The 114,864-nt window shown below is 41.2% G+C and overlaps 1 protein-coding gene and 1 long non-coding RNA gene across 10 annotated transcripts; both read right to left on the bottom strand.

Annotated features, from left to right (window-relative positions):
* Positions 1 to 8,016: 8,016 nt before the first annotated feature.
* Positions 8,017 to 11,525, bottom strand: LOC115612639. Its single transcript, XR_003993103.2, has 3 exons — positions 10,213 to 11,525; positions 8,274 to 8,419; positions 8,017 to 8,160 (listed from the first exon to the last, which is right to left on the bottom strand). It is a non-coding gene; the product is annotated as an uncharacterized LOC115612639 (long non-coding RNA).
* A 13,567-nt stretch (positions 11,526 to 25,092) lies between these two features.
* On the bottom strand, positions 25,093 to 113,806 carry STAG2 (stromal antigen 2). Of its 9 annotated transcripts, XR_003993102.2 has the most exons (35): positions 113,616 to 113,806; positions 77,566 to 77,710; positions 75,539 to 75,617; positions 74,611 to 74,772; positions 71,773 to 71,869; positions 70,357 to 70,433; positions 68,781 to 68,985; positions 66,403 to 66,554; positions 64,666 to 64,739; positions 64,428 to 64,551; positions 63,474 to 63,572; positions 63,297 to 63,376; positions 62,671 to 62,778; positions 61,692 to 61,803; positions 60,950 to 61,067; positions 60,092 to 60,195; positions 59,206 to 59,298; positions 58,926 to 59,015; positions 57,698 to 57,901; positions 56,108 to 56,178; positions 55,611 to 55,698; positions 55,429 to 55,509; positions 52,092 to 52,184; positions 49,498 to 49,672; positions 48,944 to 49,083; positions 47,727 to 47,828; positions 45,579 to 45,727; positions 44,902 to 45,030; positions 44,352 to 44,557; positions 43,774 to 43,963; positions 43,575 to 43,688; positions 42,004 to 42,130; positions 41,581 to 41,658; positions 26,177 to 26,745; positions 25,093 to 25,700 (listed from the first exon to the last, which is right to left on the bottom strand). XR_003993102.2 is itself a non-coding variant. In XM_030497159.2 (34 exons), exons 2-34 carry the CDS (start codon positions 77,607 to 77,609, stop codon positions 26,443 to 26,445), a joined length of 4,038 nt encoding a protein of 1,345 aa, XP_030353019.1. In that variant the 5' UTR covers positions 77,610 to 77,710; positions 113,616 to 113,806; the 3' UTR covers positions 26,249 to 26,442. The 9 variants fall into 9 exon arrangements, 8 of the variants coding, with proteins under 8 accessions (XP_030353019.1, XP_030353021.1, XP_030353025.1 ...); XM_030497159.2 differs by lacking the exon at positions 25,093 to 25,700 and having other exon boundaries at positions 26,249 to 26,745; positions 43,575 to 43,658; XM_030497166.2 differs by lacking the exons at positions 25,093 to 25,700; positions 26,177 to 26,745 and adding an exon at positions 36,827 to 38,747.
* Positions 113,807 to 114,864: the final 1,058 nt, after the last annotated feature.

Genomic DNA, 114,864 nt, shown 5'->3' with positions numbered 1-114,864 from the left:
AGCCTGGAATACTTCTGAAGGCAAGAGCAATAATAAATATTAATATGCAAATTAACTATTAACAATAATAAAAATATGACTGGTGATAACATAATAGGTGAAAACAGTAATAAATTCACATTGAAGAATCTGTCTGCCCTAGACTTGCCCCGAGCACCCCCACACATCTTTTCTTTGTCATTAGTGTATCTTAAGATAATCATTTAAACATGAATTTTAAATATGCATCATCAGTTGAAAATAGTTTTTTGTCCACATCAAAAGAGAAAATTTGTCATAGCAGAGTTTAAATTGAATTAAGAAATGAAGTATTTGGTTAACAGGGCACTTGACTTTTATTACAGATGAGTATATCACTGTTATTGCAGTTTTAATCTTCTCAGGGTTTTTTTCAGGAGCAGCTCTAAAGTCATTAGTACTTGAGGATGTTTAAAAATTCAGAACGTGAGTAGAAGCAAGGCAGGGGGCTCATTAATGATAAGACAGGGAAAGAAGCGTTGTGGGGTGAATGCACAGCCAGATCTGGTTCCCCCGCACCAGCAGCACTAGTGGCAGCACCGGAGCTGCTGGGTTTCACTGGTGAGGTGCTGCAATGAGCTTTGCAAGCCAAGCTGCTCACCATTGCATCAAGAGACACGGCAGGGTCCGGCGTGGGACTTCAGCTGAAGGAATAAGTAATCTGCAATGGCCATAGAAACAAGTCTTCTGCTGAGAGAAAGACCATACTTAATATGGACAGGGAAACACCATCCTCTTTGTGTTCTCCACCATTCCTGCACTCCCTCCCCACCAAGCCCTGTGCCTTTGAGCCCCCTACCCCACCATGGGTAGCTGAGGCATCAGGATGTCCCGCAGCTCCAAGCCCTTTGGCACCCCCCTGCACAAGGCACAAGGATGGTTGCATGCAGGCATCTCTCCTGCAAGCCCTGGGAGCAGAGGGGCCATCACTGCCAGCCAGCTGCCCTTTGCATGGGCCACCAGGAGCCCCAGGGCAATACAACATGCCTGCAGCACCTTGAGCAACTGGAGAAATAACGTGCAAACAGAGACCAGCAACATGCAACATGCCACCTCTGCAGAGCTTCCCAAGCTCTGGCTTAAATAAAAGAAGTCTTTAGTGATAGTGTTCAAGCCATGGGAACTGTAAAGGGTGAGACACGCTGGGTCTCCTGGTAGGATGAGCTTTTCCATCACTTCTTGCCTTGCACTGTTCATCACAGGTGAAATGGAGAGCAGAAATCAGAAACCAAGGGAATTCTGTTCAACTGCCTGAGAACGCCATTCCGCAAGACGTACAAACCCACTTGACTAAAGGGCCAGGCAGCATTTCAGCTGTGCAGTGTAATGGCCTCTCCACTCCCCATCGCATCTGGTCCTCAGGAAACAGGTCTCACACCTTGCTTTTTACATGGTGTGTTTACATTTGTTGATATTTAATTCTGTTGGTATGAGGTTTGACACAAGCACAAAGATGATCAACTGAAAAAACAAAGTGTTGCACATCCACACAATGTGAAGCGAAGAGCTCAGACCCTGTGAAAACCAAGGTGCTGCAACCATTTAGCGCGTTCTGCAAAAGATGATACTGGACCATCTCTGAGTGCACCAAACCTTGCTTTCAGCTGAACCAAAACCAGGTTGCTCTTGTTATTTGAAATGGGGTTTCTCCAGCGGGAAGGAAGTATATTGTGCTGTATTTCTTCTGATGCCCTTTTTTGGCTGTTTTCTTTCTATATTGGGCTTATCTTCCTATCTTTCCTGACTAGTCTTCTACATAAGCTTTCTAGGGCCCTGTACATCTGTGTACATTATCAGATACAATAGCCTGCTACTCTTGAATGTGCTGAAACTTGAGAAGTTTATTGTCAGTTTGACATTCCAAGTAAATGAAGATAATTTCTAGATCAAAAAGTCTTTCATTTTGAATTTCAAATATATAAAATTCCTTTCAGTGAAACACAGGAGCCTCATGGAAATGCACAAGCCAAAAAGCAAACATTCAGTAGGTGCTTTTTCTCCTGTACAATTTCTTCTTCATTACAACAACGCAATACACTGGAAGTAAAAATGAAGAAGAAAAATGAGAGTGTGGTTAGCGAGGGAGATATAACCTAATACCAGCCACTATTATACTTCTGTATGCTGCTTAATGAATCAATGCTGGCTGGAAAAAAGATTGCTGGAGCCTGAGGCACTTAATAACAGCATGTAACATAACATGCATTTCCCTTTAGGTGTCACTCTAAAAAGTTGGTATGTACGATTTTTAGTTCTAATATAATGAAAGCAGAGGGTGATGCTGTCGAGATGAGAAATTCTGGCAGCACAGCATAAAACTGCACGCAGCCAGTTCATTAGGCAGCCAGGCAAGCCATCCTGGAGCAGCACTGGGAGCAGGATGGTTGTCCCAAGGCTGTGCGCCCGGGGTAAGGGCAGGGGTGTCCTCCCCACCATGGGAACCACCAGAAACCCACCACCACCACCAGCTGAAAAGATGTGAGACAGATTTATAAACGAGCGTGTGAGCTGCTCACACAACACGTAACTGAAAGCGTGCAAGTGTCAACTGCTCCCATCAGAGCCTGCTCAGCCTGGAAACATAAAGAGAGTGAACATTAATAAAGTGTAGTGCATGGAAATGCCTGCTGGCTAGCAGAGACACTGCAGGTGCTGCATGGCACAACCAATAGCATCCACCTGAGAAAACCCTAATATTTGGCCCCATCATCATGATGTATTACACTCATATTCCTCCCAACCTAGGACTTTCGACTTTTCTTTGGCCTCCTCCTGGCAGCTTCACCTGTATAAATTCAGGACGCTGTGGGTGCTGTGGTCACCTCTGAGGTGCCATCATTCCTCCCCATCTGTGGCTGCCTCCTGTATGCTCGGGTATGCTCTCCAAAGGCCTCATTGGTATGTACAGCCTGTAATCAGCAGTGAAATACTTTAGGATTCATTTCAGTGGAGGATGTAAGGCTTGAATTGCATTATATTGTCTGGTAATTAATACTAAGAAGAGATCCTGCACAGTGTAACAACAGCCATAAAATTGCTTCAACCACATGGAATGCAGAGAGAATGAATGACATGATATGATCATTATTATTATTTTTGCTCTTTTTTTACTTCTGCTAAATCTTGTAACATCCTTCATGAACTTACTTTCTTTCAAAATGACTTCTTGGCGGAAAATGGAACTAAATCTCTAAATGGGGCATCATGTCATTTCAGAAGGAGCCACGGCCAACCAGTTCAGTCTTTAAATACCAAGCTCCTAACCTGCTCCCTGCTAGCCACAGAGAAGTTTCTGTGCTGTGCAGTCTACCAGATGCCATGGCTGTGCAAAGAGGGAAAACAGACCGGAGCAAATGGGAGAGTGCAGCACAGGACCAGAAATGCCAAGTGACCTGGTGTTGTGGAATGATCAGGATTAAAGACTAATTTCTCATGAGCTGCAGTGAGAGAACCTTAATAATATTGTGGTGGCAAAGGAGCATTGCCCTGCCACAAATCTCCTGTGGTCTTTCAAATACCAGTTCCACAGTGACAATAACGGCAACCACTGGTTTGTGTCCTTTGACTATGAGCCAGTTCACGCAATTAATAACGCATCCCTGCCCAATCAACAGACCGATCCGTCCTTGCCCCTAGGTACTGATCATGTGTCAAGACAATTAATTGCAGCAATGTACTATGTGAGGAAGGTTGCCCTTAATGTCGAATGTGGCAATTTTTCTGAAGGGCCCAAGGCGAGGATCATCTGAATATCCTCCCTTACAGGAACACTACCCTCTCTAAATGAGAGAGGAGAACTTAGTCAACGTGAGACCTGGAAACAAACCTCCTTGTAGGTTCAAGCCCACAAGATCTGGAGCACCGACCATCTCGCACTGAACAGAATCACGCTCTTCAGCAAAGGTTACAATTTTCCACTTAGATTGGATCAAATTTGGATGGCTAAATTTAAAAGCTGATCACCACAAAGGATTTTCAAGATTTTTTTTTTCCTCTCACCAACTTTGCTAGCTCACATGAAGCGTTTTCCTTGCAGAAGGTTGGTCCTGTACCAGGGAAGGCTTGCCACTGATTTTCATAGAAATATGATCAGATCTTCCATTAGTTGCCATCTCACTGGGTGTGGAATTGGGTGCAGATAAGGGGAGCTAGCAGGGAGCCTGAGGGCATGGACTTTGGGTATAAAAACGAGTCACTAGGTCAAGGTGCTCTTTGTTTCCTTTCGCTTTCTCTTCCTCTTCTTCCTCAAAGTAAGAGGCGAAAAGTCAGACCAGGTCCACTGAAGGAGGGCAGAGCCACCACCCCAATTCAACCTCCCAATATTTGCTTCTGGCACTGCTCCACACTGCACACAGCTGGGGGGACACCCCTTCTCAGGTGAGGGAACAAACTCATATGGTCACCATTGATGAGAAGCACCCACAAACTCTTCAACCCCTCTGCAACCAGGGCTAGGTGGTTGTTGGCAGGATCCCTCCTTAAAGGTTGAAAGCAGCCCTGGCAGCAAGAACCATGGCAGAGGGCTTGGTGACTGGAGTCGCTCTCTCACCACTGTCTCACCTTGTACTTTGATTTTTCACTTTGACTCACTGCTCCCAATCATCGTTGTCATCAATGATAAGAGGTGCTGGGGCACATTTTACAAATGCGTGCGCTTAATCATCTTGATATCTGAGAGGAGCCTTGTAGATAAGAAGGGCTGTTATCTCAATTTCACAGAGGCAACGTGAACCCTCTGCACAGGATGACTGCAGCCACACAAGGCCCCGGGAGCAGTGTGCAGGCATCCCGTTGTGCAAAACTGAGGGGAGAAAAGTCCTTCCAGTGCTGCAAGGGGTGGATTTAACCTCACATGCTGCTCTGGGGCCTCGTGAGCCCTTCCAGTACTCACAGACTCAAAATAACCTTTCCCCACTTTGTCATACCTCTCCTTGGCTCACCCTCACCAGCAAACGATGCATTCAGCCTTCCTGGCTCCTTTGGTATATGCTATTGTGAGTCAAACCCTGCCTGGAAAGTGTTGCTCTCCTACTCGTCCCACTGTGAAAGGCCACCCATGCCCTAGTCACCCATTTATTTCACGTATAACAAATTGCACTCATAATGAGAGAGCCTGGGCAGAATTCCCCTGAGAGTCTGAAATGACATTTTTCAGGATCTGACAATAAAACACCACTTGTGCTCTGCCTCTCATCTGTTCACCCTTTCAGTTAAGCTTTCACCCTGTGCATTAGAGAAATGAGTCATCTTTACCATCTCTCATGCACTCGCTTTGTCAGTACCTTGCCTTAATCTTCAGGTTTTCACTATCACCTGAAATATATGCTCCTTAATCTCTAATACTACTTTATGGGGAAAAACCACTAAAAAAATAAATCACGGTTATAATGAGAAGTTTCCAAAGACTTGAATCCTAAAACACACTCCTATAATAACACGGGGGAATCTCCATGCTCAGTATTAAAAGGATAATTTTTCAGTGCATCCCCAGTTTCACAGGTACACACAGCTCTTCACTTTCACCTGCAAATGACTCCATAGATTAATAGAGAGACAAAACTCAATCATGCATGTCTGTCATTGCGATTATGACCTGGCTGTAAAGCAATTTCACAGAATGGGAGAGGACCATGATATAACCATTACAGCTTAAAAGCCTTCCTCATTGTGCCAGTTTTACATAAATTTATTCCATGCTGTAGATTAAAGGTTCAAAAAAATCCTATTTGCCTATAGGGGTGGGAAATGAGCAAAGTGTTGACACTGGAGGCAGTTCATCATTTGAATCAGGTTTTGCACCTGCAGAAATCCCTTCTTGCTACTTGGTAACACCTTGTGGCTTGCACAGACCCAATGACTGTAACAGACTATTTGTGTATCTGTATCTTCTATCAAATAAAAAATAAAAACAAGTTGGAAAGGCTGAATGAGAGACCCCAATATTTCAGTCTGACTCAGACTGCGAAAATCAATTGGGAAAATGTAGCCCTTAACTCTCTTAGGAAAACAGACCAAGAACTATGCACTTCTCTGCCTGAAGATCTTTCAGAGTGACTGTAGCACACCTTCAAACCCCCCACAATGGCAGTTTTAAAGCAGTGGTTGGAGTGGCTGCGTGGTTCTGAGCTACCAGCTGGGCTTAAACCACACCACTATCAACGCAAGCTGCCCTGTCCAACCATTTTCAAATTCTGACATGCCCTCAAATTCTAAATCTGACTTAAATTATTTTCAAGCATTTTCTGACAGCTTAAACTGCAAACTTGGACTCTTAAAATAAAAACTGAAATTGTTATTCTTATGAAAACACTAAATGATGTGAAAGTTGACATCTCGGTCATCCTGGCGCTGGCATGAGAGTTCGTGCTTATTTTATGAGGGAATCAGTATGTGTGCAAAAGCTCCTACAAGCACTGCAGAGCTGATGCAGCTGCAGGAAGCAGAACTCTCCTTCAGCCACGAGAACCTGCCCCAGCTCCTTCTGCAGAGCTGCTGGGTTTGGGCTGCTCCGGCCCAGGCAGGGCGTTGTTGGGGGATGCTGTGTCATGCTCCCGAAAGAAAACAGGGGCACGAGTCACAGCAGGAGTCTCTCCACACTGGCAAACTGAATGTTTTCCTTTGAAATCCCAAAATAGCCAGCCCTGATTTGGTCAAATCAATGCAACAGCATAGAGACTTTCAAAAAGCTGACCAGAGTTTATAAGGAATGGCTTAATCATGCCATTTTCAGAGAGAAAGTCTTGGTGGTATGCAACTTGCTCCCATGAAGGCAGGGAAAAGTGCCTCTTCAGTGTAGCTGCTCAGAGGCGCTGCTTTTTCTTCCCTATTATGAAAAACTCATTTTTGCCTTCTTCAAAAGATGGAAGTCTGATGCCTTTTCATTTCGCCTTTTACTAGGATCCTGAATCTGCAAGGCTAAAGCTGAGCTCCCTTGAATGACTCTGATGCTGAAACATGTACGTAAGTACATTGCTGAATCAGGCCCTCTTGAAGTGTAAGGAGGAAGATATTCAAGCTTTGTAATCCAGCAGCACAGCAGGGAAACTTCTTGTCTCTGCGTGATTGTGTAATTGCTTTTCAAAGGAAGAAGCAAGTTTCTCTATCCACATAGCACTGGTAAACCTCAGAAGTCACTTTGGCCTCTTAGCCTAACTTTCAGGATTATTTGTTACGGATAAAAGGAAAGACACTTCTATTTCCATAGCTGACAAGCTTTGCTTCAGGGCATGCATTTATTTTCCATGCTGTTGATCTCTTCCCTCCCTGTATCAGGCTAATTCATCAGATTAATAAAGGACGATTTAGCTTCCTGCAGGGTGTTATTGATCTCTCAGGGAACGTGGCAGTTGTTTGCTATTGCCACCTCTACCCTGAGCAAAGGGGATGATTTTTAAATATTTCTAATGCTTGAAGGCTGCAGCTGGCTCTCACCATGCACCTGTGGAGGAAGAAAAGGCAGCGACAAAGGGGAAATGCAAAATGCACTATCTCAATCCCTTTGCTTTCCCCTGCCTGTGTACTCCTCGATGTGTCCAGAGCACACAAAGCCACAGCGAGAAAGGGGGAGCAATCAACTCTCTTTAGAGTGACAAAACCCATCTAGGCTGAGCTATCACACACTTAATCCACCAGTACCAGGGATTATTTGAAACATGCAGCATAGTTCATAGATTATAATGTCAGAAAGGACCCCTGTAACCAGCTCCTGTATCACCCACCAGCAGGATCAATTCTCACTCCGAGCCCTCGGGCAGCAAATTACCCTCCCAGTGCTCCAGCAGTGCTCCAGCATCTGCTGCCTCGGGCACCCCCTCTTTGCTCTGTGTTTGCCCACCTTCAACTGTCCATAACGGGATCATCTTCTACTTCTGACAGCATTTACCAGAGCTGCGTTTCCATATACCTCTTGAGAGCACCTCTGAAGGCACTGGGGTTTCAGCACAAAGAGCCCCATCATGTCATGAGTGAGGCCCAGGATATCAGCTGCACCGAGCAGGGCACTCACCACTCAGGAGCCCTGCTCAGCCAGGCATGACAGCGGCTGCACAGCTCCATCCCTCTGCCAGGCAGACACCGCAGTGCACGGTGCTCTCCCACCTCCTCTTCCGTCCTTCCACAGCAGCAGCGGTTTTCTTAAGAGACCTGAAGTGGGCACGTTTCAGAAATATTCATGTTGTCATCCAACACAGAGATGACAGCATCTCCTTCCCAGTGCTGCAATTAACCTCTTTATCCCCGCAAAATTATTCCCATACCTTTAGGCTACAGTGCTGGATGAGGAGCTTTAATTCACTGTAATCTCTCAGTCATTCCCTGGCTCCCTGCTTGTCTGAGCAGAAATCCCTACCCTGCAAACACAGCCTGGCTCCTGGCTTCCAGGATGCAGGGCTTGATGTTTGACCTTATTAGAAAACAAACACTGGCTATTTGTGCCAAGTTACAAAGCCCAAATGCTCAGCCCCAGTGACTTCCTGTCTCATTCTTCACCTTTCTTCTGATTTACTGTCATCTATGAACATTCCATTTTCTCCCCAAAACCACGGACAGACATGTTACATTATAAAAGAGCAAGACCTGAGCCCCACCAGAGCTGGGCAGACACATGCTCCCTTGCTCCCCTGTTTGCTGCTGTGTTGTGATGCTTGTAAATTCACTGGCTTGAAATCCACTCAGTATGTACTATATTAATTTTACACTATTCTAATTCCTTAATCAATAGCTTTGAAGAATCAAATATCTCTGTAAATTACAACAATATTATTACCTTTAGCAGTCTAATTTGCAATCTCATTAAAAAGATATCAAGTTCTTTTCTGTAACCCTAAGGTGATGGAAGAACTCTCCATCCTTCATTAGTCATACCCTCGCATGCATGTTTGCCTAGGACTGGTGTCAAGCTGGGCTGCCCCCAGCTGGTTTTCCAATCCTGGCACAGCAGCAGCTTGCTCTCATTGCTGCCCAACCGTGACGAGCCAAGCTCCACTGAAAAGCCATACAACCCATTCACAGAGCTGTGGGGCAGGTACTGGTGACCAGTCCCCTGGAACCACTGGTGCAGACCGTGCAGTGGCGGCCCGTGCTGCACAGCACACACTGGGGTCACCATGGGACTCCCCATCCCACAGTATGACCACAGCTGAAACTGGTTTTCCCCAAACATGACACATCTATTGAATGTTTCTGCATGCATCGAGCGTCTTCTCTGCATCAAAGGCTTTTCTGCAGAGTTTAGCTGTTACCTGTCCAAATAAATGCCTTTTCTTATATTCTGAGCTCTGCCTGCATCATTTTCCTTCCCATATGAAAGGAAAATCCATTTTCTTGCATATAGAAGAGGTATGGAGCCAGAATTAGGCAAGGAAATGTTTCAAGAGAAGGGGCTGGGGATCGGTTTCTCCCAGCATGGGGGCTTGCAGCAAACAGTGCCATTAAGCTGGATGATTAAAGGCTAAACCCACCCCACAAAGCTGCCTGTGTCTGACTGCTGCCCACATCCCTAGTTCGGGCACAGTTCTCATTATTATCCCTTAACCCCACAGTTTCCAGTCCCACTTAATAAGGCTGTGTTTATTCCTGACTTTTGGCATGACATAAAAAATGCTACACCAAACTTCAGTCCATAAATCCCAGTAGGTAGATTGGATGGGCCTGTATAATAAAGGAAAATAACTGCAGAAAATTTAGTTTGGAGAAAAAAAAAAAAAAATACAGTCTTATAACTGATTTGCTGACAGGGTAGACCTTGATGTCATCCTTCTGTAAGTGGGTTATGATTGTTCTCACAAATGCAAAATGATATGCAAATATATCCATCACGTCCTGCTGCTTCCAGTTTTATCTGCATTTTTCCTCATTTTCCCTCCCTCACTCCCCTTCTCCTTGAGTCTCCCAGAAGCTGATGAGAAGTGTTTGTCCTGTGTACAAGGCCAGGGATGAAGAGAGTGGAAAAGGAAAACGCCCTGCGCTATACCTCCTCTGACAGGCACAGGCTTCCTGATGGTTTATGTCCTTATCATGAGACATAGGGTTTCATTTCTACCCTTGAAAAATAATTCAAAGACCAATGCCAGTATACATTCTTCCTTGACAATTTTTCACTGGTTTTGGAAAACATGGATAGTTTATAGTCAGCCAGTGTCCCTCCTACAGCAACAACTTTGCCATCCCAGGTGGTTTGGAATAAGCAAGACTTACCAGGACTGCCAAAAGTCTTCCTCAAACCCAGAGCAACTTGTAGCACAAAACCCAGCAGTGCTCTCCTACAGGAAGGAAAATACGGGCTTGGTTCTTTTACTCTACTCAGTGCTATGTTATCTTTAGGGTCCCCAGAACAAGTTTACACTCAACCTCAGTTCGAAAATGATGGGGGTTGATACCTAGAGGTTGATCTGACAGATTTGTACCTAGGGCAGCACCAGAGGAGCGCTGTGCCAGGCTGCTCTCCCCACTCAGAGGGATCTTCACCTACTGTGGGTGGGTAGGAAGCAGGGACGGGGCTGGCCCATGCACTGCAGGGCAGCTGATGCTTGGGCTGCCTCTGGGCAGTGTGTGAGCAGCTCTGTGGGAAGCAGCTGCTGCTCCTAATTAAATAGCACAGATCCATTGCTGCTCATCAGTCTGACGGCAGTAAGCCGTTCTCCCGCCTCAGGTGTTGGAATTAATGCTGCTGCGAGACAACATAAATTGCAGCTTGAAAATGGCAGATCAGGTGTACACTTACTGCCATTAAAAGGCTTTAAATTGGTTTAGAATTGAAAAGAGGAAAAAAAAAATCTGCCATAAAAGATCCAGATATGGCTGCAAAGTGCTGAATGCAAATGACAGAGTGAAGCTGAATTCAACATGAAGTTGCTTTAGGCTTTGAGGTGCACACCCACAATGCCAGCCCTTAGCAAGGGAGGCAGAGACTGGCTCTGCTTAGCAGTGAAGTTTTAAAGCAGTGTCAAATTAAGAAACCTGGCTTTGAAATACTGGATGTCTCTTGAACAACTTCAAGCCTGTTTTTGTAATGTAGGATCAAAGCATTTGCAGCCTGAAGATGGGATCAAACTGCAGAAATTTTGGACACTCGCCACCCAGAAGGATCTAAGATCTGTGCTGTTAGTAATTATTAATACATGAGTAACCTGTTACATGAGAGCAAAGTGAATATACTACATCCATATTTATAGATAGATATAGCTACATTAGGTCTGTGAGCTACAGTAACATTTAATAAAGGAGTGACCAATTTTTCTGAAGTTCCTAAAGTTCAGTCTACACTGAGAATATTTCCACTGCAAAACCAACAAATATTCATTGGGTAAAAATCTATAAGAAATTTTGACATAAAAGTCAGAACCCAGACTGCTGTTCCTCAAGTACAGCCTGAACCCTGAGCCCACAAGCCATGGTCATCCCATCCCAACCCACTGAACCTCCTGCTGCTGGCTGCAGGGATTAGATGAGAGCAGGACAAGCACTCCTCCTGCCCAGGGGAGCCCAGAGCAGGGAGGCACATCTCCCAGAATGGGAGATGTGAAATCAAATCATCTTGGGAAGGAATAAATAATCAACTCTGGTGTCTCACAAACACTGGCTCATCATCTGAGGGGTGATGGACCAGTCTCGTCTCCTCAGTCTTTCAAAGGAGGGCTATATTCTTCACTGTGTTTTTACCCAATCTGTCTGGGAGATAGAGGATTTTTGAGTATTTTGCACTTTGTGAACCCTTAAACATCTCCCAAATGAAGAACAGACCAGCTCACACAGAACACAACCCAAATGACCATTGATTTGCTCTCCTACCTACCTACCTTTCATGGAAGGTGAGAAGAGAAGGCAGCACAGGGAACCTACAGCAGGAGGAAGTTTGGAACAACATGCTGAAGCCACCTGCTGTCATGGAGAAACAGAAGAAGGGTGTCTCGGCCCCTCAGCATTTTGGGTCAGTGCTGGAGACCCTCTCACGTGGTGGCTTTGTCTCTCCAGCTGGCCAGGAACACCTCTCCTTACACAGTGGGGGCATTAGTACACACACAATGCTGCAAAGCACATCCTAGGGAGGATGGGATTCCTGACAGAGGCCTGGGAATTCCTGCAGGAATAGCTGTATTTTACCAAAGAAACAGTGAGCAAAAGAGAATGACCAGGAAAACCTAGGAGACATCAAGAGAGAAACAATAGCGTTACTGTTACAGTTCAGCACCCATTAGGTGGACACTGGTTTAACAGGAACTGAATGATTCTCATATAACATCTTCTTCTGAAACATTAGCTGCAGACAAAGATCTTTCCCTGTATGAATTATGAAGTATTGTTTCATGTTTAATTGCACTGATTTGCATTGAAAGCTTTAAACATCAGCCTAATAATTATCTTAAACCAATTTGTCATCCAGAATACAATAAACCATTATCTATGCCAGTGCTTACAAGGAGCTGATTCTCCTGCATCAGAGGAGGAACAAAAAGAAAAGAAACCAGCACTTAAAATGCCAGAGTGTGTGTCCAGGTTGCTGCATTTAGGGGAAAAAGTTGTGAGAATGATTGCCAGTAAAGATAATGGTAATAAATAAGCCAGCAATGGCGCTTATTTAGGGAGAAATGTCCAAATGGTGGTTGGGGGCTGCCACCCACCAGCACTGAGCTGCCCTGGCTGGAGCCGCGGGTCACCCTGCTGCCCTCGCACCAGTTGTGCAGCTCTCCCGCGAGCCAAAACAAGGGGAGTTGTGTCCCAAATTCTCCTCTCCAGAGCTGAAACCAGCCCTGAGCGCAGTGGCTGCGTGGCTGTGGTTTGTGTTGTTGCTGGTGGCACTGGGACTGGCCGCCTTGCTGCCGTGTCACTCCCCTTCCTTCATGCACCAACCAAGACAATGCTTCTGCTTATGGAGAGAATGTCAGCAAATATCTCTAAGAAGGAAACTTCACAGCACTCCAAGCCCTGCTCCAAGAAAAGCCCTGACTATTTAAAACCAACACTAAAAACAACCTGGCTGGAGGCATGAAAAATTTTGCACAAAGCAATTATAGCCTCAGCAAGCTACGAGACAACACGACCAGGAGACAGCAACACAATATGCATTATAGGGAGAGCTGCTGGGACAGGGCTTTGCCAGGGGGGACAGGCTGTGAGTCCCCACAGCCTGGGGAGGAAGCGATAATAATGTGTGCTCTGAGCTCCCAAAATTCCTGCGAGAGCAAGCAAAATGAACCAAAGGGGAGCTATACCAGGTTTTGAATATTTTAAACCCCTTTGACAGCCACATGCTGTAGTACGTGTTATCTGTGTGAGATCTTGCAGCAATTGAGCACTTTACAGCTCCTGTCCTGGGGAGCAGACATTTTGCAATGCTTTGCTTGCAGCATTGCACCAAATTTTACTACCGCTGCAAATCTGCCACCCCCAGCCCCACAACCAGTTCCAGTGTAATGGTCTTTACTTTGCAGAGTGATCTTGAAACATACACAGTGGTTTTTAGGGGCAGGATGAAAGCCTGATGTGACTCATGGTGGTGTTCTCGGGGGTGTTTCCAGGACTGTCCTCCCCACTAGGAAAAGGCACATGACAGAGCTGTGGGCTGGACAAGCAGCCCCTGACCCACTGCCCCGGATGCTTGGCCAGGGGATGGGGTACATGCAGACGGTAACAGCCCCTTCTGGGCACAGCCATCGTCACCCTGTGCTGCAGGTCTGAGCTCCCAGGCAGTGTTTGTTCCCCAGCTGGGAAGCCCTTTGCATTGCACAAATCACAGAATGGTTTGGGTTGAAGGGACCTTAAAGCTCATCCAGTTCCAACCCCCTGCCACGGGCAGGGACACCTTCCACCAGAGCAGGTTGCTCCAAGCCCCTGTGTCCAACCTGGCCTCGAACACTGCCGGGGATGCGGCAGCCACAGCTTCTCTGGGTAACTTGCTCTACTCCCTAACAGTTTCTCTTTTAATACAGTTCAGTAGAACTTGAAGACCAGACAAGTGCTCAATGTCCCCAAATAGTGAAATCTCAGGAAACTTTCAAAGCTGAAAAAACAATCCTAAAAATAAAAAATAAAAAGCAAACCATACCAACTCAACAAAGACACCACCACAAGGCTTTAACTCCAACACAAACCACATACTGCAACACCGGGAGAGGGAAACAGCTAGTGCTTGGATCACAAATGCTTCTTGCACGACCAGGAGGCACACAGACAGTCCAATGAGCAATGGAATCCCACCAAGGGCAGGCGGATCTCCATTTCATCCGTCCATCACTGCTCAGTGTAGCCCAGCAAAAGGCAGGTTGGGGAGCAGGGCTGCAAGCAGCAGCGCAGGCACATCTTCCACTGGGCTGGGGCCGCCTGCCTTCACCACAACACTCATTTCAGCCTACAGCCCTTCATATAAAGTATCATCAAATAATTTACAGTAGGTGTCAGCTGCAAGCTACAGCCAAAGAGAAAGTTTATTTAAGATACCATGTGGATTGTTATACAAGATCCTGATGGATTATTCCTATCTGAGAATTTACAGATACTGCAGGAGCGTGGCCAACAATTTGGATTAGTTTAGATTAAACTCGCTGGGCTGTTTTTTCTCCCTTAGGAAATCTGAGCCCTGGGTCTACAGATTTTTTTTGAAGGAAAGATATAGACAAAAACAACTTTTACGCTTTCCAGCAGGCACCTAAAGTACTTTTTCCATCAATCACCTTTGATATATGGAGGCAGAAGTGTGAGTTACTTCATTAACAACAGTCACACATAACTGGGTACATTTACATATTAATCAGACAGCTGAGCTGCTGATCTTTCTATCTTACGTGCCTCTGTAACCATTAGTCAGAGCCCAAATGCTGTTAAATACTCCAGGTACCACCGAGTGCTCTAATCATCAAGATGAGTGCAGGTGACAGGGAAAGACTCATATTTACAATGCTCCTGTAGATCCAAGCACCGTTAGCTCTGCAGTGGTAATATAAATACATATATTTAACACCAGGAGCTTTAATCCAGTGGGAACCTTAAGTAAGGTGCGGCACTCCCACTGCCTAGAGACTTTAGCAGTTCCCAGAGAAAACGCCAGTTCCAATTCAGCCTTCTCCAGGCCCTTCACTGGTGTGTGAGCAGCACAGGGCACGCAGCACGATGCACTCCGGCACAGACCCAAGGAAATGCTGTGCTTGGGGGATCTCCACAGGCACCAGGAGCTAACGGAGCAGCTGATGTGGATTTCATGCACTGCATGAACACACTGGCTTACAAAAAATTAAAAAGTGCCAGATTAGGTGTATGTTCCCGTGTTTCCCCCTTCCCTGTCTTTCCAAAAGACTATTTTGTGAAACTCGCCTATGTGTAACAATGACAAGGGTCCCTGCTCACCCCATCTGCCTCTTCCGCTTTTTCTTTTTTATTTTGGAAAAGAGATGCTCCTCATAAAAAGAAGCTTTCTGCAAGTAGTGTGCCAGCTGTAATGAAACTAACGCTTCTCTGGCCTGAAACCAGGCAGCAGTGGAGCCATTCACACCAGCGCGACTCTGAGGACCAAGCAACCCAGATGGCTACACTGCTCCCAGGGCCACACAACTGCTGCTCAGTCCCATCAGACAGGGAGGAACCAGCATAGACTTTCATTTGTCAGAGCAAAGGGAATAAAGCAAGACAGAGGAGCTTCCCTCTACCCCAGTAGCCCACAGCCCAGCCCAGAGGGAGCAGGGCAGCAACGGCATGGGGCCACCCAAGGGCAGCAGCTGCCCCCCACCGTAACCTGCTAACAGTAAGGTTAAGCATACCCAACACGTTAACCTGGGACTTGGTGGGGTGGGAGAGCCCAGCCCTGGTTCTTCTCACTGTCCTGAGTCTTTTGCAATGTCCAGCTGGTTTTCTGGACACGCTCTGGGTAGATTGACCCATGGACCCCTAGCAGCACATGGGATTGAAGCAATGAGGAGATGTGGATTATGCTCCCAAGTCAGTAATTACTGAGAGGAACAACCCACATGGAACTCACCTGAGGGTGATGGTGGCTCTACAGTCGAGCTGTTGCTCACTGCGGCCCACCCAGCACCCATCTCAGGTACAGCAGTTACTTGGTTTTTCTGTTTTACCTGTTCACTTGCCAGTCCCAGGGTCTGCAAATCCACATCCCCAGCTCCCCCCCTCCCCTGCCTAACACACAGCTCTGGACCTCACTTCCCTGGTGCCAGGATGTGAGCTGCTGAATTAAGTCCTCTACCCTCCAAGAGCAGATAGCACCATGAGGTTTAAGCTTTGGGCAAGAGCACAGCGCCTGTTCTTTCACACAAGCCACCATGCACGCACCTTCACCCCGAGGCGTCCCCGCCGGTTCACACCTACAGCTGCAGCCTACAGCAAAACACACACGTGTAACAATTGCCTTTGCCAAGGAAGCGATCTGTGGTATCTGCAGAACTGTCACAGTTTACATTTCCTGGGCTTTAACTGAGCAAGAGAAAAATAACACGTGTGGCTGCAGCAGTAACACAGACTATGCGGAGCGCTCTGACACTTGCCGAGGTGAGCGGCTCCAGAGAGGAGCCTGCAACACCGGCGCGAGGGGAAACGCAGCGTCCAGGAGCCTCCACTCTGAGCGGCGACAGCCACCGAGGGAGCCTCGAGCCCTCGACGATACTTGCCCAGGAGCCGGGAGGGACTCACCGGGGGCGGTGCCGGGAGGAGGCACCGCCCGAGCGGAGAGAACCCGCCCCGGGGAGCGCGGGAGCAGCGCGGGGCGCGGCAGGTGGCGCGGGCGGGGGGACGGGGAGCGCTCGGCTCAGGGCCCGCTGTGGGAGCTCTGCTCTGGCTGCCCCGGCGGTGGCAGCGGCGGCACCAGACAGAGCCGGTGGGAGGGGAGGCTGCAGCGCAGAGCTCGGGGTGTAGGAAGTGCCTCCGCTGGTCTCTTGAGGGGAGGGTGGGCAATGGGCAGGGCTGCGCTCCGTGCCCTGGTGGAGGCGCTCCTGCAGCAGGGGCTGAGCTGCGGGACGCTGTCAGGAGGCTGGAAGATGTCAGGGAAGCTGAGAGGGAACTGGACGGCTTGCTCCAGGCGCAAGCTCTGCAGGGCCGCAAGCGTCCATCACAGCACACACAGGAAAGGAGGAGGGCAGTAATCCAGGGAGCTGGGAGCTAGTAACAAAAGAAAAAAAAAAACACCATCAAAAAAACGGAGGACAATTAAAAGCAAGGGGCTTCCTCCAAAACCCGATGTCCCCACCCAGAACTGCAGGGGGCTAGGGAGGAAATGCACACTGCACCAAATGAACAACCAGCTGATGCACCAGTAAAGAGGGTCACTGCTAGTGCCTCCAGAAAAAGCGGCAGGTCGTAGTAGTAGGGGACTCTACTTTGAAGGGCACAGAGGCACCCATCTGCCGGCCTGATCCAGTCTCGAGGGAGGTGTGTTGCCTGCCAGGGGCTCAGATCAGGGATGTTTCTGAGAGGCTGCCTGGTCTAGTAAATCCCGTTGACTATTACCCACTTCTTGTGGGCCGTGTGGGTGCTAGTGATACTGACTGCAGCAGCCTGGGAATCATTAAGAAGGACTACAGAGCCCTGGGACAGGTAGTTGGGGGCTCTGGGGCTCAGATAGCTTTTTCACTGATCCCCCAGGTCAAAGGGGAGTACCTTGAAAAGGCCAGGCAGATTTGGCAGGTTAATAAATGGCTAGAACAGTGGTGCCATGGTCAGGGGTTTGGTTGTTTAGAACATGGGACTCGATTTGGGAGGCCAGGTCTACTGGAGGCTGGTGGATCTGGTCTGACAAGGGGCAGAGCTGCTTTGGTAGGAGGCTTGCCAGGCTAGTCAGGGCAGCTTTAAACTAGATGTGTTGGGGGAGGGGGGCATCAATCCATCCCGACATTCCCAGTCAGTTGCCAGTACCTGTAATAAATGCTCGGAGCGATGCAGAGGTATTTCAGCCGTTCCAGCCGTTGAGTCGGCTTCATTTGGAGCTCAGCTCAGATGCCTCTATACAAACACCCTTAGTATGGGGAATAAACAAGAGGAATTAGAGATGCGTACACAGCTACAGGTATATGATATCATGGGCATCGCAGAAACATGGTGGGATGGCTCCTATGACTGGAGTGTTGAAGTGGAAGGTTATAGGCTCTTTAAGAAAGACAGGCCAGGCAGATAGTGGGATTGAGTGCGCCCTCAGCAAGTTTGCCGACAACACCAAGCTGTGTGGTTCGGTTGATACGCTGGAGGGAAGGGATGCCATCTAGAGGGACCCTGACACGCTTGTGAGGTGGCCAGTGCCAACCTCATGAAGTTCAACCAAGCCAAGTGCAAGGTCCTACACCTGGGTCGGGGCAATCCCAGGCACTGCTACAGGCTGGGCAGAGAAGAGATTCAGAGCAGCCCTGCAGAGAAGGACTTGGGGGTGTTGGTTGACGAGAAGCTTAACATGAGCCGGCAGTGTGCGCTTGCAGCCCAGAAAGCCAACCGTATCCTGGGCTGCATCAAAAGAAGCATGACCAGCAGGTCGAAGGAGGTGATCCTGCCCCTCTACTCTGCTCTTGTGAGACCCCACTTGGAGTACTGTGTACAGTTCTGGTGTCCTCAACATAACAAGGACATGGAGCTGTTGGAGCAAGTCCAGAGGAGGGCCACGAGGATGATAAGGGGGCTGGAGCACCTCCCGTATAAGGACAGGCTGAGAGAGTTGGGGCTGTTCAGCCTGGAGAAGAGAAGCTGCGTGGTGACCTCATAGCAGCCTTCCAGTATCTGAAGGGGGCCTATAAGGATGCTGGGGAGGGACTTCCATCAAGGACTGTAGCAATTGGACAAGGGGGGATGGGTTCAAACTTAAACAGGGGAAGTTCAGGTTAGATATAAGGAAGAAGTTCTTTACAGTGAGGGTGGTGAAGCACTGGAATGGGTTGCCCAAGGAAGTTGTGAATGCTCCATCCCTGGCAGTGTTCAAGGCCAGGTTGGATGGAGTCTTGGGTGACAAGGTTTAGTGCGAGGTGTCCCTGCCCATGGCAGGGGGGTTGGAACTAGATGATGTTAAGGTCCTTTCCAACCCTAACTATTCTATGATTCAGTGATGCTCTGCTTTCGCACTGCAAGTTTTCGTTGGCCACTTTCTTGGGATTAAATGGATGGAAAGGTTATCTAGACCCCAAGGAATGTCTTTGAGCTCTTCCCATGAGACACATGGGTTGTCTGCAGCTCTCAGCACTCAATAAGGCATCAGGCTGGCTTTGCTGCCCATCCTCACAGTAACCTGGCTGCACCTCTTGACACTGTGCTCCCGCCTGGCACCTCAGCACCTCTCCCTTGTGGCCGAGCAGCACTAACCCTCAGACCACCACCAGCAACCTCTGCACTGCCCTCCCCACCCCAGCCACACAGGCAGGAGAGTGGCAAGGTGTGCCGGGACACTGTGGAGACCATGAGCCTCTGCGCAGCCTCTGCCGTTGTTCTAGACCAACACCAGGGGTTTTGGTTTTTAGAGGAGAGCCCAGATGCCCCACTGATGCCATTTCAGTCCTACATGTCCCACCCCAGCAGCTGCAGATGTTAAATGCTCCTGTTTCACACCCCATGGGAACAGGCGGATTTTGGAAACCAGCAGCAATTCGAGCGCCTCATCCAGAGAAGCTTTGCACAGCAGCAGTGTTTTACAGCCAAAGGATCTCTCCTCCATCTTTCAGCACTGTTTATAATGTTCTATTGATTGATTTTGTCAAACTATTTTATTGATTGAAAGTATTTTTGACCTCTGCAGCCAGAACATAAATATTAAAGAGGAGGTGTGGGGACACAGGCTTTGTGATGGAGCTCTGGCTCAGCCTTGAGTCTGGCTGGAAACCCAGCCGTGGCCCAGTGGCCTTGATTGACCCAGGTCAGAAAGTGGAAGAAAGGAGCTGGGACACACTCACACCACATCCATATTTCTGCCTTCCCACACCTTGCTTCTGTGTTCTGGAGGAGGAGGGAAGGCAGCAAGGAGCCAGTGCTGGCACCATGTGCCCCTGCCCAGGACATCGCCTGTGCACCACAAAGACAAAGAGTCAAGGAGGTGCAGGGAGCAACTGGGAGGCTTCTGAAGGATCAGAAGCAAATGCAGGTCTGCCCCAGGGCAGCCCAGGGCCTGCTCAGCCACCGTCCAGGGATGCTTTTGCTTGCGGCTGCACTGGGGTGGTTCGACGAAGAGGGATGGAAATCTCAGAGGAGGGGCGGTCACAGGCAGGGGAGAAAGGAGAAGGCTGTGAGATGGTATGATGGGTCAGGCTGGGATGGTGGTAGAGCCAGGGACCAGTTCTGAGCACTGCCCCAGTGCAAAGCACAGTGTGTAGCTCTGGAGACAGTGCAGAGCAGCACTCGTGAGCCCAGGCTCCTCCCCATCCCCTTGCACCGAGGGTTTTTCCACCATCAGCTATTTATCTGTGATTTTTTCCATGGACCCCCTCCTCATTGCCACTGCCCCTCGCTGTGTTGCTGCCCCAGCACAGACAGAACAGGGCAGCACCAGGGCAGCCTGGGACAGGAGCAGCTCCCAGAGATGCAGGGGACACAGAGGTGGAAAGATGGTGAGGTTGCTGTCTGCAATAACACCCTGACATATTAGCCCTAACACACATCCCACCCCTGCACCTCCTGCTCTCACCACAGTGGCAGATGGAGGCTCTACCCACTCATGCAGCCATTGCCTCGGTACCTCCCTCGGTCACTTGCTTTGCTTGAACATCCCTATGAGCGCAGAGGGTAACTCGGTGCTCAGTTAGGCACGAAGGCCTCGGTTGGCCTCCAACCTGGGATGCAGCCCCGTAAAGCCTGGTTTGTCTGGCTGAAAACCAAGAGGGACGTGCCCAGAGTGAGCTAGCTTTTGGGTCAGGATCATTTATTCTTCACGTTGTTTTTAAAAGTGAGCTTTACAGTTTGGTTTTGGCTTCTAGCATTTACCTCTCCAAAGAGCATGTGAAAGAGAAATACCACAATGATGCAATGGGGCAAAATCTCTGGCCCCTGTAACACCAAACCACTGGTCACATTAATCACATGAACACATCTCTGCTTCTTCCAGAGAAGCAGTGGTAGGTATTACTGTGAGAAAGAGCTGGTTAAACCAGAGAAGAGCATGCATGATGTAAGGACTCCACACACACACCACCAACAAATAAATTAAAGAGACCATGAAAAGCTCAACTACCCCACTTTCTCAGGCAACCCCCCATGCAGGGGGTGTTACCTTTGCTGTGGTTTAGTTGTTTGGCTTAAGAAATGGAAACAAACTGTCTTAAGATGAGACAAACCTCTGGTTGCTGCTTCATGCTAACAGCTCATATTAGTGTCTTCCTATGAAGTCCAAGATCACAGGAGCAAGTCAGCAGGGGTTTACCATGGGGTAAGTTAAGCTCAGTCAACCACAGGCCACATCTGGCCCTTGGTCCTGCTTGCCTGTCTCATGGGAAAACAATGCAGCTTGTTTCCACCTGGATCCTACAGAGAGGATTTGGTGGCCTTTTCCTGCAGGAAAGCAAAGCTGAGCCCCCTGCTCTTACTGAGGATACCCCAATTTCCATTTCATCTCATCAGCTCTCTGTATCCGCAGAGATTGGTGCCCTCCTCCACCTGCACATGAGCCCTGGCAGTGCTCTGGGGGCAAAGAAAGGCCCAACCCTCACCTGAGGGAAGGAGACAGGGTTATATTTTAATCACTGTTAAGCATAGCTATTTAAAAGCTTCCAAAAGCTCCTGAGCTCTGGTTGTACTGCAGCCCCCCACTCCTGAAATTATATATATCAAATTAAGTTTGCAGTAGCTGCTGCTGGGAAGGGTTTTTATTAGGAAAGAACATATAGTGGCAAAGCCAGCTGTCCTTTAGGCAGCAGATTTCACAGATAGTTCCTACCTAACTGTGCACAGTATAGATCTGATCTTGCAAGCGACCCTGTGGGATGTGTCCTGCTCCTACACAGAGTGGTGCTGGTATAGGACAAATCAATGCAATGCTACAGTGAACAAAACTCAACGCATATGGTTTTTAGCCTTGATTGGGCCTCTTGAAATCGATGGGAATATTTCCTTTGCTATCTGTGTCTGCATCATGCTGTGGGCTTGCAGAGCAGCACTGTGGGGTCCTCCCCTTTAGGCTTCATAAAGCCCCCCTGGTATTTAGCAGCATACAGAGGGGGCCAAAAGGCACAACCATGGGTATTAGCTCCAGGGGCAGCAGCAGAGCTGCTTTCCTGTCCAGCTTCTTTTTTCCACTTTCCCCATTATATAAGTGCTGCAAAGTCTCCTGCAAGTCCACCAAACCATGACTTCATCTGCAGAGAAAGCAGGCACAGCACTTCTCTTTCCCCTCCTGCACCCATTGGTGCCCATGAGTGACCCAAAACACAGAGGAAACAGCCCCATGTGTTCCTGGTGGCTGTGGGTGCCTGGGAGGGCCCTAGGATAGGCAGGAGCCTGGGGGTGGGGGGCGAGGAGGGGGTCTTAGCTCAAGGCAAATGCAAGATTGTGGATTTTACACCCTTTTCTTTGTACTGCAAGCTAAGTTGAATGACACTGAATTACTTCATGTTACTCCATTAGCTTTATGTGAATAGGAAATCCATAAACATTACCCCCAAAAGGAGATTCCTGTCACCAGCTTTAATTTCTCAGCAGGGCCAAAAGCTCCAAGCCCTGACACAGAGCCTGAGCACACCAGCCCTTTCCAAAAGCTCACAGCCAGCCCAAACACACGTGGGACTTCCCAGGGAGCATGAGGGACCTTTCCCTGGCTGTATCCCTGCTGGACTTCAGCAGGGTAAGAATCACTTTGTGACATACGGAAAAATGTGAGGTTTGCCCCTTCTTGCTCCCACCGCCCAGGGGCACACGGAGCAGGGATGTTTCCGCCTCTGGGAGAGGGGAGCTGGGCAGAGGCAGTGCCGAATGTGCAGCCTCATCACAGCCCTGCGAGCAACGGGCTGGGCAGAGGGGATCCCGCTGAGTTCCCAACGTGGATAGAGATTAAAAAAACACAAACTAAATAAATCACTGACACTTTCAAAGTCCCGGGCAGAGTTTCCAGGCTCTGCCGCACCCTGCCCCAGCTCCCTGCACAGCTTGGGAGTGGGGAGAGCTGCAGGGTGTGTGGAAGCTCCTGGGCTGGAGACACTCCTCAGCTGAGCATCAAGCCTCGGCACTATTTCTGTTCATTTCTTTACACAGAAGCAGCCCCAGCAGAAGCTGTGGCCTTGGGGCCACATGAGCATGGCAATGGAGGGCCGCGGGGCACTGGGGCAGGCAGGAATTGAACGGGAAGCAGCAGCTTCTCAGCTGTGGACCAGGGAAGGGCTGTGTGTGGGCAGCAACGTGGGGACTTGTCTTCCCCCTATCCCTTATGCAGCTTTGTGCAGGGGGAACTCGAAACGGCTGAGCTGCAGCTCCCACGGGAAAGCCAGGCTTGAGGGTGGGAATAGAGGGATTAAGAAGAATTGAACTATCTTTTCTCTCTAAACTACTTGCACTCCAAACATAAATAAGTTAAAGATACTAATAATAGACTGCAGTGCTTGCAAACACTGTCAGAAAGTAAACAGTTAGGGGAAGGATGGCACAGCTTATGTGCAGTTCTGGGCAGAGAGCTCAGGGCTGCTGCTGTGCCCAGGTTCTTCTTGCTCCTCCGTGCAAGCTTTGATGGCAGCTGATGTTGTGCCATGCCTGAAATACTTTAAATGGCCAAGCCACGCCAAATGCCCTGGCAGGGAGCAAGGGGCCTGCAGCACTGCAGATACAGCACACTGCTATTTCTGAGCCGTTCTATAAATACACTTTTTCTCTGGAAACAGCGCTCAGCAGCGCTGAGGCCAAACCTCTTCCCAGCACTTGACCTCTCCTTCTCAAAGCCAGCCCCTCTGCTTCCCTAGAATATCCCTTCCTGGATTGAAACCTGCTTCTCCCCAGATACAGCTGTTGAGGGAGCTGGGGGCCACTGGGACAGGAGCCCTTCCTTCCTCCCTGTGAGCCCATTCCCCCAGCATATGGCCTGTGGCACAGCAACACTGTGAGCTGGAATGAGGCTTAGGTGTATTTCCTAGGGCGATGGACCCTATCACAGGTCTCCTTGGGGCAATTTTAGCACCTTTCCCAGTGCCAGCAGAGAAAGGAAGCCCGTTCTGGGGGACAAGAGGGACCATCCCATTGGGCAGCATGCCCCGAAGCACAGTGGCTCAATCCCGGTGCGGTGCAGACACCGCAATTGCAAGAGGCAAAGCTCTCGCCCAGGGAGGTTTGCGTGTTCACTGCTTCCTTCTTCACCCACCGACTCCACGCTGCAGCAAGCGGGAACCAAGACAGCCTCCTGCCACCTCCTCTCTCTGGGACACATGGATTTACCACCCAGCAGCACCTAGCCCAGTGTCAGATTTATACAGCCCGAGCCCTTATTTACACTTCAATTTTGTCACCGCTCGCACACAAACACAAATCACGTTGCTTCCCCACAGCATTCTCACCAGCGAGGTGGCACATGTTTTTCCCTGGCATTTCAGGGGGGAGTGCAGCCACACTAGCAGCTAGATATTAAAAATAAATAAATTAGGAAGAGAACAGGAGCTGACAGCTCTGATTGAAGATGAACAGGTATTTGGATTTTCAAAGAGGCAATGCTTGACTTAAGCACACAAATGACTGATCATATTTATAAGGCCATTCATCTGCTTTGTACTTGAATTGGATGATGCACTTTTAAACACCCATCCCCAGGTGAGTGCTGTGCCTCTTTGGAGATCTGGCATGATCAGACATCAGACAGACCTGAGTCACGTACCAAGCAATGCAACAGTAATTGCCCACCAAGTGCCACCTCTCACGCCTGGTGCTTTGAACACAGTTTGAAACAGAAATGCAAATATCTGGGTTTTTGTTAGTGACCCAGCTCCAACCACTTCATTTGATCACAGACATTCACCAGAATAAACATTTCCTGAGAGGCTGCAGAATCCCATAGCAAGAAGGAGACACTTTTCCCTTAAAAAATTCGCACAGTTGTTTTCCTCCTCATCCCAGAACTATCAAGAAAGAACATGAAACCTTTCCACAGACATTTCTCACCCACCCAGAGGGCTGGGGGGTTCCTCACCAGCCGGCAGCGCCCTGTGCTGAGATGGTGGCGGTGTTCACATCCAGGTTCCAAGGCACAACAAGCAGGACAGATGTCCATGGTGGAGCACGTGGGATGGACAGATGGACACCTGTAGGATGGATCCCAGCCTGGCAGAGTACCAGCGTCAGCAGCCCCATCAGCACAGTGGGGACAAGTCCTTTCCCCACTCCCAGCGCAGGGATGAGGAGAGGGCCGAAGCACCCATATCCTGCAGAACAAACCCTTGAGCTCCCGCTTGGTGCCCTGTGGCACCAAGGCAAGGTCTGATTAAGCCCACTGTGAAAGAGCAGGTATTGCACTATGTGCCATATTGTACTTCACCCAGGAGGACAAAACCATTCATTTAGATTGATTCCTTACCTGACCTCGTGAAATCAGAAGCCCAAAATTTAGCATTTGATGTGTGCTAATCTATGGTCTGTGCTGCTTGGAGATAACATCGCAGCTCCCATCACCACCTTCCCGGGGCTCCTGTATTCCTATATGCAGTTGCATTTTAAGCAGATCAGTGAAACCTGCCAATCCCACAGTGATAAGGTCTTCTCTCTCTGGCGGTTTGTGCAGCTTGTTGCAGGTTTCAGGGGGTTGCAGGGGCAGAGGCTGCCTGTGTAAGAGCAAAGAGGATGAACAGGAGCCAGGAGATGCTGCAAGGGTGGGCACAAGCCCTTGCACACCAGAGAGCTGTGAGCTCTGCTTTACACACAGGTCTCTGCTGCCTGCCCACAGTCATCTGCTGTGGGATGGGGCCATCCACTGTCACCCTGCAACACCAGCAGACGCATTCCGTGCTCGAGGAAGGACTGAGCCTTCATCTGTGGGATCACACAGCCAGGGCCCGGCAAGTTCATTGGACAAGCTTTTCTCTCGCCCACTGGGGTTTGGACTAAGACCTGCAACCAGTGAGACAGGACCCCTCTCCATCTGATACAGATGGATTTTTGTGATGGAAGAGCTTCAAAAAGCTGCAAGAGACCAACCACGACGTGATGAGCATCACAGCCCCACTGCTGGGGGAAGCTTTCCCAGCCAAAGGGGCTCGTTCTTGTGTGGGGAGGAGTTGCCTTTCCTGCCTTCACTTACCTGAGCAAGGCTCCTGCTGTGTCAGCATCAGCAATCAGGTTCCTGCAGAGCTTTTTGTCTTCTGCAAAGCTCTGCAACTTCCTCTTCCCTTCCTTTTTAGTAACTTTGGACTTTCCACCCAACACTAGCTTCCTTCAAAGCCCTAGTTTTATAGAGCAGCACCAGCAGTTTCCTCCTCAATCACATCTCTCTCCACTTGTTGGCAGGTCCATTTTCCTTAATGGCTTCTTTTCCTGGGACTTGTGCAGGGCCACCTAATTGCCAGATTACCATCTTGACTGGTAACACATCCCCCTTGTTTCCCCCCTTATAGTACTTTTTTTCCTAACCTGTATGTCATTTGGTTCCCATCCCTCCTCTTCTCCACTTCCAAGTCCATCTCCTAAACACAAGAGACTGCAGCCTGGATGTTGTGAAAGAAACCCCAAATGTAGAATGCCTGCGCCCTGCTCAGCTGTGAGACGCTGTGTTGTGCAGATGTACGTATGCAGCACTTGTTCAAGAGGAAGGTGGGTTTTAATTTGCACATGAGCTTTTGAAAGGTGTAGAAGGTGATCTTTTGTGATACACTGAAAGAGATGATTAGGTAATGACAATGTAGGTGAGAGGCTCCATGTGGCTTCCATCAGCCTCGCAGGGAATCACAGACTTCACCAATACTGTAAGATAGAACAATTCCAGCAAATTTGTCTGATGGCTCAGGCACCGTTCTGGCACTGGAGAAGACGTCTCTAAGTCAGACGCCTGCTCAGCAGCCCTGCAGCTCAGCCTTCTGTTGAGCAGTTGCAGTGACAGAGGATCCTGGTTTTGCTAAATTCCATTTTGGAGCATATCGAGCAGCCAACATCACCTGCTGAGCAAGTACCTGACCCTGCGTGAGCCTCCCGATGTTCACATCCACAGCTCCCACACAGAAACTCTCTACCTGGTGTAAGACGGGAGAGCACCAGGCCTGTGGTCCCACTGAGACAGCCCGTAAAAGCCATTCCCTGCAGAAGTCTGAACCCCCACCCCTCCCTTCAGCACCTCCATCTCTGCTGCACCCAGAGCACTGCAGAACCTTTAATGTCCCGCTGCGAAGAACTGCTGTTTAACACACGGCATCTCCTGAAACAAGGCAAGCGGAAGCCTCTCCATCTCTGAATTTACTGTATCGTGGTGGTGGCAACTCATCAATACAGAAAGGTTCCAGCACAAGCCCTTCCTAAAGCACAACCACTGTCTTGCACCTCCCTTCAAGGAGGGCAATAAGCAGCAGTTTGAACTCTCCAACCACCCCTGGAGTGAACCCACCAGCAGAGCCTTTCCTGGGCCCATTTCCCCTGCTGATGAAGAGGACCCCGTTCCCGCGCTGCCACAGCTCACCAGCCATGCCTGCCCCAGCTCCAGTGAACTCCTCTCTCCTCCATGGCTCCCACAGCCCAGACCCCCAGTTCTGACCCCCTGGGACGTGGAGCCACCAGCTCAGCTCCCACAGCCACAACGCTCTGCAGAGAGATGCTGTAAAACATCAGTCAGGCTTACGGAGCGAGTTATATGAAGCGTAAAACAGAAACAAAGAAAACGGAGTCATCCAAGGTTTTGTGATCATTCCTCAAGAAAGAAGAGGGGTTTTGCTCCCACTCTAACATTCCTTTTTATCGCTGTAACGATGCCTTGCTGACTGCAGGAAGAGCCTGCAAAGTTTTAGCCTGGCTTAAAACAAATCCATCTACAGCACCAAGGAGACTTCGACTACCACTGAGAGAGGGTGGAGACAGAAACATGCATTATTTAGTAGAAAGCATATCAAATTAGATAGATCCTAAATTCCTTTTTAAATGACACTGATTAGTTCTAACTGGTGCAGAAGCCAGCATTTCTGAGGTCCTGACACCAGCTCAGGAGCTGAATGTGAAATCAAATTAATTCCAGTTTAAAACTATTCAAATTTTAAATAAAAATTGGTTTGGCTTTTCTTTGTTCTTTCGCTCTGCCAAGAACATTTGACAATTAATTGTGCAAATGCCTGATGAGTTAAGAACCTGTAACAATTTCAGGAGAAGGTAGGTTGAAGGAAGGCAGTAATAGTTAGGGACAGCACTTTGGATAGGCTGCCACTTTCATACCCAAAGGACTGATTAACTGCTGTTAATGAAAGGCTATACCTGAATATCTTATGTCACTACCTAACACGTGGCAGCAGCCAGGTGGTTTCTCATGTTACAGCTTTTATGCTTTGCTGGTACCCACATCAGTGTCTGCTGCTTCGGGGCAAGGTGAAGGGTGCTGGTGGCAAAGGTGGGTGCTTCCCCAGGACACCGCAGGGCAAGGCACCCACGCTAATGCTGAGTTGGGCAGCCACAAAAGGGAGGAAATAAATGGATAAATAAAAATCAGTATTTTTCAGGCTGAAAAAGGTGGCAGCCACAACAAATCCAATCAGGAAACTGTAAGAAAAAATAAATTGGGGGAAAATATTGGATGTTGGCTTCTGTTAAATTTCCATCCCAAATTCCTACTGAACACACTCAGACCTTTGGATTTGTTTTTCTTTCCAGCTGAAGGGCCACTGAGAGGGCACAGGGAGAAAACACAGTCCAGGAGAGGTTGATGCAATTCTTTTATTTTCCTCATGCTTGGGAAAGAACCTCTTCCCAAGCCCCAACTAGAGACCACTCCATGATGGTGAGGACCTCCTGTTTTAACTGAGTATTGTCTTGATAAGGCAGCTACAGGAGAAATGGGGTAGAATGAGTGATCCCAGTGATGGAAATAGAATAACCAGCTTGGACAGCATTCAAACCCAGTGATCCATAGTAATGTGCATTATAAGGACCTGAAACAAGCCCAAATACTTCCCCAGAAGGTGGGAATGTGAAATTTGCATTGTGGTTCAAGCCTCTTAGTGGAGCCCTTCTGATGGCCATGTATCTCCTGAACAATAGCAAGATGATGGCTCTGCTGGAGCAGATCACTTTACACTGTGGAGGTACAGGCGCCTATCAGACTACCAGAGGATCTATAAGGGAAGATAAAAGAGTATCTGCATAGCATAATGCACCACGACTTATGCACTGCTGGGCTATTTTGGGTCCTAGAATAAATTTAGCTACATTTATGTTGCACTTAAAGCCTGAACAAGCAACATTCTCTTCCCCAAATTTCTGGCCAGATGGAAGAACAATGAAGCCCTCTCCCAGGAACTGAACATCGCTTACCTGAGCTCTTCTCCCGTGGGAAGTACAGCAGTCTTCACCACAGTGATGCTCCAGCACTTAAAACATATTGTTCATTACACATCTAAACCAGAACACCTGTAAATCACATCCTGGCAGTGTTTAGAAGTACAATCTATTCTCAAATTTCCCTGCTACTAAAACCATGTAAACATCTCAAGTTACCTTTCTGCTCCGCCAGCTCCTTTGTGTCTATTAAGAGGCTCCTGTAATTTAATATTTTCCTAAAAATATGTTTTCCTAATACAGAGAACTCATCCCATTTTAATCCAGCAATTAATTCCTTTCAGCTCCAGAAGTACTTGCCATTTTGTTCATTACCACAGAGGTATCCCTCCATCTGCTGAAGGGCAAAAGCAGAGGTGAAGGCTGCTGGAGCACACTGCAGAGCTGCCCCTGGGACAGGACAGCATCAAGTGCCTCGTACTGAGAACAGTGCTCCTGGGACCATCAGACACCCCACGGCAGCCCTTCACAGGGCACTTCCACAGCTCCTGGGGCTCAAAGTGGCACAGGGGAGAGATGAATTCCACACGCACAGTCTGTAAAACACAGTGGAGAAGCCTCAACCCTTCCCTCACAACACAAACCCCGGAGTATTCCATAAGAAGATTATTTTCTTCATCACTATCATTCTACTCTATGAAGAGTCTTGTTAACCAATTTTATCTTCACCCTGATTGTGGCTTATCATGACCTTCTTTCCACTGAGAATAGGATTTTCTTTTGTTACTATAAGCAACAAGAACAGCTTTACTTATTTGTATGTTCTTGTAGAGATTTACAGTTTGTGAAGATCTGCAGTTTTGAAGTGATAAAGTAAAAAAGAAGAGGGGGAGAAAACCAACCAAATAAAAAAACCCGAACACTGAGACCTTAGCCAGTGACATTTGCATCAGATCAGTTCTAGCCCAAATAAACCTCCAGGTTGTGCAAGTGCAGATGGATGTGCCCTGCAGAAGGGGAAACGCCACAGCATACCATGTACACTGGCTATTGTAAGGTGCTATACTGGAGTTTACACGTAAGTATCAGAGTTAACTGGAAATATTGGAAAGAAAAAAGAAGATCATTAAAATCGATTTAAGCCCTGTACTGGTTACCCTGCTGGAAAGCAGGCGGTGGAGCCAAGGAGCATTGCACCACTCCAGACCAGCGCCTCTCATTCCGGTAGAGTAGATCTCTGCTCATGCAGATCAAGGTACTAAACACGCATACACTGAGTATTAAATACTCCCTCAAGTAGTGATGTAAAATATATTTGCCTCATAATTCTGGAAATGCCTGCGGAGAAGCAGCTCAATGTAAAAATCACTCGATCCTGGCTGAAGTAGATTAAAGATGATCTTCCATCTCGTCACAGCAGCCTGCCTGGCCAGCAGATAGAGGCCTGATGGTGCTCTGCTCTGGCGAGGTCATGCCTCGAACAGCATGTCACAGAATGGTTTGGGTTGGAAGAGACCTCAAAGCTCATCCAGTTCCAACCCCCTGCCACGGGCAGGGACACCTTCCACTAGAGCAGGTTGCTCCAAGCCCCTGTGTCCAACCTGGCCTTGAACACTGCCAGGGATGTGGCAGCCACAGCTTCTCTGGGCACTCTGTGCCAGCGCCTCAGCATCCTCACAGGGAAGAACTTCTGCCTACTAATTCCCCCCTCTGTCAGTTTAAAGCCATTCCCCCTTGTCCTGTCCCTATAGGCCCTTGTAAAAAGCCCCTCTCCAAAGCTAGTCAGCCCTGGAAGCTGCTGAGTTCTCCCATTTCTATGATTCTACAATCTTATTAAAAATTACAACCAGGTTGGGTGCTGTAACAAACACTTTGTTGCTTTAACAACATTTTGTATGTCACAAGCAAATACTTGCAACTTTTCCTCAATCTGGTTGGAGACTAGGGCTGTCTTAGAAGTCTCAAGTTGAATGCTAGTACGAAGGTTATCTTCACTTAGCAATGTGTTAGGTGTCAAGAGCTATACTGAAACAGCATTAAAAAGCTTTGGTTCTCCAAAAAGGATATTAAAAAAGAGACAATAGGGACCAAAGATAACTAGAAAAGCTCCCTGTATTTTGAAGGGTGGCAGAAAAAAACAAACCCTGAATCTCAGCCAGGAACAGTAGGACCAGAAATAGAAGTAACTGAAAAAACACCCAATGTTTGAACAAATGAAGGAGTCCAAATTCAATGAATAAGTTATCACAAATTATCTATCCAGATCTGATTCTCATACAAAGTCAGGGAAATCTCACCCCCAAAAGCTATGGCACTAGGATGACAACAGAATTAATACTCTGACTTCTGCAAAAGCTACAAGGCATCACTTTGAAAATACCACACTGATTTGAGCTGCATGGTATCACTAATATGAGCTTCACTTTGCATAATTGTCAGCATCGTCCTCTGAAAGCAGAATTCTTTGTAATCAGCTGTACCATGAACATCAGTTCACTTAATGATACGTATCTGCCTTGAAAGACAAAGCTTGGTTCCCCAAATAGTTCAGTCCAAAATCCTGCAACATGCACCCTCCTCTGTACCTTAGAACTGTAAAGGAAAAGTATCTATTACCAAATTCAGAAAACAATCATGCTGTTCAATGTAGGCAGGTGAAAGATGGTACCTCGGGATCTGCCTGCCATTTCAACACCCAGCACCTGAGGACAGAGACAGCAATGGACTTGTATTGCTCTCCTGACCTGTTACACAGAGAGCAGAGTTAAGAGAGGCCCCCTGAATTCAGGCTGAGAGTGGAGAATGAAGGCAGCAACATGAACACAATAGTCTGAAAGCTTGACAGCAAAGGGAAATTTTGGTATCTTTTTAGCTATCAGAGTTACATCAGAGTTTTAGCCATCAGGGTTACAGGCCTGGCAAGGCCGCTGGCAGCTTGGTAACATACAAATAATCATTAATTCCCCCTTCATAGAGGAGATGGGCACCACACGTCTGACACCGGGCAGAGGGCAGAGCCTGAGGAGGAATCACAATGCGGCCGTGTCAGCCAGGGCCCAACACGCTGACTGGCCAGAGCACCCTGTTCAACAGGATCCGTGTTACGCTGGTGTGAACTAGATCCAGAGTGGGGATTTGTGCACCTGTTATGTTTGTGTTCTGTAGAAGAGGAGTCATTCATTATCCAGAGGACAGAGTTGTTATCTACCCGCAAGAGCCAGCCTGCCAAGTTCTCACTTCCTTGATTATACATCACTGAGTGGTGTGGTTTAGTTCTCCTCCACACATCGTTCATTTCTGGTAAACGATCAGATGAACAGCGAATCAAATTTAAAAAAAATACGTAAGTAAATAGAAACCTGACTTTCCTTGTGGGTAGGGATTTAAGAGAAGGCTAAAAGACACGTCTTTTGAATTTAATAATGGATCAGATGACCTAAATCTAATACTATTAACTGAAGGAACGGGAAGTGAAGAGACAATGCTTCCAAACTGTCTAAATCCTCAAAATGTGTGGGTCTGTCACACACTGCGACAGATCAGCAGCGTGCCACAAAAACCAACCAACCTATTTTCTTTGGTTAACTCAGCACAGATCCCAGGAAAAGGAAGGTAATGCTAATGGCTTAAGCTTCATCCTTGGCAGACCCTCCATTCTACAGGACACGTCTTTCCATCAGATCTACAAATCTAACCCAGGTGAGCTAGAGATGACGTTAAAAGTCATCCTGAAACAGAAGATGAAGTATTGCAAGGTTAAGGAGAAAAAAAAAAGAATGTGTAGTGAAAGCAACTTTAAATAGAACATCTGTTCCTTTTAGCTCCATGGCACTTCAACCAAGCTGCCTTCACCAAGTACAAGCTGTTGATAGAAAGAAGAAAAAAGAAAATAGTTCCTAAACAAGGAAAACTGATAGTCCAAATCTGCAGGCTTCTCCAGTTACAAGCATTGCCACAATATGCCCTTAAACCATAATACCATCAGTACCTCAAACAGGAGAGAAATGACAAGATAGTGTTTTCACTGACAAAGCCACTTCCCTAATCCACGCTGGGTTTCGTAGAGCACTTCAATTCCTGGCTGTAATGGAAGACTTCAGTTAAAAAAAACCGCCCCAAAAAGTCTGCTTTTCAAGATTGAAAAGATTACATGCCAGCAACAGAAAGAATGAGAAGACAGGTTTTGTCAGTTGATACGTAAGAACAGTTGTGTAAAAGACAGCTCAGTATTTTTAGATGAAAAACACGAAGAGCGGGCTAAATATAAGATCTGCCACATCTTTAAGTGCTTTTGTGCATGATATGAAAAACAAGTGGCTGTGGTTTAGTTTTTTGCTTTTGGTGGAGTTCAGCAGTCCAAAAAGAAGAAAACAGAATATAACCCTGTGAAAAGTATGTTAAAGTAGTAAGAGATCTGCACATATGTCACTCAAGAACTGTGGTTTAACTGCTATTTAAAAAGCAGCAGCAAATGGTGTGGCTTCCTGGAATGGCCATATGGTGTGGTAAGTAAAAGGTTTCACGTGGAGCTGCCAACAGAGTACTCAAAGGGTGAAGCATTCTGTCAGATAAATAGTGGGGCTGAGCAGCGCACAATGGGATGGTCGAGATGAAGCCCCATCACACATACCACAGCCCTGAGCCAACCCAGCCATTTACTGCATTAATTACACACAGTGCTCCCTGCAATTCCCAAGGAGCCGCTGTCCTACAATACCCATTAACAGACGTTACAGGCAACTGAGATAAAGGTACACAAAAAAGTTGAAGCCAAGGTAATTGTACTGCATGAGCAGTATAGAGACAGGCTAAGTAAGTACATGGACACCATCCCTGCTAAAATTCTGATACATAAATCGTAATATTTGTATCTGGAAGAAATGAACACTGGAGGGGGGCTCATAGGCACTCTTAAAGAATGCAAATAAACAGGACATCAGCCGATTATCCAAGAGAGCATTCTAGGTACGTCCACAGCCTGCCAAATTTGAAACAAACTGCTGCTGTGCACATTGATCTGACCTGTCATTACCCATTTCAGCACACAAGAAGCTGTCTTCATCAAACTAATTAATTTCTACAAAACCTTGTTGTATTACTTGAATGCTCTCATGAAGTAACTACTGACTTCACACCCCCTAATTTGAGATGTTCTAGGACCCCTAGAGGGTTTAGCACTTTGATTTATAGCGCAGAATTCAAGCTGTAATCAGCTTTTTCCACAAATATAGTTAATACAGGCAAAAACGATGGCCTTGCTTCTTTTCCAATCAGAAAGTGTTTGGAAAAGCTTAGCAGAAATTACACAACACTGCAGAGAGCTGCAGGCATTCTCTAGAAGAGGGAAGCTTTCACGTGGGGTTAACAGCCACCCAATCACTTCAACATGCTTTGGATGGGCATGGTCATAGCTTCTTACTACTGTGCTGCCACTGTGATTTACATCTGTAAAATCTGGCAGTAGCTACAAAAAAAAAACCCACAAAAGAAAAAGCAATTGGATCTCTAGCTGGAAGACACAGTTACAAAATGAGTCAAAGTCTAGCTCTTAACAAAAAAGAAAAAAAAAGAAAATTAAGATTTAATCAAAGGAATACATTCAAGAAAGCTCAGCAACAGGAAGAGAGGATACAGGATAGACAGCTGAGGAAAATGACAGGCACTACTAACACTGAACTGTTGTTTTTTTTAATACTGTTATTACTATAGAACAGTATTGTCCTACATTACCTTGTTTTCCAAGTATGTGTCATCACTCACCTCCATCAAAGCTACGATCCCTTTTGGATGCCAATAAATATCAGAAAGTAACTAAAGATGGCTTAGAATTGTGAAAAATGAGGGAATGGCAGAAACTGCATTTCAGTATCCTAAATTGATTAAAGAAAATTAAAGCAGATGAGTATGAATGAGGATATTTTTAAAGAACCAATCTGTGTTTTATCAAAAGAATTCTTAAGTACAAATTGACAATTTTGACAAATGCTCCAAATAATTAACAAGACCATGATGTTCATCATTAAAAAGCACCCAAAAAATAAGGTAGCTATAGGCTGAAAAAAACCCACTATTGTGAATCAAAGCATCTCAAAAAGCCCAGTAGCCTTTTTATGGGTAGGAAGTTAAAGCTAACAGTATTGGAATCCTGAAATCCCATGCCAAGACAAGTGTGTGTGTAACTATCAGGAAAACAGAGAGGAGTAACTTTTAAAGCAGCAATTATTTAGTTATACTTAGATTAGAGAAGATGGGGATTTACTGTGTCTGACAAGCTACAGGAATCGGCACCACACCATGCAAAGGAAAAACAAAGAAACAAACAACAGCAATCACTAACTTCTTACATATTGTCTTTGGTTGTTTAATATCAAGAAATACTTTTTTTACAGAATACGTGAAGACTTTTCCTTTGAATTTCACTCTGTGTCAGTATCTTCTCTGTGGCCTCTTTGGTAAACTAGAGGACACACTTTACTTTCTCTGAATCATTTGTTGTTTTCTACATTTTTATCACATCTCTTCAAAACTCAAACTTCTTTCATTTACAGGCTTTTGTACCAAAACGGTGTAACTAGGACAGACTTTACATTGTATAGTAAAGGTATTTCTCTTGTTATAAACTTAGAACCTACTAAAACCATTTTCCACAAGATACTATCGAACTTACAGCAGGATTTAGAGACAGGAATTAACATTTGTAATTAATAATAATAAAATATCAGCCAAAGTTACATTAGCAAGGATTAGAAGTATTATCTCTAAGATTTTAAAATGACTCCTTTAAAAAACCTTGTAACAGGATGGAGTTTTCAACACGCAGCCAGAGCTGCTCAGTAGTTGAGCAAAGGGAAGAGGGAGGGGAAGAGATGCTTATGGTTTCCCCCTCATTTCCTCTCTGTCTTGCCAATTAAGCTTAGAATATGAATCAGGTGTATGGTAAAGCGCACACTCTTAGTGGTATTTCCATTGGACTATATACAGTATCTCCAATGTCTGAACCAAAAGCATTCTGAATCATGTCAGACAGAAGTTAATAGGAAAAAGAAACCAACAGGAAGGCTATTGATACACCTTTAAAAAACAGAACACAAAAATAATTAAGCATTGATTTCTTGGCATGTAAAAGTTCTATACAAACTTTAAAAATTTTATTTGCAGGTACTAACCTCTTGAAAAGCTCACTCTGTATTTACACTAATTCTTTTAACAAGTTTATCTCAAATTAAAGCATATTTAAAACAATCATGATTGCATTAACTTTTCTACTTTAAATTATTACCCAATTAGTGCTTTATTCACATTTTAAAAACTTGTACAATTTATTACAAATATAAAACAGTGCAGTTTTTCATACATTATCCCAACTCTGAGACAAACACTTAAAAGACATGGAAAAAGATTTTGATTTCTATAAACATAACATTTGCATTACTCATACCCCTTTCTTCACTGTCCTCCCCTAACCCCGATTTAAAAAGATCAAACATACAACATACTGTAGGTTTATTTTTATTCAAAAAGTTACTGTCTCAAGACATAAATACAAATCAGAAAACAGTACAATTAGGACAATAGAATGTGGAGGACAACAGGTTAAGGTAAATATATAAAACATTTTTAGCTGGTTGAAAACAAAGCTGTAAGAACTGCTTTCACAAAGAAACACTCCTTCAAGAGTAAGAAAAATCAACTTAAGTTTAAAATCATATATACAGTCCTCTCAGCAGTTCTATTAAATGCAGTGGTGTGAAAAACAATATAGGCAGTACTTTTAGACATGAGAGTATTTATTTATGTAAAATGAGTTAGGCAGATCTAGGTTTGAGTTTGTTGTTACCCCATGACTTAGTAAAATAATTATATTTTATCATGATCCTTTAGATAATCTATGGTTTTTGGCTACCACAGCCGAATGTTTAATTTCTGAGTCTAAAAACAGGAAGCCTTTTGTATTCACCCATTTGGGGAGATTCTTGTATTGCAAGCATATTAAGGCATGGAATGATTAAAATAATATACCTCAAGAACCGAGAGACAACTGACAAAAAATATACATATGTAATATAAGTTAATATTTCCTTTAAAATGATGTCTAGCTGCCTAAGCCTTGCAAAATGAGTCGATGTCAAAATGGCATAGATCCACTTTCTGTTTTAGACCAAATTTAATTTATTTGTGAATGGACACAAAATGAAGTTTAAAGCTTAGCTTTCAAAGAATATTATGGGTTGTTTATGAATTTCTATTATCCAATCTAATTTACATACAGAGGAAATGTACTGTAACCTGTTAGAAGTATCTTTAACCTGAAGACTGCTTGCAAAGACAGATAGATAAAACAATATAAAATACAAATTTAAAAATCATTTTTAAAGCATGAATTCTCATGCTCTTCTATTTTTAAACATTGTTAAACTTTCAATATATTTCTGAAACCTCATAATTTTAAGTTGGAATTTAAAAGTAAGAAAAAACTAAACAAACTGCGCAATTATAAAATCAGCACCAATTTATATATATATATAATTTTATTTAAAATTTAGATCCCTATTCCCACACTCTAATAAGCTGTATAATTTTTGTTTAGAATTTTTCTGCAAACATACTACAATAAGCTTCTTTTATTTGGAGACAAAATACAGTGGCACTACTGGAAGGAATTTCACAACATTACATTTTTCTTAAAGGACAAGCAAACTTTCAGGGTTGGTAATGGGCAAGCATGACTGAGATCTGTTACCTTCGGGTAGTTCATAGTTTATGGACCTTTCTGAGAAGGCTAGCAAGAAGCTTTTGGAATAAAAATGTGGTTTAGATTAAGAAGCTGTTAAAATTCTGCTTTATGTATTTTTTTTTTCATGATTAATTAATACAAACCTTCTGTGGCTGAAGTTTGCATTTAATTTAAAATACTGACACTCTTCTGGTTCTATCACTGTGAGAAAACCAATCCATCTAATATTTCAGTTCATGGATGTAAACAGCAATCCAGCAGAGCTCATGATTATTTAGTATAGCCAGCAAATGTATAGAGAAGGGCTCAAATCTGTACCAAACACCTCTCAGACTGTTAGATTCAAACTCAGAGGGAATACTTCTTATGAGCCAGAAATAAACTGATAGCACATAAATAAAATATTGAATTTTTTTCCCAACAAAAAGTGTAGCTTATCCTCAATTTGTTTACTTGTCCTTTACATTTCTTTTTATTTTTTCAGGCAAACAAAACTGCCCCTTCAATGCACTTGATCTTGAAAGCATGTCATTCTCCTTAGAGAAAAATCTGTTCAGAATTTCACTGTATCTACCACAATTTTGTATTGAAAAACTTCCTCTTCCACTTAGAAAATGACTTCACCACTGATTTATTTGCTGCTCTGGTATTAAAACATTGACACCCCAAGAACCTAAAAAAAAAGTTAGAAATGGTGTCAATTTGTAGTCTACTACACATTTAACAGAAACAAAGCAATTAGTATATGATTTAAGATTAAGACACTTCAAGATACGTTAAGGCATTGTAAGTTTATTTTTCTTCCAAACCAGATTCACCACACTTCTGATTTATGTAGTAATATGAAAAGGGCACCTTGTTCTTTAGAAAATATTTTTCCCCCACTTGAAATTAGCTAGATCCGGTAGGAATGTGGTAAAGACTGTGCTTTAATTATTTTGGGTAGTAACTGCAAAATAGTTTTTAGTTAGTTTGTCTATCTTGGGACTTCTTTGACAATGGCATTCTATAGGTCTTAACTTAAAATCAAGTTTGTAGTTTCCAGCAACTGTCTGGGACAAAAGAGTCTACACGCTGGCTGCTGCTGCGTCTGTGTTCACAAAAACAACATGTCAGCCTGCAACAGTTAGCCAGGACACAAGCTTAGTATTTCCTATTAAATATATTAACTCTGTCAGGAAGACAGTGGGGAAAAAAAAAAATAAATCAAACAATAATCAGGTAAAATGAAAACAGTGTCCTTCAGGAGACTGTGATTAAGTGGGAAAAAACCTTTCCTGAAACAAAGAATCGGTTCCCACTTCCCATGTAGGAGCAAGCCATACAGTTTTCTATGCCAATGGAAGCCCCAGAAGATCCAGATCCAGAAGACTCTGACTGTCCTAGCTTTTATAGGACTTTATGAAATCAGGAAGAGCCATGAGAGACTTTATTTCCCCAAACCTTAACCCTGCTGTTCACATTTATCAGTTTATAAACCAATTTTTACTGTTCTTTGTATTAAATTCACTTTAGATGCACCACATAATATAGCAGACTAAGACACAACTGCCTCTGGTGCCAGCAATAACTGGACACATCAAAAAAATGAGAAGACAGACTGAAATTCTGACCATAAACCATGTGCATCTGAATAAATTAAACAGCTTTATTATGTCTAGGCCTATTAAAAACAAGTGCAACAAATCCAAGAATTATGGACCTCTGAAATTAGTTATGTGAATAAAGCAAATTAACTTTATTCTGAGAAGATTTTTTGCATTTATGAAATTGGGGTTTTTTACATTTTAAGCACTGACTGATAAATTCAGTTCTGATTTAACACGGTTTCATGTTGCCTCCTGAACTATTAGCAGAGCTTTCCCCATTTAGGTAGTTAAAACTAATTTTGGTGGGGTTTATGCTAAAGAGCAGCTGTGTTCTGCGATGCAGCTGTTTCCTGCAGTCCTGCTTCCAGGATCACCCTCCTGCCTGCACCCTACCTGAGAGGGAGGTTTGCTAGATGATGCCCCCTTGACCGTACCAGCTCATTCCAGTGCAGCACTGCTCCCTCCTTGCAGAGGGCCCGTATAGAGCTTGTTCTGCTGCCACATATGGGACCAGGCCACCGCTGAGCTCGCAGCCCTGGCTCAAGAGCCTGCAGAGCAATGCGACTGTAGCCGGCTGCCATCATGTGGTAATGCTCCCACACTGCAGCTGAGGACTGCCTGGCAAATCTGGGCTCAGGAGGGGTGGTGGTGAATGAGAAATAAATAGGAAAGAAACCTAGCCAACAGTAAACTTACTAGAACTAGTCTTAATTAGTTTTAGAAACCGAAAAGCTGAAAGGTTTCTCAAATCAATGAAATGCACCTATGGAAGACCAAATTTTCGGTATAGTCAGATTAGAAAATGACTGGTATTTCACAGATCAATTAAAAAGCAAGAAGGGGAAGGGAAGAACTATTTTAAAACAGAGCGTCAGAAAACAGGTGATTAACTTTCTTGGTGTTACTTCAAGAACAGAACACACAACAGCCAGATGCACAACCTAATCTGATTCATTACTACTAGCGCAAAGGCCTACTGGTACAAAATGTATGGATTTGCATTTAAAACAGCATTTAAGACTTCTTTCTCCCATAACAAGAACAGGTTCACACTGCAACAATGCTGTAAAAAAATACGTAACTGTCTTCCAAATTCCACCAAGCTGTCCAAGATTCCCAGGAAGCCTTGTTGCACTGTCCTCTGCTGGCTTGCTGTAGCTTGTTATTTCCAGTGTAATTTTGTACCAGCTACACAAGGTCAAAAATGGCTGCATACATTACAAGTGGTTCAAGACAGAAGGAATCCCTCATGCAGATTTTTTAAAAGAGAATAGAGACTGCAGATTTATCAAGTCGGAAAAAAGGGCAACTGCAAGCAGAAACTACAGACTTCGGATGTTTTGGACCTAAAACTTTATATGGAAAGAAAAAATACCTCTCATCTCTATAAACAGATATCTGTATTATCTCTATTTTCTCCATTATCTTACTTATGCACGAAAAGTAAATATGCCAATTTTAAAAAATATATAATATATAAAAAAACACCGCAAAACCATCCAATGCTGACAATTGGTAATGACATCAGTCACTCAGCTAAGCTCATCACAACAGGAAACTTGCCTTTAATATAGTGTATGCACAATTTTTTTTTTATTAAGCTCTTTGCTACCAACTTCTGCAGGGGTTTTTTCCATACCAGATGTGTTTTCTTCTCAAAGGCTTTTGATTTTTACATAGCTACATAGAAAGTATTAAGAACAAAAATCCTATAAACTTGCAAAGAACATTGACTGTCTTAGAATTTATGAAGCTGAATTACAGCATAAAGTATTTCACTGACTGTACCAGTCTGCCAAAATAAGCTAATGAAGACAACCTAAAGATTGCATTCTTTCCATTTAAAACTTGAAGTAAGTGAGTATTGTAACTCTATGGCTGATTTTACATTATTTTCCTCTACATAAGTTAACCTACCGATTCATCCATGATTGAAGCGGGGTCAAAGAAATCTGGTTTTAGTTCCGTTCTTTCTCTCCTGTTCTTTGATGGTGGCTTTAGAAAGCAAGCAAATAAACATGTTAACTGTAATTTCAGGAAAAAAAACAACAGTGTTTTTAAACTGTAATAAATGAAGCTGAACTCTCAAGGGGTAAGAATTTACAGGGGATAAATGTTCATCTCTCGCATTGTTATTACAGGAAGTGTTCTTGCTTTTTGTATGACAATTTGAACAGATGGCACTTGTATAAAGATAGTGGCACAGCCATTTAAGAATGCACAGATTGACAAGAATGATTTTTGTTTCACCAAAACAAAAAAATTGATTCAAATACCCTACTTTAAAAGCAGAAATAGAAAAAATCCAAAATCCCCTAAAAAGACAAGTAATTTTCTTACTAGGTCTATGTCCATGGTGTCAAAATCCATGCCTTCATTGAGATCTTCAATCCGTCCTTCTGATGACATCATCACATCTTCCACAATTGGCTCTTCATCATCTTCCATTAGACTTGTGCCACGTCGACTGAAATGAAATGAAGCATACTGTTTAGCACTAGATCAAGTTAAGTTTTATCTCAATATTTAAAAAGCTAATGTTCAATAAGTAACTGCCAACAAGTGACAATCCCATTAGATAGAAAAGAAACTAAGTAATTAAATAAAAGCATAACTACTATTAAAGAAAGCTGGTATTTAACCAGCTAAAAGATTCTAAGAAAGCAAGGGAGAACAACTAACAAAGATCATCCCTACATGGGTATTCTAAGAGGCTGCAGGAACAGATAAGCAGATCAAAACCACACTTAACTCAGATTTCTATGCAAGTATTTTTCCTCAAGTGAGAAAGAATCTAAGATTCACCACCTAAAGAAAAATTGTTCCTGCCTTAAGACAAGGCAAGGAAGAATGTCTTAGCAATAAAGTGGATGCATAAAGCCATTTTCAGACATTTCCACACAGCCCTTTATCCTCTCTCCTCACAACTTCTACATGCAATGCCAGAACTTAGAAGAATAGCGAGGAGTCATTCTGAATTATAGTGAACACAAACTATGTTACATGAAGCACTGGTATTAAAGAATTAAAAACAAGTAGGGGAAAGATGTAAAGCTCGTCAATATATATGCCTGTAGTTTTAGTTTACAACTTGTACTTTTCTTCTGTAGAACCACATAGTTTTATTGAAGCTGAGAACTTTTAAAACTAGTCTTCCCCTCCTCAGCTAAACTAGCTCTGGTATGTAATTTCATTAGTGTGCATGTCAAAATGCACACATGATGAATCATAATGGAGTAAATGACACTACAGTAAGAAGGTACGACCTCTGAAGGACATTCATTTAAGAAACATGAGACTGTCTTTTATCTATGTTCACAATATGGAGAACTTCACATGGTTTTTGTGTGTTTCGTTTGGGAAGTTCTACAAAAACTGGTACTACGGGATTCCTCTCAACACTGGTGTCAGTTTAGGTCAGACAAAATCTGCATCAATCACAGAAATGCTGAAGACAGCAGTTCCTTTCAAAGGAACCCTAAACTTACAACCCAGAATTCAAAGCAGAAAGAAATACTAGAATTAAACTAAGCAGAAACTTTCTGCTCCACACACTGAACACCTATTATAAAGCTCATTTTTAAGGTTCTATTCTAAAAATGATTCTGCAGTTCTACATAAAGATGTGTCATGTATATTGATTATATATTCCTGCCACAGATAGCATTCAGTTCAACGACCAGGATCCTTTATTATAAATTTCACTACTATTTCATTTTTCTGTAATTTAAGTTCAAAAATAAGCAAGAAATTAAACTGACCTATTCTGCTAAATTATCATACACTTTCACAAGTTTTAAGACAAAGGAAACCATAAAATGTATCCCTCTTAAAAGATACAGGAATAACACTGCACTTAATAAACCCTCCCCTCCCCAAACCACTGAAGGACCATTCCACTCTCAACTCACATAGCGTGTTGCAAGTTGGTTCTCAGCTTGACGTAGTTCATCGCTGCCCTCTCCTGTTGTTGTCGCGCGGCTTCTTCCTGTTGCCTTTGAGCCAACATCCACGTTACTTGCGTGCTTAAAAAGACCATTATTCTATTTTAAACATGAACTGGTTTTGTGTATGAACACTAACACAAAGCAGACCTACTCATCTACGTACTTGTAATCAAGTGGAGCTTGGTGGTGTTCGGGCTGCATAGGATAGACACCCATATAACTTTCTTCGGGTCGCAATCTCTTGGGCTCCCTCATTATAGTGGAAGTAAGCTGAGGTGTCTGCATCATGACTGGTGTGTGCATTGTCTGCTCCCTGTTCAGCCACATACTGTCACTACTGCTGCTTTCTTCAGCTGGAAAGCAACACAGAACATCAGTAAAGTTTTTCAAACTAACCTAAAGTTCAAAGTTTAAACATGACTACTTTTTGCCACAAAGTCTTAACATGTGCCCCAAATGGCCTGGATTTACAACCACTGGCTAGAGCATTTAAAATACTTTTGTATTCTGTCACTTAATGCAACATAGTGCATTTATTTCCTTTTGTGAATCAGTGTTATGTTATTAAGCCTCTTCAAATGAATAGTTTTCCCAGCAAGACACATAAATGCATAGAAGATAACCTGTTTTAAAAAAATACATTAAAGCATACAAATTCACTCAAGCTAACAAATAAGCATTGACATGTGTAGTTCATATGGATATCTACTCTAGTACATTTTAAGATGAGAAAAGTTCTACCTTCAGGTACTTTCCGTTTCCCTGTTGCTGGCTTTGTCTTCTTATTTCTTACTGTAGAACCTCGACTACTAATTCCACTAATCACTGACATAGTATCATCATCGCCACCAGCTAATAAAGAGTTTCTGTAGGACATGAGAGGAAGCCACACATCTTCTCTTCGTAGAGACATCTGAAAGGTCATAAACTTCTCCAAGTAAACATACCTTTAAATGGAAAAAATAATTACAAGGATGCAAAATATCTGTAACAAGACGTTAACACATCAAGATACATAACTACTGAAATTAACATCCAAAGCTCCTCATCTAGTTAACAAAAAGGCCTGGCAACAGCAAATCCAGAACACGATTTCTGTTCATCCACCATAAAATAACAAGAATAAATGCAATTTACCCTCTGTGATTATACTTGAATGCATTAGTGCAAAATTATCTTGATGTGCCAGATTCCACTTTAGGTGAATGCAATACATGCCAATACGTGTTTATTCAGATGCAGCTTTTATGATTATCATTACAAATATTAAGAAGAATACGAAAATACTTACACTGTTCTTTTGTCTTGTCTGAGAAGTTTGGAGGAGAACTCACTCAGAATATCAAGAAATGCCAAATTTAATGGTGGGTGGCTCTCACCTTGTGGATTAGGCTCCTTAAAAGCAAATTCTATGCCATCCCTAAGAAAAAATTAAAAATGAAGTCATATTAAGCACAAACTGAAGAGAAAGTTCTAGGCACTGGGAGCTATCAAAATTGAACACCTTTCTTCTATGTCAAGAAAGCAATGATTTCATGTTTGCGTACTCTGGCAAAAAAAAAGTAAGCACTATTCATTATTTGAATCTGCACACACTCTGTCATGACGCTTCTACCTTGCATTTCAAGTTTTCTGCATAAGTCCAACACAACCCACCACTAATAATGCAGTGGGGATCAGTTCTTACTGTTATGGGTAAGAGATTAAAAATACTTTTTCATGATAGCATCAACACTTCTGTCCTTTAAAGACTTATACAATGGTGCTGAAGAACATCAATATTAGTTATCATTTGGGTTTAATTCAGGCACAAAACTGCAGTCATCTCCTAATTTATCAATGGGCTATATCATCTCCAGTGCTGATGCATTTTGTATTAGCTAACTGATTTTGAAAGACTGAAAAGATATTTTAACATTTGTCAAGAAGCATTTACGAAAAGGGAAGTAATACAAAGCACACAATTACTTGTGTAACATAGCAATAGCTTCTCTTGTTTTCAACTGATCCAGTCCAAACGTTAAAGCAAAACGTCGAGCAAGTTCCTTTATGCCACTGAATGTTGGTGATGATCTGTCAAAATTATAACCATTTTCTTGAATCATTTCATTGAAAAGCTGTATGAAAGGAAAAGGGAGATTTTCATTTATTAAAAGATTGCCAAACTTTGGACCAATCAAGACAAAGCTAAGTTTCAGTAAAAAAGAGGTTTAGAGTTTTTCTCTTAATTCAACAGCCCCAAAAGATAAACACGGAGGTTTAGAAAAACCAAGTCAAGGCTTTGGAAAGCCAAGTCAATGCTACTCTTCAAGAGTCTACATTTTAGAGTTAACCCTTGAAATGCATACTGTCCTCTGCACACTGTCACACTGTAAATATAACAGTTTTTCAACCACTACTAATTTTTTTTTTGTATCTTTTCAAAATACAAGAATAATGGAAGAAATTCTACAATGAACACATGCTTTCAAAGAAGCTGCCAAAGACACCAAAACCTTTGCCACTGGGGATCCGAATTTCAACTATTTATCAGTAGTCGGCAAAGCTGAACACTCTGAACTTCATCTTTTTTTTTTTTAGCTTCATCAATGCTTTTCTTATCCTGCTGAATTTTACTATAATGACCTTCAACAATCATTTTTTCTAGTATTTTCTAACTCTAAAACACTTGCCCTTCATGCTATTATGTAACACAGAATAAACCAAAACCAGACTAGAGCTATGAACATTAGCTTAGTTATTCCCTTTATCCACTATCACTTTTAGTATTTCTTCTCTGGTTAGTTTCCTTTTTAACGAAGTTTTCCTGAAACTAGGTACATGTTTCAATTTATGAGGGTTTTTTCTATATGTTTCTTTTGTAATACTTGGGTCCCTTCATGTTACTATTGTTATTGCCACATGAGAATTGTGTAACTGCCTCCTTGCTTCATGTGTAATTGTACTTAGAACATTCACTTTGTCTGCCCTTTAAAATCTAAGAGGCTGGTTATTCGTGAGACAGAAAAGACTAAGAAGGATAGTATTTACCCAATATCACAAAAAATTGTGAACTCTGGTGAAAAGTCAGCAAAAACTGTAGGAGTATTTAGTTGCCCATTTTATGCTGCAGTTCCACCAGCTACAAAGTCACACTGCTAAAAAAGGAAAGGCTTCATCCTCCCTGGTATTGGCAATATCCATACAGATAAACCAGCTACGGGGCTTAATTAAGGGCTTTCTCTGGCCACTTCTCAACCAGGATCAGTATCTAGATCTACATCCACTATGTGGCTCTATGACCTCTAGTCAAAAAAAGAAGAGGTGTGAGGAAAGAGGAAAAACTGGGGTACACTTTTCCTGTCAACACTAGTTCCTTTCAACAACAGCAGAGATCTATGTTGGATTACAGTGATTTGCAGAGATATGGCTTTATCGTTCTGATCCTGTAAGATTCATGCAGATGGTTCATGTGAGCAGATGAATCCGACTCTGACCTCGACTGAATTCATCAGGTCTCCACACAAACAAGCTCTTTTACTGAAGAGAGCATTAAATCAAGTTTTAATTTCAAAGATGGGTGAAGCCCCTACCAAACATTAAGAAATACTGAATTACTAAAACTTCTCATTACTTCTCAGAATAGTTTAAAATCAAACCAAACCAACCAACCAAAAAAACCCCAACCGCCACCCTCCAAAAAAAGTCAACACAAAGGGAGGGGAAAGGGGGGGAACAATCAAACAAAAAGAAAACAACTACAAATAAAAACCAAACTCTACCGCAGAGGCAGGAAGCATTTTCCCTTGTTCATGAGTAAGTGAACCACCAGTTTCACAATACATTTCTGAATACGTGACTCTTAACTATTGCTTTAGGGTTAAGAAGGTATCACAGAGTTACATCCATTTCCTATTTATGCGCCTCTTGCATGCACTTTGTGCTGCACAGTATTTTGTAAGTATAGGAAGACTTCAGGCAGTTTTTCAACAGTTGCAGAAAATGTGTTCCAGTTCAGACCTATTTATCCCTACCTTCCATAAGAATTTCCTCATTAATACCTCACACTAGCTATTAAACAGGACGTTACCTACAGGATGGAATTACATGCATAAAAATATTGTAAATGATTCTTACCTGCTGCAAGCTAAGAATAAGTGTTTTAGCACACTGGATTTTGTCTATCTGTCTTGTTTTACTCATTGTTTCTTTAATAATATCACCATAGTCATTGTAATACTAGGAAAAAATAAAGAAAAGATTAACTTTCAATTTTAGTTGCAAACATTACAACTACTGCATTCTTCACAAAACAACATCTAGGATTTGCTGTTTAAAAAAAATTTGAAGACTTGCAAAAGGAAAAAACCTAACATGTTCACGATTAGATCATCAAAATGTTATCCTAAACCACCTCCAAAATGTTAAAAAACCCAATAAATATCCAGTTCACACTCTTCTTGTTAGTATTACTTTAGAGGCAGAATGACCTATTTATCTTCAAGGCCATGACACATTGGTTAATAACATCTGTTCACCCCTTCAGGGTACAAGATTAGAATCTAATCTTTTTAGTAACTCCTCTATCTCTGGTGGGGAGTTTTCAGTTTTCTCTGCTGAAAGGAAACACTAACAGATAGTGTCATAGCCATAATTTTTCCAGTGAAGGGAGCTGCCTGTTCAGTTCTGTCAGTATGTCAGGTTGAAGAGAGACCCAATTATTTCTTTAGAGATTCAAAATACACGTAGGGCACTCAGACAAAAGCAGGCTGCCCAAATTTCTAAGTTAATCACCAAGGAGCAAAGCTTTATTATGTCCACAAAATGAGAACTCATATAATTGTGCAGCTGTGAATCCCAGGAGCCAAGCAGGGGGTTTTATATTCAAATAAGATAAAAACAGACGTAAAAACTGGGGGGAGGCAACTCAAAACATTTTTCTTTTTTCTCTTCTACAAAGTTGAAGCTGAAATTACTGGATGAGGCTAGACATCATGGAGTTGATCTTTGTGAGAAGACTCTCAAAAGGCCTGCTACACTAGTAACTGAATTAAAAATATACCATTGATCTGGATAAGAAAATACGTCTATTAAAACAATGTAAAAATAATTACCGGGTTTCCTTCCTCCCTCCCCGGTAACACACTGGAATTGTGAAACTAATCTCAGTCATTTTTTTCCTTCATATGGAAAAAAGAATTTTAAGAGGTCTACAAACTACCAACTCCATAGGTTTGAATTCTTCCATTCTGAACCAGTTACTTCGCAAGGTAGAAAATAAAAAATAATATGAAATCCACAGCTACTGTATTCTAGTAGGTTTATGAAGCATCACTACTAGGCTTCAGATTTACCTTCATATATTGCTTGAAAATGTCTGCAGCTGTATTCATTTCCACCACAGTATATACAATGAGTTTACAGAAAGCTGCAAGTAGATTTCTTCTTTTGTGCAATGCTTCAATTTTGCTAGCTTCATCATCCTGCTGTCCATCTAGAAAGAGTTCAGAACATGAAAACTATAAGGTTTCAATACTTCATATTTAAGCACTCATATATGAAGTGATGTGGGCTAATGGTCAGGATTCTGGAAAATCAAGTCTCAATTCTGACAGCAGTGCACTTTATTGGCCTGATACAGAGACATATATATTTTGTGTCTATTGAACTAAAACTTTACCATGATTTTCCTACATGTCGGCAGAACATAAAATGCTTTAATTAGCTGCTGACATTTAAAAGACAAACCTACCTCTGTGCCCATGAACACCTCTCGATGCCTGAGGGAAAAAACAAGAATGGGGAAAAAAAAAACCCAACCAAAACCACAAAAAATAAAAAGCACAGGCAAATAAATATTTCAGTTGGAAGGCAAATAATATAAAGGAAACATAAGTTTTGTACAAACCTGCACTATTATTATCATCATCCTGATCAATGAAGACATGATCTAAAATAAAACTGAGCAGTTCAGATTGCAATGAAGAATCAGGAGTGTAAACAAGTGGCTCCAACATGTCACGTCCTCCTGTCATGATCTGATGACTGAAGATCATCAACACATCACACAGAATTGTGAAAGCCTGTTAAAAAGAAACCTTAGTGAATACTTGGAAACTGGATTTTATATTTCCACGTAACAAAATACTTAGAGCCCACACATACATACAGGCCACTTAAGTCCAAAACAACTACACAGGCCCCCTGGAAGTCAGAATATGCATAGTTTCTTACAAGAGGCTGTTGTACAAAGACTGGATCTCCAAATAAAAATATTGCACAAATGAAGCCCATTAAGTACCAAAACATTGTGAGATTAAAACATGAGGAGCCTGAAACTCCTAAATTCTGCCTGATGGATACATGAGGTCACCAGAGAACTTTGTGGACACCACCACAGTACTCAACCACATTTGTAAAACATCCAACAACTGAGGTTATTCAATCCCTTTAAATCCTAACGTACGTCTTGCTTCCAAAAAAGCACCCACCTCTTCATTTTGCTGGCTAACTTGTGCATCTGACCTGACTGTACTCCACCTCCCTGGAATATTAAAACGTATCAGCACCTAGACTGGCGTTCTTCAAACTAACAGACCAAGGCAACACACTTCGCAATGCTGCATCTCATCTCTTGGACTCTAATCTCTTAAGTACTTCCATTTTAATGAACAGATCTGTTCTCTAACTCCTCAAAGCAAATATTACTAATTTCCTGGTCACAGAATTACATATGCTCCTCTGAAGTCCCTTTTGCCCTCTCAGGGGATTAGGGAAGGAAAGCAGAACCACGGCTCTGGTAGCCTCTGTGACTGAGGCAGCTGTAGTTTCTAGAGCATTCACCTGAGTCTGAGAGTTACAGTTTTTTAGAGACCTACTCAGAGCTTTAGTAATTTTTGTTATCTGCATTTCACACCCCACACCTTGTGATCTTCACACTTGATAGCTGACAGAACATGTCTATTCAGTTCCAGGAATATGCTGGTTCTACCACGAGTTTCAAAAACTGCAGCTGTGCCACTCAGTGCACCAGATTTTCAACTTCAAGCTCAACCAGGTTACTATTACCATCAGCAGCAAAAACACTCCTGGCTTTCTGTTAATTAAAAGTATACCCAGAAGACAGCTTGGTCCTTCCCCCATAGAGAGACAGTTGGTTGGTTTGTTTTTTCATTTTAGCATTCTAAAAGTTGTTAAAGGAATTTACCTGAAATTAATCCTGCTATCAGTAACCCGGGGTCTTCACTGGAACCTGAGGCTCCTGTGAGTGTCCTGGCTAGAGAACTATTTGACCACAGGCTGGAAGAGACTCAGCCCCTACAGTTTAAACTCTTCCTTGACCCTACTGCCCTCAGAACAAGACAAGTATTTCCCAAGGTGATATCTCAATTCTTTCTGAAACAGAAGAAAGATAAAAAACACCACCCAAAACCTTCATGCCTCCATTTTTCTTCCAAAAAGCCATGACATTTGTCCCCTGCCTGAAATGTCAGGCACTGCTTGCAAGCACTGAATACCTACATATTTTATGTCTGAAATATCCAAGAACTTAAGTTCCAGGTAGAACTCTCCCCCAGAAAGTACAACTGTAAGAAGGACTGACTATAAAACCAGAAATGTGAAAGCTGCTAACATCTCTTCTGAGCAGTACATCACTCTTGTGGCTTCCAAGCATTTGCTGGAATGGTCTCCAAAGATCTCTGAACAATCCTGTTAACAACTGACCAGTGTATGAGTGTACCCAAGGGTGACCACAAAAAAGAAATGTAGGTTACAGTGCATATGTCTGCATGTATGAACACAAACTCATGTTGGGCACCCAGTATTTTTCTCCCGATTCACTGATCCCCAGAATCCTGGGACTCTGAAGAACTGAGCAATACATTCTGCATGCGGCATCATGGTGAAGGAGAGCGGACCGGGAAGTTGCCGCAGTATGGCCTCACAGGTTTACAGAAAGAGGAAGAAAGTTGTTTTCACAGTTCTTGAGTGGATGAGCACATATGTATCATAGTAAAAATGTGAGAACAACATAAAAGCATTCAAAGATAGAACTAAAAAAGTAACTTGTGTCTTTTAAATAGATGTCCCTTTTCCAGTTCTGATTCTGTGAATCCACAATGCGCTCCTCCAGAGGTGTGTGTCACGGCCACCTGGTAAGCAAGAGCTTTGATATGGAACTCTCCCACCAGAAGGCTTCTATAGAGAGCCTGCCCAGTCATTGCTTAAACAAGTAAACAAACCCATCTTTGAATAGAAGCTTATGCTGCCTAAAATTAACAGAACAAATCAAGTTTAAATTGGTTCTGAAATCCTACCTAAATTACCTAAAGGAAGGCAAACATGCAAGTACACTATGTATTCACACTCAAAGGTCATTCAGCCTCAACATCCAAGAAGCACCACATTCCTCCAGAAGTACTAAAAATATTAGAAAGAGGAACTTTTCAACTGCTTTAGAAGTCTGTTAGAAGACTACAAGAATGAACAACAGTCACTAACCTGTTCCTTAACAGCAGTGTTTACATTGGTCAGGTAGTGTTGACAGATTTGACAGAACACTCTCATCTGCTTCTTTAGACGTAGAAGATCCTCCTTTAAAGAGAAGGATTTCATGTAACAGGTTTGCTTTTACAGTTTTATAATCACATTTAGCATATGCATTTTCACAGAACTATGCGCCACAGACACGGAGTTGCAATATTCAAGGTCACGGCATTATTTTAAAATCACTATTACAAATAAAAATAGCAAGTAGCAATTTCCTCAATTTTATCATCCTGTGTACTGCAAAAAGAGATGAGAGTTGGGATGAAAATGGTAACGTTAGTTACTAAAAAATAGTAACACCTCCCCTCCCCCCAAAAAAAACCCCACAAATCCCACACCCCCCCAAAAAAACCCAAAACAAACAAAAAACCCAAACTAAAAAAAAAAACAACCACTAAAACCAATCAATCAAAAAAAATCATACTAATAAACACTCCAAACCTACAAAAACCCCATCAACACACCCCCCAAAACCAAACAAAATTCCAGAGCATAAAGCACTTTCTCTTTAAAATACCTGTATTCTCAACCTAGAGGATAGACTTTAAGTAGCTGTTTATAACTAGAAGTTTTAACTATAACAAGGCTACGTGGCATTATTTATTTTATTTTGTAACTCATTGCTTGGGGATAAAAGGTCAGACCAGAGCTGGGGGTTTCTACCCCTCTTCCACTGGAAAAAGAAGAAGATGTAGCTTTGTAAGTGTTGCAATAACTTCCAGAAAAATAGATTACTGAGCAAATAAAGTATCAAATTGGTACAAATACCATCCACGTGTGTGGCACAGTTGGTGTTACTCAACCATGTGAAGATTTTAGCCCATGTAGAACGGGGGAAGTCATATTACAAAAGACCAACTGTGTAACCAGCATCAGCCCAGACAAAAGAAATACCCCTGAGCAGTTTAAAAACTATTCACACTATCTAAACCAAACCAAGTGTCTCCCCTCAAGGAAGCAGGTAACACACTGGTACAACACATTATTTAATCTCAATGGGAATCAAAACGGGAAACAGCTGTTTCTTGACTATGAGTTTAAGTCTAATATGATTTTAGAACACATTCACTAACACAAAATCTTTTCTCTCAACATTTACCATTCAGATTACTTATACTGATGTGACGAGAATTACACACGGGATTATTCTTTCCTTTATAAAGAATTACACATTTAAATTTTAATAAAATCTGAACTGTTTAGTCCCTTATTTTAGCAGCCTAAATTATGAAGCTAATTCCCATACTTAGTCAACATGTTGAAAACCAGCATGCAGTCAGGAACTGTCACAGCAAAAAAACCCAAACAAAACCAACCAAACCAAAAAAAACACAACCCACACAAAACTTGAGGCCCAGTACATTTCTGTCACTTCTGTTTGTGTGTTTCAACTTCTTTGCTGTTACGTTCCAATGGCATTGAACAGAAGCCAATGGAACCTCTGCACGTACCTGGTGTATTTGGCAGCAATCAAGCAGTTAAATATAATAAAACAGGCTTAACATCTGAACCACAACTATGAAAGCTCTAATTTACCACATTTTATTATACAAGAGTAGACAACAGTCTCAATAAAGGACCACTTTTCAAATAAGTTCTTTTCATTCCTGCTGAAAGTACTACAGATTACATTTTACTGCGAAATAGCTAAATTAATCTTCATCTGTAACCTAACTTTCCACTATTTAGCTCTGCTTTTGCCATCAGGCTTGTGATAAAGGTTTAATCACTAATACAACAGACTCAGACTGCTGATTACCCTTTAAAGAATAAGCTAACAAAGCCTCCCAATCTTCTCCAGATCCTTCACTCAGTAAGTGGTTCTCAATAATCTATGTATCTACAGCAGGCATTTTAGGGTTTGGAAATGCTAAAAGCCATTAAACCCCAGATGGGTAAACTAGCTTAGCCAGCCAGTGTTGAAGAAGTTCACATTTAACACACCTTCAGACTGCAATTACTGAACCAGTAAGGCCACATTTATTCATTGGATTAATGAAAACTTAACATGATAACAAAAACTAAAAAGAAACATTATGACCTCACAAAGGTGTTCTCTGTTATAAGAAATAGTACAAGTTACAAAGCATGCTTCCCCATTCCCGTATCTACCAGAATTTCAAACTAGCATACCCTATAAGAACCAATTTATACATCCTCACATTAAGTTTATTATAATAATGGATTATTAATTACAAATTGTAATTTGTATATTATGAATTATTAATGCCATTAGTTCTCTTTGTTTTCTCCCTAATAAATTATGACAGATGCCTACAACTATTTCTTAAGTATGGCAATCCAAGTGTTGAAAAAACCTGAAGAACATACTTATTTCATCTCTGATATAAAGGATGTGTTATCAGTAACTCCAATAACAAAGTGCAACTCCAGCATAAGTTTCCAATGAAAGAGCACAAAATCTACCCTTCTCACAGTACTGTAGAAGGCTTCCAGAAAAAGTATGTTTGATTATAAGGTTTTTTTAGTTAAAGAAATCAAAATGTTTCAGCACTTAAACTTCATTCTAAACTGTCTAGCCTTTCAAAACCCATCTTTCATTAGGCAGTTCACACAGCAAACCACCTCATCGCCCTCTTCAAGCAATGCCGTCCAGTACAAGAAACCTTAATCCTTCCTCCAAGATTTTTCATGAAGTGAAATTAGAAAGATGACATTTGCCAGAGCTTTGCCCTTCAAGGTTGCTATACATAGACGCAGAACAGGCCCTCTTCTTATTCCCTGAGAAAGTCTGAAATTGAACTTAATCTTTTCATGTCATTTAAAAGACTGATGAAGAGCTAAGTGCCACTGCAACATACTGAGCAGTAAGAATGCTACAGCAGTGTGCAAATTCTTTTATCTCACTGACTTGTCACTGATAATTCAGAGTTTGCAAAGAAATTCAAGCCCACCTCGTGAGAGTAGTAAGACTGACTATACTGTGTTTCTTAGTTGGCATTCTACCCCTCCCTAGCACTATTACTGTGCCAAACTAATAGGTATTGCATTTATTTACTAAAATTACTCTAAAATTCTGTCAAAATAAAATAGTAATAATGTTTAAATAATAAAACCATAACAATTGTTATGGGTTTAAAAGTCAACCATTCCACTACTGAAGTTATGAATTCTGAAGAACTTATTAGAAAAGCAGATTAAAGCAGGTATCAGTATTAAAAAAAAAAAATAAATCTTAGTCTTCATTAATTCCATTACAGTTCCCACTTGATGACACTGCAGGTACATACAAATGTTTATTTACTAATACAACTGCAACAAGGCATACCTTTGTGGAACTGCTTTCAGTGACTTTTGCTAGCTGCCAAAGGATTACATAATGAGTACACTGCAGTGCATGAATAACAATCTGAAATCAAAAGAGAAAAGGCATTACATGACAGAGGCCAATAAAAGACAACAACAAAAGCTATTTACTGTTGTACCTATAGAACATATTTAACTACAGACCTGTTCTGGCATGTCTCCATTTTCAATGCCGGTTTTCAATAACTTGTAGTTGCAGCCAAACAAGTCCCATCTTGATAGATCATGAGCACTGGGAGCATTAGAAATGAAGCAAAGATGTAATTTAACGCCATTTCTGCAGTTTGATGTTAACAACTACTACAAGCTTAACTGGTCTAAAAAATAAAACACCTAAACACCCCCCAAAAAAGCCACGAATACCCCCCGAAACCTCAACAAAACACACTCCCAACACCACAAAAAAAATTATACTGAACATTATACCAAAGCAAAAAATAAAACTAGATTTCAGTTTTGTATATATATAATCTTCATATATTCAAAATGCATCATGTTCTGCATAACTCTTCATCATTCACACTAAACAACAAAAAAAAAATCCCTCCAAGTTGTATTAAAAAGTTGGTAACAAATTAAAACCAAACAAAACCACCACCCCCCAACACCACAAACCCTGACAGATGTTTGCAGAAGCCTACTTGTGAAAAGCAGTGATTCTCTTCAGTGTTGACAAGACTTGATATGCATCATCTTCATCAGGTTCCTCCCCCTATTTAATAATCATATAGTAAGATATCCTACGCAGTGTACTACACAAGCTAGGGAACTTTAGATTGTCTTTTAAACAAACAAAAATAACCCCAAACAAGAAGTAGAAAAAACACCCCCCAAAATCCAACCAACAGCAACCAGAGCGAGCTGTATCTAAATAATTTATCGATGACGTATTTTAGAAGAGTTAAAGGGTTTGAGAGAGAAAGCAGCAGTTCATGTTTAGAAATAGCAGCATGAGGAGAAACAAGGAAGGGGAAGCAAGGAGGAGGGAGAAAGGGAAGGGAAAAAAAAAAGGGAAAAAGTCTAGGATACTGGAATACAATGTATTATGTAGGTGCTTCAATTTTCTCTGAAGAATCCAGCAGAGGCCACTGTCAGACAATAGATAGTGGACTAGATGGGCCACAGGTCACTACCTCAATCTTACATTAATCACATAAAAAAAGTTCTTGAGAGAAATGTTTTGTTCTAATTTTCCCACAAGTTTTGACAAATTTACATTTGGAGAAAGAAAAAGAGTAAAAAGGAAAGTGTCCAAAAAAAATATCTGTTTAAATATACAGGATAAAATATCTAAGGTCACAGAAACTCCTCAATTTATCAGATACTGCAAGCCCATCGTGTTTTACTGTTCTGAGTTGCACAACCTTACCAAAGCACTATGGATTTCAGCAATTCTACCAAAGTATTTGCTATTTTCCTTCCAGCCAACAGTCTGACATTAAATTTCCTTGCTCTCTCTCTCTCCTTTCTCTTACAAAGCAGGAAACAAATGGACTACCAGGCACATTTCTTACATAGTCCACGTAAGTCTACAGTTTCTAGAGCAAAGTCCTAGTTCAGATCAATAAGCAAGAGGAACAGGGGCAAAGCCTGAAAAAATAATCAGCAAAGTGTGGAGAATGAAGTTGTCAAAAACACACTTCCCATGCTCCTTATCACAGATGAGGAGGAGGAGAAACAAGTTTTGTCTGAATGTCAGAGATCCCACAACGTTAAAAACTGTATCAGAAAATTCTCACTCTTCAGATTAGCACAGTGTGGGAACAAAGTGATTTTTAAGCTATTAATTGCATCTGCTTGCATCCAGAAAGAAAGGGGGAGTGCTTTCAAGAGATTTGATATTTAACAACAGCAATATGCAATCACAGGCAAGACTAGCAACTTCAGCAGATCTGAGGAGAATCCTAGAGGAATTACAACACTACATCTCTCAAAAACATGAACTTCAAAACTTAAAAGGTAAAAAGTTTACATAATTTCATAGTTTATCTGAAACTTTTCAAATTCCCAAAAGACACTTGTGAAAAAGAGATTAAAATTGAAAACTCACTGTCCTAACATAAAAGAACAGTCTGAGTTCACATAATCACAGCAGTGACACTGATGTATTATTGTGCCTGACTGCACAATTCTGAAAGTCAGAGGGAAGATCCCATCCCTTCTGGTAGGCAGGAAAACATACTGGAAATATTTACAGGGGCAGGAAAAGTTGATCTTGCACATTAAAATACCTCCTGCAGGAAGTCTTCAAGAAGTCGATTAAACTTGTCTGCCAACTCATCTATTAACTGACTTCTCGCAATGTCAACCCTGTTGAAGATGGTGAATTCTTCATTACAGAGAGCGTGGTATGTTTTTGAACAGGCTTCCAAAACATCTATATCTGTGTGCTTCTCCACGATATCCCGGATTTGTCGCAGTAAGGCATCCAAATGCTACAAGAAAAATGAGGCATGGGAAAAAAAAAATTACTCATATATATATATACACACACACATTCATTTTTAATAAACCTTAAGGAATTTTAAAAGATAAGTTCAATTTATTACTTCTGTAACTAGGATACAGAGCACAAAACACTTCTGGAAGTTCTAAGTAAATTAAAAATCTATTTAGCAAAGAAACAAGTAGGAGCTTGTCAAAGGCTAAGGATTCAATGCATTTTAAGAAATCATTAAAACTTGCAATTGTCAGTATGGTTTTATCTAACACTTGAATTTGCAGTGACAACTGAACAACACAGACACATTTATCTCCCACTCACATAAACATTTATACGTGGTCTTAAAAACTGTATAATTGAAGATTTAGTTTCATAACACTTAAGTGTCAGCAACTGAAGTTGTTCTTACGTGCCTCTCCTCAACCTGAGCTGCTCACTGCTGCTCTCTCTATCAGTGCTAGGTTATGCTGTCAACTAAACACGTTTTTACTTTTTTGACCCTATATGATTTCCAGCTACTTGCTTCACAATACAGCAAAATAGCAAATCTAAGAAGGAGAAAAGAAAGATGCAAACAGCTCACACCAACTTCACCACCATGGCAGATAAAAGGAGAGCAGCAGCTACATAATTCGTGATCTGGTAGTTTTCTCATGTTTCATGCAATGAAGATGGTAATTAATTAGTTTCAGTCATTAGAAAAAGGAAACTTATTAAGCTATTTCTACAAGCTTTATATGTCAGGAAGCATACCTCAAAAGCATGACCATAACCTGACAACAAAGGCTCTTGCATGAAGTTCATCTAACTGGCAAGATTCTCTGTTAAAACTTCCCAGACAGGCCTTAGAAAACTCAGACTTTCAGTATCCGTAAGAACAGCAGCCAGTCACAGCTCTAAAGTCAAAGTCTCGTTCTCAGTAAGGGTTATGCTAAATGGCAACTGAAATTCCAGTGACTAAGTCTAAATTCTGGGGTTTCTCCTTCTGTGTTAAGTTTTACTGAATGTTACCTTACCTTTTCTAATCGCCCTGTTGTATAGATTTCCAAATCGAAGTACTGTGGCAATTGCAGTAAGTTGGTGACTTTTTCTGCATCTACAGAATACTGTAACATTGACAAGGAAAAAAGTTGAAATGAAAGTCTTGGACAAAACAATTTGTTATAGAACAATCAAATACTAATAAAGACTAATAACAAAAAATGAAAACTTGTACAAGTCGTACAGTTAATTACAAAACTACACTTGTTAAGATTTCAACAACTGTCCATCAGCAAGAAATGGAATCACACTTACCTTTGCTAGCAGCTGAGGAAGTGCCACTGCAAAAAGCTCAGTAATTTTCGTCCTGTCATCCAGCTGGGTTTTCTTTTCCTTTGCTGTCAGCACCTAAAAGATCAATATTGTAAGGATTTTACAACTAAAAGTTCTAATGCAGTATTACATTATCATTAATGAAATTACAGGTATGCAGACCTTTTAATATCACTGTAAAATATTGGGGGCAAAGGGAGAGACACTTTATAAAAAATAAATAAATCCAGCCCTGCCACAAAACACCACTATACGAAGGCTGGTCTTGACAATGAAGGAACAGCAAACTTTTCAGATTATGATTTTAAATGATATTTACTAAATTTGTATGTCAAATCTGACCTTCATGCAAGTTTTCAATCTGTACATAAATGGGTTTCCTACCAAAAGCTGCACCAGTCTTGAAAGGAATTTCCATCCCTGCTTAATGACCGGGTAAAAGAGGGCAGCCTAAACTCTTACATAATCAGAGGAAAGCCAATTGGTGGACTGTCCTCCTTCCAAAGAGACTATGAAGTATGTTGTCTTCCCTCATTTTGCTCTTCAAAATTGAAAATAGTTTTTGCTTTCCCCAAACAAAGGAGAACAAGGATTATTGTTCTCCTTTCCAACCAATACTTCTTTCAAAATCCATTCTGTATTACCTTCAACAATAAAATCAAATGTACTCCAAACAGTATTAGTAGATGCCAAAGCCCAGAAAAAGCGGACTAGCCAGGGCAGTCAGATTCTGGGGGCTGTGGAGACCAAAACTGAATTCCTGAATTCAGTTCCTTCGGCAGCAGCTGCCTACAATCTTCTCTCTTTCCTACACTGTCCCCACACAGCCATTCCCACATTTGTAGAAGAGTAGCTTTTTGCTTCTTACCCTTTTCCCTGTTCCTCTTCCCACAGGAGGATGACATTCAGCTGCTTGCCGAATTGTACAAAGCATTATTTCAATCAGTGCGCTTTCCTGTCTATCTGTTAAAGCTGAAATTTAAGAAACAGATGTTAATACACAGCTTGATTTTTCATTTTCCATAAGTACTAGTATCTAAGAATCGAAATATGTGGCAATACTTTTTTCCCCTTTTTTTAAGGGTTAAAAATAAAGGGGAGGACGGGGAGTCATTTAGGCCACTAACTTGTTTCTAGGGGTGGGGGTGGCACAGTGGATAGAGAAGATAAGCACCTTATAAAACAACACAAGAAAATATTTTAAATTGAGGGAATATAACTGGATGACTCACAGGACAGGAAGGAACAAATACCAAGTTTTATAATCATTTTAGTTCCTTTTCATTTTTGTGAGGTCCATTTACTAGGACTTATGAATTACAGAATTATGCCAGGGGGTTGAGTTGTTTTTACTGTCATCAAAGCATGACAGTACTTTTCCATAGGGTAATTTTAACACTCAATAAATGAACCAGTTTCACAAGCAACTTAGTTTCTCAAATGCCAGAGTTGCAGCCTGAACCTGTGGAACAACAAGGCAACTGGACACTGCATGCTTACTCCCTCTCTTTTCTCCCCACCACTGTTGTTCTGTGTCTCACTTCCATACTAGAAGTGATGTCCTTCTGCTCTTCCTCACATTCAATAGTTAGTATTTAGTGATTTATTACAGTCACGTAAAAATAGAGAGTATTTGGGGACTCATAAATGTAAACAACTTATTCTCTTATAAACCAAGACTAACAGAAACTGCAGAGCAATGTAAAGATCTACAAAAATCTCTTACGTTCTTCTCCATTGAGAGGCTCCTCCAACAGAAGACTGTTCATACATTCCCAGTCCTTCAAGAGGTCTGTTGCACAGTCCCACATGCTGTCCACAAGATATGCAGCATGTTCATGCAACTAAAATGAGAACAGATTAATTATTATTCTTTCTCAGTAATAAAATTCATTAGAGAACTTGCCATGATAGAAGATATTTTTCTCACTTGGCTCCTGTCTGTGGCAAGGAAAAAAAAAAAGAAGAGAAAATTCTGCAAGCTCTCTGGTTCAACAGAAGCCTCTTCCCCAATTAACTTAAAAAGCTGAATCCAGACCAACTGCTACAAAGAGTCATGCTATGAGATCTGTCAGACCTTGGGCGATAGGAGGGCAGGGGTGGTGGTTATGGGGTTTTGTTTGGTTGGTTTTCCCTCCCCGCTTATAAATCTCCTAAATCACAATTTCTTTCCACCTATGTATTAGCATGAAGAATGACAGAAGAGTATTTGTCAGAATAGAGCTCACAGCCCATCTCAACACTGTGTACTGGACAGATCCTTCAAATAAATATAACCACACAAAACGGTCTTTCAACTCCTAAGTTGCTCAAATACCAAGAAAATCAGCACAGATTTGTAATCACTAACCAACGAGTGGGGAAAAGAAAAACAGTAACTAATTAAATATTAAAAAAAGTAAAACAAAAAAACCCAACAAACAAAACATACACCATAAAACCAAAGATAGCCCTGAAACTCAACTTACTTCACTTTCCAAAAAGAAAAACACTAATGTCTTCACAAGATTAGCATTCGGACTTTGTCTTCCCCTCCTTTTAAGTATTCCATCATCTTCAGGATCTCTGCGGCTGAAAAGCCTAAAAGACAAATTATTTCAGGACAAGTTTCTTCTTCATTGCCTTTGCCACAGTCAACTCACATCAAGATACTGTTTTTTCACAGACACACACTTAATACCTTGCTGCCTGGCTCCACATTTTTATTTTGAAAGGAAGTAATTTGAGACAAGTATTATCTGAACGATTTCATATATGCTGCACTGGTATTTCACCAACTGTTTCCAGTGGAACGTGTAATTATAACAAAATACTTTACAAACACTGGTGATAATTGCAGGTGCTTGAGGTATCATGCTCCTCTTTATCAAATTACATTTTCTGAACTTCCCCACATGAGACTTTAAAGCTGCCAAGAAATACTGGAAGAAGGTCTCAGAAGTATTAGATGGCAACTTTATTTTGTTGACCTACACGCCTGGTATGTGTACTGAATCTCTCTTTTTTCCAATGTTTTTAAACAGAAAAATACTTTTCTGAACTGGTGATACGAGCCAGCTTGGGGGGCACATGACACTTCAAGTGGGAAAACACTCGTTATGATGCAAGCACAAGTATCAAACTACATCAGCATTTTATGATGCTTCACAGAACATAGGAAGGACGGGAAAGGAGAAGACAGAGGAATGTTTTTATTACATTCCCTGTAGGTACAAGCTTTTAAATCACGGCCTTCAAAATTATTCTCTTTTTCCCATTCAGAAAAACTACAACAGCGTCACATTTTCTGTAAGTTTTTCTGAAGACCATTTCATTACTCAGTTTTTTCTTAAGGCCACTTCATTGCTCAGTTTTTCCTTTCCTTAATTAAAACTAATGGGAATCACATTATTAATGCTCACACTAAAGACTACAGAAGAAAAATTAACTGCAATTTCTCCATCTTACTTTTTATAAAGAAATTCCCCTGCTGCAACTGCTACTGGCCGATGAGCTGAATAAACCAGATGGTAGACATTCTCACAGTCTTCTGCAGTCAGAACTTCTTCACTACTCCTAGGGGTGGGAATGGGAAGAAGGAAAAGGAAAAAAAACAAGCTGAGCCAACAGACTATGAACTCTAATGAGGGAGATGGAAATGAAGGAGAATCTAAACCTTTTCCTTCAATTTATCATCTTAAAACCAAAACCAAGATAGCTTAGTTCCAAAGTCTTCCTAAACAAAAATAACTGATAAAGTATCAGCATTTGGTAGAAGGTTATGCTCAAAAGTTCATTACTGGGTAATGTTCACATATTGTATTTCTTCAGTTCAAATATTCCACGATAGCTTCAAATTAGGGAGGCTGAATTCTAAGTTGCTAGGCTTTACACTTAACTGTGGTAAGTAACAGCACTGCTCTAGCCAGATTACTTTTTGAAATTCTTATTTGAGTGCGAGATGCACAGACATTTCCCTAGATTTTGGGTTATCTGAGTTCTTGTCAAGCTGCTGTTCTTGCCACAGGTATGAGAAATACTTTAACATTTTACTATTTGTTGTAGGTCAGATATGGAGATAAACATATACTTACTGTAAAACAAGAGTGAGTAATTTTATTGCTTGGACTGCAACATCATATTCTTTGTCAAGAGTCATAGACACAATTCTATCCTAAGAACACAGAAGAAAGTATTTTCAAGGAGGAAAGAAGTGTAATATCGACTTTAAAAAAATTTGTACGTACTTAAAAATATGAAGTTACACTAACCTTGAACCGACTGGTGAAGAGTTCCAATTTGGAATTAAGCTCTTTATTATAGTAAAGCCCTTGCAAAGCAGTTAGGCATTTGAGTCTTACTTCCCCTTGCTAAAATAAAATGAAGAACTGGATTAGAAGTCAAATATAGGATACAGATGTGTACTTCAAACCATACGAGACAAGTTTCTTTTGCAGTCTGAATTAATTCAAAGACTGAATGTTCTCAAGATATACTATCAGTAATGACATTAATGACATAAGAATATGTCCTTGTTTGTAACAAGACAGTGGAGAAAATAAACTCAATGTCTTACTGCAGTTAGTATCTCTGCAAGTCAAAATACACTTGTTTCGTTCTTTAAAGATGTACTCTAAATGCTCAAGATATTTCCAAGTAGAATTCTGTGTGTTTCTTTCCACTTAAATTAAAACTGGTAACACCTACATCATTAATGACCATCTCTTGTAAGATCAGAATTGCCAAGTAGATACAGAGAGAAAGATTCCTCCTGATGTACAAGATCTGCTTTAGCAGAGAACATGGTTTAAGGTATAGATACAGAAATACTTTTTAGAAGTCTAAGACACCTGACCTCATACAGTTTCTTATCGCCCCACTGCCAGAGGTTATTGGGTTTTGACATCAAACCCATGAACAGCATAGCACAAGTGAACATCCCTCATTTGTTTCACTTCAAATTCAACAGCTTGAAGCCTCCAATGCAGGAACTGCAACAATGCGCTGACTCAACAATGAATCGAGGAGCATTTCCTAAGCCATATCTGTTGACTGCTCCAAACAGAGAATAATTTCTAGCTGGTAAGTAACACCTTGAGACACTCGTCTCAGCAGTGACTGATTAGCACAGTTAAAAGATCAGAACCCAGTCTGGCAAGATCAACAACCAACACCACATGGAGTTATCCTTCATGACTCTGTTCCTTTTCCTCAAGGCAGCTTACCTTATCATGCATAGTCCACCCTACATATTTTAAGTAGCTGTCATTGAGAAAGGCGTCACTGTACATCTTCATCCATATTCCAATCTCTTCAATGCAGATAGCTCTTATTTCAGCAATTGCATCTCTGTAGAGGTAAGTAGGGCAACAGGTTCAAATGGATGAATAATAAGAAGTAACTTGTCACCAGCTTCCAAAATAAATGAATGAAGTTACAAATTACCTTGTAAGAGAAACTTACCGGTATCTATGCACAAAAACACCTTTAAATATTGCATTCATCATGTTTTCTATTTCATCCTGATTTTCCTGAAGCTGAAAGAATGAACAAAGTACATAAACAATGAGCAGCACTTCTACATTCCGATCAGATGGTGCTGATGCTAAGGCAAACTAAATTAAGTTAACATTTGCAAGTGTGACATATATTCACAAATCTGTTTCACAGTACAATATGCTATTATTTAAGGAATTGTACCTACCACAGCATACAAATTTTAGGGAGTCTGACCACTCAAAAACTGTTCTTCAACTGTAACAAAGGCATCTTATGTTTCTGCAAGCTCCTTCTTAAGTTATTTATATAACTTAATTTTCTGGTATGCTTTTAAGCCAAACATTCAGCCCAATTTTTAATATATTTGCTATGTTTTGATGGATGTATCATTATTAGAACAATACCCAAATCATGGGAACTGCATTACAAGGAGTCTTTTCTGTACACTAAAGAATTTGTAATCTAAAAACATTTACTCTGTCTTAATTAGAGAGGGGAAAAAACCCGCAGGAACTGAGTGAAGTATTGCAAAAAAAATTCATTTAAGAATTTGAAGCTGAAAAATAATAATGGAGGAGACAAATCCAGTGTCTGAATAACAAGAAAAAAGACATGCAAATGAGTCGAAAAGTGATATATGCAGTGTATTAATACACAAAAAATTGTATTTGCTTTCAAAGCGCAAGGCAGCGGGTGCACACACACAGGGGAATGGTTACAAAAGGTAAAGAACCTCTCAGAAGCTGATATCCTAAAAGCCAATAAGTGCAACTGAGACTGGTAAAAGTCTTAATTCTCACATCACCGCCTTTTGTGATGTATCTGTGTATTGTTTATAAAAGGACTGGTTCTGTACACACATCTGGAATAACTACATTTAAGGGATTTAGTGTGTTTAAGGGATCAGTCTCAAAATATGAGATAAACTAACAACTTCATCTTCTGTTCATCTCAATTGTCAAGAAAGTACAGATGTTAACAGCACAGAAGTTGAAGAGCAAAGGTGAGACGTTTCCTTTGATCATGACGTTATTTCTAATGTCTAAAAAAAAAAAAACCAACCCACCGAACAAAACACACATACCAAAACACCAATTCCCCCAAAATAAAAAACCCTTAAACCTGAATGAATTAGGGCTTTAAACAAGACAGCTCTGTCAGCAATGAATCAGCAAGTCCCTTTTACACAAAAAGAAAGAAAACACAAGTAGATTGCATTTTCAATTTTCATAGTGATTTCTGTAAAAGGAAAAACCTTATCTAAAGCCTTTCAACATACTTTCTGCTGAGATTGGTATTGACATCATAAAAGCAGTATTTTGCCCCAAGACCATGGGCTGGGTCTCTAGGTGCCAAAGAGTCAATTGTAGGATAATTTTTGTTACGTATTTGAGCTCAGTTTAGGAAACTGGTCAAGAAACACGACAAAAAATTCTCTTATTGATTACAGTCTCTCATTAACTTTACTAACACTGCACTATCTGAATTTAAGAGCCTACATCTACCTCTTTTTACAGAAAACCAGGTGGTAAGCAGCACCTTTCAAAGTTTTTCAGATATTAAACAACTTAAAGAATGAAACACAGGGACTAGTAACTACCTCGACAAAGAAAACAAATTAGAGAACAAGACTGTTATTTAATTCATTCCTCATTCATTCAACATTCATTCTACGCACACCAGCTAGCCAGCTGCACTAACCTCCTTTCTCTTCTGTAGTAGGAGTTCCAGTCTATCATTAGCTCGTTTCCCAATTATTTTATTTCGTTCTGCTTCATACTGCCGTTGTGTGTTGTCCATGTTAATACTAAGATTTAATGCCACGTTCACTAAAGCAGTCATCAGCTTCATGGCTACAAAAAAAAAAGTGAAAAGAATAAGGATTATGGTTACCTGATCTAAGAAAAGCAATAGACAAAAATATTGACACCTTCTTCTGTCAACCCCTTCTGTATTTATGAAAATATATTCAGTGTAAATTTCTTGATATGCAAATTGTAGCAGTGTTAGTAAGTACTGCATCATTACTTATCAACACAATAAATAGAAGACTGACATTTTGTTAATTTTCTTCTGTCAATTTAATACTATAAGCAGTATTGTTGAATTAAGATATAGCATATCCTTCCCCCAAAACATGGAAGTAGAATCCAAGATTTACAAACATATGCAAGAAAGGATTAAATATTCCATGGTTAGAATCAGTTAGTAGACTGGTATTCTCAAATAATTCAACCTCAAACATAGAAGAAGTTTCTTTCTTCAAAAGCAAACGCCTTGGACAACCAATGCTATCATACCACACCACTATTTTCCCCTCAACTTAACTTTAATGAGGGGCAGTTTTCTACAAATATTCCTTTATTTGCAGGAGCGAAGAAAGGACACTAGCCAGTTAGAAGCCAGAGAACTGTAACTGTAAGATGTAAGACACTTGGATGAGATTTTTTGTATGCTCTTATTTCTGAATCAACCCTTCTAAAAAGGGTGCAGACAAATGTGCCTATTCCAGAAACCAGGAAGTAGTTCACAGCATACTTGTTTTTCTTATGAACTTCTGCAGCACTGGTATGAACAGATTTCACTGACAAAGCATATATGGACCATTATTAAGAGTGTATCACTAGCAAAAATTTGATGAGTAAGGCATAAAGACATGCAGATACATTGAAATATCATCACACACTGTCATCTCCAAGGATATCAAGATGAAAAGAACAAGTCTGAGCTAATCACAATAGCCAAAATTACTGCAAGTACAGTAAATACGGATATGAGGATTTTGCTGGCTGCCTCCACCCCATATAAAACACAATCTTTAAGAATGCAAACTGTAATCTCATATGAAATGCCAAGTAATTACATAACATCAACAGAATCCACTACTGATGTGAACAAATGCAGACTACTGATAAAAAGGTATTTTATGTGAGAGAAATCAACATGCAATTGGGCAATTTCTGCAACTTTTATTCAGGCCCAACTGAAATTTTAGAAAGTAGTAAAAACTTGGTTTTTAAGAACTAAAATTTCTGTTAGTCACATGCTACAATAGTTAAATTGATGATACACCAGTATATCCTCCTAAAATAAATGGGTTTATTCCTCTTTCCATAATAAAAGCCGTGTACCAATATATATTCAAGAGAGATGATCGATGAAATAGAACAACTGATCACGCAGGCAGGACTGAAGCTATCTGTAAATCAGCCAGTTCTAGTGGAGCTAACCAGAACTATTTCCAGTGTGGCAAAAACTCAAGTTTCCTGTACAGTCTAAATTCACCTTGTTCACACTAGAACTGTTATCGTAAGCCTCACGTAAGTGGACTGTGGCACAATGCCATCTGAGACCCTTCTTCATTAATCAATGCAGGTTTAGGACTTCCTTAACAAAGCAGCTTATCCTTTGTCCATATAATGGTTTATTTCTTTAATAACACTCCATACTTAACTCAAAAGGGATTTCTTTGTAACTTAACAGATTGGGGGGGGGGGTTGGATCTTACTTATCTACTTCTATTACATAAAACCATACAGAAATTCAGTGACTGTATCACTGATGAAGCATTCTTTCGAATTATTTCTAATGCAATAAACAGAGATGCAATTTTCAATTACACTGTGCCATGGCCTCTATACAGCACAATTTAAATTCATGGTAAAAATTGCATTCAATATAAAAATACAACTCCCATTCTACTTAATGCGAGGCATAAACAGGTTCAACTGCATTTGAGGTTAAAAAGATACTTACACCCTATGACCAAAGACAAACTTGCAGAATCAACTGAAAAGTTTCCTTCTATTTACTTTCTCACTAGAGTAAAAGCTAACAAACATTAAGGACTAGGCAGCTGGTAAAGAATGCTTTAAAATACTGCTATGGTTTTCGGTAATGAAAAACTAATAAAGACAAGGTTAAGAAACCTGTACCAAAACAAGCTGCATTCAATGAAAACTGTATCACGCAATGAAATGCGAGTTGAATGTCAAATATCAAGAGTTCAACCAAACCAGTTCTTTCCTGTGCAACACAAAATGTACCACAGAAGCAATACATAAATATAATTCACTGACCTGCCAGTGTGCTGGTGTGCCGAAATGCTCTGACTTGTGAGTCTGACAGCCCCGTAAGCAGTGAAATGACAGTATCCATCATATATTCATCATATATGATGCTATATTGACATTGTCGGACGAGTACTCCAATAAACTCACAAAAACTGGATTTGAACTTCTTCCACTGGGGACCAGCCATAGTTAGCGGGTAATCTCCACTGTCCTATTAAAAAACCAAAAATGGAAACAGGAAATTTTCAAATATCTTAAAAAGTTATTTTATTAAATAAAGATTAAAAAGAGATGGTGACAACTTTAAAGCCAAAATCACTGATGCCATAAAAAAGATATATCAGAAGAAAGTGATTCTACAAACATGCATCTGCTCTGCAGCTCAGGTTTGTTGTATGCAGAGACAAAATTCTGCAAGTCCTACCATAAAAACCAAACATAACCACATATACTGAAAGGACTATTACTGTCTTCCTCCTGTCCTACTCCTTAAAAAAAAGATAATGTAAAAATAAAATGAATCATACCCCTTACAAATCTGCTTCAGGTTACACTAGAACAAAAGAACCATCACATGAACAGTTAGATGCCATGTTTAGGAACACTCAGTTCCTAATCAAGTGTACATAATAACAAAGGACTGTAATAAAGTTTACAGGGAGATGCATATTTATCAGACTGAAAATTCCTGAAGTCACAAAATGACCCACTGTAAGAGCTTGGATGTAACAAATGTGTGTTCCTCTCCCGATTTGGGAACCTTTACAAATAAGGTAAAAACAACAGGGAAGAAAAACTCAATCATTTGTATCAGTGCTGCTGTGATCAGCTTCTTTAAGAGGCTAAACAACATCAAGGATTGAAAAATGAAGGAAGTATCCATGAGGAAGGATTAGAAATCCAAGAGTTCTTCATTAGAATTCTGCCTAACAGTGATAAAAAAATCTGAACAACCACTCCTGGCTGAAGCTTTATAGATTTCATACAATACTACCTTATGTAATGAAATCTATTTATGCATTGAGATAGTTCTAAGGAATGCTAAAATCCTTTTAAACAAAAGCATATTACATTTTCTCCTCTGAAACTTTTTTACTGATGCTGGGTGTATATGTGTATTATTTCCGTATCAGAGAAATTTAGGGACAAGGTTTTAAAGGTAGTCCTCAATTGGAGAATAATTAAATTCAAATCCCCATGAGTTGTAGATTAATAAATGCATGGAAATGAATTTAGCAAGCATTTTTAAAAGTTAAAGACGACTTAAGAGGCCTCAGCAGGAACAGGGAAGCATCCCACACAGCCCCACAGTAGTAGGAGTTCCCACCATTCAACAACTGAAGGTCGATATTGATTTCTTAAGCCATTAATTAAACAAGTGATGCACATGCAGCGCTTTACTTCCTAGTCTTACAAATTCAGGGAGATCTGAGAGTCTTACAATAAGGGACATCAAGATTTTCACTGATAAAAGACCTGGTGTTTTTGCAGCTGACTTTATCCTTGAAAGAAACCTGCAGCAACATGATCCAGTAAGATTGTAACAGGTAAAATAAAAAAATTAAGCACTTCATTAAATTACCTCATCAAATTCTTCAGTCATTTTTCGGATTATTTCAGAATTTTGCATATGTCGAAACATCTCTGCTGTAACAACTCCTACAATATAAATACAGCTTTATTAGCACTGTTAATATGAAAGAGGCAGATGGGAGATGACATGACTCCTGCTACAATGCAAAAATGATCAATTTTCAGCTTACCTATGGAAAAAACCCCATGTATAGTAAGTTACCCATTTTTTTATTTTATCATCCATATATAGCAAGCACTTGGCACCAATACTACATACATTTTTGTGTGTGTGTGCATGTGTATATATATGGGGTTTATTATCCTTTTTGGAAAGCATGTTTGTGTGCATGCAAACACACACATCCAGAATTTACCCATTCACTCATATTCAGAAGTCAAGGATACTTGTGCCAGACCTCTTCATCAGCCCAGAGACTACAGTAATCTGAAGTGACCTTTCAGGATTCAAGACTCTAAATAGTGTAAGACAATTCTGAACGGTTCTGCTGCTACTTATTATCTTTTGCGCTGTAATAAATACAGTGATTTCACACAATTTCTATCCGTCTTAGCCTCAAATTGTTGAGAGTGATATAAAAACCAAATAGATCTCCTCAAGTTTATTGCCACTACATTGCAAAATTCATGACAAGGATCATTTCGGAAAGCGTAACAGATTCTGCAGTTTTATCTGGTAACAATAATCAAAAGGTCACTGCTCTTGAAAGCATGGATAACCTCCGAGGAATGCTGCTAGCTTTCTGGAGATTTATGCATGTTAGAAGTTTATCAGGATAGAGAAATGCTCGAGCAGAACAAATTACATCCAGTCCTACTCTGTCAAGCACAGTAACACTGCAGGGAAAGTTACTTTCTCCCCTTCAAAAGGAGATGAGGAGAAAAAAGAATGGAGGACATGGAAACGAGCAAAGAAAACCAGAAAATAAAGACAAAAATAAAATATGGAAATACTGTAGACAGACCACCATGAAGCTGTCCGTAGTATCTTTTAAATCAAGTATCTCTACAAAGGCTATGAAACAATCTTAAAGCACTCAATGATAAGAAGCAAACAAATCCAGACTAGAATTCCAGGTCTGAACAAGCTGAACTATCAATGTTGAGAGCACTGTGGTTTTCTGAAATAACAGCAGGAGCAGAGAAATACGAAGTGTTAAGTACCAGTACTGCGTTTTCTCTGGTGTGAATACAAAAGGCTTAATATATATTTTAAAACACAGTATATAATTTCTAAACCCCTTGCCCCCACTTTCAGAAACACCAGCTTTAACTACAAGAACTTAATAATGTAAACTAGCTGCAGGGATGGAGCTGTCCTACAGCATATGTAGTATAAAAGCAAAGAATGAGAATCGTACTACATTACTCTTTAAAAGGATGAGTAAACATTTCAGTATCTTACCTTTGCAGCCTGAACACTGAATAAAGAAGTTAATGAGATCAAGAAGTGCTATATCTCTGTCATGTTTGTATGACTCTATCCAGTCATCCACTACAGACTGAAAAGAAACAAACATAAAGGCACATTTTAGTTTTCATACGTTAAAGAGTGTTATTTAACTGCTTTCCAGTAAGTGATTTTTGTTCCTTCCATAAATAACTTGAACTCTGTGGTTTTTTTTATTAGTACAGAAAAAAAAATGCTTGAATAATCCTTTACTGCCATAATATCAGTTTTCAAGAAAAAATCTATTCTATAAATATGTGAGTACAAAACTGACACCTGAACATAGAACACAGGAATACCATATAATCCTAGAGTAACTTTTCTTGGTTTTTGAAGAATGCAAAAATAATTGCTGTATTTTACAGAAGCTGTTTTTCTCTCCCCCTCCATCCCCCCTCAGCCTAGTGACACTTCTTTAAGGATACTATTTTAAGTGTTCAGTTCCAACAGCTACAACTCCTTATACTCCTCAAACATTTGCCCCTTTGATGAACTGTGCTCCATACACATAACAGGATGAACAGCACTGCCCTATGCTGTTCATTATGTAGACATTAGCTACTCTATATTCACTAAACCAAACAGGAACATGAGAATTTTACTAAGAAATTTTAAAGGGAAGCAAATTAATAGGCAATCTGTGATAATGGTTTTGAGAAAACAGAATCTACATGCAATTATGTTTAAATGATCCATGTCTGCAGTACAAACCATCTACCACAGAAGTTATAAGAACATACATCATACAATTAATTTATTAACACAGACACAAAAGACTGTAACTTTGGTATCAAGCCCTCAGTTTTGAGGTTTTTAGTATGTTGATACCCTGGCCTTAAGATCTAGAATCATTCTAAATAAAGAGAGATGATGGAATAGTTCAGAACTTCCTTAAGACAACAGGACTACACAGCATCTCTAATGCTTCCTGTCTGTACTCCTCTCAGTGCTTACTCTCACATGCATCACTGTTGTGAGGACAAATAAAAGTAACCACCATGAAGAAAAACTTCTGAACAGAGCTACAGCTAAACCCCTCTTCCCTAGATTTAAGATTGTTTATAGTATGATCCACAACTTTCGTCAGCAAGACAGAAAGAATGAAAAACTTGAAGTGAAACTATCATAGTGTTCCCAGCAGGAACAGAACCTACAAACTAGTACTGATTTGACTGGTCTGTGGGGAGGAGGGAAAATAATCTAGGAAGTGTCTTAAATTAGGCTTGTAAAGGTCACTGTGCAGGAACACGATAATGCTAGATATCGCAGGCAGCCTTGTTTTCAGAATTTATTTACTTTGAAGAACCTCCAGCAAAACAGTAGTTTCTCAAAACATTTTGTCTCTGTGGCTGAACCACCTGTTCTTGCCAGAGAACAGACACTTATCCAACAAGAAGTTATGGAACAGAAAATAAATATTATTATCAAAATCTTTTTAGGTAAGCAATGCTGAGGGCCACAGATAAAACTTTTTACACTGAGCGCTGAATGGACTTGACTTTAGAAATGCTTTGAGAATTCTTCTTAATTTTGACAAAAAAAAACCCCAACTAAGATTCGCTCTATGACCCAGGTATCAATTCCCCAATTCAACAGAGGTATCAGGGCTGGCACAGGTTCTTTTTGCTTTCAGAAAGCAAAAGATTTTGACAGTGTACCATTTTAAACAGTTACAATGTCCTGAAGATACAGCTGCTGGTAACTGGCTGAAAATGCAGTGCACACAGCAACAGTTAGAGAAGTACCTTTTTTCCACCTGCTTTGAAATACAGCAGAACAAAACAAATGATGGAAGTATCAGAACTTCTCTGTGCAAATACATCAAAGTAGTTTGTTCTTTTTTAGAAGTCAGACCTAAACTTCTGCCAAGGAATTCAGGCTTCAAAGTTCCCAGCTCTAATGCAGGAGCCTGCAACTGTTCAGAGGACTGCGCACAGACCCAGCTTCCTGCACGCATAGCAGAGGAGCTGTAAACTGTACATTTTCAATCCCAAAGATAGTCTTTTCTTGGAGGCTGCTGAGGAGTCACATGAGTGAGTCAGCAGGAAGGCTTCATGGCTGACAGGCTTACACTTTAACCCTCTCTCCACTGGAGGATTCTCAGAGCCAACCAAAGGCTTTACTGATTTAACTGAAAAATTTGAATTTTAGTGCTCAATTTCTTAACAAACTTAACTTCAGTCCTATCTGTAAATGCAGTGGAGAGAGTGCCTAATGCAGAGGCTTTTAACAGCTTATAATTTCCTGACCCAAATTCCACCCAATTAGAGTGTTGCAATATACATTTAGCCAAGCCAACCAATTCAACTTATGGGAAGTTTTTAAAGAGTAGCCTACAAGTTGCAGCTTTTACTTTGGGTGAGAGAAGTAATTTTTTTGGTTTTTGGATAATTTAAGCTCTGGGAGCATCCAGAGACTACAAATTTCTTGTTGAGTTCTATGACAACTATAGGCATAAACAACATTTGAATTAGTTACAGCCGCACAAAAAGGACTTTCAAGGTCATGTCATCTGAAATAACCTTCCTTTGTTTGGGATACCAAAACCACACATTCAATCATAGTTTGAACTTCATTATATTATGCATTTATTCATCCCTGACATTTAGAAATGAAAAATTAGTTCACTGAAATTCAAACCTTAACAATGCAAACCCACTTTTTTTTAATCTTAATCTAGAACTAAAAACTACAAATTTAATAAAAGAATTTACTTTAGGCATTGTTATATTAATGCATATGTGCAGTAAAATAGTCTTACATTGTATATTCATCCAAATCATAGACTCTTACCTGCATAGCACTCTTGCCCATTTTAACTACCTCAAACAGCATCATGTTTTCCACACCATTCTGTTGGTGATGTCCATTCATCCGATTCGGACCACCAGGTTTCCCTCCTCCGTTCCCACTTTTCCCCTTCTCTGCTGGTCCTTTTTTCCCTTTCTTACAGGTCTGCAATCACACACACACAAAGTAAGTTTTAATTGGGTACTATGTAGTAATTAAAAACAAAAAGAACCCCCAACAATTTACTATCCATAACATGACAACTATAAACAGGACCTTCTGATTTGAAGAACCAGATTTAAAATCCAAAGTTGAGAGTAATAGCTGATCCTAACTCATATAAAGACCAGTGAGATTTCTACAGGTCCCACTTCCTCCTGCCCTCATTTAAAATCTTCTAGCAACTAAAAATGCTATTAGTGACAGTGTATGACACAAAGATTTTTCTTGTGTTTAAACTGTAAAACAGATTATACAGATTTTATTTAAAGCAGCGACAGCAATTCCCTTATAAACTCCAGTAGTGCAACCTCCTATTTGTGACCTATTTAAAAAAAAAATATTTTTTTGAATTTGAATTCAATTATTGGTTTCTGTTCACTTTTCAAAGTACAAGAGAGCCAGAAGTAATGGCACCAACCAAGAGACAGTATTAGCAACAAATTTCAGTATAGGATGGCACACATGCGGAGAGACTAATCAAATCAAAGCTAATCTTTTCTCCCCACCACTCTTATGCCTCCATAGCACTAAGGAAGTCTCACGCAAATACTCAAGAAAGAATTTCAATGCAAACACAAATATGAACTCCCCCCACAGAACATTTGCGTTTTCAGAAAATACCCCTAGCTCACTCATCTTCAAAGCAAGTGCTCAACTCTTCAATTCATAACAGTAGAAGTGTTTCAGTATCCCTATAAACTCAACATACTTTTCCTTTGCCTTGTTTTTGGTTTTTTCCTTCAATATCCTCAAAGTCTGTATCGGAAGAGAAGTGTGTTTCAGACTCCCTGCAAGGATAAAAAGACAACCCATTTACACATTTCATCAGAACCATTCTTAAATTACTACATAAGGTCATATTATGCTCTCAGTCCATTGAGTCAACTCTTAACAGTAAAGCTGCCTTTTCTCTTCTGTTTAAGCCTACTGTCAAGAGGAGATCGAGCATATCCTCACATTCACACCCTACCCTGCCTTCTCCAAGCAATTTACCAGTGAAGAAAGCCATATAGTAAGGTTAAAAGATGTGAAGGTGAGTAGGAAACAGCAAGAGGTTGGGAACCTTACTTTTGGCACGTGACAAACATCACACCATCACCAAAAAAAAAAAAAGCGAAGAGCACTGTAAGTATCCGCCACAAGCATTTAAACACCACAAAATAGAAGGGGGGAGTGGGGATGGAAACCAACAGAAAAAACAAACCAGCACCTTCCCTCACAACCAAAGTGTCTCAGCAGGTCTCTGCATGCTATTAGAAACTAAGTAAGTAGGTAGGAAGCATGCACTTTTGTTGAAAGGTACATAAAAAAACGCTTAGGTAAGGTTTCTCCACCAAAAAGATAACCTGTAGTTCTGCTTAGGCTTATAAGCTTAAAAGTTGTTAAACACTATACAAACTGTCTTCTATCAATACACAAATCCTTCTTTGCCAACCTGAATTATTAATAGAGAATATCTAAACTAAGCATTCTCTATTTCTACATTTCCTGTAGAACACATGATGCTACTAGACCTTGTTGTAACGCATACATGCAGTATGATGAATTCCAGCTGCTATCACTCATTTCTGATCCACACTTCCTGATTCAATTAACAACGCAATCATAAAGATGACCAGGGGGCAGGGGAAACCCATTGCTATGTATGTACTTATAATATTCTAAAATAATCCAGAAACTTAAGGTCTCTCACTATTCAAGGGCCTGAAAGGGGCTTGCTGCCTTTTAATATGTATTTTGCCATTTCTGCGTTTGTTGACTGTACTCTGATACAGACTGAAAAAGTCTCCACTCAGGGGTTTTGGGGGAAGGTAAGAAATATTTCTTCTTCAAAACCTCTTAGGTGTTCTTTTCACAGGAAAGAATACTAAGCAACGAACTGCACCAACAGAGTAACAAAAATTATAAGCAGCTGTAAAACAGTACTTCATATTAAACCATCTTCCAATTTACCTTTATCTCTCCTTAAAAAGAAGAAAAACCCACAAACCCAAATCTTTGTATCTTTTTAGATTTTATACCAATCCAACAATTTTCAATAGTCAGTTGAAATATATTCACACCAATTGCTTGACAATTAAAAGCTGAGGAACTGGATTCTTTTGATCTGCTTAAACTGCTCATTTTACTTCTCTATCCAAAATATAATCTATACCTCAATTTAAAGCTTGGAAATTCCAATGTATGTTTTCTTAAAATTGTAGGAAGACTAGAGAGCTACTAAAATGATGGCAAAACTATCAAGAAACTGATGGCTGATGGAAGCTAAGACCTTGGCTTTAACTAAAGCATTTGGCATTAGGTATTTTAAATATTAGGTGACCTGCCCCAGTTATTAAGGGCAAATACTGCAACTACTTCCTCTCTCTCTAATGAGGCCTTAATGAAGGGAACTTCTTTTATTCTTAATCAAAGAGGTTTTTTATTCAAACATTTCGTTCTGAAAGACAAAAATCCTGAGAAGTCCATCACATAAAACCAAGTCTGTCACAATGGCTTCCTATTAGCAAAGTCTGAAAACTGATTTAAAATAATTAAGCACTTCTAAAATACTTATTTTAATTACCGCTGAATAATCAAGAAAGAATTTAAGCAATGCTTTACCAACATCTCAACAGGAACAAAATCTAGAACCCCATCTCTCATTTTGCTTTCATTTCCAGAAGAATACCAACCATAACACTGAAAAGAATCAGTACATTTAAAAATGAAACTATAAATTGTTAAAACACTTACTGAAGGAGAGTAAAATCAGTTGGTATTTCTGGAGCTGCTATCATTTCTTTATCATCTTCTGCAACACCACTGTATTAGAAAGATATTCAAAAACCAATCTGAAGTACAAGCTTACTTTTCTTTCCTCCTTTGTAGCGGACAACTTCTGCAATAAAACAAAAAAATAAATACAGTGAACATTTTTTCCACAGTTGAAGTAGTAAAAGAGTTGGAAACATGAAAAAGTCAGATCACACCATCCAGTTTCCAACCGAGCTTTTCCCTGTCTCAAGATTTTATATATTTGATTCCTCCCATGATCTTACTACAAAGTACTTCCACAAATGTGAAAAGCATTAAATAAAATACAGAAACCTTGAGGGGGGAAATCTGGTTAGGATGAGCAAAGCGGAATGGTTTTCATTAACACCTTGCAAGTAATAGCTTTTATTTCTAAATCTATACTAGATTTATGTTTGAACTTTTGAACTGTAACACCATGCACTGCAGCGCTCAGACTCACCAACACTAGGATATTTCTGACTAACCAAAGCAAAACCAGATTTGATGTTAAATTTAAACACAATATGTGTACATTTAAGGACATTATATATACACCAACTTTGTACCTCCAATGTGTAAACTTCCATGACATTTCCCATAAAGATAAGCTCTTATAACAAGTTCTTACAATCAGCTGTTTCACAACTCCCCGTCTTCCAGAGTTGATAAACCAGGCTTACAACAGTTTTACTATTTAAAGCATTTGACAAGACTCTAAGGATATCAAGAAAGATACTACTATCCACATGCTATAAAGAAAACCATCAGAAACAGCATAGTGTTTTCTCAAGAAAACGTAAGATTGTGAAATACCTGCTTTTCAACTTAATTTTAATATTGCCACCTGAATCATTATTTAGCTAATTTTCCTGTATTTACAGGGTGGGTGGGAAGGGCAGGAAATCACAGGACACTTCAAATCTGAGATTTAATCATGCAGGAAAAAGTTTTCTATGTCAACCATCTGCCCCAGGCTAACTTTTGTACAGCTAAAAACTAAGAAAGCTTCATGTTCAGGTATGTTGAAGATGCAATAGCAAGGAGAAAAACCTTCAAAGTCTGCTGACTCTACAGCTTGCTGGAGTGACTAGGTATTTGAGGGGCAGATTTAATTTTGGCATGCTAAGCACATGTTGCTTAATGTCTGATAGCTATGCTTCAGAGACTGCATTTCAATCCAGCATGTAGATAGAGGCCGTACATTTCTTTTCCTGCAAGTGCTTCTTCTGAATGCTAGGGGCCACTGTAGCTTCCAGAATTCAGAGAGCTGAGAGAAACCATAAAACCCTGAACTTACTATGTTCTCTTTCTTCACATTTCACACAGTTACATAAAGGCAGAAAAGCAGAGTGGAAGGAAACAGCGGCAAAATGAGAGGAGGTTTCAGATAGGTTGGTGAATCTCAATTTAGTCTGCAACTACTAAAGCATGTTCCATCCAGAACACCGAAGATAAAATGCTTCAAAAACTGCTCCTGCAGAATGGCACCAACCTCTGTTGCCCCACTGCTCCCTTCTCAAAAAACACAGGGCACAGGACCAGTGCTTCATGCTCTCCTGCCCCATTTACACAATCTTCAGCAAACGGTCATTCATGGGCAGGTAACGACCCCTCCCCAGCCATTCATCTCCATAGGCTCTGCCATTCCGTATCACCCAATTCAATTCCCCAACAAAATGGGCAAAATGTACCTCAAGGATTTTTCCCCCTGGATTCTCAAGTTAAACTGGTTCAACAGCAGGTATCCAGAGCTAAGACATGGGAAACACAAGACTGCACAGCCACAAGCACGGGTGGGAAGAGTAAAACTCCCTTCTCTGGTGGCAGGGAGCTACTATACCATCCAGGCTGTCTACATCTATATGCTCAGTTGGTGATGTATCAAAACACTCTACACTTTGGATGATATTCTTAATACATACGTTTGTATGTATTTATTCTTAATATTGGCTCAGATTCCTTTCAGCAAGTTGAACTTGGAAAAAAAGCAGACTTTAGTGCCTTGGTCATCAGGCTGGGACCTGCTCAGAGGTGTACCTCAGGGAGGGGGTATGAAGAGAAACTAAACGTGAAAAAGAGATCCAGCCACAAAGATCCTTTTGGGGCCACGCTTGTGATTCAGTCCCAGTGCGAGGATGCAAACTTCAAAACCCACACTGCTCAGTTTCAAGTTCAACCTGACCATCAACATGTTATTTGACTTTTTCTAGTTTACATTTTTCAGTTGAGAAGCAAGACATCTATTGAAGCGACAATCAGGATGCTTCCATGCAAATTTTGTGTTATGGCTCATTAATACTACCTATTTACAATACTAAAATTGCCTATTCTATAGCATTTGAAAGTTCTGAGGAACAAAGCAAGTTAACCACTTGGATTATCCATTTTTAGCTCCTTTTATGAAAAGCAACCTGCTGTCCTATAGATTTTTGAAAAAATGCTCACAAAAATCTTTTAAAGAAAAATGATGAAAAGGAATGGGTAAATTATTAAAGTATATATTCGCTACATCAAACAAGTCAAATCAATCCCTCGATAAAACTAGTTGGCTGCAGGTTATACCAACTTGAACTTCTTGTAAGAACCGTTCAGCTTAGTGCAAACAACAAACTATGAAAGAAAACATGGCATTGTTGGGTCAGGATCACCTCCAAAAATGGGAAAGAAATATCAAGTTCTTAGTAGCTTAACGCTTCAGCATCTAGTAAGACTTCCATTTCAAGAACAGTTTTTCTTGAAGGAAGAAGAAACCTGGCTCTCATGAGTGCAACTCTATACGGGTGTTATCGAAAGCACAGATGAACACCTTGCAAGAATAGATGAGGTAAGACTGTAAAGGATCTCCAGCGTCAAGCTCAAACCCCAGCAATGACCAAAACACTCCTTGTGTTTGTCCCAGTAAAGGATCATTTTGAAAGATTTACATACATCCGGAATATGACATGGACATTTGATTCCCAACCATCAGGGTTAGCCTGGGATGCCCCCTGGCAGGAGCCAAGAGAAGCTGCCCAAGGAAAAACATTAGCGATGTTTTCCCTGAATACCTTCCCAGCATCCAGCAATACCTCAGGGATTTTTTTCAGGCAGAGAGGCTGTCCCTACATTTTCTAACCCCTTATCAATATTTTTTTCCATTCATATTTCCAATCACTTTTTGAATTCAATATTCAGCAGCAACATCGTGTATTCCACACAAGAACTCCCTCAGCCAAATTCCCTATACCGAGAGGCATGTTCTTTGCTTTGACTATATCACTTGCCAATTTTATTTTATGTTCTGTTGTTTCGGTATGGGAAACCACTGGCATTTGTCATCCCCCATTATCCTTGATCTCAGTAAATGCCTTCTGAAAATTCAAGACTACTGCCAGATGGGGCTTCTTCATGCACGTAGTGGTGACTCATTCAAGGCACCTGGTTTGGGTAGTCAATGAAAAAAGAGAATGGTCCATATAAGCATCCAGTCAGAACTTGTAAAATATACCAAGTTCATTACAATGCAGCCTGAAAACAAGAAAATCACATTCTGGCAGATGCCATTCCAAACAGTGAAAAGTCTACATTATCTACTAAATGCGCTCAAAGAATAAGTTAGCTCTAAACTGAAGAGCAGCTCTTCAGTTTTTTGCATGTTCACAGAATTCCAACTTCCATTTTCCCAAGCAGATACTGAAATCTCCCAAGCCTGAAAACTTCCTGAAGTCACTCAACTTTGTGAAATCATAATTAAATTATTAACTATAAAAAGAAAATGTATCCTGCTGAAAGATCACAAGGTGGAGCTCTAGCCTAAAGCTAACCAAAGAAACTCCAGAAGACAGGTCATCCAGAGGTTGACCTAGTTATTTCTATGCAATAAACTTTATAATAGATTGCTAAAACTGCAGTAATATTGTAGCACATTTCCTTTAGATTTATATTTAGATTACATAAAGAAACCAGAAGATTCCTGCCTCTTTTCTGAAATAAATGCATAAACATGTTCGATTCAACGACTCTTCCAAAGATGGAAGTGCACACAGCTGCTGTAGTACCACTAGCCTCTGTTATTCAGCCTTCAAAAGCAAGCAGAAGAATTTCAAAATACATTTTAATAGCAGAATTAATGTGTCCCTTTATTGTACCCTGCTATTTAAAATCTTGCTAACAAAATGTTAATGAACTAGAAGACCACTAGAACAACAGTAGCAGTCCAGGAACACTAATCACACATAATGTCACCAAATGTGAGAGAAGTCTCTATTCAAAATAATTTCACTGATAAAAGCAAGAGCTAAGCATGGAACAATATAAATGTTTGTTCACTGAAACCCAAATGTGTCTTCACTGAAAAAGATTTAAATTTTAGGTTATTTTTCCTTAATACATGAATAGTTAATTTAGGTATGGTTGTGAATAAATCAAATATACTGGCCAAATGTTGAGATTTGGCAAAAGTTGACAACAAACATCAGCACAATTCACACAATAACACATACGCCACCAGCAGCTGCTGAGTGCTACCTGTCCTCTCTTCATTTCTACTACATACCCAAATAGGCTAAACAAACATTAATATAATTCAGCAAACAGCCTTTCTTAAAAGAATATATGTGTATATATATACATACACCCCCACACAAAGAATCATAGGATCTGTCCTGGAAGTTTGTGTTTCACACACTTGTGTAAATGCAGTAACTAGAATATTCCTTAACAAGCTCAAAGCAAAGCATTTCAGATAGGTGGGTTTCAGGCTGGGTTGGGTTTCCTCACACATGCACTTTGCCATTGTTGCTTGGCTTCTACTATGTGAAAGGTTTAGAAGGCTGATCAGTACAGCGGTCATCCTTCTTCTGGGAAGGCAGAGCTGCAAAGCTTAAAGACAGCTCTGCAGGACAGGACAAGGGTTTTGGAAACGCGGGGTGGCTGTTGAGAGATGTATTGATTTTTCTCCCTGTAATTCAGTTAGCCACCTGTAAAAATCAAAGACCTCACTTTTTAAAGTCAGAAAATTGGAACTTCTAAATTGTGATGCTGAATGAAGTGTGTGGCTAAAGTTCATCCTGAATTATTTATCTATCCATGAATGAGAGAGATGCTGATGCTTCAGAACCAATTTGCAGCAGCAACAGTTAATATGCTAGTCAGACAAAACTTAAATAAAGGATCAGAAGTATGTCCACTATTTTCCCTTAACTATCTTGGTAGAGGAAGCTGTTATTCAACTACATTATGACTCTCACTCCTTTCATGAGAGACTAGAATATGTCTGAACTTTTGTTTCATAAAATAAGGTTTGGTTGTTTGGGGGTATTCTCCCATCTAAGTATGCTGCTTCAGATTACTTCTGCGTTTATCTTCATAGGTAGATTTTTAACCAGTATTTTGAACAACTGCATGATGCTCTCTGCAAGCCTGGAAAAGTGTGTTATTTCTACATGTTATTTCTACCAACATTAGACAACCCAATATTGCAGCTGCCAACAAGCTTTAAAGCAATTTTATAATTTCAGTAAAATACAGAAAATATACTTCAAGTAGCACTCTGTATTGTAACAACTGTGCTTTAACATGATTTAGTTGCAACCATACCAGCAGTTTTGATCATATTATGACTGCATAATCAAGACTAAACTGAACACTAATGCAATTAATACCTTTAAAATGTGGTTATTTTTGTGCTGTTTGCTTAACAAACGAGATTTTTAATTCCTCTACAAGACTGCCTGTACTAGACATCATCAATTTACATTCCTTCCTGCTACAGAGACATGGACTGTACACACAGTAACAGTCCATGGTGCCAAAGTCACTGAACAGTTAACACTCCAACAAAAAACTGAAATGACCTAATTTATACAGGTCTTATGCTTTCAGTCGTTCTTCACAATTTATTTTCTTCTCAACTTCCATCTCTTACACCCCCTCCTGCACTACTTCTGTCCACACATCTCTCTTTCTCTTCATCTTTCAAAAAATGAAAAAGCAATGTTATGGTGGCTGTTGATATTATGCTATCACACTACTATTTTTATTCCCTGGCCTGCTCTTTATTCCTTTTTTATAGTATTTGCTCTTTAGGTTCATACAACAAGTCTTCTGATTAAGAGTTAGAGTCATCTCAAGAACATGTTTTTCATGCAGTGGTCTGCTGCTGAAAGCAATCATCTTCCTTCCCACTCCCCAAACACACAAGGAAGTTCCTGCTCCCTTCTAGCACTCTAATGAACCTGCAGCAAGTGAATTATGAAAACAAAACCATTTCCTCCCACCACCATCAGCTCTCCATTGGACCAGCCAACTGAATCAGCTCCTCCTGCAGCCACACAAGTCACTAGATGCAGTATCCAGGGCAGTTGAACTCTACCCCTCAACAGCAAAGCGGATGGCGAGCTTTGCCCATGCCAGCATACCAGCAGCAGGACCAGATATATCCAAGTGGCTCCCCATATGTGATGGGCTGCCAGCTGAGGAGACAGCAGCCCTGCAGTAAGTGCCTTCTTTATCTGTCACCCACATGTCACCGAGGCACACCATATTCTGCCTGTAAATCCATCAGGCACATGCCCAGCCTTAGCTGTCTCTGCAAAGCATTCTCCTTACTCCTTCTCACATGCATTTCCTATATTTTCATTATACAGCAGACTACACATATACCTACAGAACCATTCCTTCTTACCAGCCTTCAGACGGAAGCCCAGCTAACAGCTGATGGTGCCTGCCAGGACCAGCCAGGAAATAGCCAAGCACATGGAAAACATAGATCCCCAGAGGGAACGCACACATCAGTGAACAGAAAGCAAAATTTGGTTTTGCAGTTTAATGCTGTCAAAGCAAAAGCTTAAACAGGCTTTATTTTGGGAAAGAAGGAAAAAAAAAAAGTATTTAAGAGGCATATGAAAAAAGCCAGACTAAAACCTCAAGTGAAGGTTGAGACTCGAAACATGAATAACATCCAAGGACCCCTGTACCACCCCAATAACTCTGCCAAACTCAACTTCACCATCAAACAGTCCTCCTCTTGTTGAAAGTATTTGTTGGACTTCTGCTGTTTTTATGAAACAAATATGTGAAAACAACTACTATGGAAGGAAAAGAGCTTCCTATGGTCTTTCACAGTCATAGGATTACTCATTAAAGTACCATTAGTATCTTTAATGCAGGAAGTTAAATACTATTTTGAAATATAAATATACTGTAATGGTTTGAATCAAGTAAGGTTTTTATATTGATATCTAGTAATTTACACTGTCTGGTAAAATCTGTGTGTAAAACACTTGATATAAGCACTAAAAATACTGACACATTAATCAACTGTACAATAAATGCAACCCTTATTAAAGGGGGAAATACCTATATGACTCTCTAATGTTCAGCCCAGCAGTATTCCTGAGCTTTGCTAAAATGCACCTGAAATTCCCATACATCTTTAAAATGGTTTGGTTTTGGGTGTCTTTTAAAAAAGGCAAAGGTAAGATAACAAAAGTAGTAGTTACACCTCATTGTGTCTGTCACATCTTTCCCTGCCAAAGAAGAGATGGCTTCCAGATGTTGCAGTCTGACTGCGTGGAAAATGAGGCTCTAAGGAAGAATAAAAGCCAAGTCGGATGACAACCAAGATGCCTACTTAAACAAGCCAGAAAAAGAGTAGTAGTTCATTTATGGTACAAGGCAAGCACACCTCCCAGCTGCCTGAACACCCTAAGTTCCCAAACTAAACTACAGAATACATCAATATCCCCCTTCGCACACTGATTTTTCAACAACGTAGTCTTTTGCGCATCCCCTCCAAATCCTGGCTCTTGTAAAAGCTAGGGATGAAGATGCACACGCACTGCCCACAAGCAGCACGTAACCAGATAACCCAACAGAAGCCTAGAACAGAGTTAGCGTGTTCCAACGTGCAGGCAACAGCAATGAATTACTTCAGTACATGTGGCAGAGGCAGGGTTTTCCAACTGACAAGGTATCCATCTAGCAAGTTCTATCTAGTGTTCTTCCACTGATCAATGTGAGCCCGCAAGCTGCCTCGCTTTATAGGAGCTTGCCCTCCTACCATATAGATTTTCCCATTTGAAAAGTCCAGGTCTCTAGAGTTTTGTGCCCAAAACTTTGCTTGGGCATTTCTAAGAATAACTGTATTAGATAATAAATTCTGGAGGGGGGACTACACAGTACACACTGCAATAGCATCAGCTGCTAGTATAAGATACAGTCAATACTAAATGGCTGAAATAAGGGGGAAACCCCATAAAAATGAAACTACTGAGGAGTGGAAAGTAAAATCTCTCAAGCACGTTTCCCAGAATCAGCCTGTATGAGCCCAGGTGATAGCGCACTTGGGACAGTCCTCTGAAGAGCCCACTGGACTCCCCTGCACTGGGATCCCAAGCGTTCTAAGGTAAGGAGAAGCAGCTTGGTTGTGTTTTGTCAGCTGAGATCCAACAGAGTTTTATAAGCTGAAGCTTCACACCACATAAAAATGGCTGAACTGCTTCCAGACAGTAACTAATGAGAGCAAGTCCAGCATGGAAACAAACAGAACTGAATATAAGCACAAGTCAAACTGTATTAGTCTTAACTGGATATTTAAAATAATAATTAAGAAAAAGGGGGGGGGGGTGGCAGGAGAGTAAGAATGCTTCTTCATGCCTCATTCCATCCTGCTTTCCTCCACTGCACCAGTCCAGCTTATAACAGGCCTGGACTACAGAAAGGGCATCACTTTCTGGATTCCCCATGGGCTACCTGCAGAACACCACAGCTCTGCACCCATCACAGCGTGCCCTCCCGTCACCCTCTCGGTCGCATGACTACTGTCATTATCAGCCTCACAACAGCAGTATAAAGCTTTATTTATAGTGAAGCACCAAAACCTGCCATCACCGTGGTGCTTATGTACACAATCAAGAGTAGGTGTCCATCCTTCCCTGGCTCAAATGAAAATCTCTGCCATAAGAAAGGAAAAGAAGTATTTAAGAAAAAGGGAATAAATATTGTGCCACATCCAAGCCAACCAGAATGACAACTAAAACCTAAGCCTTCCATAAGTGGATTATGGCTTTTGCAACAACCAATATAAATAATCATCCTTACGAAATAAAAATTCAAGCAACTACTCATACATGCAGAAGTTGGCTTCTCCAAAATAGAGGAAATAAAGATTAAAACCTTGTGATCTTTCATTAAGAAGTTATCTCTGCAATTCTGCCAGCCTCAGAACATCTGTGCTCCATACATCCTCAGTCATAACTTCAAGATTTTTAATACCCAACATTTTGTTCTTGTTCTCCCTCATAACATTTGGGCTAAAATCCCAATTGGTTTGTTCGGAGAGCTGCAGCACTGAATACTAATTTTATATGAAACAGCAGTTGTGGTGCACATGGCTTTCCCCCACACAATTTAGAGAACTGAATATATCCACAATGCAGAATGCTAACGATCCATTAATGAATTCATTACCAAATTAATAAAAATACATGTCATCTCCAAGTCTAAAAATCACTCTCTCTTTATTCATCCTAAAACTGAGCCTTCTTAAAAGAATTTTGTGGGAGAGATGACTGGTGCTAAAGCCTCACATATGGAAACCTAGAGTTAACTATTGGCACTTTTTAAACATCCAGAGGAAATCAGCCTGGCCACTTGTATACACCCTAAGAACACTGCAATAATATTGGCATTATTCAAATCAATAAGTTCTTTCAACTCTGTAATTTCTTACTTGTGGCAGGTAACAAATTATGCCAACTGTGAGAGCTAGAACATACCATGCCTGGTTTATGAAAGCTAACATGAGGAAAAAAGTATCAAACTCAGGGTATTTTAGAGAACAAATGCATTTTACTAAGTAAGCTGACAAATACTGAGGAACTCTTGATGAGTATAAAATATTCTGAAGGAAAGGTTAGTGTGATTTGTTCTTCTGAAATTATCTTCCTTTGTAAGTCTCTCAAATATTGTGCATTAGGCACTGTAGGGATACAGGAGCACCCATTCCATACAGATCTACAAATATCTACAAATATGAGATGTTTGTCAGATCAACCAAAATTAAACCTCAGGTTTCTTCATTTAATTAAAAAAGAAAAAAAAAAAAATCAAAAAGCTACACCCTTGTATATTTGTTCTCAGTAAATTCATCATGTAAACAGAGCTGGTAGTCGCTCCTCCCTCAGAAGGCAGTTATAGCCTACAGCTGAAGTTGGATTTTGTTGAAAATTTACTGGTCACATTATGCACATATCATCATTCATAGTAAGTATTTTACTTGAGCAACGTTCAGTACACAGAATACTTTTAAACATTAGAACTATCACACCTAATAGCTCAGCAGCACAGTAGAAGCTCTTGAGATAAGGTAGTTACTGTCATTCTTTTTCCTGTATTTTCTTTTTAAAGGGGGAAAAGAAAAAAAAAAGGCAAAAAAAAAAAAGAGCAGTAGTGCCAGATGTCTCTTAAACAAGCTACATGTGCTGTGATTCCTCCCCTTCCCCCACACCAAGAGAGGAATTCTGGAGCGGGGGGCACCCTATAGCGCTGGTTAGCTGAATTCAGAGCATCGCCCCATACTCTTGGAATCACATGAAATCAGCAGCACATTTCCAGGACTCCGAGGTACCAATCTCCTACTAATACCCCCACCTCCAGCAGATGAAACGAGTCTCACATGCTGAATGCTGCGGCTGTTTTCCTTTTCTTCCTTACAGCTGAGACAAAAATGTAATCTTGGGCATAAGTGACATATTCAAGCTATTGTTTTTACAGTACCTTATACACAAAAAGAACCTCCTTTTAATCGTCATAGTTTACTTGCTCCATTAACACAAGGCATACCAAAACCCATTTTTCTCTGCCAGAAGTTAGATCGTAAGTATGTGTATTTCATTGCAGCATTGACTGTACTTACAGCAACTATATTTAATTCATACAGGAGCTTAATACCTCTGATTTTGTGTGGCAAATTCAGATAAATTTACTGCTGAACAACGCTTTCCAAGGACTCTGAACATGCTGCTACCCAGGGAGGAACCTAACTAGATGAAGTATTATCATTCCATTGTGGGGGGGGAATAAAATTAAAAAGAACAAGTTTTCACATTACATATGCTTTGGATTACAGTCAGATCTATTAATGACAGCTCACCTTCGCTGACAATTAAAGCTAATATCCTGAACTGCGTTTGTCAAGAGCTGACAAAACCCATTTTGCTGACTTTCATTACAGGGGTGGGAACTCAAACTGCCATGGTGGAAGTCACCAGAGGACAACCATCAAAACCTGTACTTGTCCAACAGTTGCATGGAAAAAACACTTCTGTCAGTCATTATAGTTTCATCAGTTTATTATCTGAACTGTATCATCTTCTTGTGGTTTTCAGCTGACGATCATATTCGACTTACCAGTTTGAAATTACCTCTAATTATTAGAACAAGAATTGCTCGACTGCACATCCTGTATCTATCATGACATCTTCCCCAACAATTGTTGTGGTTTCATAATTAACTGCAGTCCTACCCTAAGCACAGGTTTCTCTTCCTCTGTTTTGTGCCAGATACACGTCCCCCATCTCCCCACACTCAAATCAGAAACCAGTAACTCAGCACTTGACAACACAATATACTGTTAAATGCATGGGGCTTTTTCAGTCTTACTTTAGTTTCCCTGAATTTTCCCAGTAAATAACTCCAACTATTTTAAACACTTGGACAGAAGAGGGATTATTTAAAACAGGCAACACCTCTTTCAGATTGCTTTGATACTTCTACTCCATTTTATGTTGTACAACGATGCAACACTGAAGTCAATATACTTTTTCTAAACCATATACTTAGATTTCTGAAACGCAAGACTAAATGCAGTTGAAGTCCCCATATTAAGTTACTCAGCTGTCCTAGCTACTTGTGCTCAAGAGCACTGCTTCTCTGACTCAATTAGGTAGCCATCAATTACAGAATTATTTATTACTCCTGTGTTGAACTCAGCAGACTTGGCTCTTACTTACAGCTAACAGATTTTGTTCTCATAAATTATTTTTACCAATAGCTTGTGACCACCACTCAGGATTCTAGCATCTAACGGCAATTAAAAAGTTATTCACTCGCAAAGATTCTGCAAAATCATTTACTACTCGGAGCAAGTTCACAGCTCCTGAAAGCAAGGTCTACTTAAAAAAAAAAAAAAATCAATTACATATAGTTTGTTATCACAGGGTTGGCTATTCATTATGGGAAAAGGAAAGAGAGTAAAAATTATCTGGATTAGGATTCATGCACATTTAAAATATCTATATACAAAAAGAAACCCAGTATCATCAAGTAGAAAATTTTTTCAAGACATCATTTTAATGTGCCAGGCACTGATTTCGTAAGATCACTGGACCAACAATAAGCTACGTTACATTAATTTCTTTAAGTTACTAATGCAAACATTGTGTTCTGCTTAGAGAAAAAGCCACTTAATGTTTAGAATTGCTCTTAAAATCAATAAGCAGTACAGAATTCTCATGCTGTTGTACCGCTAATCAGGGTTACAAGTACAGTATCTTGCCTCAAACAGGTTTGCACTCCAAATTTTCTAAAATTTAAAATAAATCCCATCTGGGATTGGAAGTGAACCATCACCTGACAAAATAGCTACACATGTTTAGTTACAGTAACACAATGCTTTGACTGAAATATTTACTTTCCTTTACTTTTGTTTGCCCATATACAACTAAGTGTAATCAGTTTTAATGTTTCAGAGTGAGGTTTAATCCCTCAACTAACCTGTGTGAAAAACCTCTCTCTATTTTGCTCATGGTCTGTTACATAGGCGACAAAACATACATTAGTAATAAATCAACTGATGCGAAGAAGTGACTATAATAATCCTACTGAAACACACTTATCAGATGTGTCTTGGAAAACTCAAATGTAAATAATCAAGGGGGGTATCTTTTCAAGATTTTTTTCTTCCCCTGTTCCAGCAACACTGACTGCTGCTTCCTTGTGGGCATCATATTAAGATGAGTTTATATATGAAGAAAACATTCTATTTGAATTAAGTCTCCTATCCCCTTCACAACAAGCATGCCAGGGGACATTAATATGTATACCTGATCCTGCACAATTTTATTAACACGAAAGGTGAGACTAATACTCCATTCAGAGGATGCTTTCTTGGCATCAGACTGCCTTAGCCTTGAAACAATATAAACCAAATTTTAGTGAAAGTTAGGGAAAGAGGTAATAGCATTCAATCTAATTGTTAGACAAGAACATTTTTATCCGAGTGTAAATCAGGTCTGGCGGTTGTTCAGCTTGACCTCCACTTACTATAATCTTGCCCTAGGGTATGAAAATCCCAGATCATTAAATGCTACAAATTTAGTCTTGCAAGCAACCTAAAATGAACCTGCCATCAGAGGCAGCGTTTTCAACTGCTGCTAAGAGTTAAAGAGACAACAGCAATAACAGATAACACAACGTCAAGGTGGGCTTTTTGTTTGTTCATTTTTGGTCTTTTGTGGTGGGGCTTTTTGTGAAGAAAACACACCTATTATCTCTACCCTTAGCATATTATTTTTAATTTCAGGGTGTTTCTGAAATTAGAGGAAAATAATCAGCCTTTAAATTCAGAGGTCAAGAGAAAAACAATCCACCTTTTTGTTAATGTATGCAATTTCACTTGGAAGTTTGGAAAGTTTTTCTGAGAGAAGATGGGTTAATATAAAACTGCCCACTTCTTGCAGTTATGAGAAACATTTTTAAATGCCAGCTTTCCTACAATTCTCTAGACAGTCAACAGACATTTTAGGAACTGCTACCAATTCATTACTGTGAAACAGATGCCTGCCAAAAAAATTAATTACAGAACATAAATTTTATTACTTTGTGAATTAACTTAAGACTTTATATGCTAAGTATCAAAACGACTCTAGAACCGCAGAATCTTGTATAACACAGCCCACTAAGAAAATCAAGCAGAAGAAAATAACCCCAAAAGGTACGTAAGCACTTCTTACAGCTGATTATAGAAAGACACGCTCGCTAGGCCACAAACTAGTAAAATTCCTCTTCTACAAGTCTCAGCTGCAGGAAAGGAGCAAAGGCAAGAACACAGATCAGCAGAGAAGGAGCCAAACAGCACCACAGAACCTTTAAAAAGGTCAGAAAAGACTGATGATGGACCACAGAACAAGCAGTAATTAGCTACTTGTGAACCTGACTTACATGGTAAGGGAAGGGCCAAGAACATAGCTAGAGCATTTGAAGGACTAAAGCACACGAATGGCAAAGTCAGAGCTGTTTAAACAGCAAAATTAAATGACAAAACACAAACACCACCTGAGAAATTAAAAAAGCTTTATAACAAGAACCTGAGATATCACTCAATTTGCAGAACTCTGCACAGGTCTCCCAGGGAATTAACTCCAATTAAGATCCATGTGTAATGGATCCATTAACTCCATTAAGATCCAAAAATAAGAAAGCATAGTAAGTGTTAGAAGTTAAATATCAAGTCTTAGCACTGGATTTACACACAGGAAAAACATACTACCGGTGACAAGTCCTAAAGAAACCTTTTCATCCTCGTAGTAGTGAGACAGAGAAATAGCAAGTATTCTATCAAAACTGTCGTTCACACAGCTTTCTCACAAATAAATGCATAAAACACTCAACACCTAGGACACAGTTAAGGGAATAATTCTGGCATTTTATGCTGACTACAAAAGAAGCCAATCCACAAAGGACACCCTACCAGTTTAAGCCTAACAGAATGTCATCAGGTTTTTCTGTAGCATGTACAAATACTAATCTCCTCTTCCCAAGCAAAATAATTGTATGCCATTCTCTATCAGACCATATAATGATGTTATTAACTGTATGATTACAGACTACAAGTTATGTTCTACAGCAACAAAGGCTTAATCATTCTTCACATTACAGTATTTCTATATTTAATTCTGTATAACAGCCCAACTGAGTATATACATTTTAGAATTGCAATCACAGTTAGTCCCCGTGAGCCCCCCAAAAGAACACATTAGGGAGAAAATCAAAGTTGTTTTGACTGACAGGTGAAAAACTGTAGATTATCAACTGAGCACTTTAATGATATTAACAGATCTTCACCTGACTTCCTCAATAATTCATTTCCTTAAGTTTAAATAGAAGGCTAAAGATCATTCTGCAGAGAAAAAGACAACTGTCCAGCATTATTTCCAGACGGAGATACCAAAATATTTTCACTTCCTTCAATAACCCTGAAGAAAGTGAAGTGTTCATCAAGCAATTCACTTTACATATGAGGCGACTCCTTGGAGCAACACAAGCAGCAATTCCCAGCTCAAGAAATCTCCAAGTAGTTGCTGGATTACGATATACATAACCCTCAAGCACTAGCATAAAATCATGTCATTAAATGGTTCCCCTTTACCAAAACAATATTCTTGTTCAAAATGGAAGCTAATACTTGTCAACAGAGAGAAGACAAAGAAGTGCCTGGTTGTCTATGTAAACTAAATCTCTCGCCAATTAACACATCAGGTTTCATGCACTACAATGATTCCCTATCCTGAAACCGAAAGAACAAATTTAAGTCTTGATACTTACCATTCCCAAAATTTACATTAAAACAACAGACTAAATAAATACTGTTTATTGTTATTTATGAATCACAATCTCATTTTACATAAGCAGCAATAGTTTAAAACATGTCAATTTCCAGCACAGCAGCAGAATGACAGTATGGCTGTATGCTGGAAGTAACAAACAAAGAAACAAATTGAAAAGACATATTTAAACCATTACAGTTCAGATACCATTTGATGTTCTCATATGTCACATAGCCTCTAACGTGCAATATGACATGCTACTTGTTAACAGTTCTTATCTAGGCAACATGATGGCAAAACCCAAAAATTCTGGATGTGATTTTCCCGTTTTCTGGAGCACACAATATAGAGCACATAGAGACTGACTGATCACTAGAAAAAGGGAATTTTCATCTTCTCCAGGAAAACGAAAACATTTTGTAGAAAAAAATCATTTTGTAAAAATCAACATTTCTGTCAATAAGACTAACAGCTAGACAGAATTTATATTGGAATGATAAGTACAGGGCAAAAAAAGTGCATGAAAGGAGTCAACACTAAGCACACGAGACAGATCCTTACTAACGAGCAGGATAGAAATCACAAATAAGAAGGGAAACACTATGTAGTGACCATGTTTAAGTATTCAGCACTAATGGCTGATAATCATATTCTGTAAGCAGCAGAATCAGAGGTGTGATGCTGCAAATGCAATAAATCCCCAAGGAAACAATATGTCTTCAAGATGTTCTCTAGAAACTGCTTATGGTTGATTAAAGTGGCATCAACAACACATCTAGCTATGCACAGGCAGGTAACAGTCACCCCACACTGCTAGATTTGCATTAACCTTAGCAGTTAAAAGCCAACAAAAATCAAACCAGCAATACTGCAGTATTCCAGTCCCCTCAATTACATGAAAGAAGGGATGCACGTGCATGTTGTCAAGAGTGAAGAGAACTTACTATTAAAAACATTTGGTAACCACATTAGCAAACCTCTCCTCTTTCACAGGATATATTGGTATTTTTAACACAGACATAAAATCACTTAGGAAGAACAGCATTTCAAGAAAGATTGACAATTTTATAATTTAATCTATTCATTCCCAGTAATTTAAAACAAGTCTTTCACAAACTTTTAGACATGAGAAAATTGTTGACATTGGATACAGGTTACCTGTTTTCCTACAAACAGCTTGAAACCAGAAAGAATAATGAATACCCACAACCCAAAGCCCAAAGAGAACTGCAAAGTTGGAAGAAGTAGTATTCATCTTCCTGGTCTTCCCCCAGCCATTTTATAGCTGACAAAATTTCTGCCATGTCTGCTCCAGCACTGCCCGTACTTCCATATGTGGGGAGAGAAAAAAAAAAAGCACAATGCATTGCAACAGAAGGTATCTAGTTCTAAAACCTTCTTGAGTATACAGGCAGCACTCACACTCGCATCTCTAACATCAATCTATCCCCCCCTGTATCCCAGGCTCTCTACATCCACTATGACCCATTACTGATCCGAAGGAAATCACGAGTTACACATTTTTACATTATTTTTGAATCTCACTTTAACCTGTTAAAATTGCTTGGAACTTCTGGAAGGCTTCTGCAAGTCTTCTCTAATGAGCTAAAAATCCTGCAAGCACACAGAGTACAGGCAGTCAAAGTACAGATCTAGGCAGTAACTCCTCAGCTGATTTATCAACGGTTAGAAAGAAAAGCTGTCGTGGTTCTAATGCTAAAAGTAAAATGATGTTCAGCGAAACCTACATGCACAATGTGTATACATTAAAAAATGTTGTGCATCACAAATATCTGTAAATATGTAACCCTTATTTATTAAAAAAAGACAGCTTTTTAACTACACCAAACTTACTCCTTAAAACAAGCTATTAACCTGACAGTTACCCTTCAGACAAGGCAAGCTCTGCACTGTTCCTTGAAAAAGCCATGGTCTTCTCAACCAGTGGTCTAAGACAAGAAAAATGTTTTTTAAATTTAAGCCACCAAATTGCTAGGAATACTGTGGAATCCAAAACATTTTTCTAGAGCCTACCTACTTGAATCCCACATGCTTTAGTCATGTGAAAAAACTTTAAGAACCCAAATAAATACACTTCTTTTCCCCATGACTGGACACTAGTGTAGTTTTCCAGAGAAATGCCAGAACAAATGCTATTGACAAGAAATTAGAGGATTTCTTAGAGGGATATGAGTTTTAAAGTAGACCTTTGAGGTAGGTATATTGTACCTAGACATGCAAATAGCTAAATATGATTGGCCAAAGCAAAAGGAACTGCATGACCATCCACTACAGCCAACCTACCAAGGTTCTAGCCCCACTAAAGAACAACTGAATCAGTACAGCACATCCTAGTTTTAAGCTTCCCTCACCAAAACTACATAAACCAAATAGCAAGACCACTGACACACATTCTTTTAAATTCCTTTTCTAGCTCTGCTGAGTGCAGGAGCTACAGCGGTCATCTAACTTAACCCCAGCAAAGCCCACATTCCTCCAGAACTCAGCAATACGCCTGCTCACCAATTCACCTGTGGCCTTCAACCACCATTTTTCTAAGCTTGGGTTTTCACAGCAGTTTCTGTGAAGGAACATATTATTGCATGTCTGAGTTAGATCAGCAATATACTTCAAGAAAAATTACAAGGAGAATTACGTTAACAGAAAGTTTCTCTCAAGCATTTTTTCAAGAGCGCAATACTGTACTTCTTGCTTCAAAGTAATTAATCATTTCAATTAAAGCTGACTGGTCTAATGTGGAAACTTTTCCTGAGAGAGTGAAAAAAATGCTTGGGTTTTACCATCTCCATCGATACATGCAAGAGCAAAACGAAATTTTAGTCCAAGAACTGCTTTATGAGCTTGCATTTATGACTAAGCTGACTTTGGGCCTTCACATTTCTACAGGTAGGGAAATCTATAAAAGCTTAACAATGTATTGCAAAAAAAGAAGGGGGGGGGGAGAGGAAAGGCCTTTATAATAATGCTCATCTAACTAAATCACAGTGAGTGACAGAACAACTGGGAAGACCATTTTATTTCTCCCTTCCCAGCCTTTTGCCTTAACTGGTACTAAGTGATCAAGTCTACTTCCATAGATGCGAATGGGTCCCTAAAAAACAGTACGTCCCTGGGCTTTCTCCAGTATAACAGGTTATTATAAGAGGTCCTGATGGAGTTTCCCAGGCCTTGTCAGAGATAGTTGTTAATGTGGACCCATTAGCTTACAGCTCCATTATTGACAACTCCCCTGTTTCTACTCACTACCCTGAAGACCATTTACCTCACAAGAAGAATTAGCAAACATCAATGCTAGAAAGAGGGGGTTTTTTAATGCAATGAAATAGGGCAGCACTACCATGTCTTTCAGAGAATTCCGGAAGACAGAGGAGTTAACAGTGTTCAAAGACAGATGCTATTCATAAATCTAAATATGTGGGGGCAGGAATGAGGGAGCAGGAGGAAACAAATGAAAATGGCACGAATAAAGATCTCCTTCAGGAAGTTAACTGCCAACAAATTAGAATAAGAAGATTAATACTCGGCCATTATGGACAATATTTACCTACCACATAATTTAGCCTTTATTATGCAAAATTAGTAATACCTTCCTGCAATATCTGTGCCTTTATTTTAATGAGGCTTTCAAATAAGAGAAGTTTAGTATTCAGTTATTAGAAATTTCAACAAGAACAATCCCATAAAGCCATACAGATAAATAGCAGATACTGATGGGTATACTCATCTATACTGTCATCACACACAGTGCACAAGGAACAACACGCAGGGGAAGAACAACCCAGTCTATCCTAAGTATAACATTTCCAGAATAAATAATCACCTTATTCCAAAATTAAGTCACCGGAGGAAGCGTCTCAGCACAGGAAGATCTAATTTATAAGACAGTCAAAACCTGCAGCGTGAACCTTAAATCACACCATCTTCCAGATTTCTGTGTAAACATTTGCCTTCTGTGCCACGGGACATACAAGAACACTGGAAGAGGCCTTTCACAGCGATACCGCAACCGTTAATACTTGGACAAAGTAACACCAGCTCACCAGTCATGAAAACCTGACACGTTAGACCGAGGCACACAACTACATTTCTGGTTTTTTTGTACCAACACATGCCACCAGATCTTTCCTGGACAGAAGATACATGACTCATCATTAAACCAGTTTGAGAATTATAGGTCGATTTTACAAACAGGCAGAATAAGTTAGCACCTTCCTAACATGAAACTGAGGCATTTTTGATTCAACAACACGCTGCTGCCAGGCCTTTTTCACAAAGAATGGGCACCAAAATATGACTGGTTTGTAAATTACAAAAACATTAACAAACTGGAACAACAATGACAGAAAGCTCTTACTTCATCAAGCACCAGTTTCATTTAGTTTCTGTAAAAGAACACCTATACTGGGGAGGGGAGAGACCAAGAATAGAGAAAGCTTCATGTACTCCCTCCCCCGATGAGCACATAGCTTCAAATGTCACTGTTACTCTAAAGTAATGGAAATTAAAATACAATTAAAAGAAAGCCAACCCTAACCCACACAGGAGGTAAAGTATCTCCAAGACTAAAGACAAGCTCACCCTTTGTTCAGTAAAACCAATGCAGACTATAACAAACCAAAATACTGTACGATACACCCAACAGCAATGCAAAATAGTATTTCCAACTATGTTACCAAATAATTTCTACTACATTTTCCTTGAAGACACTCTTTGCTGCCCTAAGTTTGTATTTCTTTCAATGCTGATTTATCATTATACTGTATCATTAAAATATTCTATAAAAGTATTTTCTCAAAATTTTTGACCACTTTATTTCTTGGTGAGTTGTAGTTCTTTCAAACTAAACAACTGATTTTCCTCTCCTTTCCAACTCACTCCATGTATATCCATACAGACATACAAAGACTTAGCAGTGCTGTCTCAAGATCTGAGGATCTAGTAACAACTCTGGTGAAAGGTATCTTTCAAGTACCTTCTTTGCATGCCAGTAACATTTTTTATTATCATAAAATGGTATTAACTGTTCTGATTTGCTGAAAGATACTGCTTCTGAATGTGGCAATTGCAATAGTTAAGCTTTTGTATGATGCCCAAAATAGCAGTGTTTTTACAGCAACACGCAGCTTATACTGTTTGACATATCTAACTGATTAATTCAGTCATCTACGTGTCCCCTGAATAAAGCACAGAATCTTCTTTCATTTAACTCGGAGTATAATCTATTCCCAGATTAGTGGCTCCAGAGAACCACTTAAATAGAACTATCAAGATGGTAAAATTTTAGCAGTCTGAGAACACAGACACCCCAGATTTCTAACACTGTAGACTATGTTTTACTATATTGTGATGCACGTGTCCCAGTGTACAACTTGCAGCACATACCCTTCAACTCTAAATGTTAAGTCTTTTATTGCAGAAACTACCAAATCCTAAAAATTAAACCCATATTTAAACCCATCATGTTCTCCAGCAGTTGAAGGTTTTACGCTATTATTGAAAACCTGAGAATATCAAATGCCTAACACATGCATTTTACAAAATCCATTTTTAACACTCAAGCATTTTCACTAGCTCTCTTTACTTTCCCTTTTCACAATCCTTGCCTTTTACATGCTTTCTCAAATTGCCACTCACCTTTAGAAAAGGAAGCTGTTCAATGGCAACAACTTGACCAAGTGCTTATAATCTCCAATTTTCTTACAATATTCCTTTGAATTATCAACTGAGAACATATCTTACACCAATTTGAACAGACTGCATTAAGTATATCTAACCTCTTTTTTGCTAAACAATGAATGAATGAAATGAAACTACAAACAATAACCATAGTAGTTTGATAATACAATAAAATAGATAGGTTGCTACTGGTGAAAGGAACAGTCCCACTTCTCCCTGCACTTACTTCTGGCCATCTCTCATAGTCAAGGGCACTTGTCAGACCCTTTGTTGAGCAACCATCTATTAATTTCTTTCTGAATGAATTAGCTTCCCAGCAGTTCAGTAAACTGAGCTGGCTTGACAAAAGAGTCCTGTGGCTGGTGCACGGAAACAGCTCTTTTCAAAATCAGCGAGACACCAGAGCAGACATCATTAACTGTCAAATTATGTCAAAGGGAGAAGAAGAAAGAAAAAAAAAAAAACCAGATGCCTATACTGTTTTGGTAGACTGCAACTGCTTCAGAAGTTGCTATACACTGCTCCAAATCTAGCTTATATTCTCTTGCTACAGTGCTATGATGCATCCTTGATACAGCACCCAAATGCCAGCACCAAGTGTTATCGAGCAAGCGATGTAACATAAAAGCCTGGCCCCAACATGCTGCTTTTTCAAGAACAACAATTCATAACTCACTCTGTTTTGCGGTGTCTCAATAAATATTCTGACAAGCCAATAGTTGATCACCTTTGCCTAAACCCTCTATAAAACGGCCATGAAAGCAGCAGACATGTGACAGAAATAGAAACATAGTTACATCCTTGCTGAAAAAGAACCACTAGCTCGTTTTACCAAGTACAGCCAAGAGTGGGCTCATTTAGGTTCTATAATCCATTACTATTACAATGTTTCTTCAGCACATCAGACGTGATCAGAATCTGTCATTACCCTATATGAAGTCAGGACTAGCTTTATTCAACCACAGACAGCACTCACCACCGAGTAGTCTAATAGTCTAAGAGCACATAATGAGAACTAGTTCTATTTCTAATGATTTTCTGCATTGATCTGTGTAGCTTCTAAAAATCACCACAAAACAACCAAAAAGAATTTTTGTTTATTGCGTTCATACCCAAGTTGTTCTGACTAGCATCGTGTCAGATGATAATCAAATAGACAATTTTCTTTCTTTTCAACTAAGATCTGAAGCATTCTTAGAACAGCCCTAGCCCTGCAGATGGGACACTTATGTCTGCTATTAATCTCTGTACATCACCACTTTTCTTAAAAAGCTACATTTTACACACCTAGTGAAGGTCAAAAGTCTTGGAGCCATTTAATTTCTAAAGGTACTAAACTTTCCAACAAACCAACCCCACTCATTAACTAAAACTCGACAGCAAATTAATACATAACAACCACTTCAAAATTGGTGAACTCTTTCTTTTTGGTCAAAGACAAAAAAAATGTATCAGAAAGTAAAAAACTAGACCTTCTACTATAGACTTTTCCTCTCTGAAATTTACAGTCAACTTTTAACGTGTTACAAGCTACGATTCAAACTTGCTTACAGACTAATAGAATTTAGTTCTCAAAATTCTGCAAACTACATATTCCCCTGAGACTACCCATTACTGTCAGACCATTTTTTGCATTCATTTGGGAAATTTCTCTTTCAACTCTCAGCTGGAAGTTTAAGACCCATATGCACTATCCACCACTTCATTCCCCTTCGCCGCCTTTGTCTCCAAGACACAACACAACACAGCAGAGGAGAATCCATGCCAGCTCTGGTGCAGAAAAGAGAGCTCTTTTAGCCAGCGCCCCACCTATACTAAGGTCCTGAACTCAGTATTTCTTCCTATTAGTCCACACTGTTTCCAGCATGAAATTTACTGTGTTAACCTGTTCTTGCAAATTTTTCAGTTTAACTCCCTAAGGAAACGTTAGAATGACAAAATCTTGACGCTTAAGTCAGAACTGCTGAAGCCTCTCTTTAAAAGGGTGTGCAACATGAAAACATATCCAATGCAATTTGCAAAGACATGCATTTTTAAGTTCATGCATATTACAGTTGTAAACTACCTGAAGAAAAAAATATTTTACAATCTCTTCAAAAGAGAAACAAGCAGTAGAAAATCTGGGTAATATAAGCTAAATTGCACAACCACACAACTTTCTGTGAAAACTGGCACTCAAAAGGGGCAATTTTATGAATTATAAATCTCTTTGTTTTAAATCCATATGCTGATTTTTCAGACACTGCTGAAGCAAAGTATCTCCATACAACACACTAGTCACCTACTGCTGATCAACAACATAGACAAAAACCAACATAAGAGTAATTTTTAAAGTAGCATATTGGATCCTAGTGAAAACATACATAGCTACTTTGGGTTTGGTGCTGTGAGACCCTTACTGTAATCTAAACACTAACAGCTTAATGAATTTGCCACACCACTTATATTTAGTAAATACCAGTTAAGCAAAAACTACCATTTATAACACCAGAACACAGACAGGGAAAACCTTAGTAACTTTTTAGTACAGGTATACAGTAATTAAAATAATTTTCAACTTAAAACTGTTTTAAGATGAATGACAGACAGTTCTGATGAAGCAAGCTCAGAATGAACATTATTCTCTCAGCATTACTTGTTACGAATACGGTATGGCTCCCCAGCTGGAAAGAAATAAACCGTGATATAGTAGAAAAAAAAACCTTGCACAGAAAAGCTTGAAATACCACACACAAGATGAACGAAGTGCCATTCTTTCCAGCAGTCAGCATCCTACAACGCGCGGACCTCCTGAAGAGTAGTACTATACTCTATTCATAACTTTTTTCTACACCACAGTAAGCCAGAAGGGTAGAGTGACAAAAACGGTATGTTAATAAGATGATAAATATTATTCTTAACCACACCAGTTAGAGCATTTCATTCGTTTGACATCAGAAAAAGTAGGGGTCATAACTGGCTGTTACTGATTTATTCTGACAGAAATTGGACTCAAATGTTAAATAAAGATTAGTTAATATTTGCAGAAGACTTTGAACATACAAAATGCTATGTAAGTAGCAAGTATTAAGTCTTCCCACACACTCATTTTGGCATGCCTCCAAGCAGGGAAGTCCCACAGAAACATTTCAACAGCAGTAAGGAGAAACAGAGCACTCAAGCAATTGCAGTTATATTCACACCGATCCTTCTAAGGAGCACCTGCAAAACTGGGGAGAACTTATGCCCAGTAGCCACCACGCTCACTGCCTTCCCCAAATTCAACACCGAAGGAGTAACTCCTGTTCCGACATGGCTTATATAAACGGAAACTGAACAACCCCAATCTCTATAATCCTCTGTACAATCTAAAACTATTTACAAAACTCAAAGTTCTGTACATGTGGCTTTTCCCTTGTCTACTATTTCTGACCAGGCTACAAATTCACAAAGCAAAATCACAGCCTACAGTGTAGCTGTCAGTCTGATCATTCACATGGAAGCTTATTTTCAACAAATCATAGCTTCTGCCTACAGCAGACCAGTTTGCCCAGATCTAAATTCTACAATGGTGAGGAAATGAGCAATAGTTTCTAATCGATCAACAGTAAAGCTCTTCCCAAACACCTGAAGAAGAAAGCCAGCATCTTCTCAGCTAGTTGGAAAAAATCAGAAAATTCCACATTGTAAAAACACTCTGCAAGTTTTCTCCCAAGAGCAGAAGAAAACAAAAATGGTCTGAACTGAGCCTATAGTGAAGTAGAGAGGGGAGGCAAGCAATGTGTTCAAGCATTATTTGGCCTATTTCTCAGGATCTCTGCAGGGACAATGTTACTATTTTATGAAAAAGGGTATGTCTGGCTTAACCGTCAGGTAGCCCTGGAGATGAGACTCATAGCCTCAGCATGCCCCCAGAAACTCAGAAGGTAGGAGAGATACAAGTTGGGAGGGATGGGACTGAAGACCATTGCATAAAATGGTCCACATTCCGTAAAAAGGGACAAAGACTTCACATACAGAACTGGCACTGCAGCTTCCATAAACCACGGAAAACTCAAGAGTGCAAAGGCTTATAATAAGATCTAACCACAACAGGCTGGTAAGCATCCAACTGAAGGAGGAGGTCTAGCAGGGTTTTGACAACAGCATCTGATTAACCATGCTAAGGCTGGAGGAAAATCTTGAAGGGAGGACTCTCCTATAACCATTCCTAAACCCTCCATAACCCCTTCCACGTAATACCTGCACAACTTCTAACTAGCATGTAGATCGAAACCAGAGAAAAATGTACATGATCTTCCTGCCTGCATATATTAATGCAAATCAACAGTAGTCCTGAATTCCTTGCAGAGCTCTAACTGACAGCCCATGTAACATTTTGGGAGGGGAAGAGGAGAAAGGACAACAACAAAACAGAGATGACTACAAAGATTAGAGGACTGCTTTTGGAACTGGCATATTGCCCAAATGGGTTTTAAGAGTAAGATCAGGTAGAAAAGTAGGAGACCACAGCAGGAATAAAGTTTTATTTTCCTAGACCTACAGTTAAGGAAAAAATTGCCACTACTGTTGGACCAGGCAACTGATAGGACATTTCAAATACTGAAAGGGGCAATCCCCCTCAATTCTGTGTTCTTACTGGCCAAATACAATCCTATTTCATCTACTAGAATACTCAATACCCATTATACTGTCCAATAGTCCTCATTGTGAAGAACTGAAAAACTTCCGTAAGTTTCTTAAATCCCCAAGCTACCAACACCACAGACTCACCCTTGTATCCAAAAGAACCATTACAATTTTTCCATGCTTCTCTTCACTGGAGATAGGGGAAAACTAAGCCCATTTGTAGGATTATGCAAGAATGCATAAATCCTCTCTGTAAACAAAACTTCCCCAACCAGTTCTGAATGCAAGGTACGCTTCACAGAAGTTTCTTCTTTTTTGTGCCAAGGGAATACAAACTGAGAATTTAGTTTTGCAGAGATTGTTAATGCACTTGGGAGGGAATATGAAGAATCTTAATACTTGACCCACAGTATATGAAGAGGACGACTCACTGTATTTTCTTCTATCCAGTGTTACTGTAATTAAAGTTTCTAAAAATGCTTTTGACATTTTTATATCATATTGATGTCTATAACCTGTCCTGTGCCACCTTACAATATTTTTGCTTAGCAGCAGCTACTGGTCTGAAGCACTAATATACTCTCTTGTAAGTACACAGCTTTATTAACTTCCATAAAACCACTGCATTGCTGAATAGAAATTGAGCAGTATAACCAGAAAGACAATGCAATGCAGCAAGAGAAACAAAATGCCTAAAGGTTGATTTTTCTGATTATGTTCCAGCTGTCAGGCCACAGGTCTTCTAGTTTACAAAATCTGTTCTATTTCACAGTAGAGTAGTAATACAGGAGACACACACAGCTACATCAACAATGCTTTTTGACTCATAAACACTTAAAAAATAAAGAAATACCAATATAAATGCATCAGTTCTGAAAATACAGCTTAACAAAGTAAGTCAAATGGAAGCCCACTTAATAAAACAAGAACAGCTGAAACATGCAATACTGGAGACACAAATGTAACCCTGCAGCACACAGGAAAAAAAAAACAAAAATCCATTATCACTGAAGTATTTGCCTTAATAAACCATTTCTGTGTTTCGTAAATCAATACACAAAAGCCAGCTTCACCTTTTTTTGGCCAATTGTTTATTAGGCAAGTAACGACAGACCTGTATCACAGTTGCCAGAGAGATACTTGTGCAGCTTTCCTTTCTGGTTACCATAGTTTCAAATGAACTGTAGATTTCTAGAAATAATACTTATGAGGAGGAATAAAAATATCAGTGCTTAAATACAAAAACTGAAAGAAGAATCGTTTTCATTGGTATAGGAATGACACTTAAGTGAACAGGGAAATGCTTACGGAAGCAAGTTTTATTTGCAAGACCTTCTCATAGACATGACAGTGAAGCTTGAGTGTGGACAGAAGGAGAAGAATAAGGATTAATTAAATTATGAATATCAGAGTCTTTCCTTTCCAACTACATTTAAATCAAGATACAATAGCCCGTATCAATTCTGTTTCCTGCCGGTCTGCCACAAGCACAGCACTGCTATATGGAAACTACCACCACTGGGCAGTCTCACTTTTAAAAAAAAAAAGTTTTTATTAAGTTTCCCCAGTTTTCTCCCTTGGAAAAATCATCATAATTAATCAGTTCCCTGTTTCTAAGAAGTGAAATGAAATATACTGCCAGTAGTTCGGGATGTACCACCTTACTACTCAATTAAATTAGTTGGCCGCTATACCCACACCTATAAAAAATAACTTATTCCAGAAATTCATGTTATAAAATCACCTTCAAATTAAAAACTAGACACCTCAAATGCATGCTACATGAATTACGAAACTGTGTTCCTGGCATTTACTACTTACATTGGTGTTGCAGTAACTTCAGTTATCTATATATTCAATTGCCCATAGTAAGATAATAAAGTAACATATAAAAAAAAAGAAAATATTGATCTTAAATACTGACACCCCCACCCCATACAAGCTCTCCTCATACGGAACACTCCTGGCTGGAAAATTACACTCGGACAAATAAAATCAACCAATTATATTACTTGCATATTATCTGCTTACTAAGACTTGCTATGGTCCAGATTTTCAGAGTTGATCTTTCTTAAGGGAAGAACTGGGAGTTTTATCTGAAGGAGTAACAGGCAAGTGCATGAAAGACAGGACAGCCTCCTCTTTAACAGCTTATTTTTATTTGCAAACAAAGTAAAGGGCAATCTTTTTTCCAACCCCCTCCCCAGATGAGATGCTGCAAGGTAGCTATTATTTACTAAAAAACAAACACAAACACACAAAAAGACCCACTTAGGCTGAAGTCCCATGTTAAGTAAAAAATCTATTTCAGCCATAACCAAGAACTGCAACATTACTTCCAAATGAAAAATATTCCTATCTTTCTAGGCAGATCACATGTACTATTAAGCAACGGGAAAATAACTGCATTAAGACCTCTTTGCTGCGTGACTACATGTACAACACCACATCTTCCCAGAAAGCATCAAATTGACAAGCGTGTGCACTAAATGACACTGTCACTAGGTGGGAGTGGGGTACTATGGGGAAGGGTGAAGGCACAGGTAAGGTTACTTGTCCTGCGGATCATCCAAAGCTCACATGCTGGCCAGAAGTTAAGGAGCATTTCACCAAACCTCAGCAGCAACTCGAAGCCAATTTTGGAATGCAATCCCAACTAAATAAAACACACATTCCTAAGGTTTGTTGCTTCCTTTTTAAGTGATCAGTAGTTTCGGAAACGTTTTGTGTTTTCTGAAATGTATATTTGATTTCTTTTCATTATTTTGCTAGTAGAAAACCCTGAAATTTGGACTCCAGCTGTGATTATTCTTATCGCTGTAGGCCACTGCAGACACTTGTATTACATGGCAACATACACCACTTGAGACCTTTTTCAAAATATAAGCAAGATGTTATTGGCTTGCCCTATCAACCCTAGAATAATGGGAAGAGACGCAAAAATACTTTCGTCTCGGAACCACAAAACAGAAGCACTAACAAAAAACCGCTGTAGAAAACAAATATTCTTCCACTGACTTCTAAGTGCCACACATATTCCCTCATGCTAATCCAATGACTAACCTTTACCGCAATAAAAGCATAGTGAAATAAAAATGCATAAAAGGTTGTGTAAGGACAGGACTAATATGCCAACAGATTCAGAGCTGTAAGAAAATAAAAGTCATTTACCTGAAAAAAAACCCCAAAACCCAAAACCCACCAACCAACAGAGTCATCTCTAGATACTGCTTTTTGGGTGGGTATTGTGATTAACTTCTCAATCACAGATCACAATCTACCCTCCAATATATGCCAATCTTCTTACATCTACTCACTCTTCTGATTATATTCCTTTATTAAAATAAGTCCTCCAGAGGGGGAGGTTAGAGCTAGTTACACAACCAAGAAATGTACAGAACAGACAACAAAGTGCCTTCCTGGACACAAAGGGTGTACGCGGACAAAGCAGCTACAGGTCAGGTAACTTGATTTCCCTCTTTAGTCACAATAAGACAAGACATAACTGCTTACAAATGCTGTTCTATACATCCTTCACTTCTGACTCAAATTGGCATAAAGAAGTTTAGAAACAGCCTGTGCTCCTCCATACTTTCTGAAATGTCAGTGTATTTACTCTGGAGCCAGTAAAGGCTAGGAAAAGCGACACATGAAAGCCAAGGGGGGGTATCTTGGGAGATCAAGTTTTCCCACATCCCTATCTCCAAAACTTGGTGCCAGATCTCTCCTCAGATCTGACTAGTTGCACAAAAATGTTTGTGAGCTGCAAGAAAAGAAATGCCTCGCTTTCCCGTTTTCACCCAAGATCTCACTGGTCTGACATTTTCTTAATAATGCAATACTTGGAGATACACATACTAAAAAGGGATAAAGCATTCTGTGAAGTATTGCAATGCCATAACCCAATAAATTTAGGACTCTTCCAGTCTTTGTGATCCCAGCCATCAAGCTGAGAGGATCAAGAAAAAGAACAGTTTTTTGTATTGATACATGAATAGTGAAACATCTTCCTCAAGATAGAAGCCAGTCAGACAATAGCCCCTCAAGCTTCCCAACTTGAACAAGTCAGCATTAGCTCTACATTTGTCTATGGTGATCTAAATGAGGGCCATCTTCACAAGTTTCTCTTACACCATATTTACTCTCCCCCCTCAAAAAAAGCCAACTTCACCAGATTCTTATGAACTCCAATATGAGAAAACTTGAAGAAAATGAATTCTAATTAAACCAACATATGATTAAAAGTACATTTTTAATCTCCAACTCTCAAAACAGAAGTTTTCACCGTATCACTCATAAGTAAATACCTGACCTTGTTAAAAGTCTCATCAGATTTCAAGGCTTACTCTTAAATCACAAAGATATCAAACTTCTTGAAAGCATTTTTTTTTTTTTCCCCCTAATATAAAAAGCCAACTGAAGTCACCGGACTAATCTTCAAACATGAAATCTGTTCAGAATGGTGCAACAGTTTTAAGTGGTTTACTCCAGAAAGCAGTCTTTTAGAAAACACAAATGCTACAGCGAAAGCTTCAGTTATGCTGATGTAATACTGCCAAGGTTACCAAAAGCTCCTCCCTCCCAAATTTCCTTTACCAAAACCAGAAATCCAAGTCCTTCTACCTCCATGCACTGGCCTCCAAACATGGCTCTCCCACAAAGACCCTTCAAAGGCCCCCATAGCGCCCTCTGCGGTGCAGGGCCACGGGTGCAACAGAGTGACTGAGACCGCCGCAAACCACAACCAACCCAGATTTCGTTCCAGAAGTAGCCCAAACCTGAACACACCACAGCAAGGGACTTGGCACACCATAAGCTCCTTCCTGGCAGGAGGGACTCTAGTATCCTAACCTGGACATTCATTCTGCTTGTAGCCCCATTTAGTTCCACCTATGTCCACAGCTAACACTACAAAAGGGTGGGGAGGCAGGAAGAGGACCAGAGCAGACCAAACCACAGGACTACCAGCACCAGAAGAGCTACAGGACCATGAAGAATTCCCATTTTTACTTACCCTTTGACTTTACAAGTGGAGATGATCTAAAACGTTGGACAGTGTTGAACCTAGATCAGCACAATAATCCTGTGTGTCGCCATTTAAGTTTTGTGACGCATACAGGAAAGAGCTTTTCCACCCCTCCATTGGTTTGTTGTATATAAGCTTCATGTTTTACAACCTACAACTCCAATTGCCTGTTCACCCCTGTTTCTCAAGGACTAAGTTACCACTTCATTTCTTCCTCTTGTCAATGATTCTCACATAAAAGGAAGCTGAAGTTTTCAGAACGTGAAGAGTTTAAGTGCTACGGAGAAAGTGAGCAGAGCTTATTTAAGAATATTAAAGTGTTAAGTTGATGGCTGCTATCAATCACTTCTTTCCATTACAAGACAAGTACTGAAGCAGATGAAGCTCTTGGAAATTCTAGCATCTAGCTGAGAGAGACACAATCTACAACACATTCCCTTTTCCAGTATGTTTTCTTCACTCCTCATACACACACACACGCACACACAAAACAAACACCACCAAATAAAACCCAAACCCACCAGTACTGTATTTTGGAAATTCACACCTACGGTATTCTCCTAAGTTTTCAAACTAATCAGAGAATAAATGGTCAGACTGAAGGCAGAAATCACACCAAGTTCCAAACCTCACGTCATTCAAGGAAACACAGCATTCCAGTAACACAACCGGGAAGCATGACTAACCAACAGAAATATTTCCTTACTTTTGGGGATTCATTTGGTGAAAATAAGCAACCAAAATGTTTAAGGCTTCTGTAAAACATACAACCTGCTTATGCTGGCAACACAAGTTCCAGAAAACTGACTCTCTTCTGTATTTGCCTGCAGCAAAACAACTGAGACAGTAACACCACAAATGAAAATGACAAATTGAGGACTCTCAAATCACTCTAAATTTGAACCATAAGTGACAAAGAGCAATCTAATTAAAAAAGTTCATCATGTTCTGATGTGCTAACATTATTTCATGATTTGAACAAGTCTAACGTGGCTGCTCCCACCAACAAGAGCACACACTTTCAAGTGGTTTGTTGCCTGCAGCTATTTTCTACAGGAGACTGTAGTAGCATGCAATATTCAAGAGAAGCTGTCTACATTACTTTAAAAGTAAAAAAAAAAAAAAAAAAAAAAAAAATCAGTGGCTGTTCATAAGTTCTACTGAAACAAAATGAAACTTAAAGAGAGCACTTTACTGACAATTTTATTTACACTCCTTCCAAGCAGAAATTACTTCATTCCGCACATTTATGCCTTTAAAGACTTCGACACGTAAAGCTGGAATGTGATATATTTATGGAGTTTGAGTTAGATTAACAGCCAGCTAATTGAATACTATTTTAAAAATAATGCTCTTCCAAGTAGAACAATGCCGTTTAAAACCAAATATTTTAAATAAGTTATGAACCTACCAATTTTTTGTCATTTCACAGAACTCATTTAAAAAAAAAAAAAATATCCCAGCATCATGAATTTGAACCAGTAATTTTCAGCTTTTGGTTGCAAAACATCAAGACATTATGTCCTGCATGCAAATTTTAACTAAACTTCTTAAATACAAGTTTAACGAACCCTTACACTGCTTACTGACTTTACTCCGTATTATCTTCCTGAAACTGTAATAAAAAAACGTAAATGGTTGGAAAAGCTCCAAAAACTTAACTCTGGCTTAAGCACGTAACTTGGGAAATATCTGAGCACTAGGAAGTTTCACAGGAAGATTGAAGAGTCTCTCCCATCCCACAGTTCCATGCCATTGTTTGTTTGTTTGAATTTAAGCTTATACAACATCCAATGTTAAGTTCACCACAGTCAGTACGAGCAACAGTAACAGAAATTTATGAGTTTCCCTCATGGGTTGCACAAAACCCACCTGTAGATGACACCATAAAACGTCACTGGTTTTCCTAAGCACCACCCACGTGAGCCCTCCACTAGACGGGAGCAAGATCTACCTGTTAGAAATGGGAATTTACGCCAGTTTTTCTTTCTTCTATAACTTTGAAGCATTCTTAGTCCTTAATTAATCAGAACAGGATGGGGATTCCCACCCGTTCAGCTCTGTTGCTGAAGGTTTAGGCTACCAGCATGGCAGCTGCCTTCTCACACTCTGCTTCATTGTGTAATTAAACTGTCATCATGGGTATAAAGGAAAATACAGTATTACCCAGCAAAAAGCCCCCATACGAGAACTGCAGCATTGTGATTCTGCAACAGATCGCCACCAAGATTTATCCGAAAAATGAAAAGTGGGGAACAACAAGCAAGTAATATCAGGGAGACAGAGATTAATGCCTACCAATTGCACAATCACTCGTGGTGTTTATTTACCTGCACATAACCAACCTGCCTGCACATAGGTATTCTGTAAGTCCTGGACAGTTCAATACCAGACAAACACTCCAGGAATAATAACGAATATGTGGATAAGCAATGTATTTATGGAAAACAGAATATTAAAACGGAAAAAAAAATCATTTCAAACGACCAAGCATTATAAACGAGAAAGAAATCAGTCACAAGTCGAGACTGAACTGCCCAGAGTTAGCAGTGGGACTGTGCTTGGAGAACATCTTGCTCTAACAAGTGCCAGGAACTCTAGTGCCATTTAGAACAAGACTGGACAAAACTCCCGGACCGCGTAAAGACGGTTGTAGAGCGGCTTCGAGGGAAGCGATCCAGAAGGCGTTCTCCTGCCCTGCCCTTCCCAAAAAACCCAGCTGAACAGGGACGGCGCGGCCGCGAGCTCCAGGCGGAGGGTGACCTTCGCCGCCGCTCCCCGCACGCCTCGGGCAGCGCCAGCTCCCCCGCGGTAAACGGAACCCCCGCCGGGCCCCGGAGGAAGCCACCGCCTCCCGCCCGGGCACGGGCCAATGGGCGGCGGGCGGGGCGGCGGCCCGAGGCGGCGGCGGCGGAGCAGGCCCCGCCGGGGCCGCCTGTGACGCACTTCGGTAACCCGACTCCCCGCCCCGGCGGGCCCCGCCGCGCTGCCATGGCCCCTCCTCGCCCCGCCGACCGACACGGCAGCGCGCGCCCGGCCCCGCGGGTTACCTCCGGGCACGCCGGGAGGCGGGGGAACGCGGGGTCGCACCGGCGGAGAAGGCGCCCGAGGAGACCGGACACGCCAGGGTGTGGCTCCGGGGAGCACAGGGGAAGAGCGCGGGGGGAGTTGGCGGGGGGGGAGTAGCAACGGTACCGGGCTGCCGAAAAGTCATTAAATAAACACCAAACAACTGCAGTAACTACAGCACCGGCGTCGGCGGACGTCGGAACTTTGTATTAACTCCGGACACCGCATCCCGTGGGAAGACAGCAGCGAAAGCCGAGCCGGGGCAGTGCAATAAATCAATAAAAAGCAGCTAAAGAGGGAGCCGAGCACCTTCGCTCCCCGTGCTCGGGGCGAGAAGAGAAAGGAAAAAAATTAGTATTTTTTAAGGTCGGTCGGTCCCGGATTTCGACGGGACGGGACGGACTCTACGACATTACCGGCGATGGAGGTAGAGCGGCGGGGCTGGCACTCGGAGGCACCAGCACCCGGGCAGGGAAAGGACACCCGAAACCCGGGGCCGCCCAGCCCGGCCCAGCCATCTGCCGCCGCTCTCCTCCCGTCCACCGCCTCCCTGTCCCTCCAAGTCCCTAACCACAGCAACAACTGTGTATTTTTAATCCGTGTAGAGAAAATAAGCGCCCAGAAAAGAAAAACACCAGGAAAGCTCTCGCTTCCTACCTGGGCAGGGTTCAGCTCAGTTCAGTGCGTGCCGAGGAGGAGGGGGCAGAGAAGCACTATCTAAAACAAAAGTGGCGCCAAAACCCCCCAGTAAGAAGCATTCTTCTTCTTCCTCCTCCTCCTCCTTTTCACCCCCTCCCCCACCGGGGCCGGCGAGAGCCCAGCGGGGTTCCTGCAACACGCGGCTCCCGGCACCGGGCGTCCCCGGCACAAGTTGGCAAGCGCCCTTTCTTTACTAAAAAAAAAAAAAATAAAACAAGCCGAACGGAAACTGCCACAACTCTCCCTCTTGGCGGGCAGCCGCCCAAGAGCTCGCCCAAACTCACTCGGAGGGGAAAACTCGCCCCACAAAGGCCCTTCCCCGAGCTGGGCGCCCGGGGTGGGGTGGGGGTCGCCAGCTCTTTCGGAAGAGGCAGCGAAGGGAGGCGGGGGGAATGCGCAGGTCAGTCCCCACGTCCTCACTTGGGGCGAGGGAACTCGCTCCCTTCAGCCCGGTCACTCGGGAAGGGGCGGCCGGAGTTGCCCCAGCTCGGCCGACACGGGGAAGAGAGACGGAGGAGAGGGACTCCGGTCCCTCGGCACTTCCCTCCCAGAAGCCGCCGGGCGCGGGCTGGCAGGAAGAGCCGAGCTGCTGGGCAGCGGGAAGGAGAGTGAAGGGAGCCCGAGCGAGCGCTGTCAGGGCTGGGAGTCCCCCTCTCCCCGGCCTCCTCCGACACCCGACCCCGGGGCACCGGTAGCCGCCCCACCATTTTCTCCTGCGCGCCGCGCGGCCCAGCGCTGTGCCCCGCCGAGCGCGGCCCGCTCCGTCCGCGGCGGCTCCGAGCGCCGTCCCCTCCCTCCGCACCCCCCGGGCGGCCCGGCCCGGCTTGCCCACACACACACACCCCGCACACACAATGCCCGAGTCCTCCATCTTGCCAGCAGCCCCCGCTCGGCTCGGGAGAAGGGGGGAGGAGGAGGAGGAGAAGGTGGTTCTCCATTTTAGCTCGCCGTGCGCTGGGCCCAGCCTGCCCGCGGCCGTGCTCTGGGGAGGAGGCACGGGGCTCCGGGCGGGCAGCGGGGGCCGCTTTCGGCGCCCTCTCGCTCTCTCACTCGCGCTCCCGCTCGCGTCCCCCCTCCCCGCCGAGGCGCGCTGGGAAGGGGGGGTGGGGAAGCGGGGGGCTGGAGTGTTTTCGCGGCTCGGCCCCGCCGTCCTCCATCTTGGCTGCGCGGAGTCCCTGTGGCCAGCCGGCCTAGCGCCCCGCGCCGTCCTCGCAGGCCCGGGGACCGCGGGCCCCGTTCCGGCTTCTCTCCGCAGCCACGCACCGCGATCCCGAGTCCCCCCTCCAAACTTCCAGAAGCTTCGCCGCCATTTTCTAACTTACCTTGCCCAGTGTCGGCGTAGGCAGCGAGGAGGCCCAGGCGCGTAGCTCCGCTCCTATATCCGCGGCCCGGCTGCCGGTTGCGCGCCCGGCCCGGCCCGTCGCGGAAGCTCGGCGGCGGCGGGGGGCTGTGCGGGGGGCAGTGCGGGGCGCGGGCAGGTTGTTTAATTTGGCGGCGGCGCTGGGGATTGTTTGGGGTGTTCGCTGCTCGGCGGCTCGCGACCGAATGGAGGCCGCAGGCGCCACCTGGCGGCCACCAAGCGGCGCCCGCTCTCCTGGGCGTGGGGCGACACCTGCCGGCGGGCCGCGGGCACGGCCGCGCCGAGCGGGGTAAACAAGGTGCCGCGCATGCGCGGGCGCGCGCGCGTCCCGCTCCCGCTCCGCCCGCTCGCGAGCGCGGCCGCCTGAGGGGAGGGGGGCGGGGCCGCGGCAGCTCCGGAGCCGGCCCCAGCCCCAGCCCCGGCCCCGGGAGGGGGAAGAGGCGGCCCCGCTGCTGGCTGCATGCTCGGGGCAGGATCGGGTAACCGAGGCGGGCGGACAGCCTAAAAAGGAGCGGGAGCTGCGGCTCCAGAGCGCGCCCGCCCTCACACGGGCGCACACAAATGGGGCTGGGTGTCCTCTGCCTTGCAACACAGAAGTCATTAGAAAATGATTGTTAAGCTGAGGCAAAGTTCAGTCTGTCTAGAAATAATCCATTAACCGCTCGCAGTTCCTCCTCGCTGTCCCGTGCTAGTAACGGCAGGCCCTCAAAGGGTAGCAGTGAGCGCCAGGGCCCAGCCACCACTGTGACCTCAGAGCCGCGGCAGCTCGTCTGTCGTATGTTGGTCAGTTTTGTGCTCAGGAAGCCAAGTTGCGCGCAAGGGAGCCTATGGTTTCGAAGATAAATGTACAGTTGCCGGCATGGATGCAGAGTGCCTTATCTTGAGAACGGCACGCTTGTGTGGCGGTGCAGACAGAAGCAGCATGGCTGGCACTGATGGTGTTCCGTGTGGTTAGGAGTGTTCTCCTGAAACGTCTTCCGCTTCTGCCCATCACTGAGCACGTTCCCAGTTCAAATCAGGAGTTGCTCCTGGGCTCTCAGTGTGATTCCTTTTTTCTACCTCTGTGAACCTGAAGCAGTCTCATAGAACCAACGTAGGATACTTAAAGTAACCAGATAAATTTGTGATGCCTGTTTTTCCAAACACAGCACTCAGTAGTTTCTTCTATGCTTTTTTTCTCTGTATTGTGTAATGGTAAGCACATTACTCAT

Source organism: Strigops habroptila, chromosome 9 (assembly GCF_004027225.2).
Source record: "Strigops habroptila isolate Jane chromosome 9, bStrHab1.2.pri, whole genome shotgun sequence".
In the NCBI taxonomy this organism is placed as follows: Eukaryota; Metazoa; Chordata; class Aves; order Psittaciformes; family Psittacidae; genus Strigops; species Strigops habroptila.
This window is presented reverse-complemented; position numbering and strand designations above follow the sequence as displayed.

Bases quoted from the DNA above. Each gene is read 5' to 3' on its own strand.
- STAG2 (XM_030497159.2), bottom strand. From the start codon at position 77,609: ATGATAGCAGCTCCAGAAATACCAACTGATTTTACTCTCCTTCA. The intron at 55,699-56,107 runs GTAGGCTTCTGC...TAATGCTCCCAG, and splicing joins AGAATCACTGCTTTTCACAA to TGCTCATGATCTATCAAGAT. The intron at 45,031-45,578 runs GTAATTGTGTGC...ATTTTTTCTTAG, and splicing joins GCTATTGCTATGTTACACAA to GGATGGCATAGAATTTGCTT.